General features: G+C 41.4%; 1 protein-coding gene across 1 annotated transcript; it reads right to left on the bottom strand.

The window, feature by feature from the left end:
* Positions 1-3,404: 3,404 nt before the first annotated feature.
* slitrk4 (SLIT and NTRK-like family, member 4) lies at positions 3,405-8,733 on the bottom strand. The gene is made up of 2 exons (XM_030739329.1): positions 7,330-8,733; positions 3,405-6,528 (listed from the first exon to the last, which is right to left on the bottom strand). Exon 2 carries the CDS (start codon positions 6,484-6,486, stop codon positions 3,919-3,921), a length of 2,568 nt encoding a protein of 855 aa, XP_030595189.1. The 5' UTR covers positions 6,487-6,528; positions 7,330-8,733; the 3' UTR covers positions 3,405-3,918.
* Between the last annotated feature and the right edge of the window lie 135,446 nt (positions 8,734-144,179).

The raw sequence follows: 144,179 nt of genomic DNA on the forward strand, positions 1-144,179 counted from the left end.
TGCATTACTTTTTTTTTTTTTTTTGATTAGCTATTTTCTTATTTCTTTTTCTTAGTAGGGCTTTATCTGATGTCTGCGCTTTTTATTCATCCCTGGGCATATAAATAAGCATAATCATCATCAAAAGCATGTTATGGAGCCTCTAAAATGCCATTTCCCTCTAAATTTCTGGAAAGAACAAAACAAAACAAAACCCAATAAAAATAAATTAAGACAAGAGTACAAATCCAATAAAACTTCACTGATTTCTTTTAACCAAAAGCCTTCAAACAGCAGTGATCCTGCAGTCCACTCACACCATTCCCCTCTCTCTGCTGTGTTCTTAGCTTACACTGCCTCTTGTGGCCATTCCCATATTAAAGCAGGCTACAGCCTTCCAGCAGGGTTTTTATCAACTGTCTTCCCCTTAAATCCTTCCTCTCAAATAGACATACATTTTGCCAAGCCACCCATCAGATAAAAATACACTCTGAGGCACAGCAGAAGTGATTTTAACAGTTAGGATTCAGCACAGAATTGCGTAACTGTCTCTACAGCAGGTGGGATGATAACAGCAGAAAGGAGAGGAAGAAAAGCAACAACCATGAGGATTCTGTGCGTTTGTGTTCCACCAACGTTTAATGAAGTAAATTAAAGCGACAGTATAGAAGTTCACCATTTTCTAGTGCTGCCATTGTGGCACCCTCAGAACCCCCAGACCTTCCAGGAACAGAACCCCGCACAGGAGCCAAGTCACTGCAGTAAAAATCTGGACTGAAAAGATACTTCTGCAGCCAATTTGTGTCTTTTTTTTTTTTTTTTTAGTACAAAATGATTTTTCTGCTCTGTTACAGAGCAGCATAATCACAAGTATGACACAGAAGGAAGGAAAGATGGGGGAGACAGAGTTTGGAGGGGTTAGACATATCAGATTCCTATCCCTCACCTCTCTCCCCACATCCCTTTTTTAGTTCATAACTGCCATGGGTATTAATAATTAATGAGGACAATTCTCTGGCGTCTGGATGAGTCATACTTTCTGCTACTTGGTTTCCCAAAAGCACAAAAGCTCGGATTAACACAGAAAGAAGAAATCTGAATTTTTAACCCTAAAATGGAACAGAAATAAATGTTTGATAGGCGTCTGTATAAACAGATGGAACTTCCATACCTGCCAAAATAAGTAAGGTGCGGCATCAAAAACTTGCCTCGAAAGCTGAAAAGACAGAAAGTTTGGGATGTTTGGGAATGCTGGGAAGAATGGGCAAAACAGCGTGATGCTTTTAAGGTTAAAATCTTTATTTTTAGCTCGGTTTAAGTTGCTTAAACTATGACTTGAGCTCAAAGTGAGTTGAGTGTTGGCTGAAGGCGTGCCAACAGCTTAGATGTGGCTTCTAACTCAGTAGGAAAAGCACGAACTGTTTCATGGCCTCAAGTGTAAAAAGCACGAGTTTCCGAAGTTCCAGAGCCAGTTTTCTAACAAACTAAGCAATCATATATTATGCTTGGAGGGCAGCCAGTGTTTGTACACGAACAGAACAAGTACAGCGTTCTGTCAGCTTTAGTTTGTTCAGCGCTGAGCTGTCAGACAGTGCAACGTGTTGTGGTAAAAAAAAAAAATGGGGTATCTGTAAAAGTTTGAAAGTTTAAGCAGCCTAGAAAAACTCTGAGGACATTAACCAAAAAATAAATAGGGGGACACAGTGCAAATAGGTGCTGATTTTAATACCTTGATTTCAACATGATTATACATGAGAAAATTAACCAATATACAGGAGAGTTATGACTGATAGAAAATTGTATTTATTATACTTTCCAAGTTACATTCTAGTCATTTGTAATGTCAATAAACACTCATAATTTTAACTTAACAATACTTTTTTAAATAAGGACCGGATAGAGTTAAATTGAATAAAGAATTTTGAAATAACTGGTCTTGACAAGATAACCTCAAACTAAATAAATTAAAACAAAAATCATTTGAAGCCATCATGAAAGAGCTAATATTGCACACGGTCGTTTACGATATGATTCCGCACCCGATCTGACAATTTAGAGCCTCGAGATTTGTTAGCCTTCCCCTTCCCCTCTCACACGTCCGCTTTCCCAGTCCCAACAATTCCAGAAGCGTTTCAAGTTTAATGCACATTTATTTTGGTTGCATAATGTTAATAAGAAACCTTTTACAAGATACTGTGGGAGATATAAGAATAAGGAAACTGCTTGAAACTTCACAGACTCTATCGGGCCTCTCGCTCGACACAAGAAAAAGGAAACATCACAGATCACATTTCACAACCTTTCATCCGGCAGGAGTTCCTCAGCAGACTGAGAGAAACGGAAACCGCTGAACTGACTGAATTAGTTCTGATACATCATACTTTCAAGTCTTTTCCATTCTTTGCGTATTATTCTTCTTAAATAATACCATTAACTCTTTAAATAACCCTGCATAGAAAAATAAATTAACTATGTTGTTAAATTTCTTTTTACTACGAATTGAGAGCTGACGGGGGTGGGGGGTGGGGGGGGTCACCGATTGAATTATATTAGTGGTTTGTTTGACAATCTGGCATGTAGTCTCTTGATGATGGTGGTGATGATGCTTCGTCGTACAGTATGAATGTGTGTGTCTTTCCTTGTAATTTACAAACCAGTCCCACAGATACAAATAATGTAAGACTTACAAAATAAATTCCAGGTTACGCTTACATGGCAAGCAGCTTTGTAATTTTTTTTTTTATATCCTTGGGTTTTGTTTTTTTTTTTTCTTTTCATGTTTCAGAAATGTCCTCTGACAGTGTATGTGCCATTAGATTTCACCCAAAACATACAGTTACTGTAAGTAGCAATTTTTTAAAGAGAAACACAACTCCATTCAGAAGACACTATATTTAACATGGCTCTTTACACAAAGAAAACAAGTCATGAAATCGTTCCCCAAAAGAGTTTCGCGGTGCCTCCGATTCCTGTGAATGGAAAACAGGAGCCGTTTAGCCTCCCGGCAAAGAGCAGGTGTACTGCTACTGGTGTGTAATCCAGACAAGATGGCAGAGAGTCTGCAGCCAACTCCGGACAGCATCCACGAGATCAAACAGATATCCCCGCAAAAAAAAAAAAATCAAAATAAATAAAATATCAAATCAAATCAAATAAAGCAAAGTAGCATCCATTGAGTCATTGATTCTGATAATCTCATCCCAAATGTAGCAAACATGATTCTTTCCAGAGCAACAGAACGACCAGTGCTCCCTTCTTTTCCTTTTCGCTCTCTTTCTTTTTTTTTTTTTTAAACGGGCTGAAGCCAGCGAGGTATATTCTCGAGCACTGTTTTCAAGACCCTTTGATTTGGTTGGGGAAAAAAAAACAAAAAAAACAAAAGAAAGAGAAAAAGAACAAGAACAACAAAAGATAAGAAGATAAGTACCCATTTCAATAGCAGCAAAAAATACTATGTCTGGTTGCTTTTTTTTAGGGTGTCCTGTGGTATGATTGCAGGATTCATACATGTAGTGGCATGGATAATCCAGAAGGTCTCTCACTGTGAAATACATCCACGCTTATTCTAGTAATAGCCTTGTAGTGTGGAGCCATTTTGTCCATCTCTGCAGTGGTCATTAAGGATTTCCAGAAGGCACTTTTTTTGCTTTGTGTGTGTGTGTGTGTGGCTGCAGAGAGAGAAATGAAGGCAGAGGGTGAGAGATCTGAAGGTTTGAATGATGTGTGTGTGTGTGTGTGTGTGTGTGTGTGTGTGTGTGTGTGTGTGTGTGTGTGTGTGTGTGTGTGTGTGTGTGTGTGTGTGTGTGTGTATGTGTGTCTAGAGAGGGACAAAGGGCCAGAGAAAGGCAGATGTGTTTGGCTGTCTGTCTGCCTGTATGTGTCTGACTTCATAGTTTATAAGTGTGTGTAATCAATGCACAAGCTCAAACACAACAAACCCTACATTTTACTCAGTGCAGTCTGCTCCTCGAGCACCTGCAGGTAATCAGGCGTTCCTTGGAGCTTGGCTTTCAGCTCGTAATACTCACTTTTCCTCTGCTCCACAACGATCTTACTATGGTTCCCGCCTATCAGTGATGACTTCTTCATCTTTTTATCCAGTGTTTTCTCTGGGTAGCGGATTTCATATCCGCCCATCCCTATACTGTTGAAATCTCTTTTGCTGTCCAGGAAGTTATGGATGAACATGCTGGGCTCTCGGTTGGGGAGAAACTCCTCGAGTTCGTCAATCGTGCTGAGACGTTTGTTGCGCTCCAGGGTGGAAAGCGTGTCTTTATCCTTGTCTGCGCTGTTCCGCAGGATGATCTTCTGCCTCTGTGAGTCTGCAAATTTGAAGCCGGCATCCATGTCTGAGGAGCGACCGATCCCGCAGGTGTGGCTCTTGCCAATGTGCTCAATAGTTTGAGGGATGAACGTCTCACCTCCCAAGTCATCGCCCGGGATAGAGCCTTTTTTGCCGGATTTGTGGCTGTGGCGGCGAAGCTGCAAAGACATTGAGCCGCACTCCTGATTCCCCAGCCCCTCCTGCCTGCCCACTGGTTTTTTATTCCGCCTCAGGACAAAGACTAAAAGGCAGAAGGCCACAAACACAGTCAGAATCAGCACTACAAGGATGCTAAGGATCATAATTGAGAGAGGCACAGGCCCTCCCGGTGGTGCTTTGCCAACACCAGCAGGTGACACTGACGTCAAAATAGGGGTGGCACCGGTCTGAATAAATGGCGGCCTCGCCATCCTAGGACACAGTATCTCATTTTTTAAGAGGCGCAGCTCAATGTTGGCGAACTGCACGGGGGAGGCACATTTCACCTCTTTGGCAGCCACTCCATCACTTAGCTTCTGCAGCCAGAGTTTGAGGGCAACCAGATCGCAGGAGCACTCCCACGGGTTCCCTTCCAGGTCTATTTGGGTCAATGACCGCAGCTGGTCCAAGACACCACTCACTGGCAGGGTCATGAAGTGGTTGTTTTTCAGATTCAGTCTGGCTAAAGGGACACCCGCAAACACATAAGCAGGGAGACTCCGCAGAACATTGTTGTTGAGATACAGGAGTTGAAGGTTCGGCATGGAATCAAATGTACCTGCTAAGATTTCCTTTATGGCATTGTATTCCAAATATAGGTACTGTAGGTTTGTGAGGCCCAAAAACATCTCTGGGTGTAACTGTTCAAGCAGGTTTCCATTCAAATACAGTCTTCTCAGGTTAGTGAGATTAGCAAACACACCTTTCTGAACTGTGACAATTTGATTGCTGCCAAGATGCAACAGATCTAACCCCTCAAAACCCTGGAAATCAGTTGAACTGATATCAGAAATGTAATTTCCACTCAGGTGAAGCTTCTTGGCATTTGGTGGTTTGGGAATGAGATCTCCTAGATTTTTAATATTTCTCTCCTGGCAGCTGACGCTAATGCCGAAGTCAGAAGGGTGAGCTTTACAGCTACAGGGCTCTGGACACAACGGAGGGACCTGAATGGAAACAATCTTTCTCCCAGTTGGGGGTAAACCAACCACCATACCATTACTGTAAATCTTAGATGAGTCTGTGGTTTTTGGCGCTTTTGTGGCAATGGGAACCACAGTAGTTGGGGGCATTTTGGAGGGCCCATTTTCAGTCTGTGCAGGTGGCATCTTAACATCGAATTCACTTCCTGTTCCCATGGGACAAAGTTCCTGTTTGTTGGTTTCTTTCAGCAGCCTCCCATACAAGTCACTTGGTGTTTCACATATGGCCTCGCCAATAAAAATATTATAGGGCATGTTTTCAAGCCACGCTTTGAGAGGTGCTAAATCACAGGTACAGTTCCAAGGGTTGTCATCCAGCTGCAGCTCTACAATGCGCCCAATGTGCTCCAGAACCCCCAAATAAGGAAGTTTCTGAATCCTGTTTCCCCTTATATCCAGATGCGTGAGCGAGGCAAAGCGAAATATGTTATCAGGAAGTGCCTGTATGAGATTATCATTAAGGATCAGCACTTTTAGCTTATGCAGTTTGTTAAAAGCTCCCTTCTCAATGTACTTTATTAAGTTGTAGTCAGCCTGAAGGTATTCCAGGTTTTCTATGCCTTGGAAAGTGTCAGCTCGCAGCACCTTTAACTCATTATTGTTCAGGTGCAGCTGTTTCAATGCACTCATCCCCATGAAGGCTCCACCTTCGATGTTCTGCAGTTTATTGTTCCCCAGGTGCAGTGACACAGCATGGGTGAAGTTGAGGAACGAGTTTGGGTAGAGAATGATTAAAAAGTTGTTCTGGAAGTTCAGGTGGTAGAGTGATGAGGCCGGAGGGATGAGCTGCGTGGGTCGATAGACGGTGATCTTCTCGCAGTTGACGTACAGCACGTTTTCCACGGACATGCAGGAACAAGCGACACAGGTCTCGGCCAGCAAGTCTGGGGCGGACGGGTCTGCCATCGGGGGTCCATCCAACATTGAGGGGGAGGAGAGGGAGGAGGCGAGAGAGCCGGAGATAGAAGAAGAAAAGGCTGCCAGCAGGAGTACGAGCAGCATTTCGCCGGTTATAAATCCTCCCCCAGAAAACCATTTAGTAACCTTTGAAAAGAAAAAAAAGAGACAGGTGCATGCACAAACATCCACACACGCAGGCATACATATACGCACACAAAACCAGATATGCATACACACACACACACACACACACATAAAGCAAACCATCAAAATCCACATTTGAGATTGATTGCATTGCAATTCCAATATTCAATCCATTTTGGCTTTAAAAATTTTTAAGTACATTATTTTACTCACACTTTACAAATTAAATTCTAGTCACTATGCTAATAATACAAATTTGTAACAATTGCACTATTTCATTAGAATCTTTGAAATGAGTGGCGCTGTTTCTGACATCATGTTATCATTTCTCCTAATCATTGGACAACCTGTAATGTTTGATGGAGGTTATTCAGTACTGCAGGAAAAGTAGCACATGGTCTGCAAATTACCTAAACCCCTGAACTGCTGCACATCTATTCATCTTATTCTGACACCCAAAAGCAAGAGGCAGACATCAGCACAGCTATATTTCTTCCCTCTCAGATTCAACATAATCAAAGTCAAATGGCTGCAGTTCCCTTTCTGGGGGAGGTCTCATTTGAAGCCAGCATCTCCACTACCAGTGAGTAGCAGATTCTGGTTATTTAGCAAAGAGTAAGAGGGAGAATTGGGACTGTGCCCGTCGCTGACATACTGAGAGGGTTTTAAGCTGCACCATTTTTAGCAGCTTTTACACAGAAGAAGAAATTACATTTTTTTTTGTGGACAGATGAAATCTGAGAGATAAATTTTAGTTTAGGATTTTTTTAAAGGGACTATATCTAAATAAGTCGGACTTACCCAAAGCTGTAGTGGTAATGAATGCGGCTCCCTCTGGAGACACGGGGCAGCATTGGTGAGACATGGATGGAGCCGTGCAAAACAGTCCTCCCAGCTGAAGCCGACAGTTATAGGGGCGCAACAAGGTTTATATCAGCCGTCTATATCCCCATGTAGGCTTCTGGAGAGTTAACACGAGCCAAGGAAAACTGGAAAGGTGGAGGTGCGAGGTGGAGATGGAGAAACAGAGGAGGAAGAAGAGAGGCGAAGAAGGAGGGAGGTCCGATTTCACCCGATGCGTCTCTTGCTGACGGGCTCCTCTTGCTTGGAAAAATCACCCCTCTGGTCGTTCGGTCCCCAAGGTGGTTGTACTACCTCCATGGGAAAGCGTTCATTTGGGTACAGAGGAGATGGAGCGAGAGCAGGAGAGAGGTAGAAGAAGGCAGATGGGGGTGGGGGGGGTTGGGCAGAGGCAGATAGCTTTCAGAGATCTTGACGGCGCGTCCGGTGACTCCAAGGCGTGAAAAAGGGCGCAAGGCAGACACCAATGCGGTGGAATAACTCCATCGTTCTTGGAGTTTTTTTTTTCTTCTCTTTTTTAAAGGAGGGGGGGAGGGCTGATCGAGAGAAAGAAAGAGAAATGAGTAGAAAATGGGGAAGAGAGATGATGATGATGGCTAGCACTGTGCGTCTGGCTTCAGCTCGGCTCAGCAACCCCCCGAAGATCCAGTGAATAAATGCTGGTTTGTTTCCTGCGAAGTTGCGCACGGGAATAACGCTCCGGAGGGCAAAGGCGGCCAGAATGCTCCCATTAGGCAGTTCTCACTAGATTATTCTCCATGCGTGCAGCATAAACCCAGTCCTTGCGCAAAAACTGTTGGTTTTCTCTTCACTTTGTTTGCAGGTGAAGGGAGAAGCGATTATGTCAGTCTTATCCAGGGAGGAAATCAGTTTTGGATTTTGTTGTTCGTTTGTTTTTTGATTTTTTTGTTGTTGTTTTTTTTTTTTTTTCTGTGAAAAGAGGAGTATTGAAGCTCCGTTTCCGGATGGAAAAAAAAGAAAGAAAAGCGCAGAGAAACAAGAGAGACAAGTGAGGACAGGAGAAACCGGTGCGTAAAAATGAATAATGCAGTTATTCAGCCTTTAGTCCGCTGTGGTGCAAGTGAGGAGCTCGAAAGTCCGCACATTCTCTCTCTTCCATAGGTCCAAATGAAGAAAGAAAGAAAAAAAAGAACAAAACAAAACAAATTGATATTTTTAAAGTAATCCTCTCCTCAGAAAAAATATCCAGGTCGAAGAAATGGAAGGGGGAGGGGGGTGTCACACTGGAGAAAAGCAAGCTTGTGTTTCTCTCCCTCCTGTAAAGACAGAACAGTATCCGTGTCAGGCGCATAAGTATGCTGGCTCCTTCTGCAGCCGCATTCACTGAGCTTCCCACACGACTAAAAAGAGGAGAATGCAGAGATGGAGAGAGAGGGAGGCGAGGGAGAGAGAGAGGGAGAGAGAGAGAGAGAGAGAGAGAAAGGGAGGGGGGGGGGGGTCTCTCACAGACCGAAAAGAGAAAAAGATACTCCAGACCTTGAACCAGATCCACTGGGGTGAGTAAACACTGCAACAGCTGCATTTTGTCGTTATTCGCCGTTATCTGCTGATTATTATCTTTTGTTGAAATGTAATAAAAGGAGGCTTCACCTGTTTAATTTTTCTATCCCGTGTAAGCTCGAATGGAATCAAGATCAAAGCTGATGGAAACCGAGGAAGGGAGTGTACGTGTTTGGGTGCACTTGGCGGTGTTAAAAAATAAAATGCTTTACTGCTAAATAGTCGCATTGGGCTCGACTTGCGCAACATGGACCGAGCGCGCCCCCGAGGTCCGACTGGAGAGAGAGAGAGCGGGAAGGAAGAGGGACAGAGAGAGAAGGATGTGTGTGCGCGCGCGCGCGTGTGTGTGCTTAAAACCGGGCACGGGAGCGCGCCTGTGAGCGGCATTTTAAACAGGAGAGAGAGAGGGAGAGCGCGCGCGCGCGGGGGGGGGGGGGGGGGGGGGGGGGGGTATTATTCAAGAGCGCTGCAGAAAGAGCAATAAATAAATACATACATAACAGGAAAAAATAACGGATATGGATTGATCAAATGTATAAATCAGAAGCTCAACTTTTGTCTCTCTTTTTGTTTTTTCCTACTCCTTTATCGTGTTTTTGTAGGAGAAAATGAAAAGACGAGATCAGTGGAGGAGACAGGAGGAGATCAGCGCCCCTCAATGATCTCTCTTTAGAATGAAGGGCAATAATATCTATCTATCTATCTATCTATCTATCTGAGTTCTGGGCAGAGTGGATGGCAGCGTGGCGCAGTGCCCAGCGCTCTCCTCCATACAGCTGACACTCTTGGGAGAAAAAGGGTTGTCGAACCTGAAACCTGACAGTGTTCGGCCTCACCGGAAGCCTCACCTCTGGTTTCCTCTTGCAACAGGTGTCGGCGCCAGGTGACGCACAAATAAAAGCAGGAGAAAGGGAAGAGAGGAGGTCTGGATTCAGCCCGCAGCCTGGCAGCAGCAGTTAACGTCAGGCTTACTTTAGAGGTTATAATGATGATGATGATGATGATGATGACGAAGCAGTAACCCCGCATGCGAAATTACATATTGTCATAGTGTCACTTATACACACACATAGATAGATTTTCTTCCTTTCTGAATATATAACACAGTAACATTTAATATACTGTAACATTATTTTGTGTTTTTTCCAATTATGTACTACAATTAATTTTATATATTAAAATTTCGTATGGCAGGAAAAACCAAACTCTTACATTGATCTTGTGTCAGCATTTATGTTTCAGTTTATTTAAGATAATTAGCAGCTACTACAGCAAAGCACATAACAAATTCATTGCAGGTACTCTAGTGTGTCTTTTTTTAATAATTTTTTTCTGTGCCTGAAACAATAAACACTATCAAGCAGACAGTTTGCAAAAGAACTATATCAAAAAAAAAGCCTCACAGTGGCTTTGTCAGGCTTTGTCAAAAAAGAACCTTTCTGCCTAACAAAGTATTTTTAGCCTTCAGAATTTTCAGTGCATGATCAGTCGTGAAAAAAAAAAAAAAATCTTTTTCTGTTTGTAGAAAAAAATGTGTTGTTGTGTAGTTGTTAATGTGTCATTTGAAATGTTCATATAGTCACCAGGATATATGGGAACAATTTTCAAAAGCCACTAATCACATATCCTGAAAAATTCGGGATAAGGATTGGGAGCACGTAAACCTCAGAGGGTTATACAGTAACACTCTATTGTATATGTATGCAGTTTGTTTCGATTCCTTTAGATGTAAACATTTTTCTTCTGACCTGCACATCAACCTCTTAACATCTACCAGATCTCGGGCAGCCTGTGTAAGGTTAGAGCTGGGATTTAGTTGGATGCTAAACAACCACATTTATGTTAACTAGGAGGTGTTATTTTTAAAATGACACGTGTATTTTTGTCTTGCAGTTAATCTGTAATAACCTTTGTATGCCAAATAGGCAAAAATTCCCCCAAAGGGGGTGGATGTTGACCCAAACTCTAACCCTGGCCCTGACAGGTTGCCAGTTATGTGGTGACTTTGAAGAAGTTAAAGTGATCTAATCATGTGATGCATAATCTGGAACTCAAACTGTATTAATTTCATGCTTGACAGACATTTTATGACGACTAGTAGTTTACAATAAAACAGATTAGACACAATGAGGTAACTGTAACGTCTGAATTTTAAATGTGCTTCTTGATGCTGCGACAGCCCTGTGATACAATAACCACTTCAAATGTAGTCACGCTTCTTTGATAGAACATTTTAGTGCCTCATTTTGTTCTCATTTTTTTTTATATGGAATTAAAAAACCAACCTCACAATAATGTATGGAAAACAAGCATCCTCATCTGTGTGGATTACTCTGTGTGTGTATGAGAGTGCTGATATTTGACAGTGTTGGACATGTTCCTACACTGGCTGTGAGTGGCCTGAGGGAAACAGGCCTACTAGAGAATGAGCCAGACACCTGGCAAAGCCCCTGCTTCCGTCTCAGCTGTTGGTTGGTAGTCTGGCCATGTGGGCCGAAACGCTGCTTCCTGTGTCCAAACACCAGAGAAACCCTTACTCTGCTGTGCTCTAATCCCATTGGAGGAATTAACATAAAGCTTCCTAATATGTCTTTAAAAAGGATTCACATATCGCACCCTTCATGTGCTATTGTTTTTGTCTCTCACAGCCACTGCTGGTACTGCTGGGAATGTTTTCTCTGCTGCTGATTTTTTTTTTTTTTTTTTTTTTTTTTTTGATGTGTCGCCCTCATCTGGACATAAAAGCAACTGCACTCCAGTCATAAAGCAGTAATGCTGCTCAGGTGAGGTCTGCTCACTGACCCTTATTTAAATAATGAACAATAATGATGCCACACTCTGATCAATATATTACACAAACAGTTGCACTTGTCCTTGTGCAACAGTTTGACAGCAGCAGCAGCACTGGTGCAAAACTAATTTTGATGCAAGTCTAATATGAGCAAAAAGCCAATCTCTTCCTCTCTTTTTACTCATATTAGACTCGTGAAAGTTTCTTTCATTAATATGGGGGAGGGGGGGGTATTTCAATGTGATAAATATTTAAATATGATTAGTACCACAGGAACAAAATCCAGAGCCTAAGTTGTAAGGACTAAACTTGAAATGAAGTATAATACATTATTGGAAAAATGAGGGGCTCAGTGGGAAGAACATTTTCTCACTAATTTGTTACACTGCTCTAAAGCTACAGTCTCAATACCTGACATGTTAAGCAAGCAAAACCGAGGCCTGCAGTATTTCATTCTGGGAGCTGCTCTGCAGTCTAATGGAAGAGGGACTGAGCGTGAAGCAGCATTACCAGGCTTTTCAATTCAATTCACATCAGTTCATTTTTATTTATGTAGCATCAATTATCAACAATAACTGTCACCTCAAGGAAATTTATATTGTAGGTTACGGACCCTACAATATTAGAAATAAAGAAACAATTGCACAACCCCCTGTGAGCAAGCACTGGCGACAGTGGGAAGGACAAACTCCCTTTTAACAGGAAGAAACCTCCAGCAGAACCAGGCTCAGGGAGGGGCAGCTATCTGCTGCAGCCAGTTGGGGGAAAGAGAAGTAAGCAGAGAGAAACGGGACAAAAGACAAACTATGGGAAGGAGAGCCAGAGTTTAATAACTACTAATAATTAAATGCTTTTAGTCTGAGAGCTAAGTGCTCTGTCTTTATGACGGGGCCTGATTATTCAAGATTTTGCATGTGAGATGAAGTATTTTAAATTAAGTTCTTAATTTAACAGGGAGTCACTGAAGAGAAGCCAATACGGGAGAAATATGGTCTTTCTAGTCCCTGTCAGTACTCTGGGTGCAGCCTTCAGGATCAGCTGAAAGCTTTTCAGGGAGCTTTAAGAACAACTTGATAATAATGAATTAAAATGGTAAAGCCTATAAGAAATAACTGAATGAACTAGTTTTTCAGCATAACACTGAGACAGGATGTTTCTCATTTTAGTGATATTACTCAAAAGAACAAAGGCAATTCTAGATATCTGCCTAATGTGCATGCTGAAGGACACATCCTGATCAAAAATAACTCCCAGATTCCTCACTGGAGGCCAAATCAATGCCATTTAAATTAAGAGACTGGTTAGAAACCATGTTTTGAAGATTTTTAGGCCATGAAAATATCATTTATAACCTTCACTAGAGCTGTTCCTGTACTATGGTGCACTCTAAATCCTGACTAAAACTCTTCAAATAAACCATTTCTCAGCAAATGATCAGTTAACTGTTTTACTTCAAGAATTTTTGAGATAATAGGAAGGTTGGAGATTGGCCTATAATTACCTAAGACAACTGGATCAAACAAGAGCTTTTAAAGTAATTGCCACCTTAAAAGCCTGTGATATGTAGCATGTTTATAAAGGTAAATTAACCATTTTTTAAATTGAAGCAATAATTAATGGTAAAACTTTTTTGAGCAGCCTTGTAGGAATGGGGTCTAAAAGACACGATGGTTTAGAGGAAGAAATTATTGAAAGGTCAATTCAGAAAGATCAATAGGAGAGAGGGTCAGTTATTAAATTTGCTGTATTTAACAAAATATCTGCCGCATGGCTGTGAATAATTTTATCTAATGTTTAAAAGTTTGTTTGTGAAGAAAATTATATATATATATATATATATATATATATATATACTGTGTGTGTGTGTGTGTGTGTAATTACTTTCATTTAATTCCCTTGCAATAGCAGTTTTTGGAGTATTTTTTTTAAAAGTGTAATAATCTAAAGAATTTAAGCCATTTAGGCCTTTAGTGCAGTGATTTCCTCTTGAAGCTCTGCACCTCTGAGGTTTTTTGTTTGTTTGTTGGTACGGATTGTGTGGAGAAATAAGGAAAAACAGAATATGTAACATCGTGAGTACGAGAAATCTAGTTTGTACATGAGGATAAATTAAAATTATGCAGCCTGTTTTTATAATTATTAATAAGACGTTAAAAAACGATATATATTAAGATTATTTTAGCGACTTACTAGAACAGATCTGATCAGCTTTTTCCAGCTGCATGATATAGATATCACATGACAGACATTTCCTGACATATCACAATCACTTAGTGCTGCTGGATTTCTTTCCAGAGCATTCAGCAGATGCTCTGGGAAATGTAAATCAGGCCCTATTTGGAAAGCTGGAAAGTCAAGCAGCAGGATTGTGAGTCATGAGGACGCAGGGGCCTTGAGATATTCACTGTCTACATCAGTACTAATCACAGGAAGAGGTTCTCGCTGATGTCTCACTATTCACTTCTGATCATTGTCCATTATTGGCCCCAATTTGATACTAACCTAAGCAGGTAGTGATCATAAACTGACCCACACCTACCAAAAGCTAAAAGTAATAAACCTTTGCTGTTGTGTGGGGAGTGTGAGGCTGGTGGTATTGGTGAAGGTGGTGAGGGGCTGAGCTATGTACAGACCTTTAGCTCTCTGCTTCACGCCATATAGTGGGAACCAGTAACTTAAACTCCACCAGGTCATCGGCATCCCATCTGGGATACGTGTCATAATTTAATTAAAATCCACCTCTTTTTATAGAGTTTTCACAAATCTAGAACACCCAAATGGAAAAGCTTTTAACAGAAAAATTGCAATGCAACAAGGTGCAAAACAGTCCGATGAGCAGAACGTTAAGATGAAGATACATTTTGATAACTTTAAACTCAGTTTTGGGTGAGCCATATAATGGTGACACTTCTGTTAGGCTTAATGAAGCAGTTAGAAAAATGGCATGTTATCAGCACTGCAGCACAGCTTTTATTCTGATAGTGACATCCTGTTCTGAGCAGAGTGTCCGCCCATTACTCTCTCAACCAGCAATGAAAGGAAAATAAATACAATGCTGACTAGTTTTACATAAATATGTGTTTAATACCTCTTTATACTAAATAGTGGAGTACTCAATGTCACAAAGCGTGTAGCTAAATAAACAGCTGAGATATACAGAGCACGTGGAACGATATAAACCCAGAATCAGAGATATCTGCAGGGCGATGACCTGCTGAAACTGCGCTCAACTTAAAAACAAACAATCAATGTGAACTAAAGAAAAAAAAATGACAATTTCTTTAGGCATCCATTTCAGGGTTCTGCACTCAGCATGTGAGCCTGTCATGATTTGGTCCAAAGCTCATCTCCCGCATCCACAGAGATACATGAAGAAATAGACAGAGGTTAATTGGGCTCAGATGCACCTCCATATTTCCCGATAGGCCCGGCCTGCTGCTCGGCTAACAATCAGTCCAAGCCCCAGTTTCCGCACGAAGACACAGAGGCTTTGTTCATATGTTCACTGGACTCTGATAGTGGGTTACAGTCTGGTTCATACACACCTCACATACCTACAGATTTTTTGGACTCGTCAGCAAATATCCACTCTCAGGGGGGTTATCAGTTTAACCCATTTAAAATCAGCACCTGAGATACAGCACTTGATATAAAACTATAGTTACAGAGCCACAATATTACTGGTTTGAAGTAAAAGTTGGTTATTTGGAGTTAGATATCTGGACATGATTGTGATTTTGTCAGCAGCTTGTTTACAAGGCTGACTTCTGTTAGCACTCTGCACTCCACGTTCTCATTCAAGTACGGTCACTTAAGGCTCCAAATTCAAACTTAGCTTATCCTGTTGTGTGGTTTCTCTTTTTTGGCTTTGATTTTTGTGAGTACTTGCAATAAATATCCGCTATAAGTGTGAAATAACCCCCTCGTGGAGTTTCTGTGGATTCCAATTCTTATCTGAATTCAGTTGAATTCACAAGGGCAAAACTCTTCTTTCTATGCTTCACAACCACCTCTCTGTTATATATGCACGCAATGGTCAGTAATCAAATTTGTGCATTTCTGTGTGACTTAAGGGTAAGCAAGCAGAAGCTGCAAGAATATGATGTAAACTACAAGGAAACATGAGATCATTATGTACTCCACTTGCTCAAACAAAACTGCATTTAAACACACCACCCATCAAGATGCTTGCAGCCATGAGGCATTGTTAGGCACGATGACTCATAGTGTCAAACTCCTCGGTGGCTGTTCAAAGATATTCTATTAAAAAGCATCATCTAACTTTCATGAAACCTGCATTAGAAGTGCACTTATTAACAACAAGTAGTTGTATTAACAGATACTTTTTAAAAATGTGCTAAGTTAACAAAATTCTGATTTAAAGGTCCACTTTGTAAATTATATTCTTGTGCTTTTGATTTTATTCCAAGTCTGTGTCAGTCTGAGCTCTCCTGAGGTGTCAGTTGCTTGTCGGTGTTCAAGAGGTCCTTTGATTCAAAGCCCTGAAAAGGCTTAAAGTTTGACAGCTGCTTCTTGACTGTGAATACCTTCCAGAATACTCTCAAACACGTCACAAAATCATCGCTTACTTTGGTAAACTGGCAGCCAACTTTTACATATTAAATTAATTGCTCATTGTACAAATCTAAGGTCTGTATTATATCAACTATATGCGTGAGCCTTTGCTTTGGTGTTAGATGAAGATTTAAACACTGATAAAATTTTTTTCATTATAAAATTTTTTTAGATATAACAATATAAATATGTAGAATAAAGACTATATTAAAATAATATAAAAATATATTTATAATTAATGATGAATTATAGATCTACAGTACCAGGCTACAGGCCCATGCTGACCTCTGTCCACTGCCAAAAGCACCGACAATGAACACGTGAGTATCAGACCTGGACCACGGAACCAAGAAAGAAGGTGGCCTGATGAATCACATTTTCTTTTACATCATGTGGACAGTTGGGTGCATGTGAGCTGCTTACCTGGGGAACACCTGGCACCAGGATACACTACAGGAAGAAGGCAAGCCGGTGGAGGCAGTGTGATTCTTGGAGCAATGTTCTGCTGGGAAACTTTGGGTCCATCCATGTGGATGCTACTTTGACATGTGCTGCATACTTAAGCATTGTTGCAGATCATGTACACCCTTTCATGGGAACGGTATTCCATGATGGCCGTAGCCTCATAATGTTATACTCGATTGGTATAGATTGTGTAATTTGTATAAAACATTTGTATATACCATATCAATGTTGGCATTCACAGTGCCCTTGGGAATGTTTATGTAAAGTTTCATCAAGATTGGTCCACTTGACTAGGAGGGGATAACGTACATGAGCTATGATCATTATAGTATGATGTTGGCCTGAAAAACACCAGCAATTAATGAGCTACAAACTATTATACTGGTAGACCTACTTTCCCAATCTTGCACCTTTTATTTTACAATCAAGTAAACCATTGGCACATCAAAACCTTATTGAGGTATGGAAATATAAAAATCTAACAGATACTGCTGTTGCATCAAAGCTGTTGCCCTCTCAGAGATACTTGGCTTGGTGACTGTGCTTCAAAAGGCTATGGCAATTGTGAGACACGTCTTTCTGCTGAATTTTCCTAGTTTACTTTGGTTCCAAAAATATTTAAAAAGATGTCCCATGAAGTGGTCAAAACGCAGGAATCATAACAAGTATGGTTATTGCTAAGAACTTAAAGTGAGTTAAATGCACTGGGTAAGCATTTTTTTTAAACATGTAGTGTTATTATTGTAGTTGGACATACTTAAGTCATATCTTTTCCCGAATCAGCTGCTTTGTTGTATGTGCTGTAAAGCGTCATGAACTTTCAAATACCAAACACACCTTTTCTGTCTCGTCTTTCAACCTTGTCACCACTCCAGCATCCAAGTATAGACTCCAGAGGGACGTTTTGTTATCATTCCCCAATTTCTACTTGTATTATATTTGCATAGAGTGATGAGCTTGGAGCCGAGAATTTAATTGGAGATAAATTATTTTACCAGGCAGTTCACCAATGATTGCTCAACATAAGCAACATGCATGTAAAAAAAAAAGTCATAAAATGTACAAAATATGCCCAAATGCAAAGAAAACAGTCCATCAATCAAAAATCCATCAGTGCTGAAATCTACTTATTATAGACTTAAGCTGCACGTTAAGATTCAAAGCTAAGCACAGCTTTCCATGATACCAACATAAACAGGTTGAGTGACAGTGTTAGACACCTGAGTTGAGTTCATAAACTGTTTTGACTTCTTTCTCTCCATCTTTTCAACACGTTTTTGTCTCTTCCCTCCCTGTCTTTCTGCTTCTTTTCCCTCCCTGCTTCAGTGTCTTTTGATATGGTAAAGAGCACACTATTTATAAATCATTGTGAGAGAAAACATAGTAGGTTAGGGGACAAATAACAAATGCCCCATGTCTGCTGAGAGTAGAGAGGGATAAAAGAAAGAGGAGAGTGTTTGAGGAAGTAGAGAGAGAGGGGGGGGGGGGGTTGTCTGCTTGGCACCTCCCTATGAGGCATGTCACCCAGGTTGAATAGATGTACATATCATTATCTTTCCTGGGTATGTAGCAGTAATGATATAAGACAGAGTAAAGGGGTAAGGGAAAGGTAGCAGCCATTGCACACTGAAGCTGTGACCCAATAAGCATGGCTAGTGGGCTGACAGCCAATTCCCTCATTTGGTAGCGAGCCAATTTGCTGGTGCTGCAGCACTTGGTGGTCAGAATATTATTCCAAGATTTTAAAAAAATACATAAATAAAAAAATAAATTATATATATATATATATATATATATATATATATATATATATATATATATATCCACGCATTCTGGCTCTGTGCACCAATACAAAACTTCTGGACAGAAATAATCACCAAACTTTCGCAAACCTTAATCCCCTGGGCAACCACTCTGTTTTGGAGGTAAATGCACTTTCATGTAGCGTAAATGAAATCTCCGGTCATACGCAGTGTTTTTGAGCTGTGCTGTGTTGTTGAAATTGAGTAGAATAACATGAAACACAATTAGTTAATCTCTCTTTGTTTTTAATTGGGATATTTTGTAGCAAGCAGACCGACATTAAACATATCGGTGAATGTTTTAACCTGTTAACTGGCCGAACCAAAATCACCTGAAAAAACTATGCCCTCTGGTTATTATTGGCTCTGGAAAACCCATGTCGTTGTCTGTTAACTTGCCGCTTCCTGTCCGGTATGTAGTGCATTTTATATGGAAGGCTAGACCCTCCCATTTTGATTGACACCTCATTTGGCGAATCATTATAACAAATGCGTTTTCCAGAGCCAATAATAACCAGGGGGTGTGACATAGCTTTTCGGTTGATTTTGGTGCAGCCAGTTACATGACTGGCTGAGTGAAGTGTCAATCAAAATAGAAGAGTATAGCCTGCCATATAAAATGCACTACATCCGTCCCGGACGGGACGTGGTTGTCCGTTGACAAAAGCCTCGATCTCTGAGGGAAGAGAAGTTAGAGAATTTAGGCTCCAGCATAGCACGAACAATTCAGAAACAATTTGAAATGAGAAAAAAGCAATTTATTAACTGATTAAGTCGTGTTTTAGACTGATTATTGCTAGCGGATCTATTCTGACCAAAAGTGCAGCCGTGACTGGTTCTGAATGACACAACGTTTGACTCTCAACCTGAACACTCAGTTCCCCTGTTGCCTGCCCAGCAAATCACTTACAAAGCGGTGCCCGGGACCACTTGTATGTTTATGTGAATATCTCTGCAGTCACTGCAATTTTTGACACTAGTACTGACAGTTCATGATGATACTTTAGCCTACGGAGTTTTTAAACAGCCCTCTTTAACTTCCACAGGGACTGAGATGTTAATAGTGGTGGTCTGTGTTTATATTAAATTAACCAATAAATAAATTTATGGTACCAATTTATGCTACTAAGGATACCCCAATTGCATAAATACTGTATCTGCATAAATTATTTCTGGCTATGATTTGACTATGACACTTATCCCATAATGTACTGCTAAGTGGCAATTGGGAAAAATTTAGCCCAGCAAAAGTAAAAAAAAAAAAAAAAAAAAAAAAAAAAAAAAGATTGCATGCATTCACAACAACAGCAATGTCAGTTGCTCTAATGATAAATGATTGCTTTTATTACAGATGGCACAATATTGTTGAAGTGCTAAAGAACTTCTCAGGAGTACAGAAACCACACTGGGTACTGGAGTGCCACAGGGCTGCGTTCTCACTCCACTGCTGTTTACACCTCTGACTCATGACTGTACAACAATGCACAGCTCTAATTATATTGTAAAGTTCGCAGATGACATGACTGTGATGGGTCTCATCAGCGAAAACAATGAGTCAGCATACAGAGAGGAGGTGCAATGGTGTAATGTCAACAACCTGTGTCTTAATGTGAATAAAACCAAAGAGATGGTCATTGACTTTAGGACACAGAGTGACCACTCTCCACTGAACATCGACGGCTCCAGCGTGGAGATCGTCAAGAGCACCACATTCCTTTGGCAGAAAGTCTCACCTGGTCCCTCAGCACCAGTGCCATAACCACAAAAGCCCAGCAGTGTCTCTACTTTCTGAAAAGACTGAGGAAAGCTCACCTGCCACCTCCCATCCTCACGACATTCTACCGAAGAACCACTTAGAGCTACGGTTAGAGTTAGGTTGTATTTCAGCCACATGCTAACCAAGCATTGTCTCAGAAACTAGAAAATGCTACCTTTCAAATGAACCCTCTTACATCGGCCTTTTGGCATGTGGGTATGTTATATAGGTGAATATTCTGTAAAGGACTATACCCAAACCCTAAACAGGCCACTGGTGACCAGGTGGAAGTTAAGATGTGAGCAGACGCTCATGCTCATGGGGGGCATATATATAAAATGCAAAATTCAACAGTTTCTGACAGATACTCATTTCATGTCATTTTAAATAATTCCTGACTATTTTTTGATTGACAGATAGCCTCTGGGAAGTGAACTGGAAAACCTGTGCAACGGTAAGCGGAAAGCTTATTAGAAATGGATGTTACCCAAGTGAGAAAAAATAGAAATCCAAAAATTCCTTCTACAATTGTAACTCAATAAAATAAAAATTATGTGAATATTCTCCAACAGCACCAGAGAAAGAGAGAAAAAAATTTATTTTTCTAGACAAGTCAAAAGTGGTACAGATTTATTTGCCATAAATCAGTGTACTTAGTGTGTAAGTCTCAAAAAAGTAAAACTTCAGCCATAGAAACCAATTTAATTGGAATAAAAGTAGTAAATGATTGTGGCTATTAGCTCTGTTGCCCTAGAGGTATAGCAAAGTGATATGAAATGGCAATAGTATGGAAAAAAAAATACAGACAACAAGCCACTGTGTACAAGCTCAGTGGAAAGGAAAAGTCATTTTCATCTCTGTTACATTGATTTTAGAAGCTAAACAACCCCCAAAAAAAGATGAGGCCACATGAAAGATAATAACTGTATGTGATTTTCAGTTATTATTTAAGTAATGTGAAATGATTTTACAGCTGAAAGAAGATGCAATCCTTTGAGTTAAGACTTCTACCACAGTCTGCAGACATGCAATTCTAAGGTAATTTTGTGTTCTTTTAGTCAGATTTCATTGTTGAGGGCAGGGCAAAGTGACAGCCTGAGTGAGCTGTAAAAATTACCCATTTGAGGGGGGGCACTACACAGCCTTTAGTTTCACTCTCAATAATACTTTTTTCCCCTGATTAACAGCCATAAACATTTTCTCTAAAATATTATTTAAGATTCAGTTTAATCTTCCACCAGCCCACTCTTTGGGACCCAGCCCAGCAAGTGTGTGATGAGTGCTGCTTTTAATTGGCACTTTCTAGACATTCTTCTGTTTAAAGCACTAAAAAGATGTTCTGTTTTTGATGAAGACCCCAGCAGTCACAGTTTTTGTGCACATAATATGCTCTAACACTGAGATGTAAAACTGCAGATTCAGATACATATTGTCTCTTTGTTTTTTTTTTTGTTTGGTTTTGTGTACTTTTGCTTTTTTACTCTTCAGAGTACAGTGAATTGAAGTTATGTGCATTTTGAAAGACAACCCAAATGTTAGTATTAATGAAACATTTTGAATTCACTTCACTGAACACAGCACTCCTCAAATTTTGGAGCCTGCAAAGTTAGTTAATGTTAGCAGGTATATAACGTACAACAGGGACCCCGTTGTGTAACAAACATAAATGACTCATTTTTCAAACCTCTTTACCAATTTAAACAAAATGATGAAACAAAGTGTAGACAGAAGTAAAGACAAGGTGTGTGTGTGTGTTCATCTTTTGTGCTGATCAGACTGATGCAACACCCACAGGCTAACATGCGAAGAGGCTAACAAGCAGTGTTGCATAAGATACTCAGGACATACAATATATTGCTAAAAGTATTCGCTTATCTGCCTTCACACGCATATCAACGTGCGTGACATCCGGTTCTTAATCCATAGGATTTAATATGATGTCGGCCCACCCTTTGCAGCTAAAACAGCTTCGTCTCTTCTGGGAAGGCTTTCCACAAGGTTTAGGAGTGTTTGCGGAAATTTTTGACCATTCTTCCAGAAGCACATGTGTGAGATCAGACACTGATGTTGGACAAAAAGGCCTGGCTCACAGTTTCTACTCTATTTCTTCCCAAAGGTGTTCTATCAGGTTGAGGTTAGGACTCTGTGCAGGCCAGTCAAATTCTTTCACACCAAACTCGCTCATTCATGTCTTTATGGACCTGCTTTGTTCACTGGTGTGCAGTCATGTTGGAACAAGAAGGGACCAGCATCAAATGGTCCAAAATGTCTTGGTATGTTGAAGCATTAAGAGTTCCTTTCACTGGAACTAAGGGGCCGAGCCCAACTCCTGAAAAACAACTCCACACCATAATCCCCCCCGTCCACCAAACTTTACACTTGACACAATGCAGTCAGACAAATACAGTTCCCCTGGCAACCACCAAATCCAGACTCATCCATAGGATTGCCAGATGGAGAAGTGTGATTCATCACACCAGAGAACACATCTCCACTGCTCTAGGGTCCAGTGGCAGTGTGCTTTACACCACTGCATTCGACAATTTCATTGCGCTTGCTGATGTAAGGCTTGGATGCAGCTGCTCGGCCCTGGAAACACATTCCATGAAACTCTCTACGTAAGGTTCTCGAGCTAATCTGAAGGCCACATGAAGTTTGGAGGTCTGTAGCAATGGACTCTGCAGAAAGTTGGTGACCTCTGTTTACTATGTGCCTCACCATCTGCTGACCCCACTTTGTGATATTACTTGTCTGCATGCCTAGGTGCTTGGTTTTATACACCTGTGGAAGTGAGTGAATACTTTTGACAACATAGCGTATAATAAGTTATTTTGTACTTTTTCCTCTAAGAAATATTAATTTCACTAATTACTTGGTATCAAAAAAGGGCAGTCTGTAAATCTGTAGGACTATAATATAACTAGCTATAGTCTACATTGCTATAGAGAGATCAGCTGGTGCTGATAAGCTTAATCCCTAATGAGGAAGATCTCTCTTTTCATGTTGTGTCTTCATTCCTCCAGGTCATATTCTTGCTGCTCTATCTTCTTTGTCACTTTCTGATGACCCTTGCTGTCAGATAATGATAATTAAGATAATAAACATAACTGTAAACCTTCCTTAAAGACGTGAAACTACAAGTTAATAAACAGGGGCATTAACCTCACTGCTAATAAGAACCCCAAATTTTAGATTCACCTCACTGAACTGGCCACTGATAAGGTGCTGTGTCTCTGAACTTATTTGAAACTCAGAGGATGTTAGGTTTTATATCTGATCAGATCCAATCTGTGAACCCATCACATATTGACACCAGATAATCTTTTCAGACCATCGACCCCAGCCAACCCTCAGATCAGCATTTCCCTTCCAAATGTCAGGATATAAAATGGCCTATTAATCTTGTTGTGTCTCCAGCCTGAGAATAGATGAGATGGCCTTCAGGTCAGGAAGACTGTTCTCTTACAGAAGGGTTTAAAGAACTCCTACTGCTCTGAGGATGCCTCTGCTAAAATGTATGGACTTAAAATGTAGAGAAATGAGAAAGACAAGAGTAAATAAATGAACCCAAAAAACAAACTGTGTGGAAATGTCAGTACCAGAGTAACACTATTATCTGCTCATTTCTTTAAATGGAATTTCAAATAGGTATTGTGTATTGTGTAATGGAAAATACTTAGATGAACCGTCACCTACTTAATATATGCAGAATCAATGTGTACTTGGACTCTGTTTCATCATGTATTGGAGAAATAAGCTTAAAGCATAGGTTAGTCAGATATTTGTGAGTGTACTGTGTAAACAGTATGTGTACGTGAGCTCATGCAGGTCCCCCAATTATTTAGCTATAAGAACTGTTTAGCTGTCAGACTTCTGCTGCTGGTCGGCAGTAAGAACTCTGTCCCTGTTCGACCAAACAGAATTAAGAGTTTCGACTTGACTGTAGTGATTTCTACAGTGACTTGTGTGTTGATGATTTTTGTATTAAAGCTGTTAAAATCTTTAGTGTATTATTGTGAATTTTTTTTATTAAAAAAGTTCAATTCCAACACATATTGTAATGGACATTGTAATACGTACATAATGCTAAATATCTATACAATATATAGATAATATTGTTGGTCTATTAGCACATGATTTTATCCATTATGGAATTTCCACTCTTAAAGATTTTGATAGTCTGCAGGTTACTTGCAAACATATTATGTGCACCCACCAATTGCAAATATGAAATTTAAGATTAATAATTAAATGGTAAATCCCCATAAATATAAGAAAAGCTGAGAACTGACCATTTCATGCCTACCACTAAGAGCTATATATAATTTGGTACAGGTCCCCGGGCTAGACCCCCAATGTTACATAAACTTTTCTTAAAACACGAGCAAGAGATATACAACTAAAGTCATTACTGGCAGGGATGTTCCCTGGTCAGCATTAAATATTCGGAAACCAAAGCATATTGATGAGGAGTGTGCTAATTTATTCTTTGTTTCTTTTGGGGCTCAATATTTCTTTCCATGCTAATTTGCAATTGATACTCTATTTTAAAAGTATCACTGGAAGGGACCACATGCTTCACAAATAAATCCCATGGATCAGATACTCAATAGAAGGTGAAAAAATAAACAAAGCAAGCAAACAAACAAACAACCCCCCACCCCCGCCCCAACCAGTTGGAGGGGTCCTGACAAAATATTTATATATGTCTCTTTTGTAATGTTGGGAGATTGTTTTTAGCTAAGGGCATTTTTCTTCAGTGCAAACAGTGAAACAACTATAATAATAAAAAAATGATTGTAAACAGTCTGTATGGATGAATATAGCCACCGTGATCTCACTGTGAAGTCCTACCATGAACCCTCAAGCTGAGCGTTTTCTCATCTTGGTGTTTTGAAAGTGATGAGCAGGGTGGGGGGGGGTGGATCTGCTTACGAAATGACAGTGCAAGCTAATATGATAGCAACTTATCAATCAAAAAGGTGGACTTGCCCTATGGCAAAGTGTGTTTATTATCCTTTTTTTTTTTTTAAACTGAGGACAAAATGAGCTTTGTGTTTTATTCAATGAGTCTTGAAACTAGCACATAAAGTTATGAGGAAGGCACAGAGCAAGAGAGCCAGAGGGTAACAATATCATGGCTTACTTTTGTAACCAGAGTAGTCAAGCCCTTCTAGGCATTAAATACACAGAACACGGATCCCTCAATCTGCCCAATTCCAAGCACTTACTGCATTTCACTATATTTCATTTCATCTAATTTTGCCCTTTTTTTGTTTAGTTTTCATCTGTCTTTCATCCAATTGTATTTAAGTAGAAGCACAGTTAGTTTATGGTATATTTCCAACTGAGAGAAAGTCTCATATTTTGTGCCAGCTCAGTTTGAAAGCTGTCATGCACCTCAGTCTGTCTAGACATTTCAAATGAAATATGGTTAATTTTAGCTCTGAAACTAAAATTGCCCTAAATTTCCCTGTTAAGTACAGCCATCTCTTTATTGATGTATTCAGGACATTGTTGAATTGTGATGAGCAAGGGGGAGCCAGAGAGAAAGTGTTTATAACCTATATTTCCAAGTCGAGTATATCTGTCACATAAATTACCCCATCATTCTCGTCCTCCTGCCAGTCCTTTATTCAGCCCTGCTGTATTACAATCAGATTTACAGTATCACTAAAACCCCCATTGCTATAACTGTTTCATATAAGTGCACTAACACCCTTTTTTAATCATGCTCTGCTCCTCTTTCACCATCCTCTCTTTGATATATTCATTTTATGTAAATTAAATTTATGTCATACTCAAATACCTGCATTTGCCTCCTTCTTAATCACTCCTTACACTTCTCTCTTAATTCAAACAGCTGCAGAATTTCAACATCAGCTGAAACAATGCCAGTGTTGGTTTTATATCTGAGATGTATCATATCTCATCAAATATTAACAACATGCCCAATGGAGAGGAGCACAAGCCGTTTTGCAGTTGACAGTGTGAGTGAGGAAATTGAGTTGGAAGGGTTGTTGTTTTCTCTCTGAGGGGGGATTTGTAATCAGTGTCTGGGTTCATTAGGGTGAGATGAGCTGGTGGTGAATCACTGATCTTAAAGAGCTGAAAGGTTGGATGGAGTTGTTTTAGCATCTGCTACAATGTCACACACACGTCCAAGTGCTAAATGTAAAATAAATCAGATTTAATAAAGAGCTGAATGATGTTCAGGAAGGGATTTTTGCCCATTAGAGCAGATTTGCAACATTTTGAGGTTAACAAGTTCCACACCATGTAAGTTGTTCTTTTAGGCTGCACATACCACCTTTTTTTTAGCATTGTTGCGTCACAGCAAAAAGCTTCCTAGTTATTGCTGGCCTTTCTATGTGTATTTTGCATGTTCTCTCTGTACCCTGGGTCCTCCAGCATGCAAGCTAGGTTAACTGGTAATTCTAAATTGACTGTATATGTTAGCCCTATGACAGACTGGTGACCTGTTCAAGCTGTACCCTGAATCCTGCTGAAAATCAGCTAAGATAGCCCCCATTCCACAGTGGCTCAATTAGATATAATTAAAAGCAAACAATGTTTTAACAATTTGTATTTCTGTGCCATTAGAAAATACAAAAAATAAGTGTAATGTGCTCCAAGTAAAAAAGGATGAGTAAAAGGTTTCTTTACATTATTTTATGAACACATTTGTTTAATGTAAAATGTTCCCAAAGAAGGAAATCAGAAACTATAACTATCAGAAGAGTGTAGAACAGAGGTCCCCAACCCCCGGGCTGCGGACTGGTACCGGTCCGTGGATCATTTGGTGCCGGCCGGACTGAAAGAATAAATAACTTATATTATTTCCGTTTTTTTTTTTTTTTTAATTATCTGAGTTTGGACAATGTTTTATTTTGTAAAAAGAGCAGTGTCAGACGCTTGTCTTGGCCACATGATACGTTACCACTAAAATTAAACCCACAAACTTCACTGGTTCTCGTGCCTGTCTAACAAAATAGGTTGTCAACCTACGGTCGCATGAAGCATTTTGAGTGCTCAGCTAGAGTAGAAAACCGCTTTATAAGAACTAGTCCATTCACCATTTATGTTTAGCAACACCGGGGATAGCCGTGAGGTGGATCCAGTCAAGTGTTAAGCTGACAGTCCATGATGCAGCAGCTCTGCAGTCACTCTCCATGTGAAATCAAAACTTCCTGTTACTGTAGGGATTCTGACAGCTTATTGGTGTATCAGTCGATACTTGGTGAGACCATGGCGACCAGAGAGTTGGGGGGGGGGGGGGGGGGCAGAGACGATGTTACTCATGTTGTTTAGGGAGGACGCTACTAACAAAGGTGCATACGAGAACACAGTGGATTCACATCTGTTTTTATTTTTAGACAATATCACAGTTTTTATGCCGGTCATATAATTCTTTTTGTTGTATTTATTCGCCACACCTTGAAGGCGTGAAAATATTTTCTGACATTAAAAAAAAAAAAAAAAGGTGTAGAAGACTCAAATTAGCAGAAAACATCCAATAAAAAACTATCCCCAAACTGTAGCTGTAACACAATACAATACTTAAATATTTAGTTACACTCCCTCACTGCTGGCTGATAATTCTGACATGTTGCTCTGCAAATCTTTACTGTTGTCATTTGTGCTCATATCCTCAATCGTCTTATGTCAGTTTAAATCACTGATAGGGCTGACTACTTTATATAACTAAAAACAAATAATAACATGACTGCCACTGCTTTTTTCTGAGTGGCAATTAGCCCTGCTGGGCCTGATTAAGCTTAGCTATATATTTTTACTCTTGAATTTTTATGTTAAAAAAAAAAAAAAAGGAAACCCTTTAACCAATATGTGGAGCAAGCACTGAATTTTCATCAGTCCAGGGATCTGATCTGATGTCAAATCAGAATTAAAGGAGACATCCACAGCATTTAACAGGCCATGACAGGAAGACAGCTTGAGAAGTGCTTTGCAATCAGACTGTGCAAAGAAAAAAAAAGTTCTCCTTGGCATTTCAATTAGATTGTGGCGAATGTTTGATTACATTCCAGTTTTATTGTGTTAAAGAAGAAATGATGAAGACGGTTGATGAAAACATCAGAGACACACCGACAGGTATAATTGAATTTAGTTTCAGAATAGAAGTGAGGCGAAGTGAGTTGGCATATTTTTATTGTACAATCAGGTGTAGATTACAGGTGTTTGTCTTTCTTTACAGAGTTTTTGTTTATTGTTTGCCAAGGAAATATATTATCTCAGATTATTAGAATATTTTCTAAGATCAATCAAAAAGGATTAGCATTTCAGTGATGTCTAGCCTCTGAAAAGTATGCACATTTATACATTCAGTACTTGATTGGGGCACCATTACCACAAAATTACTGTATCAGTGCAGTGTGGCATCAAGAAAAAAAACAAAAAAAAAATAAAATAAAATAAGCACTGCTGAGGTGTTACTGAAGCCCAGCTGCCTTCAACTCCTTTGTATTTTGGGTGTTCTATCCAGTCAGTGGGGTATTTGACAATAGCCATAAGCCCATAGATTGGCTGGCCAATCAAGTGGGCTAATAACATGGTCAGCAATCATTTTGTTGCAGTTTTGGCATGGTGAACAGGTATGAGGTTCTGGTACTGCTGGAAAGGAAATCAGCATCTCCGTAAAGCGTGTTAACAGATGGAAACATAAAGTTTTCTAAAATCTTATGTTTGCATTGACTTGGGCTTGACAAAACAGAGTGGTCTGACCACCACCCACACCAGCAAATGACATGGCACCCCAAATACCTAAACTTCACACTGGACTTCATTCACCTTGGATTCTGTGCCTCTATTCTCTTCCTGCAGACTGTAGGACCTTGATTTCCAATGAAATGCAAAATGGACACTGATCTGAAAAGAGGGTTTTGCATCACTGAGCAGTAGTCCAGTTTATTTTGTCCTTAGCCCAGGTGAGTCACCCCTGAAATTGTCTGTGATTCCGTTTGATATTAAGAATGTAACAGTTGTAACCGCTTTTCTGAAGATATCTGTGTGTGGTGACATGTCATCTACTTACACCAGCTTCAGTCCACTCCTTGTAAAGCACTCACAAATTCTTGAATCAACTTTTCTTGACAATCCTCTTAAGGCTATGATCATCTCTATTGCTTGTGCACTTTTTCTTACTACAATTTTCAGTCAACTTTTCATTACGTGCTTCAATACAGAACTCTGCAAAATGCCAGCCTTTTCAGCAAAGACCTTGTGTGGCATACCCTCCTTTTAGAGGGTGTCAGTGATGGGCATCCGGACAACTATCAAGTGAGCAGTCCGCCCCATGATTGTAGTTGTGGTTGTGTGCACTAACTAGATTGAGAGCTATACGGTGTTATAGTGTTCGAATAATAATTTCTTCAAACTCAAAATGAAATATAATAATTTGAGATACTGCATTTCTGATTTTCATGAGCTATATTCATCAACATTAAAACAACAAAGGCCTGTTATATTTCACTTCCATGTTATGTAATGGATATAAAATTTGACCTTTACCTTTTTTAATTATATTACAAAAAAAAAAAAAACTTTTTCATGATATTCAAATTTTTTTGAGATACACTAGTATTTACAGAATAGATAAAATTTTAACAGTGTCTGGAGCTGATGTGTGAAAACATGTTACAGGTAACAGTGAAGATAAGGCCTTGCAATTAAAGATTTTTGGTGGCCTGCAGGCCCATTTAGCCCAGTAATGGTCATCCAGTTTGGCAAGGCTTTGAGTGTGTGGATTTAGCTGATTTGGTATGCAAAGTCTTCACTGGACCTTGTCACAAGGGTAGTGTCCTTTTAAGGTAGGGCAAGTCTTAACCTTACTTTAATTGGTGATTCTAAGCTAGATATGAATATGTGTGGATTTTTTTTTTTCTATCTCTCTCTGTTAGCCATGTGATGGATGCATCCTGCCTCTCACGCAATGACACCAGGAATAGCCATCAGCCCCTTTTCTATTTTTAAACTAAAACACTTCCCAGCAAAAAAAAACAAAAAAAAACATCACTACACTACCATCCAGAACCACGTTTTATAAAGCTAACAGCAGACATTTTAACTATGAATTTTTTTTTTTTTATAGCAGCATCTTTGCAATGGTAAGTCAAACAGCTTTAAAACAAATACTGAAATCTGATTTGTTGTTGTTATTGTTGTGAGGAACAATGAAGAAATATCATGACACAGGCTTCCCAAAGAGACCTGGACATGGCTTGGTTTCAACAAGGGGAACAATAGAAACCAAAGCTGTGAAACATCGTGATAACATTGTTATCACGAATGGCTTTTAGATGGTTGAAGCTAACCAAAACATATCAAATCTGTATGCTGTTTTTCCACGAACAAGCTGTGGGTGAACAGAGGCATCAGAGGTTGCATGGAGGCAAGGATGAGGGCCCCAAAACAAATCAAAACACATCAGTGAATATGCTGGAAAAGAAGCAAACACAGGTAAAGTCTAGATAGGTGTGAGGACTCCTGCTGGTTAAAGCTCACCTGTCAAAAAAAGCACACTTAAGATAAACTTAACATAAACAGAACCAGTGAGATTAAACAATTCTTAAGTTCATTTGACATGCAGCCTTTTGATTAGCAAAAATTTGACTTTCAGTCCCACGCAACAGCAGCAGTTTCTGGGTGCTCAGTGTTGAATTCTAGCACCTCATTAACCTAAGCTTACTTAGAGAAGATCCCTGTGACATGGAAGACATTTTGCTTGGTTCATGCACAGAAAAAGGCCAGTCCTAGTGCAGCCACAGAGTAGTACTATGCTTTTTAAATAAAAAAAAAGTTCACGGGACATCAGAGAAAGCAATATGATAAGGATACGACTGGATTTGGGATTTTTATGTTAAAGTATTTCTAGATAATTAAGTCTCCACTGTTCATTTCCAGCTCCTGTTTATTCTTTGACTCTACTACAGTAACTTTGAATGAGTCACACTTCAAAATAATCCTTATCTTATCCTGAACCTTATACTGAGCCTTCATGGAGAACTCGGCTCATCCTCTGTCTGAAACAAGTCATTCTAAGATTACTTCTTTTTAAGACTATCCTCCCCTTACATGGCCCCAAATTAATATTTTTTGGACTGCTTTATCCTGTTCAGGGTCATGGGGGGGGCTGGAGCCTATCCCAGCTGTCATAGAGCAAGAGGCTGGCGACCTGTACAGGGTGTACCCCGCCTCTTGCCCTATGTCAGCTGGGATAGGCTCCAGCCCCCCCATGACCCTGAACAAGATAAGCAGAAGAGAATGGATGGATGGATGAACTGCTTTAACCTTTCCCTTGTAGCAGCAGGTGAAGTCTTTGAAATTCTTACAGAGAACAAATTTCCACATCTTACTCCTCAGAGAAATGGAAAATAAATAAAATGCACTAATACATAGGCAGACATCCAACCACCCACTCACACAAGAAGAAAATCAACCACGTCTGCTTTAATCATAGGAACTCACCTACTCTTCACATCATGCATGAACAGCCACAGGCTCATATGCATCAAATATACACATCCACCAGACCTTGTCTTAAAACATTTATGCAAATGCAAAACACATGCACACGGTATGTACAAACATTCTCTCTCACATTCCAGCTGACTGTACATCAAATGTACATATATTGGGTATTGATTTCTTCATTATTTACATGTCTCTCTAGCTATTAGGTATTGCCTTAGGGTCAGTACAGCATTTCAATTAAAATGGAAATTTCTGGAGGCAAGGTAGGCAGTGGCCATTTGAAGTGGACAGGAGGGGAGATTCATCTGGAGAGACATCCAGCATAGGACAGAAAAAATGAGAAGCATGGTTGAACTGCTTAATAAAGTTATCATTTGTCTTTCTGCACCATTAATTTGGGAGCAAATAACTCATATTTTCAGTCTATTTCTACTTCTGTTATTATCACAGTTTGGAAACTGATCTGAAGTTATCTGTATTTGCTCCTTTCTCCTCCTTTATAAGAGGGAACAGTATGAGCAGTTTTCCAAATGGCCCTCTATAGCTAGAGTCTGTCACACTGATGCAGGTGATGTTCCGCAGCCAACACAAAGAAAGAATGCAGAAATTTTCCACAGTGCTCTGCAGACATCTGCCGTGTCTGCAGGCGTCCATCAGTGTCTGCAGAATGAGTTTTCAAAAATTAGGTGCTGCCTGATTTTTGGCTGCAGACAGGAATGCACGTTACTTTACTGATTACTTAATTTTGGAAGTAACTAACTTAGATTACAAGTTATTTTATTGGTTTCATACAACAGCTGCCGGTGTGCCAAAAAGTGATGTGTGATATGTGTCAAATATATCTCTCATGAATGATATCAAGTCAAGTCAAGTCAAGTTTATTTATAAAGCACGTTTAAAAACAACAGCAGTTGACCAAAGTGCTGTACATTTAAGATAAATAAAATAACTTAAAACACAATGTAAAAGAGATAGTTAAAACAGGAAGCATAAAATTATAAAAACAAAAATAAAAGAAAACAACATCAGTAATGTATCCAGTACTCATTTTGATTTAAAAGGCAAAGAATAAAAATGGGTTTTCAAACGAGATTTAAAGATGTCAACTGTAGGGGAGGTCCTGATGTGAAGGGGCAGCTTGTTCCATAATTTCGGAGCAACGACTGCAAAAGCCCGATCACCTCTATGTTTTAATCTTGACCTCGGTACAGTTAAGATCATTTGCTCAGCAGACCTCAGTGATCTGATGGGAGTGTGCAGGCTTATAAGATCAGAGAGGTAGGTAGGTGCTAACCCATGCAACGCCTTAAAAACAAATAATAAAACCTTAAAATCAATTCTAAAACTGACTGGTAACCAGTGTAAGGATGCAAGTATGGGGGATATATGATCTCGTTTATGAGTGCCGGTTAGTAATCGTGCTGCTGCATTTTGAATCAGTTGCAGACGACGAAGTAGCGACAGACTGACACCTGAATAGAGACTGTTGCAGTAATCGAGTCGAGATGAAATGAAAGCATGGATAGCTTTCTCAAAATCCGTGGAACAGAGAAATGGCTTCACCTTTGCAAGCAGACGAAGATGGAAGAAGCTAGATTTGATGACGGTATTAATGTGCTTGTCAAAACTAAGATTTGTGTCAAGGATCACCCCCAAGTTCCTTGCACAGGGTTTATTATATATCTTTAAGGGGCCAAGGTCATAGAGGTCAGGGGTACCAAACACAATGACCTCGGTTTTCTGCTCATTTAATTTAAGAAAGTTTTGAGCCATCCATGTTTTAACTTCCTCCAGACAGTCCAGTAAGGCCTTCAAAGGACTCACTGAGTTTTTTTTCAGTGGCAGATAGATCTGCGAGTCATCTGCATAACAGTGGAAGGGGATGCAGTGTTTTTTAAAGACTGAACCCAAGGGGAGCATATAAATTGAAAAGAGGGCTGGGCCAAGAATGGACCCCTGGGGCACCCCACATGAGAGCAGGCTTTCAGAGGAAGAAATCTCTCCCAGCCTAACTGTAAAACTTCTGTTCGTTAAATAGGATTTGAACCATTTAAGTGCAGTCCCTTTAATACCAACAAAGTGCTCCAGTCGAGATAAAAGGATACCATGATCTATGGTATCAAAGGCAGCACTAAGGTCTAAGAGTACTAAAATGGCAGAGTCCCCCAAATCAGTAATAGTTAAAAGGTCATTTAAAACTTTTAAAAGTGCGGTTTCAGTACTGTGATATGCTTTAAACCCAGACTGGAATACTTCAATAACACCATTTTGGTCTAAGAAGGTCTGGAGCTGAAGGAGGACAACTTTCTCCAAGACTTTTGAAAGAAATGGCAGTTTAGAAATTGGTCTGAAGTTGGATAAAATGGTTGGGTCAAGGTTTTGTTTTTTAAGAATAGGTTCTACCACAGTGTGTTTAAAATCAGCAGGGACACAACCAGAATTAAGACTGCTATTAATAATAGACAGCACACTCTTTCCCACTGTGTAAAAAACATCCTTTAGTAGGCGAGATGGAATAATATCTAAAGGACATCTTGTGGGTTTCAACTGGTTGACTACTTCATTCAGCAGTGAGAGAGACACGGGCTCAAAGTGGTCAAAGGTAGTAGCGGTTATTGTGTGAACAGATGGGTCGGTGACAGGAGGGATAATATGAGACCTAATATTAGCTATCCTATCAACAAAAAATCTTAGTAATTTTTCACACACAGCTTTAGACGCAACAAGAGGAGGAGCACCGGGAGGATTTAGAACAGAGTTAATAACAGTAAATAAAATGCGTGGTCTGTGACAGTTATTAGACACAATCTCAGAGAGATACTTTGTTTTTGCTGCTCTTACAGCTCTCTGATAGTTCAGTAAAGATTCTCTGAGCGCATCAAAAGACACTTGAAGTTTATCCTTTTTCCATTTACGTTCGGCTTTTCTACACATCTGTCTGAGTTCTCTGGTGCCACTGTTCAGCCAAGGCTCAGTTTTAAGTTTTGGTCTCCTGATTTTGAGAGGATCAATGGTGTCAAGGATTTCTGAACAGGTGGAATAGAACAGAGAAAGTAAGTCGTCAGTGTTCAGCTGGCTGGGCCAATCAAGAAGTACTGCATTGTAGCTATTTTGATAGCAACGAATAAAGTGATCAGCAGTAACTGAATTAACCATACGAGATCGGTGTGTAGGCACATCAGGTTTGGCTGACTGACATGAAAGTGAAATCTCAAATATTACAGGCATGTGATCAGAAAAATTAACTTCACAAATTTCAATGTCACAGAGAGGCAGGCCACTAGACAGTACAAGATCCAGAGTATGTCCATGTTCGTGTGTCGGGCCTTTAACTAACTGCGCAAAATTAAAAGAGTCCAAGACATTTAAGAAATCATTAGTCATGGGCGCATTTAAGCAGCAGACATGAATATTAAAATCACCTAGGATTAAAACACTGTCATATTTCGGCATAATTCCTGCCAAAAATTCAGAGAAGTCCTGGATAAAATCCTTGTTGTATTTCGGTGGTCGGTAAACCAGTGCGCACAGTACAGGGGTGGACAGCTTGATTTCAAATAACTGCAGTTCGAAGCTGGAGTAAACATCAGCTGTTAGCTGCCGGCAGCTGAAGCTGTTTTTATAGACAGTAGCTAGCCCTCCGCCTCGGCCCGTTAACCGAGGAGAACTGAAATAGTGACAGCCTGGAGGGACAAGTTCAGAAAACGGGCTCAACTCACCCAAGCTTAGCCAAGTTTCCGTCACTAGGAGAAAATCCAAGCCTCGAGAGGTGAAGAAGTCATTCAGGATAAAAGTCTTATTGGCTAGAGACCTAGCATTAACCAGGGCAAGCCTGGCTAAAACAGAGTTGCTATCCGGCTGCGATGCACGACCCAGGGGGCGAAGATTCCGGTGATCCACTCCACCTCTACGGAGACGGGGTGAGGGATGCCGAGGAAGCTGGACAGTAGGTCGCGGAGCCACAGGTACAATCCACCGATAAGCGGGTTCCAGTGATCGCCAGGATATGGTCCACTTGGGGTCCGGGGCAAGACGGTTCAGAAAGTCGCGGGGGTTGACCATCGGGGAGTGTTTAAACTTCGCTGACACACCACCTCGTTTCCCTCGTTTCCTGTGGCGTTTCTTGTTTGCACGAAGACAAAGTGGACTGCGGCGAAGGTACAGAGGTACAGTCTCCAGCACAGGTGGGACTCGAAACTCCTGACGTCCTGGAAGTAGTCGATATTGCTCTTCAACAATGACTTTGATAGTTAGAAGGAATTGGCGGTCATAAACCAAAAAAGTGGAGACATTACTGAAGAGAAACAAAGCGAAAATAAGCAAAACAGGTAACAGCTGACGGCAAGCCACACACACCGGCGCCATCTTGAATATCAGGTCATTTTGAGCAAGAAACAACATTTCTATCACAATTTAGAAGCTGCGCTCAGTTTTTGGCAACTTTTATATTCATTTTTTATCAAGTTAAAACTGTCATTGACATTAAAAATGTCTTTTTAAAAAGAAATCTGGCTAAGCAGAAATTGCAACAAATATCACAGTTCTATAAAGATATAAAGCCCAAAAAGCACTGGATTGATTATAATGTAATGGTACAAAACAGGTTAATTCTTCTTTTTTTATCTAAGCCCTTCATAAATCATTTTGACTGCACTCTATTTACCAAAGACATTACATATAAAAGCACAAAGAAACATCGGAATCACTTTTTGCCCCCCAACATAAAAATGACAACCATGAAACAAGGGCGAGTCAACCGTGTTTAATGGCAGCATTTCCTCTCCACACTCCCGCAGCTGCAGAGTTAAAACTAAGCATTGTTTGTGCCTAAAATTAACCTATTTAATCCACACAACATAAAATAATGTGCCAAGCATGGAACAGGCAAAAAGTTGGCGCAAATGGTAGCGAAACATCTTAATTGCCATTTTAGCTAACATGAACATGTTAGCCAGCTTCTTGAGCACAATTACATAGAAACATGACCAAATATTGTGGAAAATGATTAAAAATCTGCTGATGATTTCTTTCACATATTATCATTTGCATTTAGACAGGTGAAACAAGGACTGAATCTTACATTTTCCAAATGAACTCGATGTACACCAGGCAACTTGAATCATGTTATCTCAACATGACTGAAAATCATAAACGTTAGGTTGTTAAATATCATGCTTATCTGACATGATTTCATCACGTTTGCCTTTGAAACATGAAATTATCTGTTAAAAGAACCTTATTCTTTTTTTATTATAATGACAACCTAAATTCTTTTCTTGAGTGTATGCGGACACATTTTTAGCCCCCTCCCTCCCCGAAATCCACATGCACACACACACACACACAACGCACCCTCTCAAGGATTATTGTTTTCATGTGTGCAGATCTCACTTATTCATGGACTTTTAAAATACAAGACTTCTATTACAGGCTTTTATTTTCCATCCATTTTCTTCCGCTTATCCGGGGTCGGGTCTCAGGGGCAGCAGCCTAAGTACAGAGAGCATACTTGGGCTTTTTATTTTTAATTTTTTTTTCTTGTTATTATCTGTTATATTGTAACTACAGCACACAGTTGCAGAACAGTGACCTGTTATTTTACTACTAGTAATTTAAGCTAACCTGAGTATTTAAAAGCCTCCTCTTGATACACTGACATAACTTACCGACTGTCTTTAAACCACTTTGAAAAGTCTATTTTCATCCCAGCAACATTTGGATCCTTCTCCCTCTTCTGTTTTGTGCCCCGGAGAGCTTTTATCTTTGCCGCTCCATCTTTAGCTACCTGTTGTCAGATGATAGCACGATTCAAATGAAAACAGTCGCAATTGAGCGCATTCTCAAAAGCACACTGAGGAGCACCTTTTGTGTGTGTGTGTGTGTGTGTGTGTGTGTGTGTGGGGGGGGGGGGGGGGGGGGGGGGCGCAGGGGTGCATAATCAGCGTTGTACCTCTGTTATTGATTATATTGTATGCACAGCTGTTAAATACAGAAAATGCCAACTAGAGGAATATTTTCCCTGCATCACTTTTTTGTGCCATTGATTTCCACCCACATATATCTGAGCTTCTCTCTGGTCACACACACATGAAAACATTCCTAAGATGTTACACGTTGTAAATGATAGTCGGATAATAACAGCATCAATCTTGAATTACAGTTGCATTACGGTCAAAAAACCTTTTTACACCACACGTGACTCTGCCGCTAATCCACATTTCAGTTCTGACTCCTGCATTCCAGTGAACATGCGCAGTGCCTAGTTCAATAACTACCTAGAGCACTGGAAACAATTTTTAACATCATATCTAATGCCATTCAAGGCCTTACACAAATGGTAGTGGCACCAACAAACACCTACAAACTAAACTTTGAACTATCTTAAGGTCACACTGGCTCCTACAAGTTATTATATATATACACACACACACGCATAGGTAAGGTAAAGCCAGCACACCAGTCATTCTTGAAAAAGTGTAGAGTAGTGCAAAAATTTAGTAGAAAAATAATACAGATAAATGAGAATCTTGGTTCTTGACTAGATGTAGAGTATAGGAAACTGTAATTAGAATTTTGATTACTGCTTCACAAGAAAGCTCCCACTTAAAATTTAATTCTGTTATTTAAGGAAAAATGCAATATTTTTCCACAAAGTAGTCAAGATTGCTTTAGTATAGCTATAGAGGCAATTTGTATGTAAAACATTGGATTATTTGTAATAAAAGATTAGTTTTCTATTCTGCCTTCAGTCAAAAATGTGTTTAGCTCACTGGTATTTCTCTTGAATGTTCGACCTTCACTAAGCAGAATGATTTATGCCTTTTATTGTCTTTTATTACAAATAATATGTTCTCATGCTCCTTTCTGCTGTTGCTGTCTGTTGGGATTGCCATATCTATCACAACTGCGGTCTTCTGCTCCTTGTCTGGTTGGTTAGCCAGCAGTTGATTGTCTGTCGGAAATGCAAGTACAACAGGGCTAAGGTCCTGTGGGACTTAAAGCCCCTTTGGTGGTGTCTCCATCGGGACTCGGAGACTTGAGGAATTCATATTCCTGTACACTATCTATCTATCTATCTATCTATCTATCTATCTATCTATCTATCTATCTATCTATCTATCTATCTATCTATCTATCTATCTATCTATCTATCTATCTATCTATCTATCTATCTATCTATCTATCTATCAAGAGATAAATCTCATATATAAGACAGATAGAGATATCTCTCTCTCACATGTCTCTCTTAATACTTACCATTGCATCAAAACATCACAATAGTACCAGCCAACAAGGGGAGGTGCACCGTTGTTCTGATTTCAACTGATTACCACACCAAAATTACTACACTCCTCAGTGACAACAAAACTTATGAGGTCTCTCTTTTTTTTTTTTTTTTTTTTTAAGCCCGTTATGTCTGGCAGTTTTCGCAATCACAACGATGATCCGAATGCACCGATGTACTTATGAGGTCTTGAGACTACAGGAAGACGACTCCTTACAAAACAGAACCAGCTTTACCCCAGATCAGATTTGTGCACTTTTAGACCTCTGCCTTACCACAACATATTTCAAATACAATGATGGATTCTACAGACAAATGCATAGATGTTCCATGGGCTCCCCAGTGTCACCCATTGTAGGCAACCTTTACATGGAGGAAGTGGAAAGTAAAGCTCTTGGTTCTTTCAAAGGGATGGTACCTAGCCACTGGTACAGATATGTGGATGACACCTGGGTCAAAATCAAAACCCAAGAAATAGAAGCCTTCACTCGCTACATCAACTCAGTGGATAAATAAATAAGTTTTACCAGGGAGGACACCAGAGATAACAGGTTACCATTCTTGGACTGTGCAGTACTTATTGAGGAAGGTGGAAGCCCACACACACAGATCAGTATCTCCTCTTTGACTCCCACCACCTTCTGGAACACAAACTTGGGGTGATCAGGACCCTGCAACACCAGGCAGAAAATATTTCCTCTAAGGCAGAAAGGAAAGAAAAGGAACACACACATCTAAAGAAAGCCCTTAAAACATGTGGTTATCCCACCTGGGCTTTCATCAAATCAGCCAAGATGCACAGGAATGAAGGTCAAACTCAAACTAGGGAGAAAGAGAATGACAAGAGGAACAACATTGTCATATCTTATGTAGCAGGCTTGTCAGAGGAAACGCAGAAGAATTTTCTCCAAGCGTGACATCCCAGTATACTTCAAACCTAATCACACCCTAAGGCAAAAGCTGGTTCATCCCAAGGACAAACCCCCCCAAACACAAGATCAGCAACGTGGTGTCTGCTGTCCAGTGCAGTGAAGAGTACTCGGACCTCTACATTGGAGAAACCAAACAGCCTCTTCACAAACGAATGTCATAACATAGAAGAGCCACCTCGACAGGACAAGACTCAGCTGTACATCTGCATCTGAAGGTCAAAGGGCACTCTTTGAGGACGCCAATGTTCACATTTTAGACAGGGAAGACAAATGGTTTGAAAGAAGAGTGAAAGAAGCCATCTATTCAATTCAATTCAATTTTATTTATATAGCACCAAATCACAACAAACAGTCGCCTCAAGGTGCTTTGTATTGTGGGTAAAGACCCTACAACAATAACCCAACAGTCAAAATGACCCCCTATGAGCAAGCACTTGGCAACAGTGGGAAGGAAAAACTCCCTTTTAACAAGAAAAATCCTCCAGCAGAACCAGGCTCAGGAAGGGGCAGTCATCTGCCGTGACCGGTTGGGCTGAGGGGAGAGAGACAGGACAAAAGACACACTGTGGAAGAGAACCAGAGATTAATAATAACTAATGATTAAATGTAGAGTTAAGTATAAACAAAGTTAATAAGGTGAATGAAAAGAAACAGTGCATTATGGGAACCCCCCAGCAGCCTAGGCCTATAGCAGCACAACTAAGGGGTGGTTCAGGGTCACCTGATCCAGCCCTAACTATAAGCTTGATCATAAAAGAAAGTTTTAAGCCTAATCTTAAAAATAGAGAGGGTGTCTGTCTCCCAAATCCAAGCTGGGAGCTGGTTCCACAGAAGAGGGGCCTGAAAGGTGAAGGCTCTGCCTCCCATTCTACTCTTAAGTATCTTAAGAACCACAAGTAAGCCAGCAGTCTGAGAGCGAAGTGCTCTGTTGGGATGATATGGTACTATGAGGTCTTTAAGATAAGATGGGGCCTGATTATTCAAGACCTTGTATGTGAGGAGAAGGATTTTAAATTCTATTCTAGGTTTAACAGGGAGCCACTGTGAACAACCATCATTGAACAGAGGAGGTTGATTACATCACCAGCTTTCCCCCACTTACAGTGCTGTCCTGAGCTCCCTTCCCAGACATCTCAACCCCCATTCACACCTTTGTTCCATTGACCTCAATAGGTCACATGAAACAATGGAGCGAAGTCCCAAATTGGCTTAAAACCACCTATTGTAATGCCCATGCCTCCTTTCACACCTTGGCACATGTAATTATGCACATGAACAATAGAGGGTCATAACCATCTCCAGGGGACTACGCCCACTGGGGTGTAAATACCAGCATCTCTCCACCATTTGGTTTGAGAACTGAAGAAGCCTTTTGGATGAGAAGTGAAACGTCTTCAAGAAACAAAAAGAAATCCAGTCGCCTTTTTTCAAGCTCCAGAGACTATTAAGACCTGGATGACTGAGAACCTACACAGACATAAATACTTGTCATTGCCATGTAAGAGTATGGAGGAGATTCCAGGAGACAGGCAGTTACACAAGGAGTCCTGGACAGGGCCATAGAAGGTCCTTAACCCATCAGCAGGACCGGTATCTGCTCTTTTGTGCAAAGAGGAACAGTATGAGAACTGCGGGAGCCCTCCAAAATGACCTCCAGTAGCCACTGGTGTGAATGTCTTTGACCAAACAATCAGAAACAGATTTCATGAGGGTGGCCTGAGGACCTGACATCATCTAGTGGGCCCTGTTCTCACTGCAGAGCTCAAATGGCATTTGACATAGAATACCAAAATTGGCAGGTCCACCACTGGCTCCCTGTGCTTTTCACAGATGAGTAAGGTTCAAGCTGAGCACATGTGACAGATGTGAAAGGGTCAGGAGATGCCATGGAGGACATTATGTTGCCTATAACATTGGTCGTTGTGACTTGTTTGATGGTGGGTCAGTGATGGCCTGGGGAAGCATATCCATAGAGGGACGCAGAGACATCTACAGGCTAGACAACAGCACTCTGACTGCCATTAGGTACTGGGACTAATCGTTGGACACATTGTCAGACCCTACGATGGTGCAGTGGGTCCTGGGTTCCTGCTGGTGCACGACAATGCTCGGCCTCACGTGGCGATGAAAGAACTGATACCATCAACTGGCCCTCATGCTCGCTTGACTTAAATCCAATAGAACACCGTTGGGACATTATGTTTCTATCCATCTGAAACAAAGTTGTGCCTCAGACTGTCCAGAAGCTCAGTGATGCCGTGGTCCAGATCTGTGAGGAGATTCCCCAGAACAACATCTGTCATCTCATTAGGAGCATGCCCTGATGTTGTCAGGTATGCATACAAGCACTGCAATACAAACTACTCAGTACTATTTTGAGTTGCTGCAGTGAAACCTTGCAAAATGGACTAGCCTACTCCATCACTTTTTCACTCTGATTTTCAGGTGTCTTTGAACTCAACCCTCTGTATGTTGATCATTTTCATTTCCATCAATCAAAATGGCATCCTTTCATTCCAAACACATTACCCAGTCCATATCAGTGTAGATATCCAGCATGATTTTTTTCCATTGAGATCTGATCAGTTTTTAAACTGTTCCTCTATTTTTTGAGTAGTGCATGACAATATTCATTTATTAAATACTTCGCTCATTGTTTATAGATTGTATATGAAATGTACTCCTCACTGCAACAGCAAAGTAGCAATCTGGAAAATTGTTTTGTTGCAAAATTTGTGATCTATTATGCTGTGCTGAAATGCTAATATTTCTCAGTAGTAATGCTTTTAGAAGCCAGAGTCTCAATTTGTCTTAGAAATAATTTAGCTTTTGTACTCTGTGCAGAGTTTTTGATAACAAAATTGCTTTTACCTAACTTGTGCATATGTGTATATACAAGTGTACAGCATGAATTTTCTCTTAAGAGTATAGAACACACACACACACACACACACACACACACACACACACACACACACACACACGCACACACACGCGCACACACACACACACACTCTAAATGGTAAAGTTAGATGAATGAAAGGTTGGCACAGCGCTCTAATAGCTTGCTGACATTTTCTGTTGAGCCTCGGTGAAAATAGAAGGATTAAAGCACCCATGCAAATACCCAGAACCTACCTATACATGCTCTTAAATGCTCACAGCTAAAGGCACATATTCACACACACACAAACACACACACACACACACACACACACACACGTGCACACAGACACGCACACACACACACACACACACACACACACACACACACACAGGGAATATCTACACTAACACTATCTGGGCATCTACCACACTGCAGGTAATTATCTGCACCATTGTGAAAAAAAAATGTAATCATTCAAGCAGTACTTTCAAGGATGGAGAAACTGCAGCGACAATGCACCAAACTTGCAGAAAGTGGTCTATAATGTGCCAGCTGTTTCACAAGTTTCACAATTTAATTATTTGCTATATTAAAATATTATACTTCAGAAAACTGTTGACAGTGATGGAGAGGCAGAAAGAAAGCCGACACATGATTAACCCGCTCTCCTATCGCTCTTCCTTCCCCGATGCATCACAGTAAGTGAAATGACAAATCAAGCATCGGTGTCAAATACTGAAGTACCCGTGAGCTGCTTTCTGTCATCTCCTGCTCTTCAAGTATGACTTATTATTCTACCATAAAGGACAACATCCAGAGAGTTACAGATACTTGTTGGAATAACAAACGTGAAAGAGGGAACATCATTGGGGCTTGTGTTTATTATACTCATCATTTTCCTCACTCCTTAAAAGCAGTCCACAGAAGAAGGCATTAAGATACAGATCCATAGCCATGCACATGAAGTGGAGAGCCAAAGTACCTCGCCTCTTGCCCTACCACAGCTGGGATTGTTGGACAAGGGGTTAAGAAAGTGAGTGCACGGAGGGCTAGAGAGTTCATTTACATCAAACATGTGACAAGGAGGGCCAGGCTGCATTAAGAGAAAACTTGTTCATATTTTTGAATTTTTGGCAGTAGCCTTACAGTTTACAATGTTTTTTTTTTTTTTTTCTTTGCAAAACATATTTGACCAGAGAAGAATAGAAGCACTTCTTGCTTTTGTAACTGCTCATACTAGTTGGTTCCTGACTGATAATGTGTTAGCGGGGTTGGCTCACGAAACAACTGTCAACTACGTACGACTACACTCCTTTGCTACTTCATCAAGGTTCATAAAGGTATTTCATAAAGTTTATGCATCTTGCTTCCCCTGGCAAGATTCTCAACATTGATTTTGGTGTATGATGGAAAAGTCCTCATTTAAATTGATGTGTCATAACTGTGCATCAGTTTTGCACAATCTCAACTTTGAGTGCAATACTGCTACTCATCACTGCCAATATTTGCTATTGTTAGATCATGCCAAGGTTCTTTTATTGTAGAAACAATAAAACACAGATGTCTTGAGCAATTTATCTGATTACGTCTTTAATTTTTCAACACAATGAAATATTACAATGCAGTAAGGATAAATGCAGTCCTTGTGATTACTACAAAGGAAAACAAAATGTCAGTCAGTTTTCTTACTCTTCCTGCTTTCCATCTGATGTATTCAGTGGGGTTCCACTGTCGAGTGGGAGGATTCTCAACTGTGCAGTCACCATTATCCTCCTCTCACTCCCTGCTGTCACTCTTCCTTATATTTTCTATCATTTCTCCTCCTTGATCCCCAGTGTGTTGTCAACAGGTCCACATCCTGTCACTTATCTGGCACACCACTTACTTTTCCCATGTGACAACTTTATCTTGCCTTCATTTTCCCTATCCAAAACTCTACAGTATAATCTTTTTAAAGTTACTTCTACTTTCTAGGATTTCTTCTGACTGAATGCTGTCATGCCAAGGAGCCGCTGCACTACTATGTTGAGGTGTCACTTAAAGCGAATCAAGCAAGGTCTGCCCTACCATGCGCGATGATACTGATAATATCGTCCCAATAATGCTTTGTTTTTGAATAATAATATTATTTGTACTACTACTATTACTACTACGGCTACAGCTGTCAGAGTAAAATGATTGCCCAGATAGTATTTCTTATTTTATCTTATCCATATTTGGCCAAAACTGTATGGAGGGTCATTCAGCGAGATTAGCGATCTCAATACCTTTTTGTTGTACACCTTATAACATGCATATATTTACTATTTTTACCAAAAAGAACACCGTGTGTGTAACTTTTCACTCTCTATGTTTTTATACACCACATATTATTAATCTCTGTCTCTCTTCCACAGCTTATGTTTTGTCCCGTCTCCCTTCCCTCACCCCAAACCAGTCTCAACAGATGACTGCCCCTCCCTGAGCCTGGTTCTGCTGGAGGTTTCTTCCCACTGCTGCCAAGTGCTTGCTCATAGGGGGTCGTTTTGACTGTTGGGTTTTCTCTGTAATTGTTGTATGGTTTTTACTTTACAATGTACAGTAAAGGGCCTTGAGATGACTTTTTGTTGTGATTTGGCACTACATACATAAAAAAAATGAATTGAATTGTAACTGAGATAAGCCATGGCTTTGGTAAAACGACAGTGAGAATGGTCTGGCATGGTGGTCACCATCGTCACAATGAAGGTGACGATGAAGGCAAGAGTAATTTAAAAAGGAAAGTTAGCCAAACCCCAAACCCTGCCCTCACCTGAGAAGCGATGTTAACTCCCGTAATGTCACTTACCTTATGATTTGCCCTTTTATGGTTGTAATCTTTGTACAAGTGCTGCCTTCATGAGACATTTTTCTGTAATTAAAGTTTCATTGATTGTAGACTGATCTCCACCATTTTGCACCTCACAAAATTAGATTTTATGTAAGCAGGGGAAATTTTTTTGATGCAATGTCACTCATTTCACTGTGAACATTCAGCAAACTTCTCTGCCAGTCATATATCATACATCAACACCAATCAATGGTATGTTCAGTTCATCTGCCAAATCTGTCAACTTTGTCACTGCAAAATAATTTATCTATATTTCTGTACAAGACAGTACCTGCTTTTAAGGGAAATACTGCGTGTGCACCCAATGTGATGAGGCTTGACAACAACCTGCAAGTCAGCTTTTAATACATATGTTCTTTACACTGCTTTCTATTTCTTCTCCACCATATCAACCCATTTTTACATCACTGATGTTGTGTTATAATTTGCACTACCCAACTGTTCATACAAATACAGCCAAAATGGTTTCTGGATAATGGAAATATCTGTATCAGGCAATGGTGACAAAAAAAAAAAATCCTTTTGATAATTGTTTAGAGCACTTCTGACAGAATTTCTAGTTATTGTTTAAATGTTTTACAAACACCCAAAATTATTTAATTCACAAAATAGTTCAAATAATTTCCACATCAAACAACAATAGTAAAACACCACATTTAAAGTAATCAATGAGCAAAAAATATCTCATGATGAGTTTTAGCATACCATCACAGTGGGCAATTTTCTGCATTGAGGACTTTTGTTTTTAATATTTGCAGCTGGTAATGATCACGGCCCCCTGCATTACTCAATATCTTTGAATATTTAATATTTCAGTATTTTTCCTGTTCAGTTGTTTCTAACTGGATATGGATCCAGCTGAAGTATGTTTTACAGGCAGTTCTGTAACATGACATCCAGTTTTAGGCTTTTGGACAAATTATAATTACAATAAACATAAAACACAAAGGGCAGACCAGCACACCAGAAAGTGCATTCACTAATAAACAGTAACAGTCCATGCTCATGCCAAGTTGAAGCATATAGCAATTGTAATGGGTATCCTTTTCTTGAGTCAGCTAATTCAAAATACCTCCATCCAAGATATGGTTGGTTTGTTTTTATATACAGCTGCATCTTTCCCATTGTTTATGCGGTCATGGACACCATACCTGCATCAGTTGCTATATTATGCCAAAAGTAGCAGATGCAGCTACAATCAGCACTATCAGCACTTTACAGCTGATAGTACAGAGGTAATATTCAGGAAATATTCTTAGGTGAAGGTTTTAAGGAAATAGCTGGTTATGCTTCCTCTTCATTTGTTTTAACTGCACAGTAACTCAAAAATATCTAAAATTCCTGCCACTCTTGCCCAGTATTCGAGTGGAGAGGGAGATCCTGAATGTGTGTCTCCAACTTTATCTTTGGATGTGTCTGTGTAGCACAGTTGTGCTTATTGCAAATGAAGTCAGTTCATCATTACTGAATCGCTTTATTTCAGTGCAGAGAAGTCAAGGTAGGGTGAATAAAACATTTACAATAAGGCTACAGGATAAGCTTTAGAGAATTAATCTTATTAAAACTAAGCATAATTGTGCAGTTCTGTGAGGGTATGACAGTAGTTAGAATAGAATTCTACAAAAGTCTAGACACGAGCAGTGCTGAAAGGGTAGCATGTAGATAAGACAGTCTGAAAGGCAGAGATAGTGATGGTGGAAAAGATGGGTTATGTCTTTAGGTTGTTCAGTCTTTAGTCCTGAAAGGTTTAGGTTTAAGGTTAGAGTTAAATCATTTAAATAAACAGGAACTCTGAGGTTTGATAAAATAGGAAAATGGAAATTATGTAGTAATGACAGAGTCATTGAAAAACCAACAGGCCCCAACTTGTGTGTACAAGCAGACATTTTGCACTCCAAAATCACTACAAATCAGCCAGACTAACTGGGTTGAATGCTAATGACATGTTGATTCTTTCCTACCTGTCAGCACGTGCTGTTTTTGCACCTATAAATGAATAAATAAACAGCTACTGCAGTATTCTGTTGGACTCTTTTTTTGTGGGACATGTAGTTGTTGCATTCGGAGTGTCCCTTTCACAGTGCTACATTTTTGGAGTAGAATAATAAAATGAATCACACAAAGGTGAGGTACTAAGATCAGTGGCAGACAACGTAGTGCATCGAGTAATGCCGAAAGTAACTGACTGACTGTGATCATTTCTGCTATGACGGTTATTCATTTGGAAAGTCAGCGTGTCAGTGGGACGATTCCCCACAGCCGTAAGCACAGGGCCAAAGCTTTCCCTCTCCTGCAGCAGCTTTTCACTGAGTCCTCACCCTAAATGTTTAGAACAGAGCCCCATGTATTTCTGGCATATTTCTTTAGAGCAGACTCACATACACACTCACACTCACATTCACATTCATATACAATATTGTTGCACAATCTCAGTGCTCTCTGTCTGACTTGCCCTTTTGTATCACATCTAAAATGCACCCTTCTCTGACCCAGCAATAATCAATTCACATTTAAATATTTTACTTTTTGTATAAAAACATTTGCAGTGCAGTTAAATAATCATTTTATGCTTTTATGTCCAGAAACATTGGTCACCAATAACCATTGAATGCAAGCATCACTTTCTGTCTTCTGTCTTGCTTGTTCAGTGTGCAAAACCTAAACTTTATTTGCTGTAAGCATATCAGTGATTTACAGAAAGCTTCAACATTATGATTCTGTTATGCATAAATATAAATTAAATGTAAATGAATGCACTTCCATTATCACTGCGCTCCCTGGTGGAGAGAAGACATTTCTAAAAGATTGCTGACACTGGATTACTAGTGAAGCCATTCACATTTAGCACCTGTAATTCTGGAGCAGTTTCAGAAGAAACCGGTGTTGTTGCCTTCATTATCTCCAAGAGAAGAGCCATCTGCTAGGGCCTCAGGTCTTAAAATTTATCATGAATATTCCTTGAGTTTATCCAGGCTTAATTAAAACAAGTGTACACTGCCAACAATAGCATTCATATTCTTAAGAGAATTCACCCTTTGCTGTTGTATGCAGCTGGGTGACGTTTACAACAAGTTACAGTATCCAATACTCTGCCCCCCCACCCCCAAAAGCACTTGGTTTGGTCATTTGAAAGTTGGCAGTTGCTAGGCTTGGATTTAGTAATTTCTAAATGCCGTGTATTAAATTGTGAATTAAAGATTTATTAATTAAATTGGCACTAGAGCTTAAATACATGTAATAACAAGGGTAGTACCTGCTTCTGTTATGCATGACTTGTAAGACAAAGATTTTTTCTATAACTCAGAGACTTAACAAGATGACGATGCAGCAAAACTGAAATACAAGGAATCAAATAAAAACAATTCACTGCTAATGGAAACCAGATTACATAAGTAGCAGGAACTAAGGACAAAGTCCCAACAGACCACGACGCTCTTCCTCCTGGCTCTAATTTCTGCAAACTCTCCATCACTCCAACCATCTCCTGCTACTTTGTGCATCCTCGTTCTGCATGTCAGTTATTCCTGAATTATGTCTGATTTAGTGGTGCATAACAATTTGTAGCAACAAAGGGTCTGGACGTCATGGGTTTTACAATCAAAATGGGATATAGACTTGAACCAAAAACAGTGTGTGTGGGGAGGAGGATGGGCAAGAAAGAAAGAAAGGAACATGACTTAACTTTTTTCCTATCTGTCTCCCTTCCCTGGTTTCCATGCTAAACATCTCAACTTTTACCCAGTACTCCTCACTATCAGACACATTTCTGGCATTTCAAGAGCCTGAGATGCAGTTTTATGGTCATAAATCCAATTTGAAAACTTCAGCCTCCTCAACTCCTGAAGCCTCCAGAATTACTCCTGGGCTTAACTCTTTAATGGCTGTAAACTCATATTGAGGAATCCTATATAACTTAAATATTTTTAGAACCCGTGGTGATCATGTAGGTTTAAAGGTGATTGTTGTGATTGGCGCTGTATAAATAAAACTGATTTGACTTGAAAATTTACTTTGTACTCAATAGTTAAAAAAAAAATTAAAGCATAAGTGGTTTCATAGCTTTGAAAAGCTCCTACCAGTGTTTCCCAAATACCTTTATACCGTAAAAAGAACGGAGGGGCAGAGCTCTATGAGGTCCAGGATTTTGTTTTCTCTTACTGTATCCTATTTCAGGTCATAGAGTTACAATATGATCAAAACCAGAAACTGTAAAGGACTTTATATACAGAAACATGGAAAAGAGTGTGACGTGTATAATACAACAAAATAACACTAAATGACAAAATACAGAATTACTCCTTCACTGGAAATTAAACAAATTAGAAGTTACTGTCTTAATGGCTCTGGCCCTGCTGTGCCACTGATTCACTCCTCCTGCTTAAACCACCCAGTCATCATTCCTAACCTAACCCAACCCTCAACACAAACCAGTCAGAGGAATTATAACTTCCATAGAGTTTTTTTCAAAGTAAAAGACTGTCATATATTGATGCCAGTTTTTACTGTCTTATTTTGAAAAAGTAAATAAATAAATAAATACAAAGATTTAGACATAGACAGTATAAAACACAGAAGTAGCTTCCAGGTCAGAAAAATGAAGCCAATCCATATGTGCATCAAACCTGCCCTCTGTCTCGTCTCCTGTACTTAGTTTAAGGACCCAGTCATTCATTTTGGGTCATACTGAATAAGAAAAATGAGCCAGTTTTGTAAATCTTTGTCATATTCTGTTTCAAAATAGAGGATTATCTGTGGTGTGAAACTGGCTAATGACTTGTGATTGACAAGTCGTTAGCAAGTTTTAATGAGTGTGTTGTTTCACAGTCAGACCTGAGGATAAAAGCGTTCATCTTGGGGTTTCAAAACATGACTTCAGAACCCAGCAGGGGACATCACAGTGTCTATATTCATCTTTTATACTGTCTATGGCTGCAGACGTGGGTGACCTCATAGGTAGTTATGGCCAAGTAGTTTTTGTGCCCAACATTTACCAGCTAATTTTGGTGTGTAAATGTAACCAAATATTTTAGGCACCTAAACCTAATCAAACAATGAAATCAAAAGCAAGTGAAAGCAAAACTTAAAATTGGTCCTAAACAAGACTCAATAGAAGACTCTGTCCTTTTCAGCCTTCCTGCCTCCTAACATAACCTAAGTTGTTCTTTGAAAGTTAAAATGTTTCTATGTGCTGTTTCAGGAATGCTTCCACTGGTCTTTTGAAAAACTAGGGACAAATGATCGATATCATTTAGGTCGACTTGTGAAACATTATCAGTCAATTGGTTATAAAAGCTTAAGTAGCATTTGTTACCTGTTCTGATTAAGAAATATTCACTAATAAATGCTACATCCACACGCATACATTTTTTTTTTAAAAGCTCAGACATTTTGATACATTTACTCTCATTTACACTTCTTCACCATTTATGATGCGCAAATTTCAGATTTTTGAAAATGTGGTTGACACAGTTTTAGTCTGGATGGGCAGGAATGGAGACGTTTGGCATAAACATGTTTGCCTTCTGATTTGATTTCAGTCACTGTGAGTCCTTTTCATGATTCTCACCTGTTTTCCACAGCTGAGCAGCTTCTTGTTTGTACTGCCAAGTGGACGTCAATTGTATGTGAATGAGGCCATTGCAACATAATAACGCTACAGGTAAAAGTCCATCTGTTGTAAAATGAAATACATGTAAGTAAATGAAACTGGGTCTCACTTTATTCTGCAGTTGGGCACCTGCACCCATGCATGCCATGGAGACACCCACAAGCTTAATTAAATATAAAATTGTACACTACATATTCACGCACCAAAGCACAATTTTCTACCAAACTAGATTTGAAAAATAAAATAAGATTGGAGTTTGTTTCTGTTGGTCTTATTGAACAATTTATTCTCGTGGAGATGTGAGGCCTTGTTTCACGGCTCATATAGAGGTTCTCATTTTCAGGCATGCCTTGTGGTCATGGCACGGCTCAACTACAGTAATAAAAAAATAAAACAAATAAGTAAAATATGCAACAATATGATTTTCATGAAAATATCACACTCACTGACGGAAGCGAGGCCCCGAGGTAGACATAACCTCTCCAAGACTCGCATTATTGTCAAGATTATGTGGCGATATAGTGGCTGTAATTCTGCCTTGCTTTGTACAGTGGTCAAATCATTTACTGTCCTTGTAATGCACAACAAATGACACATATTACCTCCTTACAACTGCAGAGCAACGAAACATCACACAGACCCTTTCACAGCAAAAAAAAAAAAGACAAAAAAAGAAAGACACAAGGCTTGATACTGCAAACACTACAAAGAATGAGACAGTGGTAATAACATTAAACACCTCATCAATTAGGCTGGTGCACTCCAGATTTATTCACACTGAAGGCATAATGAGAAACACACTTTGATTTCATTACTTTGGAGATGTGAAAAGCAGATCACGATGGAAAGTTCATCTAAATATGCATACACAGACTAAACGTTACAGTTACCTGTTAAATACTGTGTAGGTCTCCTCTGTGATATAAGAACACAAAGAATATGAACAAATGACCCTCCAAATATCCTGGGATGTCTGGCAGCAGGACATCTGGGTGAAAGAATTCATTTTGAATGTAATGTCGACTAGTTTTTGAACATTTACCCCGACCCAAGGCAGGCTGCTGTTGACTTGGTGGACATATTCATGATCAAAAAATGACAGAACCCGTACTTTCAAATTAAAATTTAGAGCAGTGCCTGGATCGTAGTTGAATCCAGAAGCACCGCATTTCAAAAGGAATGATATGATGCAAAGTTGAAAATCAGTGAAAATGAAAGATAGGAGAGGAAACACAGAAGTAATTGAAATATCAGACACAGTGGGAAAGATAAGATGCAAAAAGAAAGGTAAATGTCAAGGAAGGTGGAGCCTGATGCCAAAGAGAGCAAAGGAATAGGGAAGCGATGCAGATTAGGTTGGAAGGTCAGTGCTGAGGATTTGCCACCCACAGTGCTGCACAGCCTGCACATTGTTACTGGGTCTTCACTGGAAACCAAATCAGCAGCAGGCAGAATTGGACACACAGGCCACTGGCCATGAAGAGAAATCCAATCACATCGGAAATCATTAGAGCAGATTGTTCCTGGAGTGTGGCGCTGCAGAGAAGTGTGTTTCTCTCTGTGGATGTAGCTGTGTATGTGTGTGTGTGTGTGTGTGTGTGTGATAAATATTAGCATACATGGCTGGGATTTAGACACTGCATATTCACACTATGATGAAGTGCATCATGTCGGTATAGTCTGTTGCATGAAGACAGTTAGGACCAGTGAGAAGAGAGGAGATGAGAATGTCAGCCCAAGTGGTTTATGATGTAAATAAACAAGAATGACATTCAAATAAGAGAGTGAGTTCTGAACTTTGTGTGCAGCCTATTAGATTCATAATAAGCAAACAATTGTGAGCCAGAGGCTTTTTATTGGTGGTTGCTGATGCTTGTAACACTCAACCAGTGGCTTTTATTCAGCTGAATTGTCTTATTTTTTTCCACTCTAGTGCACAAGGCTGAAATAATTTAATTTCCCTTTCAATAAAATTAAATCTCAAACAGGCTGAAAAAGAACTGAGGTCAAAGGGCCAGGAAACCGCACAAACTTTGTTCTTTATTTCTACGCTGCTCCCAAAGAACTTTGATTTTGGTACCATTTTCCAACCATTACTAAACATCTAAATACAATCCTGCATTTGTGACAACCATAATAAAACACTGGGTCTGTAATGAGATGTGCAGGTATTTGGCTGCAGCATTCAACCAGTGGAAATCTTCATTTCAAAGTGGGAAGGTGGCTTTTCCTCACTTTTTCCGTGAATCAAGATTCCTCGTGTTACCAGACATAGAAACACAGGAATCCTTTCACCTGTTAGGTTTCTGTTGTTGCCACCAGTTTTAAATGCTTCAGCTGTTTCTGAGAAATAAGAAATTCTAAGCACTTTTTCACTGCCATTGCTAACCAAGGGTGGTGCCACAGCTGCTGAATTCAACAGAATTTACAATTTATTCAGCTGATTTAAGCTGAAGATGGTGCATTAACTTGTGTTTCTTGACCAGGTGTTTTTTATAAGATGAGATAAGTAAAAGAAATGCTTTATTTATCCTAAAGGTTGGGAAATGACTGTGTTACGGAAACATAAAATAAAGGTGGCAGTGGCGGATCTAGGATTTTTCTGAGTAAGGGGCCATCAAGGGACCACAGTATTCATAGAGGGGCCAGGTATTTGTGGTAGATGTGGTGATATACGGACCAATAAAAATTGAAGCACTTACATTACAGTTATGGTAAATCTTATCACCATGAGAATTCAGTGAACTTATGTGCCATTTCACTAAATAACAATATCAGACATTTCATAGATTACAGCATTAACTGTTGTTGCTCTCCCTAAATGATTTCTGACCTGATGAAAAGGGACTGGAGGTGCCATGCTCTTGACCAGTCTCTGGTCTACTGTGTCCTGCTGCTCTCTCCCTCCTCTCACCCTGCTCATTTTCAGCTGACAGACTCACTCTTTTGCTCAAAAACTGCTGAATTCCCACCTGAGACCTTTCTTTACATATTCCTCTCTATCACTGCCAAACTTTATAGTTAATGTTAACACACAAATGCAAATTACAAAGAAGTACATGAATTCGGGTTACATGAATTAGTGAATTGCTAACATTCATGTCCAAACACAAGTAGGGCCTCAGTTAACATTACTCTTAACTAACTTTGCTTCTTAAATTAATGTTTGTCAGACTTACACTGTATGACAGCTGTGAGTAAAAAGGGATTTATGACTTATCATTAACCAACAAACTCTTCAAAATGTAGACAGGCATCGGTTGTCAGGTAAAAAACTTTCTCCGTGAGATCGGTCAAATCTTTTTCTACTGTAAGCTTTATTCACGCTGAGCATTCCTATTTGGCAGACTTGACAAAGCTATTTCTAGAACACAAATAAACCCTCATTGTACAACTATTGTCACAGGCTAAGAAGTACTCCCGCTGATTAGCAAAGGACTGACATTTAAAATTGGTGGATCACAGATGCGCTGATCACCTAACGGCTCTGGAAAAGATGCCATGACACAAACAGCTTGGCTTTCAGAAACCAGATCAATTTGGCTCATTAGCTGTGTTCACTGTTAAATGTTTTAATGGCATGTTAGCTAACTGATATTGCTGCATGTGCTCGTCTGAGTGACATATCTGGCAAACATTAAAACAAACTGCCTGTGGATTAAATAGTGGTGCTGCACTCTGTTACTGGTGTCAAATTTCAAGCTATCACCTTCCACCTGATATTGGATGGGAAGCTGGCAACATCAGGAAGCTTCCACAAAAGAGTCCATGTAACATATTCATACATTGGCAAAATAAGTCTTTACTGAGAACCTTGTGCAGAAATGTGCAAGGCTCTCTTGCAGCAGCTTGATGGCCATTGCACATGATTTATTATAAACATAGCGGATCACGATGCATGAAAGCTCTTAGTCGTAGTAGGGCACTTTAACTTCCAGGCTACAAATTTATCACATATCTGTCCTGCTGCCTTCAGATGGCTGCAGGGATTTAATTAACTGATTAACTTTAATTAGTCTGCCGGGAATCACAAGGAAGTTTAACTTTAGATTAGGGACTTCTGGATACTTCGCTCTGTAATGAAACACTGAAATGGAAACGTACCATTTTAGGGCTTTTGGATTATCCTGGTAATACAGCCCAAGGTAGAAAGAGCACTAAGCATCAGTAATAACATATTCAGGAGTAAAGAAAGCATGTGAACTTAGAGTTGGTGTACACTGTGACTGACAAGCTGCTACCATATGAGTAGTACCCCTCAGTTTCTCAGTCAGATCCACCCTTTGCTCATCACATCCAGTTTCCAGTCATTACGGCAGGAAATCAGGCTGTCATTCAAGTGCAAACCCAGCAGCTGCAATTTTAAGTTCAAAAATGTAAAGAAAAGAATGAAATACACAAAAGGTATAGCATGTATGTAAAATGTGGCTCATTTTAAATTTCAGTGTGCTAAAAAAAATGAAACCATAGTTATATTTGAGTTCTGACTGTAACCTTTTTGACAACTGATGTCAAAACAGTATGATTCAGCATGTCAGGCTGTCTCACCTAGCTAACATAATTGCTGCTCTCGGAGGAAAACTGGAAATTAGAATAGGAGAAGAATAAGATTCCATAACATCACTCTCCATAACTAATTGTTATAAGGAAGAATTTACAAGTTTCAATTTTTCCAGTCTCTTTTCAGGCCTTGTGTAGATGTCATCATGTGTGTAGCTTGACAGATGAAACCATGGGCAAAAAATGTCCCAGGATCTCATCACTCACTACTGGTTAGTAGACGTACAGATAAAGGAAGTTTTCATAGGACTGCATACAGTCCAGTGGAAAATAGTATACAATAAAGTAAATAGTACTAGGTTGTAGAACCCCCTTTAGAAGCAGTAACTTAAAGTAATTTTTTTTTGCATGACTTTATCAGTCTCTTGCATCAATATCGAGGACTTTTGGCCCACTTTTTTGACAACACTGTTTAATTTCTTGGAGGTTTGCAGGTATGTCTTGACACACAGCTCACATAAGGTCCCACCACAGCATTTAAGTTAGTTTGACATCTGGACCTTGATTTGAGCTGTAGCTCTAGGGGTTTTTCCCAGTGCTCTAAGCATTGTACAGTCTGAACTTAGGACAGTCTGAATTTGGGGTGAATGCTGTAGGACATTCGCTCACAGAATAATGTCCTAGCACATTGCTCGCATTGTGTTAACAAAGACCTGAATGCTCCAGACCAGCAAAGGGCCAAAATGTCTCCTTTTATAGAGGTGGTCACACTTGCAGATGATCAATTAATCAAAGACATTTGACTATCAGGATGTGGTGGTTACCTACGCTCTTAATTCCTACGGCAGTGAGGGTGTACTTAGATTTTCACAGGACTGTGATGTCATGGCCGGGGAGGAAACAGGCGAGGAAGGGCAACCGCGCAGGACACCAGAGGTAAACATCACTTAAAAGGGTATTTATTTACATAGGGAAAAACAAATACAAAAACCTTGGAAGGGGGACGAAGGGAGACGACGGGCAGACACAGGGAGCACAGGAACACACGGGCACACAACGTCAACGACGCAACAAAGAACACATGGAAACTGAGGGCTTAAATACACAATGGGTAATCAGGGGAAGAGGAAACAGCAGGGAACAACAGGTGAGGCAAATGAAACTAATTACACAGGGGAAGCAAAGCTGAACACAAAGCACAAGGAAATCACATTGGCAAAATAAAACAGGAAGTGATAAACCAAGGAACACGCAGACAAGTCACAACACTGGGAACATGACAAACATACAGGGAGGACAAACTCAGGAAATAAACTATTAACACAAAACGCTGGGCCAACGGCCCAGGACATGACAGTACCCCCCCCTCAAAGGCCGGCTCCCGACGGCCAAAACCAGAAACAAAACCAGACAAGGGCAGGAGGCGGGGGACCAGGAAGGAGGGCCCGAAACCAAAACAAAAAACCAGGCAGGGAGCAAACAGGAAGAAGGCCCAGGAATGAAACCAACACACAGGGGACAAAACAAAAACACTGGGGAAGCGCAGGGGCAAGATCTAGAACACGAGGGCAAGGAAGCAACAATCAAAAGGAACAGAACAAACAAAAGCAACGGCACAAGGATGAACAACAGTCCAAAAACAAGAACAAAACACAGGGATGAGAAGGAAAAAAAAAAAAAAACAAAAAACAGGATGAAACAAAAAGCGACGGCACAAGGCCGGAGAGCCCCAATGTCCACACCAAGGGTCAGAAACAATGAACAGAACAGGAGCCAAGACAAAAACAAAACAGCAAACGGCAGGGGAAAAACAGTCCACAGTTCAGGGGAGTCCATGGGAAATCCAGAACAAAAAATACAGTTCAGGGGGCCGCACAGGCCAAGGGGCCACAAAGCAGAGTCTGGATGAGGGAGGCCAACCGCGCTTCCAGCGGCGGCGGCGACGACGTGGAGGAGACACTGGAGGCCGGCCGCGCTCCCAGCGGCGGCGTCGATGACGTGGAGGAGACACTGGAGGCCGGCCGCGCTCCCTGCGGCGGCGGCGACGACGTGGAGGAGACACTGGAGGCCGACCGCGCTCCCAGCGGCGGCGATGTGGAGGAGACACTGGAGGCCGACCGCGCTCCCAGCGGCGGCGACGTGGAGGAGACAGGACTGGGGGCCGACTGCGCTCCCAGCGGCGGCGACGTGGAGGAGCAGACACTAGAGGCCGACCGCGGGGCATGCGGCGGCGGAGACGGGCGACCCCGGGCTCTGGTGGGGAACCCTCAGGCGGCGCGGAGCGCTCGGACTGAGCGGGGCCCTCTGGCGCGGAGCGCTCGGACTGAGCGGAGACCCCCACCGGCTCGGACTGAGCGGGGCCCTCTGGTGCGGAGCGCTCGGACTGAGCGGAGACCCCCACCGGCTCGGACTGAGCGGGGCCCTCTGGCTCGGAGCGCTCGGACTGAGCGGAGACCCCCACCGGCTCGGACTGAGCGGGGCCCTCTGGCTCGGAGCGCTCGGACTGAGCGGGACCCTCTGGCTCGGAGCGCTCGGACTGAGCGGAGACCCCCAACGGCTCGGACTGAGCGGAGGCTAGAGCGGAAGCTGACTGAGGACGAGGGAGAGCGGGCAGCAGCACTGCTGAAGGCCAAGATGCTGTAGAGGACCGGAGTGCCGGCTGGGTGGTCGTCATCCTGGGCAGCAGGGGCTGCTCAGGGGACAGTTTGGGTGTGTCAAACGACGGCTGCGTGGAAGCAGGCCGGGAGACGACTGGCTGCGTGGAAGCAGGCCGGGAGACGACTGGCTGCGTGGAAGCAGGCCGGGAGCCAGAGAGAGCGGGCTGTGAGCTAGAGAGAGCAGACTGCGAGGAAGCAGACTGCGAGCCAGAGAGAGCAGACTGCGTGGAAGCAGACCGAGAGCCAGGGAGATCTGGCTGCGTGGAAGCAGACCGAGAGCCAGGGAGATCTGGCTGCGTGGAAGCAGACCGAGAGCCAGGGAGATCTGGCTGCGTGGAAGCAGACCGAGAGCCAGGGAGAGCTGTCTGCGTGGAAACAGACCGAGAGCTAGGGAGATCTGGCTGCGTGGAAACAGACCGAGAGCTAGGGAGATCTGGCTGCGTGGAAGCAGACGGAGAGCTAGGGAGATCTGGCTGCGTGGAAACAGACCGAGAGCTAGGGAGATCTGGCTGCGTGGAAGCAGGCCGAGAGCTAGGGAGATCTGGCTGCGTGGGAGCAGACCGAGAGCTAGGGAGGGCTGGCTGCGTGGGAGCAGGCCGAGAGCTAGGGAGATCTGGCTGCGTGGAAACAGACCGAGAGCTAGGGAGATCTGGCTGCGTGGAAACAGACCGAGAGCTAGGGAGGGCTGGCTGCGTGGGAGCAGGCGGAGAGCTAGGGAGATCTGGCTGCGTGGAAACAGACCGAGAGCTAGGGAGATCTGGCTGCGTGGAAACAGACCGAGAGCTAGGGAGGGCTGGCTGCGTGGGAGCAGGCTGAGAGCTAGCTGACACTGGGGCCTGAGAGGGAGCTGACACTACTGGAGCTACAGAAGGAGCAGGAGCTGAGGGAACTGGGACCAAAACCGAAGGATCTAAGACAGGGGCTGAGGGAACTGACTGAGAGGGCACTGAAACAGCTGACACTGGGGACCGAGGAAGAGTTACTGGAGCTGACTGAAGGCGAGGGAGAGCGACTGGAGCTAGAGCTGACTGAGACCCTGCTGCTGCAGCTAACACAGAAAACCGACGCGAAGGCTTGGACCTGGCTGCCCCCACCCGCGGAACAGGTGCGAGTGCCGAGGTCAGCCCGTCCGTGGCTGCCCCCACCCGCGGAACAGGTGCGAGTGCCGCGGTCAGCCCGTCCGTGGCTGCCCCCACCCGCGGAACAGGTGCGAGTGCCGAGGTCAGCCCGTCCGTGGCTGCCCCCACCCGCGGAACAGGTGCGAGTGCCGAGGTCAGCCCGTCCGTGGCTGCCCCCACCCGCCGAACAGGTACAGGTGCAGGGGAAGCTGGAGCTAAGGGAGCTGGAGCAGGGTGAACAGAGGGAGCTGGAGCTAACTGAGGGGTCTGGGACTGCGACTGAGGAGGAGCTGGAGCTACAGCTGACATGGAACACTGCGACTGAGGGGGAGCTGGAGCTACAGCTGACATGGAACACTGCGACTGAGGAGGAGCTGGAGCTACAGCTGACATGGAACACTGCGACTGAGGGGGAGCTGGAGCTACAGCTGACATGGAACACTGCGACTGAGGGGGAGCTAGAGCTACAGCTGACATGGAACACTGCGACTGAGGGGGAGCTGGAGCTACAGCTGACATGGAACACTGCGACTGAGGGGGAGCTGGAGCTACAGCTGACTTGGAACACTGCGACTGAGGGGAAGCTGGAGCTACAGCTGACTTGGAACACTGCGACTGAGGGGGAGCTGGAGCTACAGCTGACTTGGAACACTGCGACTGAGGGGGAGCTGGAGCTACAGCTGACTTGGAACACTGCGACTGAGGGGGAGCTGGAGCTACAGCTGACTGGGAAGACTGCGACTGAGCAGGCGCTACAGCTGACTGAGGCGAGAGTGGCTGGAGAGGAGCACGGCGACGCCGGGAGCGCTGCTTCATTCGCGTTCTGTTGGAGTGGGAAGCACGATTCTCAGCATCCAGGATGTCCACCAGCAGAGGTGAATCAATAATCTCCACATCATCTGGCAGCCAAGAGAGGTCTGGGGAGGCGGTGGGCTGTGGGTGAAAGGATGAAAATGATGAGGTGGGAGAGGTGAGTTGAAGGGATGACGGCGGATCCGGAAAGCGAGGCAGCGCCTGTGGTGCTGAGCTGCAGTGGTGCAGAGGAGACGACGGAGGTGAGATGACCGGCTGCAGGAGAGGTGAATTAGTGATGGCTTGGAGGAAAAAGGTTGTGTCCTTGCCCTGGACAGGGCGACCAATATTATACAGTTTAGCTTGTAAGTTTTTTCGGAGCATGATTATGGAATGGGCAAGGGAGGCAGTGTCAGGATGGGTGAGGAGCCAAGTGGAGGAAGAAAAAAGTCTGCAGCAGAAAATTGCCTGAATAATCTGACGGGGTTCATCAGTGGCATGAATGATGTTCCTGGAAAGATCTATGAGCTCCAAAATCACTTCCTCTTGCTCGGAGGGGCTCCTGGTATCCGCGGGGTCCATAGTCTGGTTGCGTCGTTCTGTCATGGCCGGGGAGGAAACAGGCGAGGAAGGGCAACCGCGCAGGACACCAGAGGTAAACATCACTCAAAAGGGTATTTATTTACATAGGGAAAAACAAATACAAAAACCTTGGAAGGGGGACGAAGGGAGACGACGGGCAGACACAGGGAGCACAGGAACACACGGGCACACAACGTCAACGACGCAACAAAGAACACATGGAAACTGAGGGCTTAAATACACAATGGGTAATCAGGGGAAGAGGAAACAGCAGGGAACAACAGGTGAGGCAAATGAAACTAATTACACAGGGGAAGCAAAGCTAAACACAAAGCACAAGGAAATCACATTGGCAAAATAAAACAGGAAGTGATAAACCAAGGAACACGCAGACAAGTCACAACACTGGGAACATGACAAACATACAGGGAGGACAAACTCAGGAAATAAACTATTAACACAAAACGCTGGGCCAACGGCCCAGGACATGACATGTGAACACTTTCTGGTTCATATGACTGTATGTTTTGATAAGATGATTGTAATTAAAAGGAACTCTAATGAACACTTTTACATTTCTTTCAACTCTTTTGAAAACTTGAAAAGTGAGAAAGATCCTGACCATCCTCAGTGGAAATTAAGTCGCCTTTTAATCAGCTTCATAGCCTTGTGGTGATGGCTTGGAAAATTTATTTAGCAGCTGCTGAGTCAATACAAGAAAATAGAGGTCACCCCATTTAGTCCACGCAGATCATCTTTTCACCTCTCAAAGAAAAGAATGTTAACATTTTAGGCATTCAAAAAAAGAGCTCTAAAAAAATAGACTGATTGCAGGGAACATATTTATAGAACGAAAGCATAAATATAGCAATGTGAATTAAATATCTTAAATTACCCAAAACAAACACAAAATTAGGTTGAAACACAAATAACAACAAAGTAGTGCCACACAGACAGGGAACATACTTTTTTGCACCAATAATTTATGCCTAAAAAGATGAAAGTGGTGATGAGAGCAATCAAACAGCAAATACAAAAAACAGAATGAAATTACTCTGCTTCAACTCATGTATAATTACCATGACTGTGCATATCATTGTATATTGTCCTTGATGTTGTAATGCATTCTGCAATTAGAGCATAATTCCAGTTTTTGTAATGCCAAATCTTCAACTCTGTTGTCAGGAGAATGAAGAGTGACAAAAAACATTGAAATGTTACGATCTCTGGAGCATTTTTAAGTATAATGCTGGATCCCATACCAGATGACATAGGTCAAAATGTAAGGCTAAATACAATAACACATTCTCACATTCACACCTACAGCCATTTTAGGAATCAGCAATTAACCTAACATGCTCATATTTGGGCATCCATGTGAGAGGAAGCTAGTACCCAGAGAAAACCACGAAAGAGAACATACAAACTCTTATAGAAAGGCCCCAGCTGGTACACAGGTTCAAACCCAGATGTTTCTTGCTGTGAGGTGGCACATCACTGCACCACCATGCCAGTCTTCGCTATTAGTGTCAATCTAAAACTGAACCATAAGCATTTTGATAAATATGGGACCAAAGCTGTTCTAATGTAAAAGAAAGAGATATCAGTGCACTTTTCTTTTTTAACCAAAGACTGTCTAAGTAAATAAGATTGATTATCTTGCTACAGTGCAATACTCTGTTAGGAAACACTGGGACCGTGCATGTGGATACTTTGACACCACCCACTTAAATGTTGCTCCAGGCCAGACAAGAGCACCCCACCACGGCAACATCACTCTCCAGTAGCAACAGCTGCAGAAGGACTGTACCGTAGAACTTAGAAACAAATGACTTTCCAAGGAACACCTACGGAATACAACAAAGAGCCCATCCTCTGGATGCTCCAGACCAATCCCAGTCAATATGAGCCCCACCCACAGGAACTAAACCACTCCCAAAATCCTGTGTCCATGAATTGACTGGTCAGAGGTGTTTTGAAAATGATCTTACTTATCTTGCTCAAATGGTTCTCAACAATACTTATCTGAAAGATAGTTCAGAATTTATATTAACAACTATATGTCCTCATCTGCGCCCCCATATATGGAGCTCCTCAGGGCTCAGTCCTTGGTCAACTTCTCTTTTCTTTATATACATTACCTGTGGGTCACCTACTGAACAGTGTCAAAGCCATCTCCTATCCGTGGTATGCTGATGATACACAGCTACACTCAACAGCCTCCTCTACCTTGCCACCATTAATAATTGGGTGTCTTTAATTTTCCTCCATCTCAGTCCTGGCAAAACTGAGGTGCTTAAGTCCAGCATGACAACTTCTCTAAGGGGTCATTACATCAATGAAAGGGTTATTGCATCGGCTCCTTCGTTATCAACATCAAATCATCTGCTGACAACCTTATTTTTGACCATTTGATTTTTTTTTCATCTCACATCTTAAAGCTCATCCAGTCTTGTTTCTTTCATTCAAGAAACCTTGCAAAAATCAAAACTCTACTGACACCCAGTAATGTGGAACTTTTAGTACATACTAGTACATACTCCCATCTTGATTATTGCAACTCATTTAGTCCTCAGTTCTCCCTTGACTGTCTTCAACTGTTCCAAGCTGCAGCAGCTAAATTGCTAACAAAAACAAGCCATCGCTCATACATCATCCCTATTTTTGCTGCTTTTCACTGGCTTCTTGTGAAATTCAGAATTAATTAAAAATTTTCTTAATAACATATAAAGCCCTACATTGCCAGGCTCCTGCTTGTATAGCAGAGTGACTTATAACACCAGTGGACCTCTCTGATCACCTGCTCTGGGCCTTTTACCTCTTCTAAGCTTTTATATTAAAACCAGAGGAGACCACACGTTTGAGGTTGTAGTGATCTAAACTTTGGAAGAGCCTTCCTCAGCCTGTCAGGTCAGCTGAATCTGATCAAAACTAATTTTTGGGTTAGCGTTTCCTTAATATTTTGCCCATTATTTTGAGCTCTTGTTCTCCTAATGTGTATATGTAATAAATGCAAGATTGTATATTTGACTGTGTGCTTGTATGTTCTGGCATGTGCACTTATCTTTAATGTGTGGTTTTATCCAAACTGTGAAGCACTTTGTGTGTTTTAAAAGGTGCTATAAAAATAATCATTATTATTATTCTTGTTCCTTCACTGTTTCTTTTCATTCTAATAAGCAGTGGTAACCATGGCGACTTTAGACAGAGTCCCTGTTTTCAGCAACTACTGAGTTTGCTCTGCTGAAAAGCTATCACTACTTATTTTTCATCCATGCTGACATGATTATTGAATTTCTTGGTATTACTGTACTCATCCGCTTTGACATATTATTGTCACTTTTATTTGGAGCCAAATTGCATCTTTAGGGGTCTTGAAATGTTGTGTGTGATCAAGGGGAGAGTCAGATGGGGAATGAAGTGATGGAGAATTAAATAGATAGAAGCAAGGGATGATGAACAGATTTTTTATTGGCTGTGAACACCTCCCATTTACAGAAGTCTTCATGATTTCCAAATATCTTTGCTAGATTGTAATAAAACAGTTTTAACAGTGACTAGAAACAGGACTAATATCATTATTTGAACTAGTGATTAAGTTTTATGTGCTTTATGATTGTAACACTGTGACTCCTCTTACTTGTTTTTGCATTGTATGAACTTTACTTTTGATTCTTTCTACTTTTCAAGAACTTCTATTTCTTTCTTTTAACACTACAACTCACTGCTTCGACTGCTCCCTTTAGGGGTTACCGCAGCAGATCATCTGCTTCCATCTTACGCTATCCCAGCATCCTCCTGTGTCATACCAATCCTCTGCATTTTGTCCTTTACTACATCCATGAACTGTCTTCCGCTATTCTTCTATATAGCCATTATCTCTGCTCTGAACATGTTAAGACCATCCCAATCTTGCCTTTCTAACTTTATCTCCAAAGTGTTGAACCTAAGCTGTCCCTCCGATACACTCATTTACAATCCCATCTATTCTGGTCACTCCCAATGAAAATTTGAGTATCTTCAGCACTGCAACATCTAACTCACCCCCTGTCTTTTGTCAGTGCCACCATCTCCAATCCATAGAAAATAGCAGATCTCATTATATCTTGTAAAGCTTCCCTTTTACTTGTGATACTATCCTTCTGTCATAAACCCCTGATACTTAAGAATCTTCACCTCTTGTGCATTGTTCATTGCTCTGGATGGTTGACCCCAGGTACTTCTACATTCACTACCTCTACTCCTTGTAGCTTGGTTGTTACATCTGTCTTGCTGTATTTCACACACATGTATTCTGTCTTGCTTTTACTGACTTTCATTCCTGTTTGGTCCATAGGATATCTCCAACTTTCCAGACTCTCTTCCATCTGCTCCCTGCTCTCACCACAGATCACAATGTCGTTTGCAAAATCACAGTGCATGTAGACTCCTGTCTGACCTCATCTGTCAGCCTGTCCATCACCATTGCAAACAAGAAGGGGGCTCATAATCAATATCTGATGTAATCCAACCCCTACCTTGAACTCATCTGTCACTCTTAACAGATACCTTGGAAAGTGTCCTGCACCACCTTCATATATTTCTCTGCCACTCCTGACTTCCTTGTGTAGTACTGCAGTTCTTCTCTTGGAACCTTATCATATGTTTTCTGTAGATCCACAAAGAGACAGCACAATTCCTTCTGAGCTTCTCTATACTTTTCTATCAACACTCTAAAAGCAAACATTGCATCTATAGTGCTCTTTCTCAACATGGAGGCATACTGCTGCTGACTGATTGTCACCTTTCTTCTAAAGCTGACTTCAACAACTTTCCCATATCTATGGTTCATCAATTTTATACCTCTGCTTAAAAAAGCCTACACTTTATTCTTGGATCATTTAAACATGTTTTGTCCTAGTCTTACAGCTAACTGTCCCTTACACATGCGGTCACGAATACCCTTATTCTCAAACTTAGTGTTTGTTATGGTAAAACTGTGGTTGGCACAGAAGTCCAAAAACATAAACATATATCTAGCCATTATCTCTCAACCTCACACACTGTCTCAGGCTCCTACCCCAACAGAGAGGTGACGTTCCATGCCCCAAAGTTAGTTTTCACAGCAGGGGATTGGACTACCAGGTTCTCCACTCTTCACTGCCACCCAACACATTTTACACCTGACCCCTATAGCTCCTCCTGCAGGTGGTAAGCCTGAAAAAAAAAAAAAGGACTCATGTTCCCTCTTTAGGTTGCATCCGATCCGGCAGGCCCGACAGCCAGGAGTGCTCCCTTGAGTTTCTTCCCCATGCGTGGCTCCAGGGTAAACTGGTCCCTTGATCGTTTTGTCATTGGGTTTTTGTGACTCCTTGTTTGGTATATTGCAGGGCTCTTCAACTCCTGGCCTCAAGAGCCCCTATCCTGCAGGTTTTAGATGTGTCTGTGCTTCAACACACCTGAGTCAAATTTAGAAGTCATTAGCAGGACTCTGGAGAAGTTAACTGCATACTGAGGAGGTAATTCAGCCATTTGATTCAGGTATCTTGGATCAGGGACACAGCTAAAACCTGCAGGACAGGGGCTCTTGAGGCCTGGAGTTGAAGAGCCCTGGTATATTGCCTCAGGCACAAACAATTTGTCTTGGGAGACCCTACCATGGGCAAAAGCTTCCAACAACATAACCCCTGGCATTACTGGACACAAATCCCTCTATCATGATAAGGCGATGATCCATGGAGAAGCATCCTTATCCAATAATAATAAGATGGCGCCGGTGAGGTCAGCAGCCGTCGTACCTGCTCCTACGCTTTGTTTGTATATATTAGGTTTAGCTCTAATTCTGGACTTTATAATTCCGCCTGCTCTGTGTCATATCACGTATGACAGACAGACTCTTTTTAATATCAGAATACAGCACTCTGGCTGTATTCTGACACCTTTTTCTCCCGACCCGACTTGGCCCCAGGAGATACTGCGTTTCCAGTGGGCCAGCTCAAACAAAGGATGGCGCGGAGCACCCAGGTCACGGACAAGGCCCCGAGGGAAAAGAGCCGGCGTAAGAGAGAGGCTGAGGCGCAGAGCGCACCAAACGCCACTGCCGAGCATCCTGTTGGCTAATGTCCAGTCACTGGATAACAAGCTGGACGAACTCAGGGCCAGGATACAGTTTCAGAGGGACATAAGGGACTGCAACATCATCTGTCTCACGGAGACATGGCTGACCCCCCTCATACCGGACCACGCCGTACAGCCGTCGGAGTTCTTCAGTGTTCATCGCACGGACAGAACGAGGGAGTCTGGAAAATCAAGAGGAGGAGGTGTGTGCCTAATGATTAATAACAACTGGTGTGACAGTAGGAATGTTGTCCCTCTGAAACAATCATGTTCACCTAACCTGGAGCTCCTAACCCTGAAATGCCGCCCCCACTACCTGCCCCGCGAGTTCACTTCGGTCATCTTCAGCACCGTCTATATTCCACCTCAGGCGGACACAAACACTGCACTATCCGAGCTACATGAGGCGATTTCCACCTATCAGGCTAACCAGCGTGATGCGGCTCTCATCGTAGCCGGGGACTTTAACAGTGCAAACTTGAAAAAGCTGATACCGGAGTTGATTCAACACATCGACTGCCCCACCAGAGGAGAGAGGACCCTAGACCACTGCTACTCTCCATTCAAAGAAGGCTACAAAGCAAAGCCTCTTCCGCCTTTTGGGAAGTCTGACCACACCTCTGTCCTTCTCATGCCGAAATACAAACAACGGCTCAGGCAGCAACCCCCTGCTGTGAGAGAAGTGACACGGTGGTCTGATCAAACAGAGGCCGCTCTGCAGGGTGCGTTGGATTCAACCGACTGGGACATGTTTCGCAGCAGCGCGGGCGGAGACATCGAGGAGTTTACGGAAACTGTTGTGGGATTTATTGGGAAAGTTGTTGATGACACTTCACTTAGGAGGACCATCAGGACTTTTCCCAACCAGAAGCCTTGGGTGGATAAATCTGTCCGCGACGCCCTGAGGTCCCGCACCGTTGCCTACAACTCCGGCCTCGCCTCTGGGAACATGGAGGACTACAAGGTTGCATCATACAACGTCCGCAGAGCGGTGAAAGAGGCAAAACATCGCTACGGCCGCAGACTGGAACAGCAACTACAACAGTCTGACTCCAGGGGACTGTGGCAAGGACTACGCACCATCACGGACTACAAAGCACCACACACACACCCGGTGAGTGCCGACGCTTCTCTGGCTGATGAACTCAACATCTTCTTTGCGCGCTTTGAGTCGGGAAGCCGACAGCCCGCTGCGCTCCCGGCCGGAGGGGCGGAGACACTCACTGTGACGGAGCGCGACGTGAGGAGGGCGTTTAGACGTGTAAACACCAGGAAAGCAGCTGGACCAGACGGTATTAGTGGACGTGTCCTTAAGACCTGCGCTGACCAGCTGGCACCTGTGTTTACAGTGATATTCAACCTCTCACTGAAACTGTGTGTGATTCCCACCTGCTTTAAAAAGTCCATCATAGTCCCTGTCCCAAAGAAACCACACCCCAGCAGCCCCAATGACTTCAGGCCCATAGCGCTCACCTCTGTGGTGATGAAGTGTTTTGAGAGAGTCATCAAGACATTCATCACCTCCTCACTGCCCACCACCCTCGACCCACTACAGTTTGCATACCGGCCAGACAGATCCACAGATGACGCCATATCCTTCCTCCTCCACAAGACCCTTTCACACATAGACACTGGTAAGGGGAACTATGTGAGAGTGCTGTTTGTAGATTACAGCTCAGCATTCAACACCATAGTTCCCTCCAGGCTGGTCTCTAAGCTGCTGGACCTGGGCCTGGGCCCATCCCTGTGCAGGTGGGTTCACAGCTTCCTGACCAGCAGACCACAGGTGGTACGAGTGGGTCACCTCACCTCATCCTCCCTCACCCTCAACACTGGATCCCCCCAAGGCTGTGTGCTCAGCCCTCTGCTGTACTCACTGTACACCCATGACTGCGAGGCCACGTCAGAGTCCAACGTCATCATCAAGTTTGCTGACGACACTGCTGTTGTGGGGCTAATCTCTCACAATGAGGAGACAGCCTACAGGAGAGAGGTCTCCCGCCTGGAGAACTGGTGCCAGGAGAACCACCTCCTGCTCAACGTCAGCAAAATGAAGGAACTGATCGTGGACTTCAGCAGGAAGCAGCAGAGGGACTACCATCCACTTGTCATCAGTGGTGCTGAGGTGGAAAAAGTGGACACTTTCAAATACCTGGGAGTGACCATCTCACAGGACCTGTCCTGGACTCATCACATAAACATCACTGTGAAGAAGGCCAGACAGCGTCTCTACCTCCTCAGGCGGCTGAGAGACTTCAAGCTCCCACTCAAGGTGCTCAGGAACTTTTACACCTGCACCATCGAGAGTGTCATGCGTGGGAGCATCACCACCTGGATGGGAAACTGCACCAAGCAGGACTTCATGGCCCTAAAAAGGGTGGTTCGTTCAGCTGAACGGACCATCAGAACCACCCTCCCCAACCTGCAGGACATTTACACCAAGCAGTGCAGGCTGAGGGCCATGAAGATCCTAAAACAGCCCAGCCACCCCGGACACTCTCTCTTCTCCCTGCTCCCATCAGGCCGGCGTTACCGCTGCCTGAGGACTAAGACTGAAAGGTTGAAGAAGAGTTTTTACCCACAAGCCATCCGTCTGCTCAACTCTGAGCCCTAACTGGACCATTATTGCACAATGTAAATATTATAATTTATAAAAGTGTGTATAGTGTATAGTATATAGAGTATAGTGTATAGTGTGAATTACTTTTTTTTTATTGTTATTCTTCTTATTTATATGTGTGTGTATATATGGTTGCAGGTACAAAATACATTTCACTGTGCATTGTACTGTGTATAACTGTGCATGTGACAAATAAACACTATCTTAATCTTAATCTTAATCAATAGTAGTGGGTATTTCAGTCTAAACCCAAGCAATGAAATGACTGACCAATGAGCAGAACCTTGTTAGTTTTGCAGGGATATAAGCCAAAGTAGCCAAGCAAATGAAAACCTTTATCTCAAGAAGGTGCTAGATAGGTAAGGGACTATCAAAGCTATGAGGATTCATCCCCAGCTGGACATGAATATCTATACCAAATATCTGAACATACACTATGTTGCCAGAAGTGTTCACTCACCCATTGGGAATGACAGCAACTCAGCCACGAAGTGATAGGCCCCACGTAAAATGACAGAGCGGGGGTGCTAAGGCACATAGTGTACATAGGTCACCAACTTTCTGCAAATTTATTTGCTACAAGTCTCCACACGTCATATGGCCTTCAGATTATCTCGGGTAGAGTGAGTACAGTGCTTCAAAGAATGGGTTTTCATGGCTGAGCAGCTGCTTCCAAGCCTTACATCACCAAGCGCAATGCAGTGGTGTAAAGTACGCTGCCACTCGACTCTAGAACAGTGGAGACATGTTCTCTGGAGTGACGAATCACGCTTCCCCATCTGGCAATCTGACAGATGAGTCTGGGTTTGGTGGTTACCAGGAGAACAGCACCTGTCTGACTGTATTGTGCTAAGTGTAAAGTTTGGTGGAGAGCGTATTATGGTGTGGGGCTGTTTTTCGTTAGTTTCCCCTTAGTTCCAGTGAAAGGAACTCTTCATGCTTCAGCATTTTGGACAATTTTATGCTCCCAACTTTGTCGGAACAATTTGAGGATGGGCCTGTTCCAACATGACTGCACACCAGTGCACAAAGCAAAGCCCATAAAGACATGGATGAGTGAGCTTGGGGTGGAATGGGAATGGGATGTGGGATGGGGTGATTTAGTGCGGAGACTGTGAACCAGACTTTCACGTCCAACATCAGTTTCTGACCTCACAAATGTGCGTCAGGAAGAATGGTCAAAAATTCCCATAAACACACACCTAAAACCTTGTGTAAAGACTTCCCAGAAAAGTTGAAACCGTAAATGTATGTGCAATGTTTTGTACAATTGCTGCTGGTGTATGAACCACCAGCACTTCCACCTTACTGCTGGTGATGAGAGCAGGGGTCAGTATGACATTAGGGAAAATTTCTTTCAGAACCATGAATGTCTCCAAAAAAAAAAATTCTATAGTAAATTAGTTATTTAAGATATTTCTACAGCATAGGAAAACCATCTTGAGTGCTACACACAAGCATTCACAGTCTGTGAAAGAATAACACAAAGTAATTTCCATGTTAATTAGATCATGTTTTCATCTTTATGATTTGTCAACACAGCGGATCCTGGACTTCAACTTTGTAATGTATAGTGTGGATAAACTTCCATGTGTGAAAACTCTCTCTATTATTCACTTTCCCTTCCCTGTTACACTCTTTTCTCTTCATTGAAATGTGCTAGATTACACATACATACAGCACACACACACACACACACACACACACACACACACACACACACACACACACACACACACACACACACACACACACACACAGGTATTCCTCTCACCCCTGAGCTCCCCGTTATCGCAGTACCTCTGTGTATCTCTTTAAAAGTGAGTAGAGAGGTTTCTAGCCTGAGAGCAGTGAATAACACTGTGTGAATAAATGTGTCTGCTTCTATGAGGGGAGAGGGCAGAGAGAACCTAAAAGAAAGAAATAAAGGAAGGTTTGACTCCCCCTGGAAATACCTACTCGCCTTGTTAAAATTTTGTGCACATGGTGCACATGGTTCATGCAGGCCAAGACTGGTGTTATGCGGCAATGTATTATCCAATATATATTAATGAATTAAAAAAAAAAAAAAGTAAAACATTTGATTGGCACCAGTGTTGGTAAAGAGCTTATTGCTTGACAAATCATAAAGCATTTGATGAAATTTTGAAGCTTGGTCTAGTGCCACCATCAGATAAAAACTTCATTTAAAATAGAAGCCCTGAGCACCATTTAATACCATTAAGCCATAGCTGTGCTTTGTGCTTATGGCTGGCCCAGGTTTCCAAGGATCATGAGGCATGTGGAGCAGTGCCTGTGATATGATTGATTACAAGCATGCAAATCAGCAACAAGGCAAAACAAACTGATAACAAAGAGGCTTAAATGACAAAGAAAGTGAAACCTTAAATGTACAAAAGCACACATTTCTACAAAGAGGGAAACAATGGCCACAGAGATGTAATGTGTTTGTGATTAAACTTCAACAAGGTCATCACACTAACACAGTAAACTAACAATGAAAATGGTAAAACATAATTTTATTTCTTTCTTCACTCCTGGTAATACTTGTGACTGGACTTGGGAAGTCCAGTCACAAGTATTACCAAGATGGCTGCCGGGATGACACGCAATGTGGCTGGCTCTGTGTGGATGCCTCAAAAATCCTTTAATAACATCGAAAGGAATCGGCTTTTGCCTTTAACTGGTCTTTTCTTTTCTTTTTTGTGTTTTTCTTTATCTGTATGTCATACTGGTCTGGAAAAAAGGGATAACCAAATCCTGTGACCAGCACAGGCAAGTCAGCATGTCCTTTTCACAATATTATTGGATAATGGTCATGCCAGACTCACCTCACCCTCAGGTAAACATGGACAGTTGGATGATACTAAACTAGTTCATGTTTTAATAATACTTCTTTTGGCTGGAGACATTGAAGTAAATCCGGGGCCACAGCCAGCTGGCCCGCGGCCGCTGCTGTTTGGATTACCAACGTTGCTATTTGGGCTGCCATCGAAACTGCCTTGGCCTGTTCCTGTGCCTCGTCCGTTTCCTCTGCTGCTCCCCGGGCCTGTTTCTGGTCTTCCGCCGCTGCTCCCTGGGCCTGTTGCTGGATTTCGGCCGCTGCTCCCTGGGCCTGTTCCTGGTCTTCCCTTGCTGCTCCCCGGGCCTGTTCCTGGTCTTCCCTTGCTGCTCCCCGGGCCTGTTCCTGGTCTTCCCTTGCTGCTCCCCGGGCCTGTTCCTGGTCTTTTGCCGCTGCTCCCCGGGCCTGTTTCGGGGCTGGCGCCGCTGCTCCCCGGGCCTGTTTCGGGGCTGGCGCCGCCGCTTCCCGGGCCTGCTTCTGGGTTTTCGCCGGTTAGCGCCGGGCCGGCTTCCGGTTTATCATCGCTGCTTCCCGGTCTGGCTCCTGGGCTGACTCCGCCGCTCCCTGGTCTGGCTCCTGGGCTGACTCCGATGCTCCCTGGTCTGGTTTCTGGGCTGACACCGCTGCTCCCCGGGTTTGCTCCTGAGCTTTCGCCGTTGCGACCTGTGCCAGCTCCTGGGTTGCCTTTGCTGCTCCCCGGGCTTGTTGACTGTTCTGATGATCTCCAGCAGTCCCATCCAAAAAGGTACAGGAATCCAGTTCTTAAACGGCATAGATCTACTAAAATATTCCGGACATTAAACCAGGCTAAGGTTGTCTGGGACCCGTTATCAAAAATAAAGGGATTATTTGGCGGGCACTTGAATATCCGCAGTATGAGGCCAAAACGTGAACAGCTGGAACACCTGCTCTGTAATTCCAACATTGACTTTTTAGGACTTTCAGAGACGTGGCTGTCCCACTCCTCCCCAGAGGCTGTAGTAAATATGCCCGGTTATAATGTATTTAGGAAGGACAGAGAAAGTGGGAAGGGTGGGGGAGTATTAATATATGTTAGAAATACTCTTAAGTGTACAATGATTGAATGGCCAAGTGAAATAGTTTTGGAATGTGTTGGTGTAGAGATATCACTTTCTGAAACAATGTCTTTTATAATAGTATGTATGTATAGAAAGCCCACAGCAAAAAATGATTTCTATGATCAACTTAGGATTCTTCTTGATCATTGTGATAAATTTAAAGAAATTATTTTACTGGGTGATTTTAATATTAATTGGAATGTAAAGAAAGAACGAACAAATCTTAAACGAATTACTGATTACTTTAATTTAACACAAATAATAGAAAACCCAACTAGATTAACAAATCATTCTGAATCTCTCATAGATCTTTTATTTACAAATCATGCTGAGAGGATTCTTAAAACATATAATCTCATTACAGGTCTTTCTGATCATAATATTGTACTTTTCTCCCGCAAATTAAGTAAAAAACGATTCAATACCGCTAATTTTAATAATCATCATAAATTTATTCCAAAACATTCACATTCAAATCTTGAAGATATTATAAATGAAGTAAATTGGCCCGAATTGTTTTTGGAAGATAATATTGAACTCAACTCTCAAATATTTAATTCAAAAATCACAGAACTTATGGAACCTTTTCTTAAAAGAGGAAAAGAAAATATAAGGAAAAAACAACTGCCATGGCTAAATAACTACTGTAAAAAACTTATGAAAGAAAGAGACATTTTGCTTAAAACCTCTTTGAAAACTGGGTTGACTGTTGATAGGCAAAGATTTACTTCCATGAGGAATAAAACTACTAATGCACTACGTAAAGCCAAAGCAAATTTCTTTCTGGATGTAATCAAAGGTGCTAATGGAAATGTCAAAATCATATGGCAAAACATAAATAAACTGATAGGTAAGGAACATAAAATGATCAATGATAGATTGGAAATAAAAGTTAATAACAAGTTGTTGATTAATCCAAAAGAATTAGCAACTGAGTTCAATAACTTTTTCATTAAGTCTATTGATGAAATAAGACATATGTTTAGTCAGTCAGAGATAGTTTGCAATTCTAATGACTCTGGACAGCCTCTTTTTAGATTAGATCAAATTACAGATATGGAAGTCGCTAGTATAATTCAATCAATGAGGGCTTCAAAAACTAAAGATGCATACGGGCTTGACACACACTTTTTAAAAACACACAAAGATGCACTGGTTTGTCCAATAACACATCTGATAAATTTATCCATCAGAATGGCAACAGTCCCAGCAAGTTGGAAGGCTGCCATAGTCTCACCAATTTTTAAATCAGGAGACAAATCAAATATTTCTAACTATCGTCCCATTAGCATCCTCCCTGTTGTTTCTAAGGTTGCAGAAAAATGGATTGCCAAGCTGCTGAACAAACATCTCAGCCACCATTCTCTTCTGCACCCCATGCAGTTCGGGTTTCGCCAGCATCATTCCACAGAGACGGCAAATTGTGTCCTTATAGAAACAGTGAAATCCCTGCTTGATAAAACCACCTGTGTTGGTGCAGTCTTTCTAGATTTAAAGAAGGCATTTGATACAGTGGACCATCAGGTCCTTCTGTCCAAACTGACTTATTTTAACTTTGCCGAAGATGCATTAGCTTGGTTTCAATCTTATTTATCCAACAGGAGACAGTCTGTGTCTGTCAGGGGCACAATGTCGTCATACCTTGACTGTCCAGCAGGGGTTCCCCAGGGCTCTATTTTGGGACCAGTTCTGTTTTCTTTGTATATAAATGATTTGCCAAATGTGTGTCAAAGTGTCCACTTCCAAATGTACGCTGATGATGCTGTTATTTTTACACCTGCCAAAAGTCCACAGGAAGCATCTTCAATCCTCACATTAGCCTTGGAGAATATACAACATTGGCTCCTTCAGTCCTCCTTACTGCTGAATAAGAAAAAAAACAGTTACAATGATGTTTACAAAAAAACCTATAAAACTGGAGCAGTCTAGTGTGTTCCTGGGGGGCGAAGAGCTTGATCTTGTGCAGGATTTCAGGTACCTTGGGGTCACACTGGATCCCACACTGTCTTTTAAAAAACATATAAAACTTACAGCAAGCATAATTAAATTTAATTTAAATAACTTCAAACAAATTAGACCATCAATGACAATTATTTCAGCTAAGGTTTTTCTACATTCAATGATATTTTCACATATAGATTATTGCATTACATCTTGGTCACTCACTGGAGATACGTTCTTAAAACCAATAGAAATATTATTTAAAAAGGCTATAAAAATCCTTGATCAAAAGCCCTTATCATATCATCAGTGTAATATTTTGGAAAAATACAATATGCTCAATTTTGAAAATTTTATTAAATTTAAAAATAGCTGCTTGATCTATAAAGTTCTTCATGGACTAGCTCCAGTTCCACTTTCAACATACATTAAATCAAGAACTGACCGAGGTTTTGGCACCAGAGCCTCCTCCAGAGGAGACCTTGAGATCCCCCGTAGAAAAACAACCTTTGGACAAACGGTTCTGTCAGTCAGAGGGGGTCATTTCTGGAATACTGTACCGACTAACATCAGAGAATGCTCCACTTACAGTACTTTTAAAAAGCACCTTAAGCAGTTCATTAAAAGTTCCCAGACATGTTCGCACTTTCACTAATTTTTTTTTTTTTTTCTCCTTTTTTCTTTTTCCATTTGTATATTGTTTTAATGTTTGTCAATGTGTTGTCTTTTACTACTATTGTATATTCATGACGTTTTCTGTTGTTTGTCCTTCTGCCTAGGGACTACAGATGCAAATTAGCAAATATGCTATAATCTGGCTCATTTACAATCTGTACTAAGTATTGATTGTTTTATTAATGTGCATTGTCCCAAATAAATTAAATTAAATTAAATATGCTCCAGAGAGCAGGAGTGAATCTACTGTTTGCAGAAGACTTCATGAACACAAGAACAGAGGCTTCACCAGAAGATGATAACCACTAATTAGCAAGAAGAACATTAAGGCCAGGCTGGAATTTGTCAAGAAATACAGAGACAAGCCTCAGAAATTTTCACAGACTGATGAGACAAAGATGAACCTTTACCTCATAATCCCAAACATACGAGCCCATCTGTGGAGGTAATGTCATGCAGCAAAATAGTGACCAAAACCAGACTGGCAAAACTACAAAGGAGTTCATCAGGGGCAGCAAGCAGAAGGTTTTAGACGGACCTAGTCAATCTCCAGACTTAAAACCTATATAACATTTTACCTGCTAAAGAAGAGACTGCCCCCCCCCCAAAAACAAACAAACAAACAAACAAACAAACAAACGTGAGCCTGGAAAAGCATCACAGAAGAAGAATGCAAAAGTTTAGTGATATCAGTGGGTCACAGGCTTGATGCAGTTAATGCAAGCAAAGCATTTGCAACTAAATATTAAGTTTTTGTTTTATTTTTTTTACTTTAATTTATTTTTAGTTTATCTGTTCCAATACTTCTGCTCACAAGAAAAAAAATAGTGGGTTCAGCCAAATGTTGCTATCTTCTGAATTATGTATCAGATCCAAATATAAATACCTGGAAATAAAAGCTGAGCTGTTGATCTTTTGTCTCATATTGATTTTTTTTTACATCAAACCCAAATGTTTTGAGTCTACAGCATAAATAAAGGGACTGCCATCACTGTTCCAATACTTTTGGAGGGGAGTGTATATAACTGGAATTGAGCAGAACAGTTCCACTTTCAGACCACTCTAAAGGACACTATTTCAGTAAATGGCTTTTTGTTTTTAACTTTTCCTCAAGGTAAGAATAAAACACGGAAAATAAGGAATTGTGACTTTATTTAGTTAGTTAGTTTTTTGCCATTAGCCTTCAGTTCTCTCTGAAGTCCACAGAACATCTATTTTGGTTGTGATTGCGTCTCAGTGTGCGTTTACATCCTGTCACTGTGTTCTGAAAGTGAAAACCCACTGAGATTTCTCATGGGTTTGTGTCATATGCTGCTGAGACTCCCTCCTGTCACTCAAGCAGATCTCAGTGTAGCTCCATATCCACAATTTCCTGTGCTGTGACATCTCAACAATAGCAGCCGTGCAAAGCGATGGACAGCTCTGTCTGCAGCCATTACTAAAGTGCGCAGGTAGCCACCTTTGAATTTTTAATGAAAGCTCTCTCCCTTACTCTGTCACAGCAATAGCAATAAAATGATTTTAATGTTAAGACCAATTAATGCTTTTTCTCTGTTACTGTCAAGTCTTTTACCTCGCAGAAATGCATAATAGCACCTAATGTGCTCTGTGTCTGTGTGTGTGTGTGTGTGTGTGTGTGTGTGTGTGTGTGTGTGTGTGTGTGTGTGTGTGTGTGTGTGTGTGTGCGCGCGTGTGTTAGAGAGAGAGAGAAGGGAAATAGGCTTTGACATTAGTTGGCTGTTAATTAGACAATTACCCCAAATGGACACTGCGGGGGGAATCCGGCAGTGTAGTGGCTTTTTACTGAGAACTGTTATAGACACAGCTGTATCTCAGAGGACCATAAAAATTAAGGGTTTGACTTTGGGCTCAGCTATTGCATCATTGGAGGGGATAAAGTTGTAATTCTTGAGTTCCTCCTTTTCTTTTCTTTTCTGGTGTGTGAGACATTCTTTGTTGTTAGGCTTATTCATCACCATTCTGTCCTTATTCCTGTCTTTATTCTTGTCAGTATAAATCTTGTGGAGTTAATGTGCTCAACCAAGGCATCAGCTGTTAACTCTTTAATTCCCAGGCCATTTTTGCTCATATTTTCATAGTTGCCATACGTCTTAGTCTCATATAATATGAATTCTGCTCTGTGACGCTACCGTGATGAGCAAATTGCTGACATTAGCATGCCAAGTTCTCCACGTTACAGATACTGTAAGGACTAGTTGTATTGGGAAAATTACCATTTTGACTTTAATATAAAATTCAATAATTCCAATAAGGATCCATCTGTTTCACTGAAAACTAATATGTCATTGTGATGATGTCCCTTAAGATAAAGAGAGGAACTATCAAGGTCACTAGGGGTCTGCCAATGTGTCAGTTGTGTTGTAACATTTCTGTCTGAAATGAAAACATTTGTATTCATCAGTCCAAAAGACCTGTTAGTACTGATTTTCAGTCCAGCTCTTGACTGATCTGGTATACCTCAGCCTTTTCTTTCTGTTTCCCTTCTTTAAGAATGACTTCTTGACAGCCATCTTTGCACTGAGACCATTTCTGAAGAAGCTTTAAGGAACAGTAGATTAAACTAAAGAAATGGGAACAAATTGTGTGTTTTTGTGACAGGGTGCTAGTAAGAAAGTGCCTGAAGATACAATTTAAAATGTGTTCCTTGCTAAGTTGTCTGCTATGTGGCGGCACATCACTGGTTCATCCTTTGAGTTGTGTGCCTTTTTTATGCTTGAATGATTCATAGGTCAGTGTTAAGTGGCTTAACGAGCAAAATATGTATTCTTCTAAAAATGTTCAGGTACATGGACTGGACTGAAAAAGTAGGCAATGTCCAAAGAAAAAGCTTTGAAAGACCTTCAGAAAGCCTGGACAGCTGCTCACAACAACTCTTAAAATTTACAAGAAAGTCGGGCTCGTTAGGAGCAAAATATTAAGAAGAAAAGTGGTGCTGGGCACAACAAACCCCACTCATGGCAGATGTTTTAAATGATTTGAACTTTGGCCATCTCACAAGCATCTCATTCTCACAACATTGAATGCCTGAGATAAGACTGGTCATATTGTCCATGCCTGTAATTTTCCAAGGTTTAAAAAGTTGAACTAAGATAACTTTCATTTTATGAATGTAAATTGAGATTTACATGTCAAATTCAAGTAGTCTATAAATCTAGACTCTGGATTGGATCAGTTTCACTTTTAAACCAAATTTAGGCATGAAAAAATGCATTTAAAATATACACTGTCAGCAACCAGCCCCCCCCCCCCCCCCCCCCCCCCGGGTGCCTTGGTGACTTACAAATGGCTAAGTAAGAACCAGCAATAAGAAATACTAAAATCATAATAAATATTAACAACTGAACCAACACCTAGGGCAGACGGGCCGGGCCAGCACCAAATGCATACATATCAAACATAAACACAAAAAAGTCATTACAGTGTTAATACTTAGATTTACTTTCAATGGGAACAGTGTTGTTTTTGCCAGTGCATTGAAGTCTGGCATTAGTTTTGTTGTAGCAATTCTCAGATATAATTATGATATGATTTGATTTGGACTGTTCTGTACTAATCTTCAGTGGGCCGAATTAAAAAGACCAACGGGCTGGGTGTGGCCCACGGGCCATAGTTTGTCCACCCCTAAAATCAAGTGCCTAGCCATGCAGTCTGCCTTTACAAATATTTGTGAGATCGCTTTAAAGAGCTCCTTGAATTCGGACATAGTAGTCTAATGGATGCAACTGGTGCAACGAGTCAAGATCAAGTCTAAGCAGTATTTTATTGCAAATTGGAAGTGTTTTAGAACCACAGCAACTCAGCTATGAAGTGGCAGACCACATAAAGTTACAGAGCTGGGTCGCTGAGTCCTGAGGCTCATAGTGAATGAAAGGCACCAGTGTTTTGCTGACTCAAGAACTGCACAACTCGTCCTCTGATATTAGCATCACCACAAAACAGAAGCACAAACTTAATGGATGGTCTTTACCTCAGAGCAGGTCATAATATTTCTTAGTTAATTCCATTAAAAATGGTCCAGTATCACAAACATGATCAAAAGCTTCAGTTCAGTGTCCTGAATGAGCTAATGACTGATTCTTGGAGTGACTTTAATTTGTCTTCATTTGTACAGTCTTCCTGAACGTGGATTGGTGGAGTTCACACTCTTCGGAGATGATTTTATAACCTTTTCTAAATACAAGAGCAACAGGAACTCTGCCTTTTATTTTTTCTGAAGACCTCAGAAAACTGTTTGTGACATGATTTACTTTCTCAGTCATGTTGTGAGAATCCAGCTCTGATTCATGTTCATTACTCTGATTGTCATCCCACTGACTGAAAACACCTGACTAAATTTACTGCTAATCCTCACATATTTTTACCCCTTAAAGATATCTAATATTGGATCAACAAACAAATAACAAGGCACAATAATCATGTGTTCAGTTGGGTTCTCTTGATCTACTTTCAGTTTGACTGCCCTACTCCGAGATGTACATCTTTAAATTGTTTAAAAATATGAATCAGTTATTAATTAAGAATTATAATTTGTTTTCTTGTTAATATATGTTTGTGTATATTGTGTTATTTTAGGTCAATAAAACTATATTTTAGCATCTGATCTGGAGTGTCTTTTGCTGCCTTGTTGGCGTCGCCTGTTGGCATTAGAGTGGTGGAGTCTACTTCATAAAAATCTATAATTGAGTATTAATGATTTGGGCTAGTCCAAACTGTGCTATTATGTCCCAGCACATGAAGCATAAATCTGTCAAGACGCTTTGTTTCTTCTAAGGAAGCGTGCCATTCCACCTACTCAAGTGGATTTTATGTTGGTTATTATGACAGCTGGAGTGGAGAGAGGGGGATATGAGCAGAGAAAAAAGCAGCCACAGCACATCTTCATCCAGATTTCAGTCAGAAGAGGAGTCTTGAGAGCTGCGTGTGGGCATTAGCAGACTGAGCAACAAAAATACCTAATGAAAAGCCAATCGTGACTGACTATTTAAACTGAAAGTGATGGCTCTTTATAAGTTCTTCATTTCAGAGAGGCTGACAGGTATAATATTTCTCAGATACATACCTGGCTTTTTATGAACTGACTCCAGAGCTGAAGAAAGGTGCAGTCACACAACTTTGCTTTAGAAATGACATCAGTCAGTTCACAAATGATGAGTTTCTTTGATGAAAATGAATGTTAATTATATTGTCATGACTAAAAAAACAGCTCTTAATGCTCTGCTGAAGTGGAAATGTATTTTCCAGTTAATCAAAAAACAGTGCTGAAAACATATTTGCTGAATACACGGTGGCAAAATAATTCAGAGTTCAATTTCTGTCCACTAAAACCTCTCAAAATTTCACACTCGCTGACTCTCCAATGTAAGAGGCTGGGAAATTAATCAGTTTGAACCAGAAATGACAGAAACAGAAGTACACCATCACAGTATTTATCATGAGAATTTTGATGATGATAATGAATGGATATTCCCAAGTTTTTAAGTTTAAAAGAACCTGTTGTCGCCCCCAAGTTATCAAATACTGATGATTGGTCAGTAGCCAGTTGTAACATTGCAATGCACCAGGTATCCCAGTGCATCCTTTTTTGACATGCAGGGCAGTCAGAGCGAGTTATATAGAAGCTCATGAACTCCCAAAACAGATGCCATGAAACCACAGGCTAAAGTGGTCTGCTGGTGTCACTGTCAGCAATGGGATAACCAATGAGTCCCAGACACGACTCAAACTCTAAGCCTTCTGGGTGGAAAAAGTCTGATTGTTGCTGTTAGTTATTGCAGGACAGAAGTGTGAGAAAAATTACACTAAAATTATTACACATCCTAGTATATTTGTGACTACTGTACCGTGTTATTTAGTTTTGGAAAAAAAAACCTGGACTCTATGCAGTTCTGTGAAAGGGTGAGTACACCCTTAGTCCCTCAGCAGGAATTAATGGGGTAAATAGCAGCCAGGTGGGTGCTGCTAATCAAATACACTCGTGTAATTAATAATCAGTGAGTGTGAGCACCTCTATAAACACAGACTTTTTGGCGTTTTGTTGATCTCAAGCATTCAGGTGTGTGTTGACACAGTGCCACAATCTTCCCAGCACTGAATATCTTAGCACATTCACCCAAGGTCAGACTGTGCGATGCTCAGAAAAACTGCAACAAACCCAAGAGAGAGAGAGAACTACATGTCAGACTCTACAGCTTCAGTCAGCATGTTAAATATTCAAGTTCGATTAGCACAATTAGGAAAAGACTAAACAAGTATGACTTGTTTGGAAGAGTTATCAAAGCTTCTTTCTAAACAGCAAACAGAGCATATCAGCACAAACACCTCATACCAATTGTCAAGTGTGGTGACGGGGGAGTTGGGCTTGTTTTGCAGCCACAGGACCTGGGTACCTTGCAGTCATTAAGTTGACCATGAACTCTTCTGTAAAGCTTGGCCAAAACTGGGTCATGCATGAGGACAACGATCCCAAGCACAGCGGAAAATCTACAGCACAAGCAGAATGGCTGAAAAATAAAAGAATCAAGGTGCTGCAGTGGACTAGTGAAAGTCCAGACTCCAACCCGCTGAACTGCCGAGGTGGGAGAGAGCGGTGCATAAATGAATACCTGCAAACCTCAAGGAACTGAGGAAATGTAAAGAAGAGTGGGCCAAAGAGACTCAAATAAGAGACTGAGAGCGTCATACAGAAAACAGTTACTTCAGGTTATTGCTGCTAAAGGCGGTTCTACAGGCTACTGAATCACTGGGTATATTAGTTTTTCACAGGACTGCAAAGACTTGTACAAAAACTTTTTCACATGACTGTAATTATGCACATGATTTGAGGGGCTTGTGTGTCACTTACATTGTTAAACCAGTGTTACATTAAAGCCTCACCCATATTTTGTGCATTAAGCAAATGTGCAATTCATGGCAAAATGAGATCAGCTGTCATAGTCCGTGATCAAAGCTTTGTCAAACTAGCTTTGGCTTGCACACAGCCAGTTTGGCTGACATGAGCATTGCTAGTTTGAACTTCTGCATTAAGCTCAATCAACGTGCAAGACATTGTGTAGATTGTACAGCTTTGCATCAGCAACAGCTGGTGCAGTCATGTATCACTTCAAATAAGACTAACTTTTTTTTTTTTCGGACCTTAACTTTTCAGTAATTGTGGCCTTGATGTTACTATGTATTATAAAATAACATCTTAATTTATTATATTATTATATTAGTGCATTTGTACATCATCTAGCATTAGTTTTCCTCTCAATTTGATGGGTTAAGTCATATAGCATGTACTGTAGCCAATATTCATAGTATTATGAATAAATAATAATAAAAAAAAATGTTGCAGCTGTAGTGAAACATTTTGACACATGAGGCAATAGCTGTGACAAGTTTTTGACAAAACCTGAGTGTGTTTCAAGGCTGCAGAATAGCTGCATTTTCAAGGATGAAAGATTCAAACTTTCAGTTTCGATAATACACCATTCAATTGGTGGTTTATACAAACTATACTACAGCTGAAGACAGGGTTAGATTACTGCCCTCACATGAGCGAGTTAGAGTGGCGAGATAAAGACAAACCTTGAAAAGCTAATTAATTTCATGGAAATACAGAAACTTCACAATTTTAGCTGTTATTGTATCTATTTATGATAAACAGTCAGTGTAATTTCTGTATAATAATTAAAACCACTATTTAATGTGGGAGAAGGTGTAATTAAACCTCTGGTTCTGCAACAATATGTTGGTGGCTGGAAAATTTGGTAAGATTTATTGTATACATACGTGAGAATCCACTGACACACAGAAAAAGATTTTTTCTCTGTAAAACTACAACTTTGTATATAATCACTTTAATTAAACTGATTTTGTTCCTGCCAAGTTCTCGCAGCAATGCTGTATCTGTAAATGTGACTAATGGAACTGCTGAAATTAAAATCTCCCCAGCTCAGTAGAGGAGGCTAATTGATTGGATATGATTTGTCCAGTTATGGCAGTAACAACAGCAAAACAGGAAGGTGTGGATGTATTGGTTAAGAGCCTGGTGGACACAACACCCACAAATATCAGCAATTAAACTATTAAATACCCTGTAGTCAAAAATGTATTTACATCAATGTTCTTGGAGTTTTCTCAGATCTGTCAGTGGAAAGTATGAAGTTTGGTTCTAGACCAAATGTTCTTCTGGAACCACTAAAACCTTATTTGCCTGGTTTGATTGAACTTTGACCCTTCTACACTGAGTCATCTGGCACCATGACACAAAACAACTGGACAACGATTATTATTTAGAAGTTTTAATTTTCAATGTTTATATGTTTTCAAACATACCTGAATTTTTAGACTGCTATAGAACATGCAGAGGAGTGTACACTCAGAAAATAAAGTACCTTATACCCTTAAAAGGTACAACACTTTGTCATTGGGGTGATACCCTCTCAGGTACTTCTGTTGTACCCTTGTCAAGGTACTTTATTTATGGCAGATCTGCAGTAGCCAGCCATTTAGAATCGCCAAGAACTCAGGAAGATTTGAAAGCAGGACTTTGAAGTAACAACGCTAACCTCACTGTGCCACTAATATACAGACAGAAGCAGAATGAAACTTGCCACATGCTTTTAATTTATCTTAATTAAGGAAAAGTAAGACCTTAAAATCTTAAAATATTTTACCTGTTTGAATTTTTGTTTTTGGCAGAATATCTCCTGATAATGCAATTATTTTCCTTGGGAACATATGCATACCTTTTTACTCTTGAAAAGGTGCACATAGTTACCTGGAAGTCCAAAAATTAGCCCTAGGATGTACACTTGTGTAGATTATACCTGTAGGGACAGGTAAAATCTTTACCTGTCCCTACAGGTATAGATTATACAGGAATAGATTATACATAGATGATACAGGAACCCTTACTGTATCACACTGCATTTACTGGCATTTGACGTACATACCTAATAGTTTATGTCTAAAAAGAGTGATGTTTCTGACTAATAAATGTTACTCGATCCCTTCATGTGGCTGTAAAGGCTGTGACACACCTTAGCAACTCACACCGCCCTGAACCTAACACTGTGAAGTTACAAAGTGTCTTACAGTTGAAAACAAAGCCAAGAATAGGCACAAGCTTCTGAAGAGAGCACAAATTATGGCCCCTGTGCCTGCAGTCATGAATCAATCTTGTGGCAACAGGGACGCAATGATCAAACCACCGAAACATTCTGTCGTTAGGTCCTTGCAGGCGAGCGGGCTCATCACGAAAAGATGAATCAATTACTCGTTTGTGCGAAGGCAGGCTGACTCAGCTGCACATTGATTTCACACAGGATGTCATCTTCCACCATTAGCCGTGTTATCTGTTGTGTTGCGCTGCAGTGATTCGGGCAAATAAACTCACATTTACTTCCCTGACATTACATATACACAGTAGAGATGCGGTGATGTCAGCCAGGGATGCAAATACATGTTCTGTTTCTATATGCTTCACACTTGTGTAAAAAAGGAATAACAAATGCATGAATAATCTAAAAACATATGAGACTTCATAGGTTAAATGCATACTTAATGTGCAATATATATTTGGACATAATCTGCTCGTACACACATATACCCATATTGGACTATGTCACCTTCACATCATTCACAACAGTTAAGAGATACAGGAGGCCTAACCAAAGAAAATCGTTATTTGTTATTATCATGTCACTGCATTTTTTTTTTTGGTCGAGTCCCTCATGGATTCAACATGTGAGGTTCATCCTTTGTACAGCTTCACCACTTCAATCGAGCCCTCATCCGTTTCTCTCTGTGTCTTTATGTATATGTGCAAAGAAATGCCTTTCATGATCTTGGTGCATGGACTTGTGTGTGTGTGTGTGTGTGTGTGTGTGTGTGTGTGTGTGTGTGTGTGTGTGTGTGTGTGTGTGTGAGATTGAGGGGAGGTATACGGCAAAAGTGTGTGTAATGAGGTGGCAAAAAATGTCTTTGAAGATACTTCCCCCACTCTGAACTCCCGTCTTGTTAACTGACAAAGCTTTGAAGACGAGTCTTTTTAACCTAACGCAGCGACGTCTAGATCACGCTCCAGTATTATGGTACATAAACATAAACACAGGCATGCAGGCACATACCGTATATGATGCAAGATGTGGGATCAAACTACAGCGAGTAACAAGAACACAGGAAAACACACATTTTTCAATCATTTTGTCAGATGGGAGATTAAAGGTTTGCCACATGAGTCAATGAAAGAGTCACTGACAAGGAAAAGAAAAAGAAAAGTTAAGAAAACATGAAAATTAGCCTATGACTCGATGCTGCACACACGGATCCTGGAACGCCTAGAACTATACAAGATCAACAGCACCCCACGAGCCTTCATCAAGAACTCAGTGGGAATGCTGTTCTGCATTGGCTTGAATCCCCTCAGCCAGATCATCACCACGACTGGCTACGGATACCGCCTATGAAATGGAGCAACCATCAGTCACCTCCTGTACATGGATGACATCAAACTGTATACCAGGAGTGAACGAGACTGTGATTCACTGATCCATGCTACATGTACACAGATTTACATCAATGACATTGGAATGTCATTCGGACTGGAGAAGTATAGTCAGATGGTAACAAAAAGAGGTAGTTAGAACTGAGGGGGTTGCACTACCAGAAGGCAACATTGCAGACATTGAAGACAACTACAAGTTCCTTGGAATCCCACAGGCAAATGGGAACCATGAAGAGACTGTAAGGAAAGCTGCAACTGCTAAGTACCTGCAGAGAGTAATGCAAGTCCTAAAGAGTCAGCTGAATGGGAAGAACAAGATCCAGGCAATCAACACCTATGCCCTGCCAGCTGTCAGATACCCTGCTGGGATAATAAGCTGACCAAAGGAGGAGATAGAAGCCACAAATGTCAAGACAAGAAAGCTCCTCAGCATGCATGGAGGGTTTCACCCCAAATCCAGCACCCTGAGACTGTACGCTAAGCGGAAGGAAGGAGGTTGAGGACTAGTGTCTTCCAAGCTTTAGTCAGAGGACACCGGGGTTATTTTACTGAGGTTATTTTACACAGAAATCAATGCAAGTGGTTCTTGAAATTTTGAAAACTTGCTCTGTGATGCAGAAAAGACTGCTGGATTTTGATGCAGCTTTTCTACAAAGTGAAAATATTCATAAAGCAGCTCAATTTCTGTTACACAAACAGTTTCTTTAACAGTTGCTGGGATTCAGAAAAGAAAATGATGTGAAACCAGAATGAATAGAGCCATTTTTTACTTGTTGCATTACAGATTTTTATCACAGCTTATTCAGTCCACCATCTGACTAAAGCTAAGCATAAACTAAGCTGGTGATAAAAGCTTATTCTTACTGTCCCCCTTTGTGCATTTATTTATTTATTTTAAATTCAGCATCAGATTTTCGATCCCACAATGATGAAAAAAATCTGAAGAAAGGTATACTGAGAGGAAGAGTGCTCTCCCGCAAAATAAGTCACAAGAGCTCTCTGAATGGCTTGATGACTATGTAATGCTCTTCACAGTCCCAGATTACAACCCAGCTGAACACAAGTGGAACATTCAGTCATGTGTTAGACAGCACTTCCTCCACGATCATCAAAAAACTAGCTGAGGGGATATCTGTATACCACACACACACACACACACACACACACACACACACACACACACACACACACACACACACACACACACACACACACACACACACACACAGCGAGAGAAAGAAAGAGAGGAGACAATGACTGCTAAAACCGTTGGAGAACTGTGGTAAAGGAGCATTGTGTAGAAGTCTTTCCTCTGTGACCTCAGTAAACACCTTGAAGACATTAGTTTTGGGTCATGCCGAATCAAACACTAAGTCAATTTTGTAACTTAAAGAGTGAAGACAGGAGGATCATCCAGGATCAACACGAGGGGCTCATTGGTTAAGGACCTCTCACTCATCACATCTGATTTTGGAACACCAAGATGGCGACAGTGAAAACACTCAATTTGAGGCTTTATAACTGAGCTTCGTGGTGGCTATGCTGATCTTTAATGTGTCTAAGGGTTAAATCCTAAAACACCATCACATTTGAGTTCAAGACTTTGACTTCCTGGGAAAACTTTTTATCCATGTTTACCTGAAACTTTGGAACTTTGCTCACGTACGACAGTCTTTTATGTCATAACAGCACATAAATAATGGACTATCAATATATACCCAGTAAGATGGGCTCATTTTGAGAATGAAATAGATTTCTAAGCTATTACAGTACAATACATCTCTAGGCTGCCCAGTTAAAAAAAACAATGCATTTCTAAGTAAGACGTTGGAAACTTTTTTCCTCTCTCATATAATCCATCCATTAGTGCTCTAACTGACAAAAGGACTCTGGTCTGCGGAACGTGCAGAGCATGATATCAATGGCTAAAACTACGTGGTCAAACTAGTATACATATCCATAAAACTGCAGATATACCCTACTGCTACATTTTCTCACATCTTCTGCTTTGACACTCAGACAGTTGTGCCTGTCTGCATTTCATTAGCCTGTCTCATTAAGACACTTCAATCAAATGGGGGTAAAACATTTTCCTCATCATCAATGCTGAAATACGATCACACAGGCGCGCACACCAATGCACACACTCTACATACAAAGTCTCTCCCTCACTCATTGTCCCAGGCTAATTTAACCTACATACATCAGTCATCCATCAACATAACCACATTGTAAAGGAGGATCAAGGGGGCCATAAATATTTAACCCTCCATTAAATCGACCATGTTTCACTGCACAGTGTCCACACACACTCCGCAGCTCTTACACGCTGACCCCTTCCTCTCCTCGGCATATGTGGTGAGTGAGCAGCAATTTGTTGTTATTGTTGTTTTCAGGTTGATGAAGAGTCAGTGGGGACGCGGGGGCAGTGGAGGGTGAGGGGCGCCTTTAATTTCACCCCTCTGCTCGTCTGAGGCGCCAAGGGTGCAGCAGGGGCTTAATTAGAATGCGTTTTAAATATTGATGGGGCCGGATGTCCCTACAGTAAGGCAGGCACATGAGAAACCGGAGCGCAGGAGATGAAACTCAATGAGAGCAAACACAAACTCTGACAGCTCAGAACTGCCCGGCTTATTCATTAATTAAAAGAAGATGGATGGCTGAAAAGAAATGAATGAGGGGAACTGGAATGTTGTACAGATGAACAGATGTAACTGTGGTTCAGACAAAACAAGGCAACAGAAGAATATCCCCGAACTCTGACATTTTGTAGTTTTAACAACATCTGTAAGTACATCACACACAGAAGTAACACACATTTTTTTTTTTTTTTTGCATTGAACTGCAGTTCCACCAATCAACACAATTTTTAGTGTTTTAAGTCTTGTTTTGCTGATACTTCTAAAATAAGGCTGTTGTTAGAGGGGAGGGAAGGACAGCTGACATGTCTTTATTGGTGTGGCGACTGGCTCTACAGTTGTAATCACCATCACTCTGCAGCCATCTGCTTCACATTGCACCTGAACATCAAATATCTTGACACAGAAAAGCGCACAATGGCTAAAGTTAAGATGATTCTGACTGACAGCATTTAGTTTGAATATTTTCTATAGATATTGTGATTAGCATTTTCATGAATTCATTTCTGTATAAAAGTCTTGTGGTGAAATTCTCATATTGCCCTAAATTACAGTGGTGTGCAAAAGTCTTGAGCCAGGGCTTATTTCTTTATAGCTTGCATCCAACAAGCGAGACGTCCTTGTAATTTTAATAAACTGGGCTTGAGGCTTTCTGATGGTTTTTCTTTATCAATAATTTTCAGTCCAGTCTTTGTGCCTGAGCATTTTCAGAGGAATGTTTTTCTTTAGTTTTAGTTTTTTCTTGCTTCTTTGTTCAGCCACTTAACACTGACCTATGAATCATTCAAACATAAAAAAGGCACCTAACTGAAGGGCTCATTCAGTGTTATGTCTACTCATAACAGACAACTTAACAAAAAGTCCATTTTATATTCTATCTTCAGGCACTTTGTTACCAGCAGCCTTTTACAAAAATGTACAGTTTCTTCTTATTTCTGTAGCTGAGACTGTGAAAATTGCCAATGTAACAGTTCGACAGGCATAAAATAATATTTTTGCACCAGCAAATTGATTAACAAAGAGCTGTTAGCTGAAAACTTGTCAAATCATGGAACGTCTGCAGTGTGCTCTTACAAATATTTTTTGGAGGACAGAAGTGTTGAACAAAAGAAAAGTGGCAGGCTTAAAATACTATCTACAGCAGATTGTATCTGAAAGTCATGCCTTTAAAAAATAGGAAAAAATCCAGCAAAGGCCTGATAGAGGACCTGAGAGAAGCATCTGCCCCTTTGTCTATGGTTCACCAAAGCCTGAGTGGTCTCAGTGGAAGGGTGGCTGTCACAAAGCCGTTCTTAAGGAAGGGAAACAGGGAGAAAAGGCTGAATTATGCCAGATTACACAAGAATGTGAAAATTTTGATTCAATTTTTGGAGGTCAGGAGAGAGGCACAACAATGAGTGAGCCATCTGTCAAACACGGTGGAGGAGCCTGGAAGGCTACTTATAGAAATCTTCAATAAAGCTTTCCTTAGAGAGTCCAGGCTGTGTTACAGATCATACCAAATATCAGCTTATAATGTTTTTTAATGTTTTGTTGCTCTACACTTATGTTTGCACATGTTTCAAAAACTCACTGCAGCTATTTCACATTTTCCTAGCAAAACATAAAGAAATGAAGGATGGCTCAAGACATTTACACAGTAGTGTAGAACAGAAATAGCATTTCCAGTGAACAGACACACACACACACACACATGCGCTCGCACACAATCTAAGCAGTTTGGCCAGTGTCATCCATGAGCAACATTCACAGGAAGCAAAAGTGGAGCTGTGGGAGGATTTGAAGACTTCCAGACTCTTCTCTGTCATAACTGCTGTAGAAATGAAGCTTTACTCTAATCAGCTAGGACGGGCTTCAGAGAGAGATGGAGTGAAGTGAGGTTAAAGAGAGGGGGGGCAGCACATACAGCACACGGGCCTATAAACAAGCAGTAAGAGTGCTATCGGCATAAAAACAATAGCATACAAGAATAAAACGGGGATGCACTCTGCCAATAAATTACTTACTAGATTTTGTTCTGTTAAATGTGCTGATGTGAAGGCAACAACTGTGATGAGAAAGACAATCAAAGTTTGGAACGTGGCCAGGTTAGAGGAGAAGTGAGGAAAGAAAGAAAAATGAGGTGGAGAAGTAAAAAAAAAAAAAGGTTTTGACAAGTGAAAGGAAGAAAAAGAGAGGAGACGAGGGGGAAAATAAAAGTAAGGACAGTTAAAGGAAGAGAGGATAAAAATCTAAAAGACTGGGAACAGGCAGTGAAGGCCAGAGGAAACAAGTGCCAGTTCTGTTTTATATTTTTTATGTGCGAACAGGGAAGAATAGTTGAGTTTCTAAAACTGTGTTGTGACATATTTATGTGTCTGCCCAAACGGGAAATTCTCCATTTGCCGTGTGCAAGGTCAGCCAGGTTACAGCACTGCTGGAGCAGCCTGAAGTTGAAGAAAGAGCTCGCACCAAAGTGAGATTTCTGTCATCCGCAGTTGTTACCTCGTCAGTCAGATCTGCACTTGAGTTCATAGGAACAAGCACAAAGCTGCCTGTGACATTGGAAAAGGTGAAGATGAAGCTTTAATGATTCCTATAGGGAAATCAAGATCAAAAACTGCCAACACATCAAAGGACAATGATACGGATAAAGGGGAAATAAAGAAAAATAAGCTAAGAAAATGAAGTTTGCCAGACAAAGGGAATGTGAGAAAAGAAAATGAGGACAAATGTGATGCTGTAATCTGATTTAGTAAGAAGTAAGAGTCCATCCATCCATCCATCCAGTTCAGGCTGGAGGCTTTCCCAGCTGTCGTAGGGTGAGAGGTGGCACACACCCTGAACGGGTCACCAGTCTATTGCTGGGCCCATGGCCAGTTACAAGATACAAAACTACAAATGAGGAAATGTGGAGCATAATTATAAGGTTAAATTATGTGTAGTTGAAGGGGATTGGGTACGAGGTGGGCTGAAAAGTTAAACTCCACTCAAAGCAAAAATTAGACCAAATGTAAATGTGTCCCATCTCTCCTTCAGCTGGCATCCTGTTCAGTGACAGATTGGGATAGGCCCCACCCTTCCTGTAACTCAGAGACAGGAAGGGCGGATATGAATTTTCATTTCCTCTTTCCTCTTTTACTTAATGTTAAATCTCATTATTACAGATCCTAAAAATACAGAATCACAAAGGAGCCAGACAGGCTCTAATCCACTCTTGAGTTCAGGTGCAGGGAAAATAATGTCAAAGGTGTCTCTAAAGCTAATAACTTCCTTAGAAGCAAATTTGTTTGCACCTCAAGCAAGCACCAAAACTTTTCTTGTAGTGCCGGTGAAACTTCACGGAGATGGGATGGAACATCATTTGCATAAAAAGGATTGGAAGCAGGCCTGGGTTATTTCCACAGCCCCTGGTAGAATAGTTTTAAGTTAGCTAAGCAGTTGTCAAATCATTTTAATGTGGAACTGTATGATGCAAACTGTTTGATGAGATCAGGTTTCCTGAATGCAGAAGCCTCAGATGTAAGTTGTAGAATCATTTATGGTGGTTTACTTGGTACCAAGGAGAATCAGGACAACCTCAAATACGTACAGGCTGCATTATTACCAGAAATCTGAGGCTGTCCTTCCACTGGGAGTGTTTTCATACTTCAGACAAATATCCTGCTCATCCCGTCATTCAGATAACGTCCTTTCTAATGTTTTTGCTTACAGCTCAGCTTTCTGACTTTCACATAGCTTCAGACACAAGTAAACATAATGAAGACGGACACAAAAGAACGACCTTGAGGCCACTGAGATAGATGGACTCCAGACACTGAGGCCAGAGTCCCTAGGCATGATCCTGTGGGACATTAGCAATAAAAAGGAGAGACCTTATCTAAAACTCCCTATCACAAAGGGAGGCAAAGTTTAGAAGATGGATAAGAGTAAAAAAAAAAAAAAGAGCAGGGCAGCAGCAATTTTCATACAAATCCAAATTAGATTTACAAAGAGGAGCTCAGTAATCATTGCTGAAGCATGTAATTTTCAAATCTGCCATCTGATGACTCTGACACTGCACCGGGAACGCTTCTAGCTTCTTTTTTTTCAAATCTTGTGTAAAGGGAAAACAGTAGTTACAGAGGACTTACGCGATTTAAGCAATTACTTCGTATGTATTGTCCTGAAAAAGCAATCTCCTTCAAAAAGAGACAAGAAAAACCCAAGGAATAAAAGAAGACAAAAAAACCAACAAGAGGACACAGAGGAGAGAGAAAATCAAAGTGGGAAAGAAGCACACAGCGATAATATGAAATGTTGACAGAAAGACAGTGCAGATTAGTCCAGGAGGAAGGGAAAATTGAACATTAAAGTTGAGAGGAAACAGAGAGAGGATAAGATGTAAGAGGGGAGAGAGAGAGAAGGTAACTTTGAAACGAGGGCAAAGAAAAAGACAGAACACTTTAAAGGTGAAGGCTGTGGCCTTGACTAATCGTCCATACGGCCTGGTGGCAGCAGAGCTGCAGGGAGCCGCCAAGTGTGTGTGTGCGTGAGGGAGCGACATGAATATGTATTGTTTTCTGTCAAACGTCAGGCTGCCAGCAGGTCGCCAACTTGGCCCATTATAGCCAGGGAGGACAGCTAACATGGATCATGCACACCTGTGCACACAAAGTAGAGCATGGACGCGAGTGTATTGTCACATGCAGTACATGCACATTCAAAATCAGCAACAGAAAACACCTGAAAGGAAAACACGAGTTATAAAAGGAAATGAAAAGTTTGTCTTCACAGCACATAGTTTTTGCTGCTTCATTACCCTTTCCCGTCTTTCTTTATTCATCTATAAAAACTCTGTCCACATCCTGCCTCATTTACTCATCTCTCATTAACTTTCAAAGTTGCTCTGAATTCCATTGCCCTCGCAGACATACACTTAATGCAGGGCCAATTTTACACATCCGTCTCCAGTGCACCAGTCACTTTTATGTAAAAAAAAAAAAAAAAAAAAAGCCAGAGTGGCAGTTTCATTATTAACATGTGAAAACTACTGCAGTGCAAGGTTTAATACAGAGCTATATTAAAGGGAACCCACATACTGTTGGAATAACGGATGCTCAGATTAAACATGGCCAAAGTTTCCAAAACGTGGCCAGAAAATGAAGTCAGAATATATACAAAATTTCAGGCTTGAGGCTGTCCAGATTCAGTTTTTGATTCTATTCTTGGATCTGTGTGATGTTTACTGATCTGTGGAGTATCAATATCGCTGTATCTGGCTTTCACCCCGTCACTCTCGCAACTTTCACCTGTTGCTCAGCACAGCAACCAAATGCCACTTGTTGCCGTTTAATTTTTTTGATTGGCTGATGTGGCGGATTTTCCCCACCAATAGAAGAGTCCTAGGACAGCAATTTCTGACAGATTGATTTACCACCTGGCATGGTCACCACACCAGCAAGGCCTTAGAGAGCGTGGTGTGCACAGTACATCATTGGTATGTAAGCTGCCCAGCTCGGAACAGCTGTAAACTCAGCAGTGCCTCAGAGTTTGCATGGGAGTTAAAAGGGACCTCACTTATTAACACCACGGTCTGTTCTCTTGGTTGCCCTTTTTTTAATCTGTGCAGGCAGAGTTGTGGGCAGATGATCCCCGTGGGTCTGCCCTTGGGTGGGGCCCTCTCTCTGAATGTCCTTTTTGGAACCTGTTTGGAATCTCCTCATCACCCAGGGTATTCAGCAGCTGAAAGGACTGCCAATCTTTGCCAGATCGTTACACCTCCCATGGTGATAATTAGTCTCCCCGTGTTTACTTTCCATTCGAGTCACCTGCTCTAACCTCAGTGATCCTGAGTTCTGATTTACCTGCATTCCCAAGGAGCTCTGCTCAAGCTTCCAGCCATACTCACTTGCCTGTTCACTCTCTGTCACTGCTTGTCTTCCCTCATTGGATACCTGCCATCCTGTAACCACCTCCACAATTCCTGTCCAGATAATTCCAAGTAAGGCTTTTCCATTCCTTCACTCAAAGTACAGGATACGTCACAGATTACACTGGCCAGGAATAACCCACTCTTCCTCTTTTGCAGAATTTCCACTTGTTTATTGATAACCAGTTTCCAAGCAACTCCCCAGTCCCCCGAACACTTCAGTAACTTGTTCAATAAACCTTTTAAAACTGCTGTCTGTGAGCTGAGACTGCCTTTTGAATCCAACCCCGGTGCTGTCATGACAAAATGATTTGGCCAGATTCTGGACTCCTCAGACTCAGCCACTGTATGAGCAGACACTGACAGAGCTTTCTGATTGGCCAACATGATAAAATCTTAACAACTCTAGTTGAAGAGTTGAAAGCAGCCCACCAATACCTGGATGTTATTCAGACTATAGATGCAAAATTGCTAAACCCACCACTTCCCAGCACACTAGTGCACCGCCGATCCCAGCTCCAAACACAATCTAGCAGCACTCTCTCTTTGCAATACAGTTCCTCCAACTGTGTGAGGTGAGTTGGGCTGCTGTGGACCTTGACCTTTCCTCAGTGGTTTTTCTAAGCTCTCTCATGTTGTAGCACTGTTAAAACATAGAGCACTTCAGCGGGCCAAGTCCCTACCTTTTGACTAACCCAATTGAGACTGCTTCTTGTTGAAGTCAAGTGTGTTTTTGGCATTCATCAGGGCACAAAATCAGTAGCTGTGTTTGCTGATGAGTTTTCTGTGCTGGTGCTTCAGGCTCCACCTCAGAGTCTCTAGTACCCAGGCTCATCCGGGATGAGGAAGATTAACACCAGAGGAATGGCAGTGGAGGATGATGGCAAAGGTTTGTTTGTACTGTGGGAAAAACACAACACACAAATTGTTGGAAAAGAGGAGTGTTAGAGTTTGTTTGTGTGCAATCTGTTATTCCCCCATCCCATCCTTCTCCAGTAGTTACTCATGCTCCATCACCAGACCTAACCTTAGAGCTTTTTGGTTTTTTTTCTGAAGACCGGAGCCAAGTCATGATATTCTTTGGCAGTGATGGTATAGTTACCTTGAAAAAGTAATCTGATTACTGATTACTCCTTTAAAAAGTAACTTAGTTACTTTATTGATTACTTAATTTTAGAAGTAAATAAGTTAGATTACAAGTTACTTTATTAGTTACTTTCAACAGCGGCCGGTCTTGTGCCAAAAAGTGATCGTCTGTCATAAAGTGATCCTGATGTTTCTGTGTGTTTTTATGTGTAATGTCTTTGCTTATATTGGTAAATAAAGTGCATTTATGAAGGGCTTTTATATAAAATGCAGAAATAACCTTTAGGAGTCTGTGTTATTGTACCTACATTATAATCAATCCAGGACTTTTTGGTCACTTCAAATATCTTTATGATGTTATATTTGTTGTGATTTCTGCAGCCTACTGAGCCAGATTTCTGTTCAAAAAGACATTTTTTATGTCAGACAGTTTTTAACCTTGAAAAAAAAACCCAAATATATAAAAGTCACTTTGCCAAAAACTGAGTGCAGCTTCTACTTTGTGATAGAAATGCTGTTTCTCACTCAAAATTACCTGATATCATTCATGAGAGATATGTTTGATATATACTTTACAGATTATAGGTCAACAAGTCATTTACAGATGTTTAAATACAGGGAATTTTTTTTTGGCAACTACCAAAAATTGCTGTTTGGCAGATGATCACTTTTTGGCACAATACCAGCCTCTACTACATAGTGTAGTAGAGGGATTTTCAACTTTTTCAGCTCTCCCCCACTTACTGGTTTATACTGAAGTCCAGCTTTTGTTGTTTGGGTGCTGGGGGGCTCCTGCATTAGCCGCAGCTCTGCTTCGCTCCACCTGTTGTAACTCGCTCTGTAAGTTTGACTGCGCCATGACTCCAGATGTTTCCTCATATTTGATGTAGTGTTTTTGAAGCTAGATAGCACATCTAACCTTGATGTTGTCATCTTTAGCTGACACAAACTCAACATAGTGCCTGTATTTCAGCTAGAAAACGCACATCTCTCTCCTCCGTCCATTGTTTCCATTTGTGTTGCTGTGCTGTTATTGTCCTCAGGCTGAAAATGGGACTTAACTGTCGCATCTGCCAGACGTCACTCCCCGAGACACAAGAAGAAAGCAAAAATATATCTTTGTACTGAGGAAAATCATAAAATTAGTAACGCACAGTGACTTTGATAAGTAACTTTAATCTGATTCCTGGACTGCAAATAGTAACGCATTAGATCACTCTTTACCAAGAAAAAGTAGTCAGATTAGTGACATTACTGACATTACTAACATTACTGTTCACTGGGAAATTTCTCTCCCTCCTAGCAGGTCTTATGACTGTGCAATTGTTTCATTTCCAGTTTCTCCAATTCCCACCAGTAAGTTGGACAACTTCTGTCACCCACAAAAAGAATGTATGAAAAAAATAAATCAGACTTCTTAGCCACTAGAATCATTTATCCATCCTCCTACCTAGTGGGTTCTGTTTTTTTTTTTTTTGAGCAGAAAAAAACTCTCAGACTACACAGAGATTATGGATGATTAAACCAGATAACTACCAAAATAAGTATCCATTACCTCTGATCACCTCAGCTTTTGAGCCTCTGCATGCAGCCACTATCTTCACCAAGCTAGACATAAGAAATGCAAACCTCCAGTCAAGGAGGGGACAAGTGGAAGACTGCTGAATACACCTCTATGGACATTTTGAGTATCTGATGATGTCTTTTGGTCTGACTAATGAAGTCTCCCAAGCCCTTGTAAGCAATATATTGAGATACTTTTTGAACACATTTGCATATTTGGCTGGCATTCTCTTATTTTCCAAGAACACTGAGCAGCACAATGAGCAAATGAGGAAGGTTTTGTAGAGACGGTTGAAAAATGAACTTCATGTCAAGGCTGAAAAATAAGTTTCGCTCTTCCTCTGTTACCTTTCAGGGCTACATTCTGGAGAGTGGGCAGGTGAAGATGGATCCAGAGAAGTTAAAGGCAGTCAAGTTCTCAGTACTCGAAAACTACTGCAGTGCTCCTTGAGTTTTACTAATTTCTATCACTGATTTATTTGGAACTATAGCCAAGTGGCAAGTGGTGTTTCCAGGACCTTCACATGGACGCCAGTGAAGCTGATGAACCTTTATAGAAACTAAGGCAGCTCTTCAGCACCGTTCCAGATGTTCCTCTGGGTGTGCCTCAGGCGGGGCCCTCTCGCTGATTGCCTTTCTGCACTTGTTCTGAATCTCCTCATCCAGGGTATTTAGTTGCCAGAAGGACTACAGCTCTTTGCCAGATGATTACATCTTAAATTGGTGGTTATTAGTCTCTCCATGTTTGCTTTCCATTTGAGTTGCCTGCATTTGTTAATTCTGTCTGCCTTCTAGTTACCTGCTCCAAGCTCACTCAGTGATCTTGATTTCTGACATATCAGCATTCCCAAGGAGCTCTGCTCAAGCCTCCAGCCATACAGTACTCACCTGCATACCCATTCTGTGCTACCGCTCATGTTCCCTCATTAGATACCTGCCTGTCATCCTCTAACCACCTTCATGTCAGTAATCCCAAGTAAGGTTTTTACATTCATTCACTCAAAGTACAAGATATTTCACAGATTACATTGTCAAAAAACACTCTCTCTTTCCTATTCTGTAGAATATCCACTTGTGTACCAATAACCAGTTTCCTTTTGAGAGCCACTCTCCAGTCCCCATACCACTTCACTACCTTGTTCATTAAAAACCTTTTAAAACTGCCTGTGAGCTTAGTCTGTCTTTTGAGTTCAATTCCTGTGCTGTCATGACAGAATATCTAATAAAACTTATGTCTCACAATAATTTGTAAGAATTAATTAATATAAATATACACTTGTTTTATTTACTGTAATAATTTTTATTACAGTAGACGTTTTTCTGAAAAAGCTGTAACTAAGTTTAAGGATCTAATTCCTTCATTGTTATGCTCTTCAGTGCCATGTGCCAACACAGTACAGAGCAGCTACCTAAACTCTGCTCCCAGTGAGGTCGATTATCTCGTCAATAGTTTCACTGCGTATAACTTTGGATACTGTGGCTCCTCTGAAAAGGAAAGCTTCAAATCAGAAGTGCCTGACTCCGTGGTATAATTCGCAAATGCACAGCTTAAAGCAGATAACCCATAAGCTGGAGAGGGAATGGCGTCTCACTAAATTTGAAGATGCTCATTTAGCCTGGAAAAAGAGTTTGTTGCTCTATAAAAAAGCCCTCCGTAAAGCTAGGACATCTTACTACTCATCATTAATTGAAGAAAATACAGTAACAACAACCCCAGGTTTCTTTTCAGCACTGTAGCCAGGCTGACAAAGAGTCAGAGCTCTGTAGAGCCGAGTATTCCAGTCACTTTGACTAGTAGTGACTTCATGAATTTCTTTACAAATAAAATTTTAGACATTAGAGAAATTTTTTTTCACAACCATCTCAAAGATTTATCTTCATGTTCAGCTGCTTTCAGCACTGCTGGTATTTGTTCAGACTCTTTCGCTCCAGTTGATCTTTAGGCGTAAACTTCAATAGTTACTTCCTCCAAACCAGCAACATGTTTGTTAGATCCCATTCCTACTAGACTGTTCAAAGAAGTCTTTCCAATTATTGATGCTTCTATCTTAAAAATGATCAATCTGTCTTTATTAGTTGGCTATGTACCACAGGCCTTCAAGGTGGAATTATAATAATAATTAAACCTCTACTTAAAAAGCCATCACTTGACCCAGCTGCCTTAGCTAATTATAGGCCAATCTCCAACCTTCCTTTTCAAAGATTCTTGAAAGAGTAGTTGTAAAACAGCTAACTGATCATCTGCAGAGGAACGGTTTATTTGAAGAGTTTCAGTCAGGTTTCAGAATTCATCACAGTACAGAAACAGCATTAGTGAAGGTTACCAATTATCTTCTTAGAGCCTCTGACAGTGGACTCATCTCTGTTCTTGTCCTTTTAGACCTCAGTGCAGCTTTTGATACTGTTGACCATAACATTTTATTACAGAGATTAGAGCATGCCATACAGTAGGTATTAAAGGTACTGCACTGCAGTGGTTTAAATCATATTTATCTAATAGACTCCAATTTGTTCATGTAAATGGGGAGTCTTCTTCACACACTAAGGTTAATTATGGAGTTCCACAGGGTTCTGTGCTAGGACCAATTCATTATAAATGCTTCCCTTAGGCAGTATTATTAGAAAGCATTCATTTCATTTCATTGTTATGCAGATGATACTCAGCTTTACCTATCAATTGACGCACATCAATTACATTAAGACCTGGATGACCTCTAATTTCCTGCTTCAAAATTCAGATAAAACTGAAATTCTTGTTCTCGGCCCCACAAATCTTAGAAACATGGTGTCTAACCAGATACTTACTCTGGATGGCATTACTTTGGCCTCCAGTAACACTGTGAGAAATCTTGGAGTCATTTTTGACCAGGATATGTCCTTCAATGCACATAATAAACAAATATGTAGGACCGCTTTTTTGCATTTGTGCAATATTTCTAAAATTAGAAACATCCTTTCTCAGTGTGATGCTGAAAAGCTAATTCATGCATTTATTACTACTACAGTGGACTATTGTAATTCATTATTATCAGGCTGTCCTAAAAGCTCCCTGAAAAGCCTTCAGCTGATCCAAAATGCTGCAGCTAGAGTACTGACAGGGACTAGAAAGAGAGAGCATTTTTCTCCCATATTGGCTTCTCTTCATTGGCTCCCTGTTAAATCTAGAATAGAATTTAAAATCCTTCTCCTCACATACAAGGTCATGAATAATCAGGCCACATCTTATCTCAAAGACCTCATAGTACTATATCACCCCAACAGACTGCTGGCTTACTTGTGCTTCCTAGGATACTTAAGAGTAGAATGGGAGGCAGAGCCTTCAGCTTTCAGGCCCCTCGTCTGTGGAACCAGCTTCCAGCTTGGATTCGGGAGACAGACACCCTCTCTATTTTTAAGATTAGGCTTAAAACTTTCCTTTATGATAAAGCCTATAGTTAGGGCTGGATCAGGTTACTCTGAACCATCCCTTAGTTATGCTGCTATAGGCCTAGGCTGCTGGGGGTTCCCATAATGCACTGTTTCTTTTCATTCACCTTATTTACTTTGTTTATACTTCACTCTGCATTTAATCATTAATTATTATTAATCTCTGGCTCTCTTCCACAGCATGTCTTTTCTCTCCCCTCAGCCCCAACCGGTCGCAGCAGATGACTGCCCCTCCCTGAGCCTGGTTCTGCTGGAGGTTTCTTCCTGTTAAAAGGGAGTTTTTCCTCCCCACTGTCACCAAATGCTTGCTCATAGGGGTCATTTTGACTGTTGTGTTTTCTCTGTATTATTGTAGGGTCTTTACCCACAATACAAAGCGCCTTGAGGTGACTGTTTGTTGTGATTTGGTGCTATAGAAATAAAACTGAATTGAATTGAATTTATTTTCCATAGTTCTTCCTGAAAGATGAAAAGTGGCTGATGGTGAGTTTTGATACTAGGAGTCCTGTTATTTTCTAGCTATTTGGAACAATAGAATGATTCCCATTTTTAAAAATATTTGAGGAATTTAAAGTTCTTACTTTCTTGCTCGGTTGTGTTTTTTTTTTTTCAGAATGTGTAATGGAGTGTATTTAGACTCAACACAAAGTAAAAACAGAAGAGAAGATAAATACAATATGATGACTATAGGTCATAATCAGTTTAACTTGAACTGACTTTGCTTTATAGTATAAAACTCAGGAATCTTATTTAAATATTAGGAACGATTCCCCTCCTCCTGATGTAGAAGTGTGTAGTGCATTTAATTCCAATTTAGAAGCATAATTGTTTCAGCAGTCCACAATATATTCTCAACTGCAAAAGTCAGCAAAGTGTAAAAGTCTCATACTGTAAATGAGACTGTCTTCAGGTTTTTACAGCGGCTGTTAATTTTGAAGCATCAGCAGTGTTCTTCTGACTGGCTGTCAGATGTATATGCCCACAGACTGATATTGATCCTAGCCATCCTAGCTTCTGCATCCCAAAACTGTCCTGTCCTGTCACATTTTTACTCAGTTTTGGCTTATTTGTACTGCAGTATAAAGTCCCGCACTTCTTTGAAAGCAGAACTGTCATCTGTTTTTCTTTGATTATTTATTTTAAAATAGAGACTTTGTCAACTTCTAACCACAATGCAACAGAACCCAGGGACTATGAAGAAGATTGTGCTTGCCTCTGTCTGCCTGCACAACCTCGTGCACATGAGGGATCCTCATCAGAAGAACATTCAACTTGACAGAAGGAATGAAAAGTATAATTTCATCCCTGATATCTGGAGACATGGAGGTGTGCTACAGGAAATGATGAGGTCACAGGTCCTACACTTGGTCTATACTTTACTTTTGACTAATTTATATTTTATAACATGCTAACTTAAAAATCTTCTGATGTAGTCAAGGATTCAAGGATGCTCCATGTTTCATCCTGAATTGTGGCTATAACACTCACTAATCTTTGCCCTCCCTCTTTACATAGCGCATAGAGCCACAGGGTCCTGGACTTTGGGTGGAGACCTCTGTGCATTGGGAGGAGTTTTTGTGTCTTGATATAAATGGCATCTATCTCCTTCTTTGGGAGCATATTATTCCAGCTGGGTATTATTTCAGCATATGTACCGAAGGCATGGATCTTATTCCTACTGTACCATTCAGCTGGTTTCTCCGTACCTATCTTACCTTCTGGAAGTATTTGGCTGTGGCTGACCTTAGTGCATCTTTATCATGGTTCAAGTTATTTAAATACAGTATTTGCATTACAAACAAAACAGAACAATTGTAAGGTGGAGGAGACAAATTCTCTATTAGACTGTTTTGGCCTACTTTGAAACAAGGTCAACAGACCTCTGCAGGCCACTTTGAGTCCTACCTCTGTTTGTCCAAATGAATCGACTTAAATAAAACCTGTGACCAAAAATTAAAACATATATCTGCCAAATAAAAATATAAAAATAGTTAGTTTTCTGTTTAATTTTCATTAATTCCATCTGCAGATCATTCATACTGTCAGCGAAAGCAAACATATGCATCAGTAAAATTTTGTGTTTTCTTCCAAGACTTTTCCCATTTGGATTTGGAATGAATAGCAATCGGTACTCAAGAAAAGCCATTTGTCCTGCCATGTGTCTAGACCCATATGACTTACCACTACTGAGGTTTGATAACATTATGAGGATAAGATGCCAAGAGATAGCTACAGGCTATGAAGCACATATTTTTTTTTTTTTTTAATTTTGGGCTGGAGAAAATAAATAACAATAAATAAAAATTAAAATGTTAAAAAAATTGTTAAATATTTGCTCATATTCATGTTTTTATGATGTGATGTGGATGGGCTGACCAGAATGGTACAGACTCAGACTCAAAGCCTGATGAACCTGAGCCGTAGACTTGGGGAGTAGCAGGTGAGAGGGGTTCGATCTGGAGATAAGGTACGGTTCTGCTCAGTGAGGACGGTAACTAATGAATTTGGATTATTGGATTTATTGAATGGTTTCCCAGTGAGACTGAAGGCTGTTGAAAAAACAAGCAGCCTGTTCCAAAACAACATCTGCATTATCAGAATTCGGCTCCCTAGCCGGCCTTGGCTGGCAATCATATCTCTCCAGAACTATGTGTGAAGGCCGCTATCCCCCTCAGCCCTCTCTGTGATTTGTGAAGCTGGATCTGGTGTACCAAGGCTGCTGATGAACTTCCATCACTATCAGCAAACTGTTTGCCTGGGAGCTGGCATCTGGGCTCCACAATGCCCCCACCCTCTCGTCTCCGTCTGCGTCCCCTCCTGACCCTGACCCTACCCACCATACTGCTATCCCGGCTTTATATGTGCAATATGCTTTTTGCTGAGGTGTTTTTTGGAACCTCGTAAGGTGTTCTTTATGAACACAGTATGAGATGATTTTTTTGAACCTAACTATCCCAATGTATCTCTTTCTGTCTCTCTGCTAAAGGTAGCGCCGTTGAGAAACGGTTGCATGACCTCAGACATCTGTCCCCCCCCTGTCTGTGTTATGTTTTTGTTTTGGATGGATGTTCTGTTAACTGCAATTTCCCCATTTGTGGGACTAATAAAGGCATTCTTGATTCTTGATTCTTGATTCTTGATTTTTATTCATTTTTTGACAAAACCACAGAGAGCCACTGAAGATGGGCAAAAGAGCCACATGCAGCACTAGATCAATAAGTTCAAGATCTCCAGTTCAAGTAAAACTTCTGGTTTTTTCGGTTTTAATTTTTTTTCTTAAATATCTAGCAGCAATTTGGGATCTTTTCTTTTGTTGAGCTGTGATGCTTAGCCTGTGATTGTTTATTACAATATTAGCCCAGGGGGAAAAAAACTGTAGTCCACACCACTGTGAGTGGTGCAAGACTGTTGCAATGCTAGTTGTTTGCATAGTTATAAATATCAGCGGCATTTAGAATGAGCAATGTAGAAGTTCTCAGTTCATTTCACTTCTCTGTGCTCTCAGAGTCTTTCCAGTTTTCAACCTTATGCACAAAACCGCCCATAAGCAGTGTTTGTTTTGGTTTATTATTAATTCCAGTCATGTAGTCTAAGGATAGCACCATCTAAGAAAAGAGAATGGCAGACAGCAGTACTGTCTAAAATCATACAGAGATTTCAAGGAGCAATTATTTCTGGTATGTCTAGCCTGCACAGGCTAGAATGCACAGGTTCAAAATTTAGGATAAGCCTGTGTTGCTCAGGGAAAGCTGTTGGCAAAATAAATAAATAAATAAATAGGATGAGATTCATGTATGTCTCCTGTGTTTAGCATCTGTCACAGTCTTGACAGAAAACATAGAAACCAGCGGATTATGATGGAAATGAATGACAGGACTGTTCTTGGTGAAGACAGGAGATTGAAAAGAAAATGTGTGCCTTGTCAACTGGAAGTATCACCCCCCCCAACACACACACACACACACACACACACACACACACACACACACACACACACACACACACACTCCCATCTCCCAAGCTGCCACAGATAGTGTATTTGACTGTACTATTTTGCTGGAATGAAAGACTGGTGTGACAATTTGCTTTTCCCATTGAGGAGAATGAGCGTGTAATCTCTAGGCAGGAATTTAGATTCATCTGTCATCTGATAGAAAAAGCATTTATTGTAGAGCATGTTTGTATGAAGCCTCTTATAGTCTCTGACTTGGTCACGTAGCCTTGTAGTCTTTTATACCTTTCTAACAATGAGTAGCAAAACTAAACACCATATTGACAAACTGCTCATAAAACCTTCAAAGGTCTAGTCTGCTCCCAACAGCTTGCTGTACTTCAGTTTCACATCTTAACGATAAAAGTATTTATTGGCTTATGTAATGGAGCAGGACATGCTAACATTAGCTCAAATTATTAGGTCAAGTAAAATTATTTATAATAAATCCAGGGATGGCTGTGATGTGTAGTGGTATCTTTTTGATGCCTTGTGAATGCACATGTGATTACTGTTGTTGAATTAAGCTCCAGGTATTTAATAAACTTTGAGGAAAAACTCTTCATTATATCATATACAGTTGCACTTGCACATTTCTTGTTATTGTACTCGGTGAGGAATAACTGCACAAAAATACTGAAGGTATTTTAGTAATAAGGATTTTTCTGTTAAGGCATAATCTCTGCTGTGGACCGGTGCAGACCCATAGCAGAAGTGATTAACTGGACGATGTTAAGATACACGTTAATGAGTGTAAAAACTTGAGTTTCTTACCTTTTTTTGTTTTGTTTCTCATTGTATTTAGGCCAAAAGAGTCCCCAGATAGCACATACACAATTTTAAAGATTCTGGATTGCATGTATTCCAGTTTTCGCTTCAAACTTGTGATGTGTGAAACTGTTTTAAGTTAAGCTATCAACTTGCAGTAGATTTTGCCCATGCAAATAATTCTAACATGTGTAATGCTGGGTCTTCAGAGTGAATCAGTGGCAAGCTGCCAGTTAACACTAAAGGAACCTTTTGCGAACTGTGTTCTGCAGTGGTTTAAAGTTTCTTTTCCAATGCTTTGCATGCTTTTTGCCAGCTAACACCTGGTTGGTCTGGCCCCATTTCTGTCTCATGTCTCCTGCTTTAATCCAGTTGCTACTGGTCATTTTAAAATACTCCCACAAACAGGTAGAAGAAACAAACCTCAACTTCTGTCCTGCTAAGGCAAACCTGGCTATTAGTGAATGTATTTGTCCTGGCCTGTGATTTTGTGTTTTTGAGTTTTAGTTTATATTTTCTGCTTTGGCTTCTGTTTAGGGTTTTTTGTTTAATTTTGTGGGACTTTTTATGTTTTGAGGACTTGGAGGGTTTCCTTTATTCTTGCTTCCTCAGTCTTTATCCTTGTCGTGGACTGGTTCTTATATAGATCTTTTCCTTCTCTACTTTGAGCACTCAAAGTGCTTTATACAACATTCACATACAACATTCACCCATTCACACACATTCATACAAGTACTTCTTTCTACAGTTACGTACTTTCTATCTAACATTCACACACATTCATACTCCGACGGCTGCACCGGAGAGCAACTTTGGGTTCAGTATCATGCCCCAGGATACTTTGGCATGCAGACTGGAGCAGCCAGGGATCGAACAGCCAACCTTCCAATTAGTAGGTGACCACCCCACGTGATCAACCCATTTGGTTACTTCCTGTTTTATTTTGATAGTCTTTTGTCACTTGAGCCTTGCCTTCAGTTTTACTTCCTCTGTCTGAACCCCTTGATTGGTTTTTGCTGTGTCTAGTTAACCAGCTATATCCACTTGCCCTATTTACCTTACATGTGTATATACAGTGTATAGCCTCAGTCTCCTTTCATTCCTTGTCAGAGCATCTGTTTGTCATTCCTGCATTTATTCACTCGTGTGCTTTATGCTTCTAGTTACAAGTTTGGATTTTGCAACTTTTGTTCATGGACTCTGGAATTAATTCTGTCATAAGAATTGTTAAAAAAGAGGTCATCTGTAATTCGTATAATTTTTTTCTTTTCTTTTTTTTGCCTTTTGTTTAACAGCATGCATAGTGAGTCCTGCATTTAGGTCCTTTTTGCTACAGTCCCATGACACTATTTAATAATCTCACTTTGCAAAGGGTTAGATTTCTACTCTAGATGATAGCAACAAGAGAGGATATCACAAATATGGTTTTCTCAGACTTGCAGCTCTGTTTGTGAGTGCATAAACCCCACCCACATACTGCTGAAATCTTTAAAAAAAAATTTTTTTATGAGGAGTAGCCAATCTGAAGAAAGGTGGCTTAAAGGGTGTGGACACAGAGCTCAGAGGGCTTCTTTGAGCTAGACCACCAAACTGTGTATCATGCAAAGTTCTAGTAACTCTAACAAACTCTAGTAGCTTCCAAGAATAAAAATATGGAGCAGAAAATGAACAAGACAGGTTCTGTTTAATCACTGTGGAATTAAATATGTGAAAATTACCAATAAAATTATTCAGATTTTACATTTATCATTTATTAAAATTGACCGTATACTTAGCAAGTGTAAAACCATAAGACACAGTTCTCCCACTTCATGTGATGTGTGTTATTTTTATTTTAAATACATTTAATAAAAACAAAGAGAACCTCTGTTATTTTGACATATTCAACTTTAGGTTCAATCAACATTATTCACACGCGTCATGCACGTCCCTTAGTAATGCTTATAGAACCTATAAGTGTGTTTGACAGGTTTTACAGGTTGTGTGAAATTATGAAGAAAAAATGGAAATGTCTTAGTTTATTGATGAGCGTGCTAAAAGGTGTATCATTTAATTTCCAGCATCCTTTTACATTCTTGTGATCCTGCATGAATAATCACTTCACATATTAACCTGTATTTGAACCTACATCTGCACAATGCAGCTTCCTGCAATAACACAAACCCTTTAGCATATAAATTATGTAAAATGCCTTGAATCTTAATGAGATTTGAGCAAAACGAGTGGGTATCCCAAGGAGTTGATTGAAATTCACTGTAAAGGAACGCTATAGAGCTTTAAAACAACTTCTATATTGTGAATTGGAGTGGAAATGGCTTATGAGAAGGGCACACAAATGCAGCTCTCAAATGTTTTTAACCCACAAAACTGCAAGCACCACAGTGCAGAGTCTTACCCAGTGAGCTGCTGTGGCATTTCCACACAATTCCATTTGAGTGCTGGAATCCATACGGAGGGAAAGAATATAAAGAGGGTGAATGGGAGATTGAGGCAGGCAGTTTTTGTGCGAAGAGAATGGATAATCTATAGGCATGGATTTACATTCATCGACTCCTCTGTGGAGCTGACTTGGCGCGGAAGACACACGACTTATGAAGACATCAGCTCTGCAGCTTTCATTCAAACTATATGAAGATGAATCTTAATGTGTGTGTCTGTGACTGAAATGGAAAAAAAAACAGTGAAGACAAGTCAGCATGCATGCAGATTAAACAGCAGAGACAGATTACTGAGTGTGCAAGGCTTACTGTGCTCTCATGGCGTACTGTACTCCAAATGTGAAGACACATTCTGAAAGTTCATGATTACACACATATATTACATATGAATGTCACTTTGGGTTTTGACCAAGCTTTGCATATTGACAACAGTGCTTATGCTTCAGTAGAATAGAGTGTACGCTTACTTAGCTGCACACCAAGAAGCTTATTTTACTCCAAAGATTAAGGCAACAATTTGCATCGTAATCCCCCTTCGTAACAGGTAGTCAAAAGCATATAAGCAGTAGAACAGTCAGTGGTCAGGGGTCTTCGAAAGCAACAAAAGTGCTTACGGTGGCTTGTGGGAAAATTAATTGCTCTTTGCCGGAGTCCTGAAAGATTGATAAGAAGCCTTAGCAGGTTGGAAAAAAAGTCTGTTTCTCAGCCTCTCAACCAAAGCAGGATCCTCTTCTTGCTGTGCCCCTTTTACAAGATGAAAACAATATCAAAAGCATCAAAGGACAGCTTTAGCTCACTGGCTGTATATTAAAGGGAAGCTGACTTTCCAGCTGACAACACCAATCTGCAAGAAAAGAAATGCTTTTTTTCCCCTGAAATTCAAATTATTGTACTAATAGCCACACAGTAGTCTTTTGACACCACAGGCTCTGAATATGGCACCTATCAAAGCTGAAGATGCTAAAGATTCAACAAGGAGAGCAGAGGAACCCCGAGGGTTGTATAGAAGCATCCACTGAACTGTGAAAACCCATCATTTCAAGAAGCAAGTCTACAGCCCCTATTGTACTGTACCATGCATGCACGCGCACACACACACACACACACACACACACACACACACACACGGATTAACAACTCTACAGGATGAGGCTGGAGATGTGGAACGTATATACAGTAAGTTGCAGGAGCAAAGTGGATGACTGCATTGTTCTCTGAAGTGCCAAACATGATTAAAGATTTTTTGACAGCTTGAAGTTCAGGCTCATCAAGAAGTTAAAATCCTTGTTGTGAGTCACCAAATTGTGCTACCCCTCATTAATGAGTGCTGGTAGTGGCTAGGGTTGTTAATGTATTTTACACCATATCTTTTATTAAAGGCTCAAGTCGGGATATAGGTGACAAGGCCTTTGTTATTATCCTTGTTGTAATTCTTCATCTTTATGGTTTGCCCTCCAGAGTTTTCCATACACCTCCGTTCCCCTGCCAATGACCCAGAAATCAATCTCCATACAAGAGATATCTCAATTCCTTAAATGCATGTAGAGGATGGAGAAGACCGGCGCGAAGAGGCTTGCTGGAGGAGCTATAATTGAGGATGCGCGGGTGTCTCCTTTGTGGTTATATTTTTACCTACAGCGTATAAATCAGACATGGCACACAGCTGTTTAAAAACTTGTCTGTTTTTATTCATATGCTTTTTTCAGTTATTTATGAGGAAACTTTATGCCCTTCACTCTCTCTCCGTGCGGGAGAGGGGAGCATTCGTTTCCTCTGTCTGTATCTTCCTGTTGTCCGAGTTGTCCCTCTTTCAGTTTAATTCCTGTTTTATTTTGAAAGTTTTACTTCCTTCCTTTGTGTTTTGCTCACCCTCATTTAGTGCCGGATTGAGTTCTCCTGATTCTACTGATTAATCTCTTTCGAATTTAGTTTCTCTCTGTTCATTTAGTCTTTGTACGTCTTTTTTGAGTTTTGTTGTTTTTGGATGAACGTGCCACATCCAGAGCTTTTGTTGTTTTTGTGAGTATTGACGTTCCTGCAGAGTTCTGCCTTTTGCAGGGTGGTAGCAGAGCTCACTGTGGTGTTCAGAAAACTGAAGGAGGCAGTGATGACCCTCTATATGACATGATACAGGTACAGGCATCCTCTATAAAGCTCCCAGTGTTCATGTAACCTTAAGCTCTCTTTTTCTAACCTTTTTTTGTTGTTGATAGTTAAATATCTCCAACTCCAAGCTTTGGCTAACTGAGTTTACACTATTGCTGCCTTTACCAATGATCATTGGCTTATTAATTGACAAAAGCACTTTGTATGTGTTTAGCCAAGGTGTCATGTTACTAAAAAAGTTAAAACATGCACTTTGCAACCAATCAGTACTCAGAATCTTCTGTGGCAATGGGATAGGAGGATGTATATTGTATTAATAACCTCCACACTAGTGGAGAAGCATGAAAAGGGGCATTATGGTTTGGTGTTACCCATTCATCCACTCTTCCCTTTAGGACACTGGAGCCTAACACTAGCTGGCATAACATTAGCTTATAACCAGCTGTTGTTGCCAGATTGTTGCAAGCTGTCTGTAGATGGGAGGGTTGCATGTCTACTCTGCTAACAATAACTAACTGTGACAATATCAGGAATAAATGAGGATATTTATGCACATTTTGTTATGCTGGAGCCCTGACTTCAGCAGGTGAAGCTTCAGATGAGGAGGAAGAGAATGAAGTGGAGACGAGGGAGGAGAGAGCAGTAGTGAAGGAGGCAGATGAGGAAGAGGAGAATGAAGAGATGTTTAGTAAACAAATGTACAAAATCTTAAATGTCATGTACAGTTTGAAGGAGGTATTTGTGTATTAAAACTAACTTAGAATTGAAAAATTTGTGTGTGTGTGTGTGTGTGGGGGGGGTAAATTCTGGTGTTTAAAGTGCTCATCAAATTTCCCCTTTCTTTTGAAAATTTCAGAAATCTGTAAGATTCTAATAGAATTCTATTAGAATGCAAAGGATTAAATATGGCACAAATGATGACATTTTAGTGGTCACAGGTCAAAAATCAAGGTAAAAGTGACTTCTTGTCCATTCCATTCAGCCGATTCGAATGTTATCAGTCCATTAAATGCATGTTATCAACAGTTATCAGACCCATAGTAAAGGGCCAGGAGGGACCGTCTCTACCTCCTAGATGGCAAAAAAGGTTGTTATTATCATTCTAATCGAGGAACACTGTTTCGGTGTGACGTGGACTGGAGTGGATGTCTGAAGTGGATCTGGATTCCGCTGTAATTAGTGATAACGGCCGACTGAGATGGCTAGCAGGTGCAGCAGGGCCAGTCTGAACTACAGTTATGGGACTGATAACTGTTAATAAAGTGCATTTAAGGACTGATAACATTCGCATTGGTTGACTTAGAGTGGTAGCTGGCTGCTGGAAGGGACTACGATGAATCCAGATCCACTCCAGACATACTTTTCAGGGTCGTATTATGTAGTGGTTTAACCTACATTAACTTACAGATATTTTACAGGGATGTACCCTGAAAATACATTTAACTTCTGCATAACTTCCAGGACTAAGGCTGTAATTTCTAGTAAAAAGGCTGTAATTTCCAGGATTAAGGCCCTAAGTACCCTGTATTTATGTGTAAGTACAGGTATTTTTCTGCTTTTTCTGGCTACACTGGCTACACTGTGGAGAAGGCTTTTGTTGGTGGTGCTCATATTGTAAACACAGCTGAAGGTGAGTCTAACCTTGCTTTGTGTAGAAAAAAGGTTTGGCAATCAAACGTCAAACTAAAAGAAGTAAAACTCGTAATGAGATTTCTGTCAGCAAACGTGTGGAAGGATTGTTACTGGCTACCATGTGTACTCCCTGACTTGTGCGGCACTCCCGTCTCCTTTGCTGTGAGGTTTTTCACATGGTCTGCTTGCAGGTGACCGGACGCATAGGTGCCAGATGACACACATCAATTAGTCAAACTGCAGGAATGTCTTAAAGACATAAAGGCCTGGATGACCTCTAATTTCCTGCTTCTAAATTCAGATAAAACTGAAATTCTTGTTCTCGGCCCCACAAATCTTAGAAACATGGTGTCAAACCAGATACTTACTCTGGATGGCATTACTTTGGCCTCCAGTAACACTGTGAGAAATCTAGGAGTCATTTTTGACCAGGTTATGTCCTTCAATGCACATATTAAACAAATATGTAGGTCCGCTTTTTTGCATTTGTGCAATATTTCTAAAATTAGAAACATCCTTTTTCAGAGTGATGCTGAAAAGCTAATTCATGCATTTATTACTTCTAGGGTGGACTATTGTAATTCATTATTATCAGGCTGTCCTAAAAGCTCCCTGAAAAGCCTTCAGCTGATCCAAAATGCTGCAGCTAGAGTACTGACAGGGACTAGAAAGCGAGAGCATATTCCTCCCATATTGGCTTCTCTTCATTGGCTCCCTGTTAAATCTAGAATAGAATTTAAAATCCTTCTCCTCATCTTATGTCAAAGACCTCATAGTATCATATCACCCCAATAGAGCACTTCGCTCTCAGACTGCTGGCTTACTTGTGGTTCCTCGGATACTTAAGAGTAGAATGGGAGGCAGAGCCTTCAGCTTTCAGGCCCCTCTTCTGTGGAACCAGCTCCCAGCTTGGATTCAGGAGACAGACACCCTCTCTATTTTTAAGATTAGGCTGATTGTTGGGTTTTCTGTGTAATTATTATAGGTAAATGACTATATTTACATTTGTGAAAAAAGGCACCTCACCATTGCCTGTGAAATGAAATTACTAAAATGTACCATAAGAGCCAGATTTAAAAAAGCTCTTTTAAAAGAAAAGTGTCCAGGTAGATTTAAGCGGTTTTGTATCTGAACTCTTCATGTTTCTATAGTCATTTAAAAAATATCCAACAAAAACTTGGACAAATGTAGTTAATGAGCCCTGCCTTAAGTTCTGAGACTAAGGTGGTAACTCAATAAGACCATTTAATGAAAAACAAAAAAGAAATACACGAAAGTGACGTACACTGACTATGTTCAAAATACATCCAAGTAGTGGTCCCTGAAGAAGTTTGAATTTACCTTATGAGCAAGTCAGGTCATAGTTACCTAAAATGAAGCTTAGCCATTAGTTCAGTGTGGAACATCTGTATTTACTCCTCTGTCTGCTTTCCTGGGTGTTTTGCTGCTAGTTTATTCTTCACAACACTTCTGCTTTTCCATGCTGTCAAACTCATAGCTGACATCACTGCTCTAGTCCAATCATCCTTCTGCCCACATATTCAAGCCAATCAGTCTCCACTTTGTATACTTTAAATCTCACTGCTTACCTGAAGCCTCCATCTTTATCTTTACCACCACCAATGTCTAGACTGAGGGGGTTCTGCCTTAATTCCAATCATCGCTGGGATTCCTTCTTCGATGGGCCATCTGAGTCTAATCACCAAATACATTAACTGAATTCTGTATATCAATAAATAAACAACTTTTCCTAATGATCACTCCTTATTGAAATGCCTAGTCTACTCCAAGACATACACAAATATATTTTATACAATAGATGTATGATATAGAACATGTCACACATGTGTTCTGTTGGAAAATATTGACCTACAACTGTTGTGGCCACAGAAAATTGGTGCAATAACATTAATTTAGTCAGAATCAAAACCATTTCAAATTAAGAACTCTTAATGCAGAGCATAGGATTATATACATTGGAATAACAATGAGTATGTATAATATGAAACATATTGATCATGTTGCATAGGGTGTACCCTGCCTCTCGCCCTATGACAGCTGGGACAGGCTCCAGCCCCCCCGCGACCCTGAACAGGATAAGTGGAAGAGAATAAATGAATGGATGGATGGATATTGATCATCACATCACTGGCTCTACTGTCTCTTTGCTACATTTATGATGAAAGACACTTTTGAGTATTCCCTTGTATGTGAGCTTTTATGAATGTTAATCTCTGTGCTGCCTCATCTGGGTTTTTTCATAAATTCAACCCAACAGAGGAAGCAAAGAATGAAGTCAGAAGATCTTCTGAAGGTGTTATTTATCCTGCTGGCCTCCCAGAGTGCACAAAAGGACGTTTTATAAAAATCAGATAAACTGAAAAGTGACTGAACTGAGTTCCTCCATAACTTTGCCACCTTTGAGTCCATTGTGACAGACTGACCAAAAGCTACCCTCACTGTAACATCAGTACACTGAGCATCTGAGATATCTTTGTTCATTAGACAGCAGGCCTGTTTGCTCGGTAACCCAAACAATATTCTACATGTTAATTAGGCATATTTACATAAACGTGTAACTGAAACAGGCTAGTTACAGGGGGAAAAATCAAAATATTGCAGTTTACAAGACCCCAAATGCACATGTGAACCCACTAAAACAGGAAATCAATGCCTCGTTTCGCCAATCGGACGCCGCAGTCAGAGACAGCGGGAAGACTGCACACAATGCTTCAGTGAAAAGGTAAGGGAACACGGGCGTGTGGGTGTGTTTGTATGTATGGCTGGACCTGGGTCTGGGCCTTGTGCCTTGCCTCCTGGCCGCTCCTTGCTGGTTGCCTCCTCCCCCCTACCCCCCTGGGATGGGGGTGCCTCAGGGTTCCTGGGTGGGGCTGGATGTTCTGGCGTGGGTGCTGGCCTGCCCCCCTTGGGGGTGCGGTGCGGGGCTGCGTTGGCTTCTTCGGCGTGGGGGGGGGGGGCTCTGTGGAGGGTCGTGCGGTCCTTGGGTGCCGTGGGCCTGGGGGCCCTGCCGCCGGCCAGTGCAGGGGGCTGGCCGCTGGGGGGGGACTGGCTTCTCATCGCCTTGGGTTCCCTGGAGCCCTTGCTCCTCGACTGGGGGGGCTCCATCTGAGACCACCCTCTCCCGTCTGCTGGGGTGGGTGTGCGGTTGTCTTTGGACTGAGTAGCCATGGGTCTTCCTGGCTCTTGGTGGGCTGCTGGTGGCCTGGGGTTCCGGGGGCTTTCCGTACCTGCCTCTGGCTTCTGATGGGTGGAGCTGCAGCGTTTTGCCCTCATTGGTAAGTACGTTCCATGACACAGACACAAACATGACACAGACACAAACACCCACTCAATCACAACTCAACAAAATTGTTGGTGTGCGTAACATGCTTTGTTAGTTTTGTTTTTCACACACAAATTTATTTTTGCAAGTATTGATAGTATTTTTTTATGTTAAAGTGATGAACTATCTTATTAATAGACTTGTGCTCTTTCCCCCTTTTTTTTTTTTCCTCTCCTTTTTTTGCTCCCTTTCTCTCTCCCTTTTTCTTTTCTTTATTTTCCTTTTCTTCAGCCTGTCAGCTCTGGCTGTTACATTGTATGTGAAAAAATAACTCAGATAAATAAAATAAAGGGTTAAAACATCAACAAGAAGAGCCTATTGAGAACCTATAGAGCTCATCTTGAAATAGCAAATATGTTTGGCACAACAACGCATTCAGATCACAGTTCTGCTTGCAAGATCTACCAGACATGACAGGCTTTAAAAAAAAAAAAAGAAAAGGGAAGGGAAAGTATAGTGTAACGGCCTCTGTAATGCTGAATAGGAAAGTCCCCCTAGCCTAATGTCAGCTATGAAGGGTAATTTCAACTTTGCTTAAAAACTATGCTTAAGTGTTAGGTCAAGCAATAAATGCACTCTCAAGTGATGGGAGCAGTTTTGTGTTTATAAAGCAAAGGGTGTCTAAACCAGTAAATTATGTATGTCTAAGTTATATAAGTGTCAGGGGTCATCATGTATACCGTATTACCATCAGACTTCTGTATAGATTGGCCAGCAGTAAAACATTCATTGGCCCTCATTATGTTACAGATAGCGTCTGTGTTCCAGACTAACATTGACCAATGCCCTACTCCTGTTCGTGACAGGAATTAGTACACATAATGTGACTGGAAAAAAAATTTGTTTGATATAGTTGGCAGGACAGCCACCTGTTCTGGATCTGTATACACATAAAGTTTCCTGCAGCTTTCAAAATGTGATACAGTTAGCAGAATGGCCCAGATGACAAATGACTGACTTCAGACCCTAACCAAAAAATGAAAACAAACAACAAAAAGCGCAACTCTAAAAACGGCAAAAGCAACAATTTTCATCTCAAAAGTTAAATGCGTGTAAGTTTTATACATTTCTCACACTGCACAGTGTGAAACAAATTTAACACATAATCTGACCCTGACCCTTAAAGTTGAAAACAGAAAGCATTTAAGCACATTTAACTCCACACCACTAATTGCTTCCATCTCTGAATGGAAATTTGGTTTACTATTAATGGTAAGGCTAGCATGTTAAAATTACAAAGGTAGCAGCTGCCAGTTTATTAGATCTGCTGCTTGATAATGGAAAGATCTAGTCAGCCAACCACATGACAGCAACTCAGTGCATTTGGGCAGGTAGCAATGATCAAGGTAACCTGCTGAATTTCAAACTGAGCATCAGTGTAAGGCAGTGGTTCTCAAATTCAGGCCTCGTGGCCCAGTGTCCTGCAGGTTTTAGATTCAACACACCTGAGTCAAATATAGAAGTCATTACCAGGACTCTGGAGAACTTGACTGCATACTAAGGAGGTAATTCCGCCATTTGATTCATGTGTGTTGGATCAGGGACACATCTAAAACCTGCAGGACACTGGGCCACCAGGCCTGGATTTGAGAATCATGGGTGTAAGGTATGTAGTGTGGGGTGGCTGTTGGTGCCAGATAGGCTGGCCTGAGTATTTTAGAAATTGTTGATCTATTGGATTTCCCCCATGAAACCATCTCCTGGTTTACAGAGAATGATCCAAAAAAGAAAATCCACTGAGCTACTGCTGTCTGGCCAAAATGTCTTGTTTCAGCAAGACAGAGGAGAATGGGCAGACTTCTTTGAGCCAAGAGGAAGGCAACAGTGACACAAATCAACACCCATTACAGCTAGAAGACCATTTCTGAACACATAACTTGTTGAACCTTGAAGCAAATGGGCTTCAACAACAGAAAACCAACCACACCAGTGGTTTAAGCAACAGTAGGACCCTGGATTCAGACATAACACACCAAATATTTATTGAAAACAATTACATATATTTTTTGAAAAGCAGATATCTAGAAATCTAGGTCTGACTGCAGAAACACAGCCAGGACACAGTGGGAGAAATGAACTAAGGCCAAGATATGTACAAATGGATCTTTGAACTGTGCTGGTAAGATTTTGCAGTCTTAATTGCAGAATTCCAAGACCGAGGGGTTACCTGAGAGCAGGCAGGTTTCCAAGATGATGAGTGGAATGGCCTGGGGAGTGGACAGGCAGGTGAGTTATTGAAAAGTCCTCTAAGCAGAATCCAGAGGTGGAGTCAGAGATAAGTGACCAGCCACTTAGATTGGGAAAGCACTGCCTTGCCTGATGAGTCTCAGTTTGTGCTGCCGCATTTAGATGGCAGGATCAGAATTTGGAGTAAACAATATAAATGCATCCTGCCTTGGATCAACAGTTGGCTGCTGATGGTGATGTAATGGTGTGTAGGATATTTCCTTGGGACACTTTGGGCCTCTTAGTACGAAATGAGTATCCTTCATAACGACAGCCCACTTGAGTATTGTTGTTGGCATGGCCATTGCTTTATGGCTACAGTGTTCCCAACTCCTCCGTGAATCGCCACCTTATCGTGGTGGAGGGGTTTGTGTGTCCCAGTGATCCCAGGAGCTATGTTGTCTGGGGGCTTGTCCCCCTGGCAGGGTCTCCCATGGCAAACTGGTCCTGGGTGAGGGTCCAGACAAAGAGCGGTTCAGAAGACCCTTATGAGTGAAAAAACAAGGGAACAGTTTACCCTGCCCGGGATAGGGTTACCGGGGCCCCACCCTGGAGCCAGGCCTGGGGAGGGAGCTCGAGGGAGAGCGTCTGGTGGCCAGGCATTAGCCCGTGGTGCTTGGCCGGGCGCAGCCCGAAGAGGTTACATGGGCCCGCCCTCCTGCAGGCCCACCACCCGCAGGAGGTGTCGTAGGGGTCGGGTGCAATGTGTGTCGGGCGGTGGCCGAGGGCGGAGGCCCTGGCGGACCGATCCCCGGCTATCGAAACTGGCTGTTGGGACATGGAATGTCACCTCTCTGGTGGGGAAGGAGCCTGAGCTAGTGCGTGAGGTTGAGAGATACCAGCTAGACATAGTTGGGCTCACCTCAACGCATGGCCTGGGCTCTGGAACCAGTCTCCTGGAGAAGGGCTGGACTCTGTTCCAGTCTGGAGTTGCCCTCGGTGAGAGGCGGCGAGCTGGGGTGGGTATTCTTGTATCCCCCCGGCTTGCTGCCTGTACGTCGGAGTTTTCACCGGTGGACGAGAGGGTAGTTTCCCTGCGCCTTCGGGCTGGGGAACGGGTCCTGACTGTTGTTTGCGCTTATGCGCCGAATGACAGTTCAGGGTACCCACCCTTTTTGGAGTTGCTGGGTGGGGTGCTGGAGAGTGCTCCATCTGGTGACTCCATAGTCTTGCTGGGAGACTTCAACGCTCATGTGGGCAATGACAGTGAGACCTGGAGGGGCGTGATTGGGAGGAACGGCCTGCCCGATCTGAACCCGAATGGTGTTTTGTTATTGGACTTCTGTGCAAACCACAGTTTGTCCATAACAAACACCGTGTTCGAACACAAGGATGTCCATAAGTGCACATGGCACCAGGACACCCTAGGTCGCAGGTCGATGATCGATTTTGTAATCGTATCATCAGATCTGCGGCCGTATGTTCTGGACACTCGGGTGAAGAGAGGAGCTGAGCTGTCAACTGATCACCACCTGGTGGTGAGTTGGATCAGGTGGCGGGGGAAGATGCTGGACAGACCTGGCACACCTAAACGTATTGTGAGGGTGCGCTGGGAACGCCTGGCAGAAGCCCCAGTCCGGGAGATCTTCAACTCCCACCTCCGGCAGAACTTCGACAGCATTCCGAGGGAGGCTGAGGACATTGAGTCCGAATGGACCATGTTCCGCACCTCCATTGTTGAGGCTGCTGCTCAGAGCTGTGGCTGCAAGGTGGTTGGTGCCTGTCGTGGTGGTAACCCCCGAACCAGATGGTGGTCACCGGAGGTGAAGGGAGCCATCAAGCTGAAGAAAGAGTCCTATCGGGCTTGGTTAGCCTGTGGGACTCCGGAGGCAGCTGACAGGTATCGACAGGCCAAGCGGAATGCAGCTCGGGTAGTGGCCAAAGCAAAAACTCGGGTGTGGGAGGAGTTTGGTGAGGCTATGGAAAAAGACTTTCGGACGGCATCGAAGCGATTCTGGCAAACCGTCAGGCGACTCCGGAGGGGAAAGCAGTGCTTCACTCACACTGTTTATAGTGCGGGGGGGGGTGCTGCTGACTTCAACTGAGGCTATAGTCGGACGGTGGAAGGAATACTTCGAGGACCTTCTGAATCCCACTGACAGTGGGAAGCAGAGTCTGGGGATGAGGGGGATGACTTGACCATCACTGGGGGTGAGGTCACTGAGGTAGTTAAACAACTCCTTGGTGGCAGAGCCCCTGGGGTGGACGAGATTCGCCCTGAGTTCCTGAAGGCTCTGGATGTTGTAGGGCTGTCTTGGTTGACACGCCTCTGCAACATCGCGTGGAGATCTGGGGCAGTGCCATTGGATTGGCAGACCGGGGTGGTGGTCCCCATCTTTAAGAAGGGAGACCGGAGGGTGTGCTCCAACTTTCGGGGGATCACACTCCTCAGCCTCCCCGGTAAGGTCTATGGCAGGGTGCTGGAAAGGAGGGTGCGTCCGTTAGTCGAACCTCGGATTCAGGAGGAACAATGCGGTTTTCGTCCTGGTCGTGGAACGCTGGACCAGCTCTTTATCCTCTCAAGGATATTCGAGTGTGCGTGGGAGTTTGCCCAACCAGTCTACATGTGCTTTGTGGACTTGGAGAAGGCATTCGACCGTGTTCCTCGGGGTGTTCTTTGGGAGGTTCTGCGGGAGTATGGGGTGTCTGGCCCATTGTTGCGGGCCATTCAGTCCTTGTACAACCACAGTGAGAGCTTGGTCCGTATAGCCGGTAATAAGTCGGATTTGTTTCCTGTGGGTGTTGGACTCCGTCAGGGCTGCCCTTTGTCACCGATTCTGTTCATAATTTTTATGGACAGAATTTCTAGGCGTAGCCAGGTGGCGGAAGGCTTCTTCCTTGGTGGCCTCAGAGTCTCATCTCTGCTTTTTGCAGATGATGCGGTTCTGTTGGCTTCATCAGGGGGGGGCCTCCAGCTCGCAGTGGAACGGTTCGCAGCCGAGTGTGAGTGTGCTTGAATATATAATACCAAACCTCTGAAAGCAAAATGGTGTCCAAGGTGTGCCCAATAAAGTGCCCATTGAGTGCATTTAAGCAACAGCAATTTTTAAGGCTAGTTTAACTGCAACTCAGCGTGAAAAGTGGGGTGAATGTGTTTGTAGCAGACCTGTTAAATGTTTCCATTTTCAATTTCACATTTGCTCCAGTGGAAGACGTAGAATTTTTAGTCTTTAACCCACTCACCTCTACTGAAATGATACCTTCACTGTACCTTTGTGAGGTTCTGTGTTAGGTGTATTTTCAGAAAATATCACAGGTTGAATGAACTAGCTTGCTCATTAAAGATGTTTTCATGTAGGTGGCTAATTGTGAGGTCTGCGTGCATGTGTATGAACAATATTTGAATCTCTCATACAGTTTTTGCTCGTGCAAGGGTGGCACCAGTTTCTGTCTCTTCAGTGTTGCGTTATTATTATTGCTTTTTTTCCCCCCTGAGGTCTTTAACCAGCTGTTTAATATAGTAATTTATACACAATCTTTCCAAAATTTGCCACAGTCTTTTTCCAAAGGCACATTTATTTTCTGGGCTCCCAAACAGATTTGTCAACAATCCACACAGCAGAATTAAAGTTTAGTTCTCGCTACAGCAGAATCTCATTTTTGTCTACATATGGTTCATTCAAGGTACAACCACTAAGTGGCCAAGTGCAAGGACGTTAAGCAGAGAGGACAATTGGAGCTGCTGTAATCTCTGCATCCAGGAGATAGACAGCGGTAAGCAGAGTGACCGTGCTGGGAGAAGGAGGGGATTACTGATTAGTGTGTGTGTGTGTGTGTGCGTGTGTGTGTGTGTGTGTGTGTGTGTGTGTGTGTGTGTGTGTAATAAAGAGACAGAAAGAGAAGGAACATGGTGATTTTTTTTTTCTTTAAATCTGTCTGGAGACTTATGTTAAAATGCAGTTGCTTTCATTGCATTATGAAATATGTAAATTGTTTTGCAGCTAATGTAATAGTTTAAACCGCATTCGGTGATTGTTCACAGTTTTGAAACAATACCTCTGAAATTACTGCTGCCATGCATTGCTGTCATTGTAATGAGGAAGCAATTTGCAGCCAGCTGCAAAATGGGTAAATGTGAGCCAGTGTCTGGAGTCTGGTCTTAGGAGTCTAAAAAGCCTAAAAACAATAACCAAATATGAATCAAACACAACTGTTATTAACACGATCATTACTATTAAACAAAATGAGCCAAAAAATGTACCTACAGGCTCCAGGTATTCCACAGGTGCTTGTTGGATGAAAAAGTGGACCCTCAAATGCAGCTTTGCTTTAGATGTAACAACTATAATATCAACTAAACGTAACACACACAGTGTGTTACGTTAATTCATTTGGAAACTTTACAGTATTAAAATGAATGTTTTCCATGTATTCAGCACATAGTTCAGCTGAGCTGTAAGTTGGAGTCTTATTTGAAGCTTTCCTGTTTACATTTGGTGAGCTGTGGCCACACATCACCTCAACTCTTCTGACCAAGTGCTGCAAAGACTTAAACTTTAACATTCAAAGTTTATCAAATCATTCAATCACGTTACATCAGCTAAAAAGTTATCAATTAATAATTCAATTTAATCAATTTGTTCAAATAGCACTAATTCACAACTGCCTCAGGGTACTTTTTATTATAAGGTGAAGATCCTCCAATATTAGAACCACAAAAATCAGATGACCAGCTATGAGTAAGCCCGTGGAGATGAAGAGAACGAGGAGCACAGAGAGACTGGACAATAAACAGGAAAAATAAAACTACTGGTGGGAGCAGACAAAAGTTAATGACATGCAGCAGTACCATAAAACATAATGTGTTCACATTGTCTCCTTCCAAAGCTTCATAAAAACATTTCTGACATTCTGCAGTGAAGCTTGACATAGAAGCTAAATTTTCTCAGTGGAAATACTCAGAGAGCGTTACAGACTCTTTGGATGTGTGACCATCAAGCTAGCAAAAGCCACCTTGCTGAAAGATGGAGAGGGTTGGAAGCCATGTACGCTATCTGTGTGTGTGTGTGTGTGTGTGTGTGTGTGTGTGTGTGTGTGTGTGTGTGTGTGTGTGTGTGTGTGTGTGTGAGATGAGGGAATTGTAATTTTTGATTCTCTGCAAGAATATGAAACTAAATGTGTATTAAGGTCATCTTCTCTTTATGGTTGTTTGGAGGATGGTCCGTTATTCAGCACTGCATGGACTTGTACATGGCCACAGTCTGGTCTTTGACAATACAACCACTTGTTCTGAAGTCGTATGCATAAAATTATGTAACAAACAATTTGTTGGGACAGATCTATAAATCTGCTATATGAATCTCAGTCATTGGAGCCAGGAGAACATGTTTAAAAGCCTCCTTTACACCATGCATCACTCATTTTCATACTTGCTTCCATACCAGTAGAATTAGAACTGTGTAATTACTAGAAGTACGGTAGCCCTGAGAGGTCAAATACACTGCAACTGAAGAAAAGAATAGCAAATACAGAAAAAGGCCGCAAAAGCACACAAAACACACTGAAAGTTGAATAAAACAATGGAAATAATAATTAAAAACAAAACACAACTGAAGTTGAATAAAACACAATGTAAGTAGAAAAGAACAAAATCTCACAAAACACAAAGAAAGTGTTTTTGGGGAGACAATAATGTGATGAAGCAGCGGCAGAAGTGTCAAAAGAAAACATGTGAAGGAAGGCATTGAAACACGCTTAAAAGAAGCGGAGGATTCATCTGTGTTGTGAGGGAGAATACTATGCAAGGTAATGTGTGTTTTAATTGCCTGATTTAAATAATACTGTAAATAAAATAATGTAATAAAAGAACAATAAAAAACTAGTAAAAAAATTTAAAAACAACATCTGAGAGAGGAAATTTGTAGTAAAAAGCTACAAACTGTGGAACATTTTCAGAACAATGTTCCTTAACATAAAATTCATCTACAGTACAAAACATCATAAAACGTTTACAAGAATCTGGAGAAATCTCTGTGTGCAAGGGACAAGACCACAAATCAATAGTGGATGCCTGTGAGTTTTGGGTCCTCTGGTACCATTGCATTATACCACTGTCATGGGTATTCTGGTGATGAATTGAACTCATCTTTGCCAACAGTACCATTTTTAGCCCTATAAAAAGCTGACATATCTGAAATCCTACAATGAATGTAGTGACTAACCCAAAGAAAAAAATGGCATATTTCATGGTAAAAACTTACATATTACGTTATTTTTGTCAGTAGGTTTTTTTGTTCAGGGTGAGCTGAAGAATCCTCGTACTAAATTTCATGCATTTCTGAGAAACTAAAGGGTCATTTTTCGATCGCAGAAATGTGAAATTTTTTCCCATTGGAATAAAATGGAGCATTTTTGTAATCACCATGGCAACAGCGTGCAAAATATGATATGGGTGTGATTAACTTTTTTGATCAGGTTGACATAGAGAATCTTGTACCAAATTTTATGTATTTTGGGGAAACTAACTCCAAAAGTTTGTATTAGAGAAATGTCAGAATTAGCCATTGGAATAAAATGGGACATTTGGGGCATTACCATGGCAACATTGTAAAAATTGAATATGACTGTCATTGACTTTTTCGATCAGGATGATGTCAAGAATGTTGAAACCAATTTTCATGCATTTCAGAGAAACTAAATTTCTGGACCTCCATACAAATTCTTGTTTGCTTCTGTAGCGAGCACTTTGCATCTATAGCCTTAGATCTCTGGCTGTGGGTTCAGGCTGGTTTAATACATAAGTGATTACATTTTCAGGCTTTGTGCAAACAATTGTACAAAACCTCTATCATGCAAAAGAAGACATATGCAACTATGATTGGTCTTTTCTGGGCCAATTCTCATTTAAAATGGACTGAGACAAAGGGGAAAACTCTTCTGTGGTCAGAGAAATCAAAATTTAAAATCCCTTTTTGGAAAACATGGATGTCGCACTCTTCAGACAAAACAGGAGCAGGACCAGCTGGCTTGTTATCAGCACTCAGTTAAAAAAACTGCATCTCTCATGGTATGGGGTTGCATTAGTGCCCAGAGAACTGGCAGCTTGCACATCTGGGAAGGCACCATCAATGGTGAAAAGTATATACTGGTTTTAGAGCAACATACGTTCCCATCTAGACAACATCTCTAAACTGCATCTATTTCAACAGCATGGCTTTGTAGTAGAAGAGTCTGGGTAATGAACTGGCCTCTGTGCAGTCCAGAGCTTTCACCAGTTGAAAACATCTGGTGCATCATTAAAAGAAAAATGCACCAAAGAAGACTCAGGAGTGTTGAGCAGCTAGAATCCTATCAAACAAAAATGGGACACCATTCCTTTCCCAAAACTCTTACTGCTACACGGCGGTAATCATGACCCTGTGTTTGAGATGTGTTGCTGCCATCAACTTCAAAATTAGCTCATATTTTTTTATAAAATGGTTAATTTTCTCAGTTTAAACATCTGATGCATTTTCTGTTTTATGCTGTGAATAAAATATGAGTTTTATTGTGACTGTAATGGTTTTACTTCTATTTCTATTTGCGGTTGATTGGATCGGACAAAAATGATTTCTCAGAGCCTTCATAACAGAGGAAAAAATGAAAATATTAACAGGGAAATAACTCATGTAAAAATAAGAAGATAACCCTATTTTAAAATCAATCATACAAATGAAAACTATACTATGAGCACATCTATTTTTGCATGGATTTTTCAACTTATTTTACATCAACTATGTGTAGGCTTGATCTGGAGAATGACGTGCACATCCTCTTTTATATGAGGGATATGGTACGTGTATGTACTTTGTGTTGACAGATATTATATATCTGGTCCCTGGTGCTTTTTTTTTTTTTTCTGTGTGCAGATATCAAACAGCTTCTGTAAGAGCCAAGCTCCTCAACTCAGTCTATCAAGTTGACATAGTAAATGCTTGTTCTTTTGACAGTGTTGCTTCAGTCACAAACACTGCTGGGAGCCACACACAGATGTGAAAATATAAGAGCATTCCAGGATAATTGTTGACTTTTCATCATATTTGAACTATCAAATGTTTGATCTTCTTTGAATCTGTGTCTACATATAAAGGTGATATACTCAAAGAAATTTAATTTTAGACTTAAAAACAAATAAAATTAGGTGCCAATGATTTAAACCTTCTTAGGAAGATTGTGGGTGCCAAAGGACTAAAGATGAGAATGCTCACTTCTGATGCTAAGGGGATGACCTTTCCACAGAAGAATATGAATCCACTGACATTTTTATTTTTAAAAAAAGGTGCAATTTTTCTTTTGGTGCTATTCATGTATGTCACCTTTCAATTCAGTTCAATTCAATTCAATTCAATTCAATTCAATTCAATTCAATTCAATTCAATTCAATTCAATTCAATTCAATTTATAGGCTAAATCATAATATCTCTTAAGTCTCTTAATGTCGTAGTGTAAAGACCCTACACTATTAGAGAGAAAAGCCTAACAATGAGATGACCCCTCTGATCAAGCACTTGGTGACAGTAGAAAGGAAAACCCCCCCTCTTAACAAGAAGAAATCTCCCACAGAACTAGGCTCAGGGAGAGGCAGCTTTCCGCCATGACCGGCTGGGGGGTGAGGAGAAAGAGAAGAGAGCAGAGGAAGACAAGACAAACTGTGGAAGGGTTTAAAATTAGTAACTAATGATTAAATGCAATTGTAGAGGGTTGAAATGATCTCACTTCTGAGATTAAGTATCAAACGGTGATAAAGATAAAAACAGTCACCCCTAAAGTTTTTTTGTTTTGTTACATTTGTAAATTTGACTGTCATTTAAGCACTGTTGTGAGTCCTGTGCAGTTTCACGTATTATGGTGCCATCCCACAGCAGGACGCTAGAGGGCGTATCGCGCTCGGGGTATGGAGTAGCTTTGGGGCACAGAGGAAGAATAAAACTTCCTGTTATGAAGCTACGATAGCTCAACGTGTGTGCCTTCTGCTATTCTCTACCACAGCACCACACGTTGGCACAGGAAGCCAATTGCCCCTCAGACGACAAACCTAGGGAGGCAACAAATTTGGGGGCTCGTCCGGGATTAGCGCCCCCTGGTGGACGGGTGCTAATCAGCCAAGAACTGTGGGAGTCACATCCCTCTGATTAACAGAGCTAGCAACCAAAGTAACTGACTCCAGCAATCCACCGATGGCGACTCTACACGACCTACGGTGGGAGATCCAGCAGCAACTTCACCAGCTGACCAGTGCTGCCAACAGAGACTTGCTCTGTCAACTTGCAGTTTCCTGCAAAGAAGAAGGGGGGTGACGATTTTCCTGGTGATGATGCCACGGAGGTGGAGTTCTTTGATTTCATCACTGACTTCTTGAGAAGCAAACGACTAAAGAATCTCGAGGATCAGGGGATGTCTCGTCTGCTGGTGTTTCGTGACCTCATCGATGAACTGCAAGCGGCACAGGTAACTGTTGAACACAACCAAGCGTCTGATGAAGAGGATGCTGCTTCGGTATCAGAGACTGAACCACCTGTAGTAGCATCAGTAGTGAGTAAGAAAGTATCAAAATCAGTAGTTGCTGATCCAGCGACTGGTTTAATAAAACTGACTGATGTAGCTGCATTGTTACCACATAGAGACTTTAAGATGCATGGTGGTCACATCTCAGATTTGGACTCTGACTTGAGTTTTAACAGTATGTGTAAGCAAATAGACGAAGGGCTGGCCGAGGGTTTCTCAGAGGCTGAAATTTTAAGGACCGTGCTTAAGATAATTAAGCCTGGTACCTTAAAAGACATGCTTATGACCAAAGATAGCCTGACCCTGGCTGAGCTAAAGCGTTTCCTCAAAGCACACATTAGGGATAAAAGCAGTACTGAATTATTCCAGGAATTGAGTAACGCAAAACAACATGACAGAGAGAGCCCACAACAGTTTATGTACAGACTGATGGGGGTGAAACAACGTATTATGTTTGCTTCTAAACAAGGTACAGACTTTCAATATGACAGCAAACTGGTGCAAGGAGTGTTTCTTCATTCACTCTACCAGGGAATGAATGAAAAATGCTCATACATCAGACGAGACCTTCAACCCCATATCTCAGACATGGGTGTGACTGATGACTTTATTCTCGAAGTGATTACGAGGTCACTGAGAGAAGACACAGAGAGGAAAACTAGGTTGGGCCAGGCCTATAAACAAAAGACAATCAGTGTCAACACCGCCCAGCAGGATAGCGATAGACAAAATGCAGGTCAGATGCAAGCCGAGGTACAGGCTAATCGCACTGCTATACAGGAGCTGACTGCACAAGTGTCATCTTTGGCCAGGAGCTTAGAGAAAGCCCTCACACCTGTTGTGAATGTGGCAACAGAAAACACTTATCTGCCTCCGCCACGTCCAAAACAGCCAGCCAAGCCGGAAGTTAAAGGCAAATGCCACCAGTGTACATCCCAAGGAAATGACACTTGCTCACACTGTTTCCGGTGTGGAAAAGAGGGACACAGGGCTATTGGCTGCTTACAGAAGGGTAATCTGTCGGGAAACCGGGTGAGGTCACTGGGGGGGGACCACCAGTGACCGCAGATAATGCAGAGTCCCCCATTACAGAGAGGCTGCACCCTAAAGAGGAAATCTCATCTACCAAGTCCACCAAACCACACCAAGTGTCCAGAAGGGAGCGTGTGGCCCAGCTGATTGGTGGTAGGTGCATGGTAACATGCTACTTGGATGGGGTCAAACTCCAGATGCTATTGGACAGTGGGGCCCAGGTAAGCATAGTGGATAAATCTTGGGTGCAGAAAGCTTTACCCAATGTACCAATTCAACCACTAGAAAGCCTACTGCAAGACCACCCCCTCAAAGTCACTGCAGCTAATGGAACAGATGTACCTTTCGATGGGTGGATAGAAGTCCTTCTTGAAATCACAAGTAGCAAACATGGCTCAGTTGCTCTTCATGTCCCGATGCTAGTGAGCCAAGCGGGTGTGAGCAGCCCATTACTAGGTTTCAACGTAATCCAAGAGATTATTGCAGGAAACAGTGATCAGACTGCTAAGGCCAATTTAGTGGATCTATTGTCAGAGGCTATGAAAATTAAGAAAAATAGCATTGAAACTCTTGTCTCTGTTGTTCACACAATGCCACACCAGGAAGAGTCAGAACGCTCAACAGTGAGAGTGGGAAAGAAAGGACTCACCATCCACAGCAGTCGGGTCTGCGAGGTGAGATGTCGAATTAGAGCTTTTCCTGCAGGTGGAGTCATGTTGTTTGAGCCAGATATAGAGTGTAGCTTGCCAGATGGGTTGGAGTTGTTTCCTGCTCTTGTTGATGTACCGGCTGGTGCCTCTAAGATTGTAAGAATCCCAATCCAAAATCCCACAAAGCATGATGTTTTCTTACCTCCGAAAGCAGTCTTGGGATTCATCGAGGAAATTGTTGAAAGTACACTGGTGAACATTCATCCAGTTACCCAGAAGTCAACAGAGTCACTCAGTGACCCTCTACTCTGCACTACTCAAGTAAGTTCAAACCATGATGGATGGAGTGAGGGAAGAGGAAATTACAGGACTGCCCAGGGTGAAGAAAAATGGCACCCTGATGTCAATTTAGACCATCTGTCTGAGTCTGACCAAAGCAAGGTACAGCAATTGCTTTATGAGGAATCAGATGTGTTTGCTCGTGATGACGGACACATTGGATGCATCCCTGGCTTACAACTAAAAATCAACACAACCGACAATACTCCAGTCCAGAAGAGCTACAATTCCATCCCACGACCACTGTATAAAGAGGTAAAGGACTACATCCAAAACCTCTTAAACAGGGGGTGGATCAGGAAATCTGTGTCGGCCTATTCCTCGCCAGTGGTGTGTGTGCGGAAGAAGGACAACAGTCTGCGCCTTTGTGTTGACTTCCGGGAGCTCAACCGTAAGACCATCCCAGACCGTCATCCACTACCGAGGATCCAAGATCTGTTGGACAGCCTGGGGGGCAACTCATGGTTCTCCATCCTGGATCAAGGGAGTGCATACCATCAAGGTTTTGTGACTGAGGAATCAAGACACTTAACAGCCTTTAGCACCCCGTGGGGACTCTACGAATGGGTGCGAATACCCTTCGGATTGACAAACGCTCCAGCCGCCTTTCAGAGGTGCATGGAGGGAGTCTTAGAGGGCATCAGAGATGAGTGCTGTGTGCCTTATTTGGATGATGTCCTTTGTTATTCAAAAACCTTTGATGAACATGTGAACCATCTGAGACAAGTATTTCACCAAATGCGACAACATGGTATCAAGCTTCGGCCCACCAAATGTGAACTCTTCAAGAAACAGATCCGATACATCGGTCGAATGGTTTCAGGAGAAGGGATTCAGATCGACCCGAAGGATTTGGAAGCAGTCTTGGCCCTGAAAGATAAGAAACCCCGCAATGTCGGAGAGATCCGGACATTGCTTGGATTTCTGAGTTATTACCGGTCCTTTATCCAAGACTTCTCACGATTGGCAAGACCCTTGTTTGAACTTCTCCAGAGCCCAACTGAGACAAGCAGTGCCGTCCGACCTCAGTCTGGTAAGGGAAAGGGTCAAGTAATTAAAGGGAACAAGGGACAACTCCCCTCCCGTACACCTGTAACTTGGACTAATGAACATCAAACTGTGGTATCAAGGTTGGTGGAGATGCTGACAAACCCTCCCATCTTAGCCTATCCAGACTTTGATCTTCCATTTGTGCTACACACAGACGCGTCAAATGAAGGACTAGGAGCTGTGTTATACCAACACCAAAACAACAAACTGCGTGTCATTGGGTACGGGTCTAGAACCTTAACACCTGCCGAGAGGAATTACCACCTACACTCTGGCAAACTTGAGTTCCTGGCCCTTAAATGGGCTATTTGCGACAAGTTCCGGGATTACCTGTATTATGCACCAACCTTCACAGTCTATACAGACAATAATCCCTTGACCTACATCCTGAATTCAGCAAGACTAAACGCTGTGGGTCACAGGTGGGTTGGGGAATTGGCCGACTTCCATTTTGATATCAAGTATAGACCCGGAAAGAAGAATGCGGACGCTGACATGTTGTCCAGGTACCCAGTGAACCTTCAGCAGCAGATGGAGGATCATACAGAAACGATGTCACCAGAGGTGGTCTATGCAGTGTGGCAGGGAACCAAAATGGCACAAAATGATGAGGTCCCCTGGGTTGCTGCATTGCAATTAAACGTTGATGGTGGAAACACTGTGCCTTCAAACGGTGTCTCAAGCATCATACCCAAAGATATCAGAGCAGCACAACAAGAAGATCCAGCTATTAGAGAGGTTGTGTCTCTGAAGCAGAGAGCATGGACTCCGAATGAAAAAGAGAAGAGAGCAATGTGTAAACAGACAAGGAGACTACTCTATGAGTGGAACAAGCTAGAGGTAGAAAATGGACTACTCTATCAGAAAACACATCAAAATGTACAACTGGTCCTCCCGGAAAAGCTCAAATTGGAGGTACTGAAGAGCTTGCATGACGACATGGGGCATGTAGGTTCAGACAAGGTTATCCACCTTGCCCGAGAACGGTTCTACTGGCCGTATATGCAACAGGATATTGAGGACTATGTGACAAAAAAATGCCCTTGCATAAAACAGAAACATCCCAGTGTCCCACAAAGAGCTCCAATGGCATCCCTCACCAGCAGTGCACCATTTGAGCTAGTTTCCATTGACTACTTGCACCTGGAGCCAAGCAAGGGAGGGTATGAGTACATCCTTGTCCTTGTCGACCACTTTACGCGCTTTGCACAGGCATACCCAACAAGGAACAAATCGGGAAAGACAGCTGCTGAAAAGTTATTTCAGGACTTTATTCCTCGGTTTGGGTATCCAGAAAAGTTGCATCACGATCAAGGACGTGAGTTCGAGAACAGCCTGTTCCAAAGACTACAACAACTGTCAGGAATTGCACATTCACGAACCACCCCTTACCATCCTCAATGCAATCCAGTGGAACGACTAAATCGGACACTTCTCCAAATGCTGCGTACCCTACGAGAAGAGAAAAAGAGTGAATGGAAAGATCATTTGCCTCAGATTGTGCACGCATATAATTGCACAAGACATGAAGCAACAGGATACTCTCCATTTTTCCTTTTGTATGGCAGGGCTCCACGGTTGCCAGTCGATTTGCTGTTTAGCCAAAGGAAAGAGACTGAGGCATGTAACCACCAAACCTTTGTACAAAAATGGGCAGAGAGGATGCGAGTGGCTTATCAAATAGCTGCAGACAACAGCCTTAAGTCCTCAGCCAAAGGCAAGAAACAGTACGATAGACGTGTAAAAGGGGTCACTCTCCAGCCAGGTGATAGGGTATTGGTGAAAAATCTGTCAGAGAGAGGAGGGCCAGGGAAATTGCGTGCCTATTGGGAGAAGGTCGTACATCGCGTGGTGGAGAGAGTGAGAGATGGGCCAGTCTATAAGGTGCAGCCAGAGAGAGGAAGTAAGACCATGCGCGTTCTGCATAGAAATCTACTGCTGCCAGTAAATGACCTACCTCTTGAAGAAGAACTTCCCGTGGACAAAAAGACCAGACGGAAGGGACAAAAACAACCTGAAAAATATGTTGACCAAACAGCAACAAGTAGCTCTGATGAGGAAGATGAGTATACTTACCATCGTGACCTCCGGAGCAGGATCCCATGCTACAGACTCGCAGACCCTTGCCAGCAAGATCCTGTTATTCTACAGGAGCGTCCTCAGCAACGGGAAACTGTCATGGCACAGCGGAAATCGCTAACTCAGCGCAAGTTAAATGCAACAGCCAGAGAGTTCTGTCCTACTAACAGGCAGGAATCTGAGGGCGAGCAGGACATTGTGGAGACTGAGGAGTTGGTCAAAACAAGGTCTGACCAAGTGGATGAAATGGATGGAGGAAACATAGGAGAAAACGACAAGGTAAGGAGGTCACAGAGGAGAGGGCGACCAGCAGAAAAACTCACATATGACACTCTGGGTCAGCCATCATACCGCCATTGGAGAACGGACATGAATGCCCTCTCAGCCAGCCAACCCTACGTGTCCAATCCCGGCTTTCCATCCTCCTTTTACCCCATCCATCCCCAACCATACTACCACAACTGGTACACTCTCATACACTGACGGGTCCACACAAATAGAAACAAATGTCAGGAGACATTCTTTGAGTGGGAGAGAGTGTAGAGGGTTGAAATGATCTCACTTCTGAGATTAAGTATCAAACGGTGATAAAGATAAAAACAGTCACCCCTAAAGTTTTTTTGTTTTGTTACATTTGTAAATTTGACTGTCATTTAAGCACTGTTGTGAGTCCTGTGCAGTTTCACGTATTATGGTGCCATCCCACAGCAGGACGCTAGAGGGCGTATCGCGCTCGGGGTATGGAGTAGCTTTGGGGCACAGAGGAAGAATAAAACTTCCTGTTATGAAGCTACGATAGCTCAACGTGTGTGCCTTCTGCTATTCTCTACCACAGCACCACACATTGGCACAGGAAGCCAGTTGCCCCTCAGACGACAAACCTAGGGAGGCAACACAATAAACACAAAAGGGGTAAGTGAAGAAGAAATGCTCAAGAAGAAAGACCCCAGCAGCCTAGGCCTATGTCAGCATAACTAAGGGATGGTTCAGGGTCACCTGATCCAGGCCTAACTATAAGCTTTATCAAAAGAAAAGTTTTAAGCCTAATCTTAAAAATAAAGTGAGAACCTGTCTTCCAAATCGTGATATATGAAGTCTCTGCCTCCCATTCTACTATTTGAAACTCTAGGAATCACAGGTAAGCATGCAGTCTGAGAGTGAAGAGCTATGTACCGTGCTATGAGGTCTTTGAGATATGATTGCGCCTGATTATTCAAGACCCAGTGCGTAAGAACAAGGATCATAAATTCAATTCTGCATTTAACAGACAGCCAGTGATGAGAAGTATGGGGAAAAAATATGCTCTCTCCATCTAGTCCCTGTCAGTACTCTCACTGCAGCATTCTTGATCAACTGAAGGCTTTTAAAGGAACTTTTAGAAAAACACAACAATGAATTACAGTAGTCCCACCTAGAAGTAATAAATGCATGAACTCGTTTTTCAGCATCACTCTGAGACAGGATGTTTCTCTTTTTAGAGAAATTGTGCAAATGCCATGTTTCTATCATTTGCATAGCAATGAAAATACATGCTGTGCCTTCTAATAATACTGACTAAGGGAACCATGTATAATGTAAAGAGAATGGGTCCCAGAACAGAACCCTGTGGAACCCCATGACTAACTTCTGTCCATAAAGAAAACTTCTTGTTTGCATGAACAAACTGGAATCTGTTAGATAGATATGATTCAAGCCTTCTATGTTATTTAAGTTTAGCCTATTTGAAGCCAGGAAAGAAACCCGACAAAACTAACAACTGTGTGAGTTAACAGTCTTATCAATATCACAACTCTATCATTAAGACAGCAGATAATCTTATGTATTATAATCAAGTATTTCATTAAATTACTGTTTAAAAGGCAGTTTTTATTTTCTCAGCTGCAGCCTTTGTGGTGATTAATATTCTGAGAGTAAAGAATAAATATAAAGACAGATTCAAATGTAGGCTTAGTTTACATTCAAATTTGATATAAGCTTAAGTGCAAGCAGATGTTCTGTTTTGGAATCATATATTAGTGCTTATAGATTAATAAAATTGTTTTAAAATTGTTGCAGCCAACAGGAATCAAGGAATAACATTATGTACAGGAATCTAGTTTTTGTTTCCCTGATGAGCATCAGTATTGAAAGCATCAAAAAAACTTGAGACTCTCCTGCTTTCCACGCACAGAAGACCAGACGATCTTCTAAGACAATGGTGACAACATTTTCTAATGGACTCATTGGTTAGTACATGGTAATTTCATATTTGTTGATCTGTAATCTGGAACATAGCCTGCCATAGCCTCACCATGGTGATACACCCCGGTAAGAAGTGATCCATCTTTGTAGTACTGAAAACCCAGGGTTAATCCAGGGTTAATCCTGAATTTACCTGGATAAGATGAAATCCTGCTTCGTATTACAGGCCTCACCACCACTAGTTGTTTACCTTCCAGTTGTTTTATTGTCTTGTGCTTCTTTTTTTTAATATTGTGCTTTTTTAAGTAGTTTCATAGACGTGTTTGCCTACTTTTCATCTGGTTTGTTTGCCACACTCTCTGCCTTCTTGTGCATGTCTACTCCCTCTTTTGTAATAAAGAATTGGATTCTGGATTTTTCCTAGTCTGTCAGACATAATGAGAATTTTTAGCGAAATAATAATATTACAATTGCTAAGCTAGTTTTAAGTCTATAGACTGAGTTCACTTCCTCGTTACCAGTGTCCTTGTGTTTATTTTTCAATGACAATTAATTTTCCCTTTGCTTATTAGTGTGTTATTCTTATGCATTTTTAAACAGCCACACCTTCATGGAAATTGTCTCAGTTTGGCACGTCTCACTGAAAATTACAAAGTCAATTTGATTGTTCTGCTTATCTGCATAACTTATTAATTTAGAAAATGGGGCTGAGTGGCTCTGGTGACCTTTGGCATTTGAAATGATACAGGTGCACACCGCTGGCATGGAAATATGCACTTAAACGTATGCACAAGCACACAGAAACACAGATCCACAATGAAAAATCAAGATGGATTTTTCAGAAGGCTTCAGAAGAACAGCTAATCATTTTCAAGAGTAGAAGATACTGACTTTTGTTAAGTGAAAAGCTTTCCGAACTCATTGCCAAACAAATTAAGATACTGTGTAAAATGTAAATAAATCTGTCAAAGGCTACAGCTAGGCAGATTAAAGTTTTTTTTTCACCATTAAATTGCAATGGCAATTACAAAGGAACAGGTGAACCTTTCTACAGTACTCACTTTGAGAAAAACTGTATATTGCAGGGATGTTAAATGATGGGAAGAACCTGTGAGCTGTGACCTTTTCTCTTCTGATGCTGTGCAGTCACTTAATGTTCTTCATCTTCCACAGCCATGGAAAAATGTCTGTTACTGGCAGACTGTACTACTGTAATGTTTTGTGCCCAAAGGCGTCTGACTGAAGCAAGTATGCTGCAGAAGCTCTGATATGGTATATGTCAACTTGAAAACAAGTGTTCTTGGCCATTTAATATATCTGAATTTGTTTCCCTGTGTTCATAATAGCAGCGATGTGTACTCTGTACTTATCACTGGGTTGTCATAAAAGTTCCCCAAAAAGTCTTCAGTTAATCCCAGACACCTCAGGAAGAGTATCAGATGTTGTATTTCTCCCATACTGGCTTCTTTTCACTGAGTACCTCCATCCATCCATCCATCCATCCATCCATCCATCTTCTTCCACTTACCTGGGGCCAGGTCGCAGGAGCAGCAGCCTAAGCAGAGAAGCCCAGACCTCCCTCTCCCCAGCCACCTCCTCCAGCTCATCCAGGGGGACCCCAAGGCATTCCCAGGTCAGCTGAGAGATATAGTCTCTCCAGCATGTCCTGGGGCCTCGTCCCGGTAGGACATGCCCGAAACACCTCACCCAAGAGTCACCTGGAAGGCATCCTGGTCAGATGCCCGAACCACCTCAACTGGCTGCTTTCGATGTGGAGGAGCAGCAGCTCTACTTTGAGCCCCTCCTGAATGGCTGCATTTCTCACTCTATGTCTAAGACCAGCCATCCTTCAGGGGAAGCTCATTTCTGCTGCTTGTATTCGCGATCTTGTTCTTTCCGTCACTACCCAAAGCTCATGACCATAGGTGAGGGTAGGGACATACAGTAGCTTGACTGGTAAATCCACAGCTTCACTTTCATGTTCAGCTCCCTCTTTACCACGGCAGACTGGTGCAGTGTCTGCATCATTGCAGACGCAGACCCAGTCCATCTGTCAATCTTCCGCTCCCTTCTCCCATCACTTGTGAACAAGACCCCAAGATACTTAAACTCCTTCACCTGGGGCAGCAACCGGAGTGGGCACTCCACCCTTTTCCAGCTGAAGACCATGGTTTCGGACTTAGAGGTGCTAATTCTCATGCCAGCTGCTTCACACTCAGCTGTGAACTGTTTCACTGCGAGCTGGAAGCCACCATCTGATGAAGCCAACAGGACTGCGCCATCCACAAAACCAGAGATGAAATTCTGAGGCCACCAGGGCAGAAGCCTTCCACCATTTGGCTACACCTCAAAGTTCTGCCCATAAAAATAAATAACAGAGGGCAGCCCTGGCAGAGTCCAACACCCACAGGAAATGAATCCAGCTTACTGCCAGCAGTACAGACCAAGCTCTTGCAGTTTTACAGGGATTTAATGGCCTGCAACAATGGGCCAGACACCCCATAATCCCTCCCACAGGATACCCTAAGGCACGTGGTCAAATGCCTTCTCCAAGTCCAAAAAACACAAGTAGACTGGATGGGTAAACTCTGACGCACACTGAAATATCCTCGAGAGGAGGTGCAGTGTTCTGCAACCAGGACAAAAACCGCATTGTTCCCCTTGAATCTGAGGTTCGACTAACAGACAGACCCTCCTTTCCAGCACCCTGGCATAGACCATACCGGGGACGCTGAGGAGTGCGATCCCCCCGACAGTTGGCGCATACCCTCCAGTCTCCCTTCACAAAGATGGGGATCACCACCCCAGTCTGCAAATCCAGTGGCACCGCCTCAGATCTCCATGTGACGTTGCAGAGGCGTGTCTACCAAAACAGCCTACAACATCCAGAGCCTTCAGGAATTCAGGGCGAAACTCATCCACCCGAGGAGCCCTGCCACCAAGGAGTTGTTTAACCACCTCAGTGACCTCACCCCCAGTGATGGGCGCGTCATCCCCCTCATCCCCAGGCTCTGTTTCCACTACAGAAGGCATGTCAGTGGGATTAAGGAGATCCTCGAAGTATTCGTTCTACTGCCCGACTATAGCCTCAGTTGAATCAACAGTGCTCCACTTGCACTGTAAACCGTGTGAGTAGAATGCAGCTTTCCCCTCCTGAGTTGCCTGATGGTTTGCCAGAATCACTCATGGTCTCACCGAACTCCTCCCACACCTAAGTTTTTGCTTCAGCCACCACCCAAGCTGCGTTCTGCTTGGCCTGCTGGTACCCATCAGCTGCCTCTGGAGTCCCACAAGCCAACAAAGCCTGATCGGACTTCTTCTTCAGCTTGATGGCTCTCTTCACCTTTGGTGATCACCATCTGATTTGTGATTATCACCATGACAGGCACCCACCACCTTGCAGCCACAGCTCTGAGCAGCAGCCTCAACACTGGAGGTGTGGTGCATGATCCATTCAGACTTAATGTCCTCAGCCACCCTCAGAATGCTGTCGAAGTTCTGCTGGAGGTGGGAGTTGAAGATCTCCTGGACAGTGGCCTCTGCCAGGCGTTCCCAGTGCACCCTCACTGTATGTGTAGGTGCGCTGCATCTGTCCAGCATCCTCCCCCGCCACCTGATCCAACTCACCACCAGGTGGTGATCAGTTGACAACTCAGCTCCTCTCTTCACCCAAGTGTCCAGAACATACAGCCGCAGATCTGATGATATGATTACAAAAATCGATAATGGACCTGTGACCTAGGGTGTCCTGGTGCCACGTACACTTATGGACATCCTCATGTTCAAACATGGTTGTTGGAAAAAAGGGGTTCTATAACAGCATGATAACCATTTTTATATAATAATTATGCTTATGTCACATCTATATGTATTGTTCATTGAAAATGACAGTGTTAAAGAATGCCTAAGTGAGGGAAATTTTCTATAACCTTACAACCTTTGTACAGAATGTGTTTCTTTGAAACAACGACGTGTAAGACAGAAATATAAGACAGAAGTGTGAATATTCACATGTCTAGTGACCTAACTTTGACCCGTCTGGGTTTCATGTGTGTACGGGGCTTTTGCAGCCAGCCACTTTTAACCCTCACAACTTCTAAACTATTTAAGATATTGCACCAAAACTACAAGGCATGATGCATACACAATAATAAATAACTATGATTACTTTGGTTTTGTGATAATGAAAAATTACACCATTGTGATGTCATCAATTTAGTTTTATAGACTGAAACTGTCGTAATGCAATATTCCCTTAACAATCAGAGTTATATCAGAAAAGTTGAATAGAATGCATGTCTGATAAAATGTCAATGTATTCTAACATCTTTGTCATTAGCAACGGCAACTACAGCAAAATGTTTATATATATATATACTGTATATATATAAATTAAAGTGGAACCGATACATTGAATACTTCTGAAACAAATAACTGCCCTCTTGTTACAAATCATTAATATAATTTGTAACAATATACTGTATACACACACACACACACACACACACACACACACACACACACACACACACACACACACACACACACAGAGTACCAGTCAAAAATGACATTCACTTACCCATTTCATATGAATGGGTGTGTCCAAAAATGGCAAAGTCTGTATAAAACACAAGATGTGTTAAGACCTTTCTTTGCTCACTCACACTTTCTTACATTTCTAACTGGAACAGTAGAAATGAACCTTTAAAGCAACCACAAATTCATTAGTTTTATTAGTGAATATATTCACACCAAACAAGCCAGTATGATGTGAGATGCATTTGTAAAGAACAGCTGTAATCACTAATCTACTTTTTTTCTTGGTGTTCAGCTGTTACTCTATTCTTTACATCACTTCCACTTTTCCACACTGTCAAACTCAGTGCTGTAACGTAATGTAGGATTTTCAAATTGATCAGAGGTCAAGTTTTCTGAAATTCTTGTGAACATGATATCTCAAGAAAGATGTCACCTAGGATTTTCAAAGTGATACTATTGGTGCATTTCATAAAAATCTCTGATGAGTTTGAATTTCCTCAAGGTCAGAGGTCAAGTTTACTGAAAGTCTTGTGAATGCAATAGCTCGAGAAGTAGGTAACATTTTTAAACCATGCCATAGGTGTATTTACTGAGCAAGATTTCTCAGTATTGCAGTATAATACCAGCACCACTGTTTCAGTCTTTTCACAAAATGACATTCAAAGCTTTTTCCCAATTTGCATTCAGTCAATTTCCATAATGATAATAACCCTTCTGCTGTCAGAGTGCTGTAACTGTTTAGAGTTTCAGGCCAGGGCAGAATTTGATAGAAGATGTGTTAAAAGATGTTCCACGCTTATTGTTTCATTTTTTGCCTTTTATGTAAAGATGACCTGGAATTTTCTGTCAGTGTTGCTGCAGTTTTCAGTCAAAGTGCTGATGAGGTTCAAAGGGCTGACTCAAGTCGTGTAGAGATTCAAGCGCTTTTTTTTTTTTTTTATTAATTGTTGACAATTACAAATAAGGACAGCTGATATGTTTAAATAGACCTTTGATAAATGCAGCCAATGAAGCATAATCAGAGCTTGGTCATACATGAACCATTCTACTGAATTAGTTCAAATTTTTTTTAGAGCTGAAATTAAACATACACCTAAACAATGATCATTGTAAAATGTTGGTTGATTTTTTTTTTCTATTTTTGGCAAAGAAACCACGTTTCAGTACTACCTTTATTATTTTTGCTAAATTTTTGCTAATTTTGTTAAATATTGACTCAAATTTAGACATTAGACTTTGGGACAGCCACCTCCCAAGAGAAAGTCACATAAAAAGGAGGATATTATATTTATTTAATGTAGTAATATCTGAACTAATGCTTTGCGATTAAATAGATGACAACATGACATGACATTTGAAATTTCCCCACTGTGGGACAAATAATGGGATTTCTTATCTTATCATTAATAAATATCAAGAGTCCAAATATTCACTTGTTTTTAAAGATGTGTTTTTAAGTATGGGACTGCTGTTTGAACCAGTTTGGTAGAATGGCCCATGTACTGCTATGGCAGTGCAGGTAAGAATACACTGTGAGCATTCATACATTAAGGATTAATAAATTATGTTTGCTTCTGGTGACTTGTGTGTTTCAGGGGCAAGGGAATTTTATTTATTTATTTTTACACTGATGAGGATTTGTGGCTGCTGCAACACGTAACATCTGGGTTTTAAGAAATTGTTAGGTGACTTAGTTTTGCCAATAAAAATTATTATTATGACCGGGGGTTCTGAAACTTAACCGACAGGGTCACTGGGAGTGACGCTCTTTTTAAGCCTGGCAAAATAATAGTATTCATTTCCTTATGAGCTTGGAAGGACACATGTTTATGTTCCTGTGTGCACTAATAAACATGTGAGTTACAATCAACAGTATAGTTAAAATCTTTAACACCTGGTGAAAGATATGAAAGAAACAGTAACATCAAAATCACTGCTTGGTCATTTAAAGTCCACAGAGCCCTGGGGTGTCAGTTACTGCACATTGACTGATCATATACATCGCCTCCCGTATGCCAAGATCGTTTTTCACCCCGAACACAGTTCGTCAGTATTCTTTTGTGATGAAGAAGACAATGCTGCATGTTTGAGGTAAAATATCACACAGCTAATAATCTGTCTTTTCATTTTATGACCATCCAGCAAAAATAACAGCAAAAAGGTGTTTCACTTATTAATAACCAGGCCTTTTGGGATGGATAAAATGGGTCTAGTAAACTGCTGGATGTGTATGTAATAGCTCATCTAATTAGTCACTGTAGTGACTCAGCTTTCAGTGTTATTTCCATGGCATATAACATATAAAAACTAACATGTTGTTGACTTGAGAAGAATATTAGAAAACCCCTATGGTCATAAAAGAATGTCCAACCATATTTCTTACCATAATAATGCCAGAAAGTGACAGTATTCTGAGTGCTTTGTATTTATCATGATTTTACTATTTCTTATTCCTGGTTTTTAACTTTGATATGGTGAATAAAGTCACTGAGGCTCATCTGCTACTGAGACCTGGTAATTATGTGCTCTAGAAGTTGGACTTCCAGGGGGTTTGTTCCACCTAAAGATACTGAGGAGGCTGAGGGGTAACACTGGCAGCCACCAGTATTTTTTATGTTGCTCTGCAACGCTTCATAGAAAGCTAAATTTAAAATGAGTATGTTTTATAGTTGATCAAACTACTGGAGGCACAAAAGTGTCTCCTACTGGGCCTAACTTCCATACACTGGTCTGACTTTTTCTTTGATATGAGCACAGTGGAGGTAATAATAACTTCAATAGGGTTTGTGCCACAACAGTCAAAATAAGATCTAAGCCAATTTCCCAAACTGTCAATGTACCAATTCAAGCGTGACAAAAGCATAATTCTACACCACACAATGGCTTTTTGTGATTGCTCATCTGAAGCAAAGGTGGCTGAGCTCTTGTTACACAGGCCTGTGAGTAAGGAGGGGAGGGGTGTTTATGTGGCACATGTGCCATGTGAGCTCTGCTTGCCAAGCTGGGGTCAATGACATCAATAATCATGCTGAAAAGATCATAGAGAAAGAGAGGAGCACACAAACACACACCCGTCACACACAGGAGGAGGGTGGCTGAGGGAAAATGAGAGCGACCATGTGAGTATCAGGTTGCAGCGCACTTGAGCCTCAGCGTGTGTTTGTCTTAAGAACATACATGTTAAAGACCTATAGTGTCAACAAGGTCAAGATACACTACAGTGAAAAGCATTAACCTCATGTTCCTTCTTTAACACTGGCTTTATTAGCACATTCAATGGATACGACATATGAAGCAGTCACTGCTTCAGTCTTTTTCTGGCATGGTTTTATTTAGATGACAGCCTCATGCCCTGAGGATGCTGATCCTGAAGTCAATTTAGTGTGTGTGTGTGTGTGTGTGTGTGTGTGTGTGTGTGTGTGTGTGTGTGTGTGTGTGTGTGTGTGTGTGTGTGGAGTGAACATGGAGTGCTTGGCAGGAATTAGCATGGATTAACTGCTCAGTCACCTGTGGCCATATCCCGGTATCTCTTACACTGACAGATGATGCCATTGTTAAAGTTGCACATTTTCAGCACCTGCTGCTTCAGGTGTTATGTGGAGTATTAAGAACAGAACCCCTGACCCTATTCTACGGTTTAAGATTAGTTCAGGGTTAGGGTTACTTATTAACACTGATGAGGTCTTCATTCTTACATGGTTAAATAAAATACATGGAAACTTTTTATTTAAAAACATGTAGCTTTACTTCCTACTGATAAACAGTCGAGCCAGGTCTATTTGAACCAGTAAGTAAATCCTTTTCATGTGTGATTACAGTATCTTTTTTATCTGATACATACCTTTGGGGATGGGGGTGGGGGGTGTCACCATTTCCTTCCTAAAAGTGTCCACATGTATGCATCCGTGCACATTGGCCAGTGGTTTTCCGGCCTTTTCAGAATCTGTGCTGTTTTCTTCAAAAGAAAAATAAAAAAAAAACAGCCGTCTTTTGTTCACTGACTTTGGCCTTTAGGGCGTCACACCTCCTCTTTCACATAACTACCCTGGAAAACCTGCACAGGTCTGAAGAGACGTGGTGCCTTACGGACAAACTTGGGGAAGCAGTTCTCCCCACTTTATTTCATAGCCAACGAATCATACCCAGCTCACAAATACAAATAAATATGATGGCAACACTTCAGTGCACTTTTAGAATTGCTTATACTGATGACTGCTGCAAGCTAAAGGGAGCTGAATCTCCAAAAGGAGATGTTAGGTAAGTGTAGCAGCAAATGTGGGGCCTTTTTCCATTAAGTGCTGGTGGTAGTTTTGAGATTACAGTAGCAAGATTACAATCAAAAATGACTCCTTTTCAAGTAATAGTTGTTAATTAGTCACTTTCAGCCCTGACCCTAAACTAATCTGGCATGATTTATATCACAATGAACCAGTGCTGCGTCACATCTAACAATGTGTTGTGCTTACATATGTGAGTCAAAATTAGTGCGTATATGTGAAAAACACTGTTGGAGGTACACCAGGGAGAGTGAATCAAAATTCTGATGTAATGGATGGAAACATATTCCCTAAGCTGTGCCTCCAACTCCCTAAAGAATAACAGGGTACACAACATTCAGGTACTGGCTTCTCATTTTAAGGTAGCGCCAATAATCATATTAGCTGTCACTAATCCATGATTAACTAGATGATGTATTTAAAATTAAACTGATGTCATATTGGTGCGCTGTCTACAGACTGCTGTTTTCACTCCTTAAAAGATCATTTCGGATGCAAGGACATCCAATCTCTTATCACCCCAAAAACTTCAGGAGCCTACACTTTGTATCAATTAGCTTGTGAAAATGAAGCATGTCAAGTCAGTAATCTTAAGCTGTTCTTTGAATGTGTCAGACATACAGAAGGATTTAAAATGAGGAATAAATGTTAAAGATTCT

Source organism: Archocentrus centrarchus, chromosome 10 (genome assembly GCF_007364275.1).
Source record: "Archocentrus centrarchus isolate MPI-CPG fArcCen1 chromosome 10, fArcCen1, whole genome shotgun sequence".
NCBI lineage: Eukaryota > Metazoa > Chordata > Actinopteri > Cichliformes > Cichlidae > Archocentrus > Archocentrus centrarchus.

Bases quoted from the DNA above. Each gene is read 5' to 3' on its own strand.
- slitrk4 (XM_030739329.1), bottom strand. From the start codon at position 6,486: ATGCTGCTCGTACTCCTGCTGGCAGCCTTTTCTTCTTCTATCTCCGGC.